At 33.9% G+C, this 144,179-nt stretch overlaps 11 protein-coding genes and 2 long non-coding RNA genes across 49 annotated transcripts in view; 9 read left to right on the top strand and 4 right to left on the bottom strand.

Annotated features, from left to right (window-relative positions):
* The first annotated feature begins 2,273 nt into the window (after positions 1 to 2,273).
* LOC105433985 (uncharacterized) lies at positions 2,274 to 79,717 on the top strand. Of its 16 annotated transcripts, XM_089075256.1 has the most exons (14): positions 2,318 to 2,703; positions 4,017 to 4,387; positions 18,142 to 18,236; positions 39,080 to 39,261; positions 39,539 to 39,706; positions 40,148 to 40,289; positions 42,257 to 42,271; positions 48,270 to 48,472; positions 49,340 to 49,437; positions 51,392 to 51,601; positions 65,479 to 65,598; positions 67,850 to 68,124; positions 75,689 to 75,805; positions 76,760 to 79,717. In XM_089075256.1, exons 5-14 carry the CDS (start codon positions 39,658 to 39,660, stop codon positions 77,007 to 77,009), a joined length of 1,479 nt encoding a protein of 492 aa, XP_088931382.1. In that variant the 5' UTR covers positions 2,318 to 2,703; positions 4,017 to 4,387; positions 18,142 to 18,236; positions 39,080 to 39,261; positions 39,539 to 39,657; the 3' UTR covers positions 77,010 to 79,717. The 16 variants fall into 16 exon arrangements, with proteins under 16 accessions (XP_088931379.1, XP_088931381.1, XP_088931390.1 ...); XM_089075253.1 differs by lacking the exon at positions 18,142 to 18,236 and having other exon boundaries at positions 2,274 to 2,405; XM_089075255.1 differs by lacking the exon at positions 18,142 to 18,236 and having other exon boundaries at positions 2,279 to 2,390.
* A 6,767-nt stretch (positions 79,718 to 86,484) lies between these two features.
* Positions 86,485 to 90,957, top strand: LOC105433989 (gephyrin-like). Its single transcript, XM_089075243.1, has 11 exons — positions 86,485 to 86,790; positions 87,029 to 87,150; positions 87,291 to 87,478; positions 87,543 to 87,954; positions 88,044 to 88,331; positions 88,681 to 88,747; positions 88,826 to 88,973; positions 89,138 to 89,416; positions 89,523 to 89,656; positions 89,737 to 89,927; positions 90,012 to 90,957. The coding sequence occupies exons 1-11, from the start codon at positions 86,733 to 86,735 to the stop codon at positions 90,237 to 90,239; spliced, it is 2,115 nt and encodes a 704-aa protein (XP_088931369.1). The 5' UTR covers positions 86,485 to 86,732; the 3' UTR covers positions 90,240 to 90,957.
* A 358-nt stretch (positions 90,958 to 91,315) lies between these two features.
* Positions 91,316 to 98,680, top strand: LOC105434008 (gephyrin-like). Of its 5 annotated transcripts, XM_089075240.1 has the most exons (12): positions 91,316 to 91,449; positions 94,431 to 94,558; positions 94,843 to 94,964; positions 95,099 to 95,286; positions 95,352 to 95,766; positions 95,848 to 96,138; positions 96,474 to 96,540; positions 96,619 to 96,766; positions 96,928 to 97,206; positions 97,325 to 97,461; positions 97,542 to 97,732; positions 97,817 to 98,680. In XM_089075240.1, the coding sequence occupies exons 2-12, from the start codon at positions 94,504 to 94,506 to the stop codon at positions 98,042 to 98,044; spliced, it is 2,121 nt and encodes a 706-aa protein (XP_088931366.1). In that variant the 5' UTR covers positions 91,316 to 91,449; positions 94,431 to 94,503; the 3' UTR covers positions 98,045 to 98,680. The 5 variants fall into 5 exon arrangements, 4 of the variants coding, with proteins under 4 accessions (XP_088931366.1, XP_088931367.1, XP_088931368.1 ...); XM_089075241.1 differs by lacking the exon at positions 91,316 to 91,449 and having other exon boundaries at positions 93,049 to 94,558; positions 97,542 to 97,586; XM_089075239.1 differs by lacking the exon at positions 91,316 to 91,449 and having other exon boundaries at positions 93,243 to 94,558.
* Positions 93,053 to 94,723, top strand: LOC148936985 (uncharacterized). Its single transcript, XR_016138854.1, has 2 exons — positions 93,053 to 93,248; positions 93,893 to 94,723. It is a non-coding gene; the product is annotated as an uncharacterized LOC148936985 (long non-coding RNA).
* A 197-nt stretch (positions 98,681 to 98,877) lies between the features above and the next one.
* Positions 98,878 to 100,808, bottom strand: LOC105433990 (uncharacterized). Its single transcript, XM_011649538.2, has 2 exons — positions 99,987 to 100,808; positions 98,878 to 99,896 (listed from the first exon to the last, which is right to left on the bottom strand). Exons 1-2 carry the CDS (start codon positions 100,386 to 100,388, stop codon positions 99,420 to 99,422), a joined length of 879 nt encoding a protein of 292 aa, XP_011647840.2. The 5' UTR covers positions 100,389 to 100,808; the 3' UTR covers positions 98,878 to 99,419.
* Positions 100,809 to 101,158: 350 nt separating this feature from the next.
* Tert (telomerase reverse transcriptase) lies at positions 101,159 to 104,755 on the top strand. Of its 4 annotated transcripts, XM_089075248.1 has the most exons (8): positions 101,162 to 102,029; positions 102,150 to 102,373; positions 102,686 to 102,789; positions 102,876 to 103,183; positions 103,368 to 103,576; positions 103,679 to 103,917; positions 103,975 to 104,168; positions 104,591 to 104,755. In XM_089075248.1, the coding sequence occupies exons 1-8, from the start codon at positions 102,010 to 102,012 to the stop codon at positions 104,721 to 104,723; spliced, it is 1,431 nt and encodes a 476-aa protein (XP_088931374.1). In that variant the 5' UTR covers positions 101,162 to 102,009; the 3' UTR covers positions 104,724 to 104,755. The 4 variants fall into 4 exon arrangements, with proteins under 4 accessions (XP_088931371.1, XP_088931372.1, XP_088931373.1 ...); XM_089075245.1 differs by having other exon boundaries at positions 101,159 to 102,029; positions 102,150 to 102,789; XM_089075246.1 differs by having other exon boundaries at positions 101,159 to 102,029; positions 102,150 to 102,789; positions 103,410 to 103,576.
* A 1,919-nt stretch (positions 104,756 to 106,674) lies between these two features.
* On the top strand, positions 106,675 to 117,959 carry LOC105433993 (uncharacterized). Of its 6 annotated transcripts, none has more exons than XM_011649544.3 (8): positions 106,675 to 106,947; positions 108,509 to 108,532; positions 108,892 to 109,231; positions 109,651 to 109,923; positions 110,470 to 110,686; positions 112,109 to 112,243; positions 112,406 to 112,462; positions 114,478 to 117,424. In XM_011649544.3, exons 1-8 carry the CDS (start codon positions 106,894 to 106,896, stop codon positions 114,515 to 114,517), a joined length of 1,140 nt encoding a protein of 379 aa, XP_011647846.1. In that variant the 5' UTR covers positions 106,675 to 106,893; the 3' UTR covers positions 114,518 to 117,424. The 6 variants fall into 6 exon arrangements, with proteins under 6 accessions (XP_011647846.1, XP_011647847.1, XP_011647845.1 ...); XM_011649545.3 differs by having other exon boundaries at positions 108,892 to 109,168; XM_011649543.3 differs by lacking the exon at positions 114,478 to 117,424 and adding an exon at positions 117,640 to 117,959 and having other exon boundaries at positions 106,677 to 106,947; positions 109,609 to 109,923.
* Positions 117,838 to 121,026, bottom strand: nst (phosphoglucomutase 3-like protein nst). Its single transcript, XM_011649540.3, has 4 exons — positions 120,398 to 121,026; positions 120,134 to 120,204; positions 118,740 to 120,069; positions 117,838 to 118,577 (listed from the first exon to the last, which is right to left on the bottom strand). Exons 1-4 carry the CDS (start codon positions 120,496 to 120,498, stop codon positions 118,442 to 118,444), a joined length of 1,638 nt encoding a protein of 545 aa, XP_011647842.2. The 5' UTR covers positions 120,499 to 121,026; the 3' UTR covers positions 117,838 to 118,441.
* A 1,361-nt stretch (positions 121,027 to 122,387) lies between these two features.
* On the top strand, positions 122,388 to 126,435 carry LOC105433998 (TWiK family of potassium channels protein 7). 3 transcript variants are annotated; one of them, XM_089074858.1, is made up of 8 exons: positions 122,572 to 122,709; positions 123,197 to 123,342; positions 124,467 to 124,598; positions 124,670 to 124,859; positions 125,074 to 125,289; positions 125,345 to 125,494; positions 125,920 to 126,121; positions 126,249 to 126,435. In XM_089074858.1, the coding sequence occupies exons 2-8, from the start codon at positions 123,253 to 123,255 to the stop codon at positions 126,433 to 126,435; spliced, it is 1,167 nt and encodes a 388-aa protein (XP_088930984.1). In that variant the 5' UTR covers positions 122,572 to 122,709; positions 123,197 to 123,252. The 3 variants fall into 3 exon arrangements, with proteins under 3 accessions (XP_011647851.3, XP_088930984.1, XP_088930983.1); XM_011649549.3 differs by lacking the exon at positions 123,197 to 123,342 and having other exon boundaries at positions 122,388 to 122,709; XM_089074857.1 differs by lacking the exon at positions 122,572 to 122,709 and having other exon boundaries at positions 123,121 to 123,342.
* LOC105433996 (uncharacterized) lies at positions 123,803 to 130,918 on the bottom strand. 4 transcript variants are annotated; one of them, XR_968568.3, is made up of 6 exons: positions 130,795 to 130,918; positions 128,712 to 128,832; positions 126,261 to 128,617; positions 125,948 to 126,116; positions 125,092 to 125,506; positions 123,803 to 124,865 (listed from the first exon to the last, which is right to left on the bottom strand). It is a non-coding gene; the product is annotated as an uncharacterized LOC105433996 (long non-coding RNA). The 4 variants fall into 4 exon arrangements; XR_016138788.1 differs by lacking the exon at positions 130,795 to 130,918 and adding an exon at positions 129,982 to 130,112; XR_016138786.1 differs by lacking the exon at positions 130,795 to 130,918 and having other exon boundaries at positions 126,261 to 126,388; positions 126,635 to 128,617.
* Positions 126,993 to 129,583, top strand: LOC105433997 (perilipin-1-like). The gene is made up of 3 exons (XM_011649548.3): positions 126,993 to 127,129; positions 128,247 to 128,644; positions 128,744 to 129,583. Exons 1-3 carry the CDS (start codon positions 127,061 to 127,063, stop codon positions 128,865 to 128,867), a joined length of 591 nt encoding a protein of 196 aa, XP_011647850.2. The 5' UTR covers positions 126,993 to 127,060; the 3' UTR covers positions 128,868 to 129,583.
* On the top strand, positions 130,130 to 137,664 carry LOC105433995 (uncharacterized). Of its 5 annotated transcripts, XR_968565.3 has the most exons (5): positions 130,130 to 130,263; positions 131,839 to 132,087; positions 132,174 to 132,326; positions 132,438 to 135,388; positions 137,236 to 137,664. XR_968565.3 is itself a non-coding variant. In XM_011649546.3 (4 exons), exons 1-4 carry the CDS (start codon positions 130,150 to 130,152, stop codon positions 135,192 to 135,194), a joined length of 3,273 nt encoding a protein of 1,090 aa, XP_011647848.2. In that variant the 5' UTR covers positions 130,130 to 130,149; the 3' UTR covers positions 135,195 to 137,172. The 5 variants fall into 5 exon arrangements, 4 of the variants coding, with proteins under 4 accessions (XP_011647848.2, XP_088930980.1, XP_088930981.1 ...); XM_011649546.3 differs by lacking the exon at positions 137,236 to 137,664 and having other exon boundaries at positions 132,438 to 137,172; XM_089074854.1 differs by lacking the exons at positions 130,130 to 130,263; positions 137,236 to 137,664 and adding an exon at positions 131,037 to 131,175 and having other exon boundaries at positions 132,438 to 137,172.
* Positions 137,665 to 138,647: 983 nt separating this feature from the next.
* The window catches only part of Cyp4g15 (Cytochrome P450 4g15), a 9,134-nt gene continuing 3,602 nt past the window's right edge, over positions 138,648 to 144,179 (bottom strand). The window contains exons 4-8 of the mRNA XM_011649550.3: positions 140,611 to 140,863; positions 140,063 to 140,282; positions 139,802 to 139,990; positions 139,491 to 139,728; positions 138,648 to 139,194 (exon numbers count right to left, since the gene is read on the bottom strand). Coding sequence (XP_011647852.2) covers positions 138,830 to 139,194; positions 139,491 to 139,728; positions 139,802 to 139,990; positions 140,063 to 140,282; positions 140,611 to 140,863 — 1,265 coding nt within the window. The 3' untranslated portion in view covers positions 138,648 to 138,829. The remainder of the gene's footprint in view (positions 139,195 to 139,490; positions 139,729 to 139,801; positions 139,991 to 140,062; positions 140,283 to 140,610; positions 140,864 to 144,179) is intronic.

The raw sequence follows: 144,179 nt of genomic DNA on the forward strand, positions 1-144,179 counted from the left end.
TGTTAAAAGTTATATAAAAAAAGTCATTAATTTAAATTGATACATGTTATTAATAATTTTTTTCTAATTTTGTATGTGCATTAGAAATATATCATTCTCGAAATAACTAGTGTGTTTACGATATATATTTATGTGTACATTGGAAGCATTTAACAAATTTTATTAAATATAATGTCAAAGGTAATTGAGAATTAGTATCTATATTATAATAGAGTTTATTTTTAAAAATAACCTTCACATATATTAAAACCGTAATATTAAAGCTTGAATATTTAAAAAAATTAAATTATATCTTCTTTCACATTTAAATCTTAATTATTACAAGTCGTTATTCTTTAAATAATAACTTGTAATTTAGTTATTTGTTACTTGTTATTTATTTTAATGATTTAATATACAATTTATTTATTTACCGTTACCGTTACCTTATTAAGTCGTAAAGTGTGCTTTTATTTATTTATTAAGAGAGAGAGAGAAATAGAGATAAAGTCACCTATAAATGATAATATTGGATGAAGTTTCATCTCTCGCAACGAAGTGCAAAATTTATACCAACGCTTTTTCATTGCGAACTGATATAGGAACTGATATAGGAAATTGATATAGGAACGAGTTTTAATTTCGAACCGAGGAATCCTTGCAGTGATGATGCATTCGTTGTTTCATACCGAACAGATTTTTGGTTTGATTTGGTAGAAAAGCGCATTGACGTCAGCATTCGGAATGAAACTAATTCGGCTTTTGCTATATATACGTCCAATATCTATTATCTTGTTTCATTTAGTTATACATTTTTTTCTTAGCAATTGTAGATAGCTCACTGAAGCTCTAGATTGTACTTTTAGTTTTAATTTGTCCTCGGGATTTTTCAAAATCCAAAAATACGTCGAGTATGAGATAGGACATGTTATTGTATAATCATTTAAACATTTTGTAGTTGTTAGCAGTAAATAAAAATTATAAAATAATTTAGAAAACCTCTTTCTCTTTTTCTTCTCTCACTTACTTTTTTATTTAAAGAAAATAATAATATTAATTATTTTTTTTAACAAAACTAAGAGATTACTATATGTTGAAACTAAAAACTGTTAAAACGAAAAAAAAAAATGTAATGAAACTAAATACAACTTTAACATTAAAAAAAAGTAACTAAAATTCAGTCTCCCGTTAAAGTTTCGCGACCTTGTATTTCGTGCAACGCGTTTGCTGCACATATAGGTACATTTTCCGCACACACATTTGTGAACGAGTTCGCAAATGCAAAAAAACGCGAAACTTTCCCGATGGCTTTGTCGGATCCTGACAAACGTGTTTGGATAAAGTTACGAAAAGTTCGCGATGTGAAAGACGATGGTTGGACAGGTGGCTCCGTACAGTGAGATCTCCTTATACTTGGCGCGCAAGCGTCAAATCAGTAGGGACGAGTGTTTTATGGGCGCATATGTTTGATATGTGTATATAAGACATACTCAATCTCTTTACTTTGAGATGATTTCAAGTATTGGAATCATGAAAGCGACATAATCTTTGAGATTTCAGTTCTTATTCCTGTACCTTCATGTATTATGGTTGTTAAGCTATTTTATGCGAATCTAATCTAGTGAAGGCGTTCAGCTTAAATTAAATGTATATATTAATGCAATTATAGGAAAATCAATGCCGAATTGTATCCGAATATTTAAAGATTCTTTAAAGATATTTTAAATAATGTGAGTCAGACATATAAAAATATAATAAATTAGCGGAAGAAGAGGATAAACAAATATGTTACATTATTATATATATATATATATATATTTTGTGTGAAACTTTATGTTTAAAATATAAAAAAATATTATTTAATAATTGTTTAAAATATAATAAAATATGCTTTATTTATTAAATATACTTGCTCGCAAGCATCAAACTAGATGTGAATATTTGAGCTATTTAAATATAATAGTTTGTCAAATACAGAGTTAAATGAAGTTTCATTCTTTTTATTATTCACACGTTTTTAATTTGCATTTTGCATGAATTATTAGTCGTGGAAGCGCCTGTTTCAATTTTAAATAAACGTTCTAATATTTTGTTGATATGAACAAATACAATTTTTATTCGTATCTTTTACAGTCCATTTTTTTTTTTTATCAAAGCTCCAGTAAATAGGAGCAAGGGATTCGCTTTTCATTCCCGTGTAACTCAAACTACAGCTCGATACAGTGAACGCATGCAGGGCTCGTGCGAGTTACGAATCAGCCCTGATCAACCCCACCATCGCCACCATCTTCATCAGTGGAGCAGGCCGTTTCGAGGGCGCCTACCGCGCGGCAACCCCCTGGCGTTCAGTGGCTGCGCTTCCTCCGCATTAGGCGTTACGCATGTGTATCGCATCCGGGGATCCGTGTGTGGTGTGCATCTTCTCGGTAGAGGCGGATATCCCGCGAGTTCTCTCGCGCTGTAAAAGAAAAATCCCCGAAAAATCCTCGAGTGCGCACCGCGATCTATCGCGAGCGTTTCCCGCGCGCGCGCGCGCGCGCGATCTTCCGCGATTTACCGATTTTATTTTCTTAATGTCGTCATCGTTTTATCATCGCAATTAGTTTATCGCGTTTCACTCCGCTATCGGTGCGTCTGGAGGCACTTAACGATAAGCCAGAAATAAAATTTCAGCTTTGCGTGTCCGTCGTTGAACCCAAAGCAAGATAGATCGCGCTCTTCACGGTGATTTATATAAATTATATCGTGAACAAATGCGTTAAATTTGGCTAATAATTTTCTTTGAAATCAAGTCAAACTAAATTTCTATGAAGAATGATACATCTGTGATTAGGATATATTTATCAACCGTTTGTGGGATAATTCTAAGATTAGCTTAGTCAACAAAATGTGCTTTTTCATGCAAATATTTTTCTTTAAATGAGTTCAGATCTTTCTAAGAATTTCCCTAAAATATTGTTTTTATTATTATTTTATATTGTTTTCTGAGTCTTGATTATTAATGTCGAATGTGGAAAATATAAACAATTTCACACTAGATTGGCTGATACATGTAACGAGCTGCACGATCGAAATGTTTTTTATCTTTCATCGAACAACTGGTTCTTTTTACAAAAACTTTCTTCTTCAAATATTTATTTTCCATAAATAAATTGCGCATGTGACACAATTACAGATTATGTATTATAAAACCTCTAATTAGATTATAAAATTTATAAGATTTCGTTCATCAATGGTTCTTAACCATGAACATTTTTTATAAATATTCGTTGTAGATCAATTTGTTGCTAACCATTCCACTTTTGAAATTTAAAAAAACAACGATCCACTCGGTTCTAAAGAGATATAATGTCCATTATTTCATTAAGTGGCACTCAAGGATTCCGCGACCTGCTAAGTTATAAAAATTGAACCTAGTGAAAAAACTGAATGTAAATGAATTAAATAAAACGTAGGGCCTCTTAGCTTAGAGCACCTTCTCATCTACATTATCCCGTACGTCAGAATGGACCGAGGTCATATTTACTGACCCACCTTTTTTTGACCTCATTTAATTCGTTGTAGATATATAACGTTGTAGTCGCATCCATGTATAATTCAAGATTTTTTTATTTTATCCTCGTAAATTAACAGGATTATATGTGCTTTGTTAATTAATGTAATGGCGTGTTTAGGAAAAAGACTTACGTTATGCTAATTTTTTAATTATCCTCCTAATTATTTCTGTCATTACTCTCTGGATGTATAATTTGTAAATAACATGATTTCCAGGAGATTAATATTATGAAATTATTCTATGTATATAATACGCATTTGAAATGCACATCTAATTGTTTTTTAAATAAATAAAATCCATTTTCAAATAATCTTCTTATAATCGCAGTCATAATTTGCTTCTAGAAAATTTAATATTCAGACTACTAAAGTTCATTGAAAATTATCGTCTAAATTTTTTCAGAAAAATATATTTCTGTTTAAAATCACTGTGACGAGCGCTTAACTGTTTCCACAATCTATCTTTCATAATTTCTATACAGATCTTGTATTAGTGTCACTCGCGAATATAATTATTTGACGAACGGGCGGAGTGCGATTTTCGGTTGTCGCTTGGGACATTTTCATTATCGGCGGAAATGGCTGGAAAAAATCTGCAAGAGAACACGGTGGAATAACCGTAGTGCGAAAAACCTACGATAACTGGACGAATCGCTAACCTCTATTCGCAGGTGGAAGGATATCTAGTGATTGAGTGCGCGATCGAGAAGAACTACGTTCGTCGTCGGGCCATCGCGTCAATCTCGGAACGCTTTTCATTTTCCTTCGCTCACATTTTTCCCTCGCATCTCGCGGGATTTTCATCGGTGGCATCAAAAAGATCGTTTCCCATCGGGATTTCATTACATCGAAGGTGAGTAACTTTCCTAGAATATCCGCCACCATACCGCGCCTTGATTTTAAATCAAATTTTACAGAAACAGCCAATCCAGCTTCAGAAAATGATAACTCAATAACTTCAATTTTTCTTTTGATATCTCTCTGTATCCATAATTACATCATCTTGCATCATTTTTCTGATTTTATAAAATAAAAATCTACAGTATTTTTGTCTGATTGAAATTTTTTATTACTGATTATACGTATATTTGAAAATTGATTGTTAATTAAAAACTTGATATTATTAACAAAATTTATAAATAAAATGAAGACAAGAGAAATTATTTTCTGTAGAATAACATCGAGCGACATTCCAAATTTATATAATTCAGTCCACTTTCGTGATTACAAACGCATTTTAAATTCAAATAACTTTGCAACGTTGTTGCTTTATAAATAGAATAAATTTCTGCATCGCTAATATAAATTATTTTGGAAATATTCTTGGATACGGCTGTATAGGCTCCGCAATATTATTTTGCAGCTGGAAGAATATGAAGCTATGTAAAAATGACGTTGGCTACGATAAAATTGCCGTCTCGGCTTGTTTTTTTAATTTCTCGTGAAACAACTGTGCTGTATATTTATGATCGCGATGACTATAATGAGCACAATGAAAATTTAAGTATTGTCGAAGGCGTCGGTAGATTCAGAAAAGTCAAGTCATAAGCCGTCCGTGTGCGATAAGGTCTTGCAAATACGTACATTGTGACGCTCGTAGGTGGTATACATTTTCCATAATACGTTACCATTTGTCAGAGCGCGCACTTAGCACGTGCCTCGAAAATAGCTATCGATTGTCATTTACCTAAATTACGAGTTTTTTATGTAGGCCGATAAGGTCAGACGTGGCTTTTCAGTCATAGCCGGGTGCCATATCGCCGCTAAGATGTACCGTTCGCTTTTCTGTTTTTATCCATCAGTTCCAAATTTTTATCCGTCACGAAAACGTCACGATTTAATACGCATTTGTGCATATTTTTACGTACACATTTTTTTCTTCTTCTTTTTTGTATGTCGATAACTTACTTCTGTCATATTCACGGGAGCCGTAAATAAAATGTAATTCGAGTACAGCAAAATCGAAGGCTCGCAAGACAGTCTCATAACAGAGTAATTTAGGATGATAAACAATCTCGACGAAACTGTTGTTATTTATTGCGAAATTGTCTTGATATTTTTATATTTTCCAGTGAAAAATTATCATTCGCGTTATGACGATGCAAACAATAAATAATGAATCAATGTAATTCTTCTCTTTATACATGTATAACAAACAGGGAGCATTATTTATTACGATTTGCTTTAATTATTTCTTGTTGTAATTGAAACTCGATACAAACTTCACGTTCTCTCTTACCATCATTCGTTAAGTACTTTATAATATTTCTATTCATATTCTATTCATATTTCATCATCAGACACGTAACATAACTCTTTTACTACAATAACAATAATGTTAAATTAAATAGAAAGAATTATGTTTAAAACAACATGCTTTAGACTTGATTTCAACATTAATATATCGATTCAATGGAAAGTAATTAATATGTATCTTAACAGGTAATCGTCATGTTATATCAGCGGTCAAGTCACTTCAATATCTTCTCCTTCTCGGAGATTATTAAGTTCATCGTACGTGTTCGAAGATTAGCGAGACGAGCGCGAGAGTTCTCTTTGATTACGTAGCGTGTTTGTCGTTGCGTCGAAAAGAATACGCCGGCCGGGGGCGTTGCTTAAGAATTCAATTAGACCACCACCGGCGCACGAATTTTACGCACGCGAGATGCAAATTGCATTGCCACATTTAATAAATACACGCGCTAATGCAACTTCGCAAGTCCTCGCCAGGCCGAGGGCCGCGTCTGCACGGACCGCGCGATCGATGCCTTCCCCGCAAATATTAATTTATTACGCGCGCGTCTCGCGGCTAAGTGTTTTTCTCTGTCTCGCGTTCGACGCTCGGCTCGGGATAACAGGTTGCGCGATTTTATCGATGGCCTAATTGAAAGCGCACCTCGGACGTGAATGCGCGCCTCGGCGCGAGTCGGCATTAACGATTTATCACGTGTCAATATGTATCCGTATATACCGCCTATCCACCGACGGGGGGAGGGGAGAGAAGAGGGATGATGCTACCAACGGGCCCCCCGAACTATTTGCAAGGCCAACGTCTGACAGACGAAACCGCCGTTTATTAAGCACGTCCGTGGAAATCGCCGCGGGATGATGCGAATCGCATTTGCACGCTGAATATCTTACGGATCGCCTCGCTGCGAGCGTTTAACGAACTCAATTAACTTCGCGCGGGATTGACTCTGGTGCATGATAAAAATTTCAGCGGGGCAAATTGCGCAATCGATCGAGGGTGATTGCCTACGATCTCTGGGACGCGCTGGCAAAAATTTATAGTTTCTTGAAAAATCACGAGGCATTTATTACGCAATTAGCACGATTTAAAGGAAACTCTAAGAATAGCACTTGATGTGTATAATGAAATTTGAATTATTGACACAAAGATAATAAAATCGCGAATCTAATAAATTTCCTAAAATGTGTTACCCAACTTTTAATAAATTGACTGAAGATGCGATCGGCACTGATAATTGCGAATTTAATATACAATATTAAAATATGTACTTAATTTATTTTTTTAATAGATCGGTAATATACGTTATTAAAGCTAACTTGCACATTATTAATCTTATGCGCGATACAATCGCACGGTTCGAACCCATTGACTCCATTTATGATTAGCTTAACGATATTCCAATCTTTGCATGCAAAAAGGAGTTATATAAATTGCCATTTTATGCATATGAGGCAAGTAGATATGCGGCTTAACTTTAGCAAGTAATTTAGATTAAGTGTTCCACAGCGATTTTTTTTTTTTTACTGTTTTATGCAGTTTATTGTGCTTTTTAATGCCGAGAACTAAAATCAAGGAGATTGTATCGATCGATTGCATTAAAAAGAAAAGAGATCAACGTCTTAGTCTTCAAAATATCCTGTTTTCGTAAACGGATCGATAGCGAAATACTACGCCGCGGTCAAATGGTTAAACAGCATTGATAAGCTGAACATACTAATTTATAGTTTCAATTTCTTTCACTTTTGATTACATTCTATCACTTGAGACTTTATTTTTTATGTAAATTCCTTTTTCTATTTTAAAGCGGTTTTAAGTTAAATTGAAACGATTTTTCATATTAAATAGGTCTATAAGAATAATTCTAGATAAATAAAAATCGTGAATTATTGTAAATAAAAGAATTTATTTTCAATAACTATAAAATACAGGAATAACAAGAGAAAGTTTAATGTTAATTTATATATAATATATATAAAACATAATTAATTTAATATAGTCAATTTTTAAGAATATCTTATATTTTTCTAAATTTATTTATACAACAATGGTTTAAAAAGTTAATAAGATGATTTAATAGTGATTGCGAGGTCTTCTAGCAATTTTGAGCAAGTATCTAAATGGAATCTCTCACAAGATTAAAAACATTTAATCAACTTCGCGGATTCACTCACGCCTTGCGGTTTGATCGTCTTTAAGGGACGATGTCTAAATCTGACCAACATGTGCGCTATTGTTTGCACATTTACGATAAGCTCCCTTTCTAACACTATTATCGTTTCGATACAATTCATTACATCAAAATTGTTTGAGTAAAACGAACGAAGATTTTTTTATCCACCAAACAGATAAATTGATTAAACTGGAAGAAATATTTTTTTTATTTAATATATTATAACAAAATTGAAGATTAATTTGCATATATTATAAAAGTAATACATGTAAATAATACATGTAATCGCAATATGTAAAATGTAAAAGAAGTAAAAACATACAAGAAACTAATAAACTAATAAAAATCATAAAAGTGACAAATTATTATGCTCTACAAAACTTTTTAGAATGATACAGTACATTTATAAATGTTTTACATATAAGTATATATTTTGCGGCATATATATGTTTAAAAATTTAAAATCTCGAAATTGAAAATGGACAAATATTGTAGAATAATATTCTGTAACAAATCTGTGAGCAAATATCGAGGAGAGCGCATATCCGCGATTTAAAAATAAAGTATTTTCGAGATTCGGAGCGTTTTCGCATCGACGATTTCGAAATTGTAATTTTTCAAATATCACGTTACGTTTTTCGGGAAGATAATATTTCCGGAAAACGATAACGATATATCGACACTCCCGATGCGCATCTCCGATTTCTTCCACGGACGCAACAATATAATATATGCATAAAATCGCATCGCATCGAAGCCGTATAAAAACTTTAACCTGTGATAATGAAGTTATCTCGGGACTACGCACGTTGCTCCACTTTTGGCTTCGCGCCGAACGTAAAACGAGCTAAGTTCTCGCTAAAAGAATCGTCTCCTCTAATTTCATCATCGTGGTCTGATATCGCTTTCTAATTTGTAAAGAAAATGCACGGTGTGCATCGGCGCGATGATCTCGTTAGAGCTGCTGATGTGTGTGTGTATGTGTGTGTGTGTGTGTGTGTGTGTGTGTGTGTGTGTGTGTGTGTGTGTGTGTGTGTGTGTGTGTGTGTGTGTGTGTGTGTGTGTGTGTGTGTGTGTGTGTGTGTGTGTGTGTGGTGTGTGTGTGTGTGTGTGCTCATGCCGTTCTAGTAATCAGGGCAACAGCACAGCTGGCGTTCCATTTGCGCTCGCGTGATAAAAGGCGAGCGTTGCGTGGCGGATAAAACGCAACGGATTTCCTTGTCGGCGTACAAATACAGCCTGGATAGGATTAAAGGGCGCGTTCCCTTCCCCCAAACCCTGTCCAATCCCAACGGAAAACATTCGAATATAAAAACTTGGAACTTGAACTTAAAAAATAGAAGAAAAAGAAAAGGGAGATCTCTCTCGGAGATGGCAGTTCCACATACGTCTTTACTTTGGCAGCGAACCATGAAAGCTTCGAGGCTTACCGGCACTTTAACTCGAAATCTTAAAGTGTCTCACCAATTGAACTTTCCGATTCCTTATGCTCGGACTGCTTCATCTCACGTCTCTCGTTTTATCGGCTTTGAAGTGTACCACATCGGGAGGAAAGTCGACTTATGAGAACTCTTGGCTGGCGATTTTAGAAAATGATTATATATAGATGAAAAGTTCGCATTACATGTGCTTTTACTACGATAAGATTGTATCGCTATAAAATTGGTAAAATGAAAGAGAAAGGATATTATATAACTTTGTTTTTTTTGTATAAAATGCGTTATCGAGAAATATCATATGTATCTTTGATCATATATCTTTTACATTAGCTGTAGTTGAAACGTTTCTAAAGATAGACTGGTGCAAAATGTTTTTGAGTGATTGTAAATCGATAACAGTCGTACAGACGATACGTATATTTATCACAAGAGGATATTGTAACAAACAATAATACGATATTATTTGTTTCTAAATAGAAAGTTTCCTTTTTGGATCTCTTTTTATAAATAAATTTGTTATATTCGATACATGAAATACAACAAGTTGCAAAGTGAAAACTTTATTTGATTAAATTCGACCAATTATACACTTGAATGTATCTTCGACATGTAACTTTATGGAAAGAAAACGGTTTTATTGAAATATCTAAAATAAGTAAGACGTTTGAATTGATTATCAAATATTTCAATATCAATATTTTTGTAATATTATTATCATTCTTAAGCATTTTATATGTTAATATTTTGATGAAGATTATTTTTAGATCTGCATCAATGTAATTTTAGATATGTAATTCAAATTTTTCGATATTTCAACAAAACCATTCTTCCGTATACGACTCGAAAAACAACATATTTTGGGAATTACGCACACAATAAATCATGAAAGAAACAGTGATGATTTGTCTCCAAAAAGAACGAAACGAGCGCGTAGAAAGATTTATCGCGGTTAATTTTCTGCTCACTCTTCGATGAATGATTTAGCCAAGAATAGGATACAAGAAACTATTACTCACTGTCTTTTTGATGTGTTATTAGCAATTGGATCTTTCGTTTTGATTTACGGTTCTAAATCTGTGCCACAATATATATCGTCCGACCAATCGTTCCGCTTTAAGACTTTAAATCGTTATATATACCATATGCCGAACGAGATGGTAGCTCAAATAATAAAGCATAAAGGTTGGATAATGGATGAAAAGATGGAAACTGTACGTAAATAACAGAGCCCATATTCCTAGAGTTCTTAAATCTTATATGTTGCATGATATACTCGAGATTAAAATATTTGAGATTTTTTAGATTTTTTTATGTTAATGACGGTTCTAAGTTAAGAAACTTGATATAACTACGATATTACTTAAAAAAAACAGACAAACGCGACAGATCACATCGACATATTTTTTTTTTAATGTATTAAAAAAGATCAATCTATCATTTCTTTATTTATCATGTCTTTGTCAATGTGGCATTTTGGCATCTAGATCAAGCGAATGCAAAAGCGAGATTCTGCAGTCACGATATCTTAAGTTTGTCCATTTCATGTTGCCTCCATGCATTTTTAAAGACACCGCTACACAATCGACGTCACAAAAGCATTATGTGTTTTATTTGCTTGTGCGCATCAGAAGCTCATTTCATGAATCAATAATCCTTTTTTATATTCCATCAACGTGCATCACTTGGCTTTGGCACACTCGTATCTCGCGGGAATAATTGACTGGGGGGGGGGGGGTTTGACTGGGGAGTGGAGGGAAAAAGGAAGTTTATTAACCGTAAATAATTTAATTTACATTGAAAAGCCGCATGATAAAAGAATCATCTGCATTAGACAGCATGCAACGTTACCGTGAAATTTTTCATGCGCCGCACAGATGTATGGGTGCCTTATTACTATATATCTTTTATTTCTTTATTTCCATTTTTGATGTAACGAATAACGTTGTTCCAGTCTGATAAAATGGCAAAGGGAAATATAAATTGTATATAACTGTACAAAAGAGCAACTGTCCCAATTCTTTTAATAAGAGTTCCCCGGAATAGCATTTCATGCATCACATGCAAAGAGCTGCGTAATGACATTTCAGCAATGTGTGCAGCACATGTCATGGCAAAATGTCACGTGTGTACATGTTTGCCTACTCGCTGGAATATTTGCATAATTAGTCAATGTTCATTTACCGATCACATTCAATTAAATTAGCATTCTAAGGTTCATTAAAGCCATTCGATCCAACAAATATACGTACCGTGTGTAAGTAAACAATAATATTAGCATAATTGATCGCGCGGCGTGTACTTTAAACTTACCTGAAGTTTGCGTCATCGAGTTAAGTTATAAATTATGCCCAAGGTAAAAGTATATGCATGCGTGCGCACTTTATGCATTTTGTAAAAGGTGATTTCTGGCGTTTTGGGAATTTTTCAAAAGTTTTATTTAAATAATAGATGTATTATGATTTATTCGTTTTTATGCATGGAAAGTTCGATATCTTTAGAAAGAAATTTATCTTCTTGCTAAAAAACATATTGTCATACTTTTCATGGACAATTTCTGCGCGAAACTTTGTAACATCTCAAATATTTGTCTTCGTTCTTTTTCAGACATCAGACTGCCTGCTATAAAGTCATCTCTTTTGCCATTCCCCGCGAACGTAACATCCGCGCTACATCATATCCGTAATGTAAATTTACGCGATGACGATCTTTTTCTCACCGGGGGTAAGTCGGCAGATAAACCATGATACAACAATTTTGCCGTCCACCTCTTAATGAGAAAACGCGAAAAAGTGCGATACGAAAGTTTGTTTATATGCTCTTAAGTCTGATTGCATTCCATCATATGAGCCTTTCATATCCAGATTAGAGAGATAACGGAACAACAGAAAATTAAGTTATCGCAATTTAAAAAAAAAATACGAACGATTTTACATTTTGCATTTTACTTGTTTAATTATACATTAATTCTCTCCAGTACATTCAGGTCGACATAGATAAACAACTGTGATGTATTAGGCATTAGGATTAAATAAATCGGTCACGAAAACACGGTTTTTTAATTTTTTTACTGAGCATACGTTGCTTTATCTTCAGAAATTATGTATGAAGCAATTTGAAATAATACAACCGTATATTTTTCTAACAAGACGGAAGTTGAAACGCGCACATGGCAAATAAAACGATGTAAAAATTTCGCGTAAATTTATTATTATAGTTTCAGTGTTGCGCGAATAGGAGAACAACAATTCCCGACAATTCGAGATTCAATTCCGATCGATTTTGGAAATGTCAAAAGCGCGCGTGAACAATTCCATTGTGGGAGAAAAAAAATAGAACGTTTCGCGGAAGATAGAAATGTTTCGGCGCTGCTGGGGGGGGGGATGGATCCGACGTCGAGCGGCGATGTCAACTCCGAAATAATTCGCTCGCGCGGGTCGTCGTCGCACGCACCCTCCTCACCATCGGCTCATCCAGGGTTAATCTCTGCGACGCATTTCCACGACATTTCGGGCGATCGATAGTATCGATTCGCTTACGGGAAAAGGGTCGCCGCGCATTACACGTACGTGCACCGTTGTGCGCGTCGTCGTACTTATGTACCCGGGTGGATGTACCGTCGCCTCGTGGTGTGCGCGACGTGTGTGATATCCGGGACGTCCACATATGCACACCCTCTTCCCCCCGTGCGACAACTAGGGCGACGCTACGTCAGATCGGCACTAAAATGTCTCCCCGGCAGTCTGGCGGCGGGAACGCCGCCGATTCGAGCTGTGTGTCGTTCCGCCATCGGACTGTAATTATTTCGCGAGGAACTTAAATTCCCGTCCGTCGTCGACCCCAGTTTTGACGTCAACGGCAAAGCCGATAATTCGTCCCGGCGTGTGCATGCTGCCTGTTATTATCGTGCCGTTCTTGATTCTGCTGTCGCGAATTAAGTGCCTCGCTGTCTTGACGCGAAACCCAATACAGAGGAGAAGTAAAGTAAAAGCGAGCGACAGGATTGTATTTAGCTTTGTATTTAGATAACGAAATGCGGTACTTTTTCCTCGTAACGCCGACGTAAAGGAGTTACGTATTGATTTTTCAATTATGATCGATGCGATGTTAATGGTTGAATAGAATATGGAAGATAAATAAAGTTTTTTGTCAAGACTAGTTTTATTCTCTGGTCTTTTTTGTATTTTTTTTTTTTTATACTGTAACATGGCCGTCGTTTGCCAAGAAGTAATTAGTTTTTTGTATCTCTTAACTCTCACATTTCTGAATTTCTAATTTATCTTGTTTTATCTTCTAATTACATTTTGAGCAATTTATTACTATAATATAGTTAACTTATTGCCATAATTAATATAGGAAAAATTGTCTTAATTATAATAATTTATCTCATTGTCAGAGCTAGTATTTTGATCTATATTTACGATGTTTGTTAGAAAATGTAAAACTTCTCTCTTACAATTAAAGAAATTAGAGCAGTCTTCTTTGTTTGTTGCCAAATTTCATCAAAGATTTACAGCAGGAATGATAATTATAACTTATATTTATTTCTCACAGAGATCTAATTTATTTTACCAAGGAACTCTAATAGACTCTTGTTAAATCTTTTGTTTTCAACAAAAGGTCGTTGTATTCGCTCCTAATCTCAAGGAAAGCTTTCTCACTGTCTTAAACGCTTTCCGCTAAAATATTTTCTCCTTTTCGTGATGGTCGTGAGTAGAGCTATATAATTAAAACTGAACTTAAATTGAATTGTACAGAATTTATTATTAATTAAATAAAGAATTCTTTTTGAAATGAAAATTATTTTATTAAATTTAAAATTTAAATTTCGCTTTGAAAAGTTCATTAAGTTTCATTAAGTGATTTTTCCGTCAAATTATCGACATGCATTTAATACATGATTATACGCTATCATAAAATATATTAAAATTATTAATGGATGCATTTATTATTATAATATAATAGGTCAATTTTTTATTCTAATTTTTATCAGAGAACAGCGTAAGTTATATACACAGAACAAAATTATCGTTAAATATACCGATAGCGTGTTACAAAAGCATGCTGATTGTTACGTTCTACATGGATAAATGTATTCTTGCTGCGCCGTTATATTAACATTGTTCTACTTTGCGAAAAATAATTTTGCAGTGAAATTTAATGCGCATAAGCAATTTTGTTATATCTAGCAGAACTTTAAAACAGATTTGCAAGTTTTTCTTTTAGAAATTGCAGCCTTGCTGAAGCTTTGTTTCATCTTGAACGAAGTTTAATCGTCTTAATTTTTATTCGTGATCGTGAACAACATTATGAGTTTGAAGACTTTATATATTGTTCTTTTGCGATAATGAAGCGAAACATAAGAGAAAAAGCAATATTAAGAAGATGAAGTATAATAGTTTTACATGTTTTATATTGAGTATATTATACGAATATTATGTTAGATTAAAGTTATAAAAATTGTTTGTTTCACACTTGTTTTACTGACAATTTATTTATACACAAATATAACGTAATAATTAAATTTATCATAATGTAGTATACTTTGTTTAAAAGTCACTATATTTTATAATTATAATTTTTTGAGAATTTTATTATAACGAAAAATAAGAAGTTACAACGACTTAAATTGTTACATTTTACTAAATGAACAGAGGAAACTTTAAGGAGAGCTTTATCTTTCAAACTTTTATATGTGCCTTAGCTCGAACGAAGCAAATGAAGCGTAAAAACGAATGCAATGTTAAAGCTGCATCGAAAAAAAGCTGCATTGAAACAAAGAGCCGCGCAAGATGGATAATACGAATAGATGGAATGGTTAGCCACAGCCTTGACATTAAATCGGTTTGCATATTGGCGGTGACGTAATGATTCACGTATATCCGCTATCTAAGATAGACTGTAGTATCAGTTGTGCATTATTAGCGAGGAGGGGATCGATCCTCGATTGATGTTTCGTGAAGTTCGCGAAACAACAATTTATCCACTTCCTCCTTCCTTTCTCTACGAGCACTCAATAAAATCAGGTTTCTGCTCGTGTATTGCTCTTACAGTTTAGTATAATTAATACGTTCCGTAATAACTTTGAACCAGAATTCGATAACCAGAACTTTGTAAGTAACAGCGACCCTGCCGCGTTCGATTTAGGTCCAACGCGGTTGGTAGAGAGTTTACTTAACGGCAGTCATTATTTAGCAGTAATCTAGTTTAGTTATTTGCTTATCAGGACAAATAAGGTCCGTTACTATCAGTTTCCGTGTTTGTATAAACGTCACACTATACATTTTTCCTTTCACCTAATATATATCTTAATGTTCTCATTAAGCGTTTTTTAGTTGATAAAATTTTTCTTTAACTTTTCAGATATTTATTTCTTTATTCTTTGAAATTCATTACTTCATTCAGAAGTAGACTTGAGTGCTCTTTTGATCTAAGTGAGAATTTCTTTTAGAGAAATATTATATATGAATATATCTATTATGTATAAGAACGAGATTTGATTTTGCAAACTGATTTAATTTACGTATGTTCTTTTCAATAATATTTCATGTTCCTCTTTAATCATAACCAATTACTGAAGAAATGCAATTATTTTTTCATATTTAATTTATTAAATAATAAAATCTATATAAAGTATAATTAGAAACGCTTATTCGCGTTTGGATGTAGCAACGTTTTTAATTCATTTGGAACATATTATTATTAAAGCATTCACAAAATAATTAATGTCTTTAATAATAATTGCTAAATTTTAATTATTTTTCATAGATATAAAATATTTCAATTTTTTAAATGTCATGTTCAATTTATATTCTTTTTTGTTAATATCATTCTTAAATTTAATTTTTGTTATCATACAAATATTTAAACATAATTAAAATTTTAATTAAAATTTTTAAAAAATTCATGTGAAATTTATCGTCGTTATTAACAATGTTAGATAATGCTTTTTACAAGGAAGGAGATTTTAAAATCTCATTGCGAAGTTTATAAAAGAGATTTTAATATAGAAATAAATATTCATTATTAAATTTAATATTTACCTCTTTATTGACAATATGTTTATCCAATTTAATGATATTTCCATAAATTTAATTATTTAAATAATTTAAAATTTATTTCAATTTTAAATTGTTTATTATTAATTGTTTGCATGAACATTTTAAATATAAATTTTTGAAATAAATAATATAATAACTACTTTAAAGAGAGAAAAGCGCTGTTTTAATATATTGGACGACCTTATCTTGTATTATTTGATTTCAATCATTCTGACATATTGATAGTCCCATTCGGGGAATAAATTGTCTTTGCGATTGATATCTACTAAAATCGGACAAAAACATTTTTCACAGATTGTTGCGATGTTAAATGGATATTCAATCAAGGCCGAGATCATTTTAAGATATACTAATATTGAATTTCTTAAAATATTTAAATATTCGAGTAGTAAATTATATCAACATTAATATGTATATTGATTTTTAATATGATACACGGTTTAAATTTTATTTTATATTTATTTCAATTATTTATCAATATGTTTCCAATATGTAATAATTTTTATTTTATTTATGTGTTTTATACGATACATTACAATGAATTGCACTTTTAATTGGATAAGTTAATTAGATAATTTAATTATTAAAAGTTTGTTTAAAATTGATTTTTTTATATCTATCTCTTAAGTTATAACAATAAACTATATGGAAAAGAAAAAATATATCTCTTATGAATCTTTTTGCATTAAAATTGCTTTCGTACCTGTGGCATTTACAAATGCCATATAACATTTGTCAATAATAATAATTATACTTGTATGAATGTTTTTACAAAAACATTTCGTCTTTATATACCTAAAAGATATTTTATGATATTATATTTATTATTCGCGTATTATATTGTATGTAATATAATTTATCGAAATGTATTTCGTGTATCAAATGACGAGGAAATTAGTCTCGCGTTAACACATAATTTATAAGCCGTATCATGGCATATAGCTACCAGCCATATGAGATGCTTTATTAGTTGCATCTAATTGCGTTTTACGAGAGTTTGGCGTCGCCTGTCCAACGTTGCGTTTCGTTTTATTAAAGCCTTTCACGTCACGGGTCACGCCAATGAGCGTGTGTAAGAGAAGAGGTGTGTAAAAGAAAGAAAAAAAAAGAATGCCGTATAATTGCGACTATTTTTGTGAGACATGAAAAACGGGGTGAAAAAAGTTTTCACATCGATTTATTCCGCAAAATTTTATTCATCACGCAAAAAAGCATTACATCTTATCACACTTCATACGATAATGCTCATGTTGTTGCATATGATAAATATAAAATAATTTTTCAGAATATCACTGTTTTGAAAATGTTTTGTTTTAAGAAATGCAGTATTGTGCTTATAAAAATATCACAATATTAATCATATCACAGTATTAATAATCACAATATTAATGTTCGAAAATTTTTATTATAAATTCTACTATAATATTTTCTTCATATATTTATGTTGAATATTTAGCATTAACTACGATTGAGAATGTGTAGAATTTACGATATTATTGAATACAATGTTAATTTTATTATAATAAAAAGAAAAGGAGTACAAAGATTTGTTACGAATAAGGTCAATGTCAATTAAAACTTTAAGTGCAGAAGATTATTTAAGGAGTGAGTGGCTCCGCGCGTTTCTTGTAATTTAATTTCTCGCCTATCACGAACACTACGCAGAATTTTACGCCCGGGGGATTTCAGAGGGAAGATTTAAGAAGAGTCCAGCTTTTCATTCACGTAGCGCACCAACCCACTTTCTTCGAATTTACTGTCGATTGCCGTCAGCCGAGAGAAAGGTAAGCACTGTTCTATTATGGCTGTGTTTGTAGAGGAAAGGCGTTTACGTAGTATAGATTAAGACAAACCTCATTCGGAAGAATTTCTTCTATTCCACTATCCTCGAAGAAAAGATGTCTTTATCATGCTCATGGTTTCGGGTTTTATTTTCATTCCAAAAGAATTTCGTTATTCTTTTATAAAAGCAGTCGAAACTTTCGGTCTGAATAATTCTCCGACGCTATGATACATAATTTAATATATGATTTCAAGTTGCTGCTTAAAGTTGATAATCGACCATTTTTTATTTGCGGAAATTATGCAATAACTAGAGCTGTTGAATCACCTATCGAAAAAAAATTTACAAATATAGTAGTCGGATATATACAATAATATGCTAAATCATGCAAAGTAAATTTTTTTATTTACAAGAGAGTTTTATAATTTACTGTTTTTTATTAATTAATTCTAATTAATTAATTCTAATAAATTATTTGACTTATTATTTATATTATTATTTATTTATTGTATTTTGTATCTGTAATGATGCTTCGACCTTTTCAAAAGGTTTTTTACACGTATTTCGTATAATCTCCTTTTCAGAATGCGAAAACTTGTGGTGCCTATTATGCGATACAGATTATATTTATCTGGATAATAGAAGCGGAATATTCGATTTCATTCCCACGTGTATATTTCCATGTATACGTGATACGCATGGCATAGCGAAAAATACATCTCTGTGGATTTCTATGCATACTTTATTTATATAAAAACGTAACAACGTAACAACTAACGATGCAGTTTATATAATTTCTTTTTGAAAATATTTTTCATAAAATATAAAATTCAATTTTAAGTAATCCGAAAATATGTAATAATTATTTTGTTTATTTATCGATACGTTTAATTGCGAAAAGATAATACGATCGATTGCGTCACATTAATTATGTTATCTTTCTGCAGCAGTTATAATCCAACATTGTACTAAATATTTTTAATTAAAAAGAATCCCGTTCTTATTTAATAGATGATAAAAGAAATGTTTAATATAAAAATGCTATATAAAAAATATGACACTAGGTAAAAGTTATTACTTATATATATATATATATATATATATATATATATATATATATATATATATATATATATGAGACAGTTATCAAGATGATTTCAAAATTAAATTAAAAGACTTTAAATAAGACATTGTATAATCAAGATAGATATCTATTATCAGAATATCAATGTTATTCCCACAAAATTATCTTAATTAAAATTAAAAAAAAATCTAATTTAAATTACATAAATAGTGATCGATGTATCGATTTATTATATAATTTTATTATTTTATATTTATATAATTTTTATATAATTTATATTTTATTATTTTAATGTTTTATATAATTTTTATATAAAACCTTAAAATATTGAGATGAAAAATTATTATAATAGAAGCTAATGGAACAGATTGATTAAATTAATGATAGCAGCCCTATATGTTATTTTTTTTATTTATTTGTCTCTTCTATTTGTTTTCATCATAACGTCTCGCAACTGCAGATGCAATTAATGGCGTCTCGCATTCATATTTCCTTGTTTAGAAAGCTAAAGCTGTGTCATTCCATGGTTTCCTTTAACTTATTATGCATTAATGCAGCGTAAGCATATTGCTTAATCAGGCGTGGCTCGCGCAACGCGTGCCACTCATTCTCCAGAGAATCTCGCGATTATAATCGCTCACGTATCCTTCTGCCCTTGTGACGTCATATTCACGTCTAAAAAAACCAACGGCAGGTCTGTGTTTTGTCGCAAACGCGGTTGCTAGCCAACACACTAATCATCGCGTGGGATCGATAAACCGTAGCGGTTGCACAGTTTTTGGTGACATTGCACAAACTGCAGCTTTTCCGAGCACCAGCGGGAAAATAAAGTTTAAAATTGTAAAATTCACGGATATAGCGTACTTTATTCCCTTTATGCTTTCACCTCGACAAAGAATCCGTCAATGTCACCAAGACAGACAGAAATTTATTTTGATATTAAAGACCCGTCTCCTCTTATGACTGACAGAGTTAGGTGCTTAGATTAACAGTAAAGACGAGACAACTTCGATTCTCAAGGATTCTTCGGGGAATATTGTTGCAAGAGCACACTTTCTTCACTTTGACCCGCTAATAAAGTTGCCCCGCTTTGCTGCTTTCTCCGCCTCTCTTCCCGCGCGCCTTCCATCGCCGCCCTGCTTTCCCCGTCGGCGAGGGTGCTTCGAAAATGCGGTAGTAGGATTTATAAAGTTTATACCACGTGTGTTCACAAAGGGTAGAGGGTGCGATTCTCCTCCCGAGGCAAAAGATGAGAAACGATATATCTTCGCCACTCCGTTTAATTAAGCGCCGACCTCTTCCGCGTCTCTCTCGCTCCGGAAATATCGTCTCGCCCGCGTCTACGTTTAACGGACGATTTCTCCCCGACCATTACGAAATGGCATAAATGTGATTATCCCACACCCGCCACACGGGCCGCTTTTAATAATACGCGAGTTCTGGGTGGCCGAAAGGATGTAAATTACATTCAGGTCGGGAAGTCGCCGCGTGAGGCGGCATTAACACACTTGGAAACTGACGTCTATTAAGCACGCGGGGGGGGGGGGGGGAGGAGAGAGAATACGTCCGGACTGTATCAATCGTTAATGACAGGTCTCTCGTCGAATAAGCGTAGGCAGATATTTTCTTAGCTCAAGTTTTGACAAGAGACTCAACGAGACGCAGTGTTTTCGAATAACAAAGAACTTCGCTACATTAGTTCATTCTTTAATTGGTTTAAACCTGACTTTAACCAAATTTAACCAAGGTTTCTTTCAGTCCGTATATCAGCAAAAAGTTTGAAATTGAAATCTTGCTCGAATTTGTTAAGATGAACTAAGAACAAATCTTTTCGAAGTTGCTTATAATCGCAAGACCTTAATTGAGGGAATTTTTCTTCTGGTATATCTTTCGCATTTATCTTTATTGGACGATTTCAACAAGGTCTTGCATTCATGTAGGTCTTGGTTTTTGTTTATTATCGCTGTAAAGCAGCCACAGGCAATTGCTTATTTTTATCGCGATCGATGATACAAGGTAAGAGAAAATAAAATGATCGAATAAATAGAATTTTGATTATATTTGATGAAGAGGCTTAAGTTTATTATTAATTATTAATTTTGAATTAAATGTAATTAAATGTTATTATAATTATGAATGTTATAATTACAATTATTATAATTACAATAGAGAGTCAGAAGAAGCTTTTCATACAAATTTTTGTTCAAATTTTGTTTAAATTTTAATATCAAAATGTAAATTTAACATCAAAGGTGTATCTTTTTTTTTTCTTTAATTCTCACTTCCAAGTTTTATGAAAAAATAGGTCACTGCTATCGTATGCTTTTGTGCAAAATTTTGAACAAGCGACACTTCCGCTACAATACGATGTTATCATACTTCTTTTCCGAGCTTCTCTCGAATCAATTCTCGATCAAGAATCTTCACAAAAGAATCTTATATGAATTCTTTTAGCTGTTACATATGTAGAATATTTTATAAATATAATAGATTGAATTTTTCTAGAAAGAAAAAAAGACAAAAATTTCTTTTTGAAAATAAGAACAAAATATTTCTTGTCATTATAATATGTCGATATTTCTTCTATATAAAGTGTATTTTTTCAATTTTTTGCGAGCAAAATAAGATTTGCCAAGAAGTCAATAATATGCAAAAGAATGCCCATACAATTTTTCTCTGAAGAGAAATCTACTAGAGCCATTTCACTAGATATCTTCTCATAGAGGCACTAAAGCACCTCGTTCCAGACATTATTTTCTTCACCTTATCTAAATATACATATCTCAAGTATTTCAATATTTTATCGATATTATTATGTCACGTAAAAAACTTTGCTGTATTTATGTTGTAATTATATGCTGATTAATAATAAAAATAATATCGCATTTAATATTTATTTAATATTTAAGATATCATTATCAATATTACATTTTATATGATATTTAGATTTTTTTCTTATACATGCAAGCTATAATAAAATTGATGTATTATTGCAAAGAATTTTTTAATAAAGTTAGCTTTATTTTTATAAAAAAATATTAAATAGGGTAAAGTTAAAATTAAAATTGCTAATTAGAAACAAAAAGGACAAAATGACATATGCGCATTTATGTCTTCAAAAATGTTACATTTTAATCAATATTAGAAGAGAGAAAAAGATGAAGCTAGAAATCAACAAAAGCAACAGTTGTAGGCATTGGTGCATATTACATGTAATATTCCGTGCAGCTCTGCAAACGAAGAATGAATCCTTTAAACGCGATTGCTTTTTCTATTGACTTCTTTCATTATTTATTGAGTATCTGAGAACATTTATATATTGCTACTTATATTTTATTAATACAGTAAAAATATCTTTCTAAATAATTTTAATTATATTTATAGTTTCTAGTAAAATGCTTTATAATGTTATCGTTACAATTAACATAATTAATGTGTAAATTAATTATGTATACATAACTATAAACTTAATAAAATTTTAATAAAATAAAATTTTAAAATATTTTGAAAAAAATGTTGTTATATCAACACTATTAATGAATAAGGATAAGCTTGCCTTGCATTGGATTTGATATCAGATATCAGAATATTAAATCTATTATTGAATATGTCATATACAAAATGCATTTTAATACGCATACTTTTTCAACTACAAAGTTGACAAGCGGTAATGTATGAGAAAACATATGTTATACTTTTATGCAAATTATTGACATGTGTTAATGCAAGTTATGCTTGGCGTCATCATCTGTTTGCTACAGATTTTCACAATAACATCGTGGTTTTATTACAAAAATATTTTTGACTTCATCTAATACTGAAATACTTTTTATTTGCATTAACAATTAATATTTATATGAATATTTTTATTTGTATTAATAATTAAATTCTTAAACGATTAAGATTTAGCAAAATAGTTTGAGATTTTATAATAAATCTCTCTCGACTTCATTATAAATTTAAAGTAGGAATTTTTTTAATTAGTAGATTCATATAATGCGCATTTAATGCCTGCTCGTGAATGTCCTTTCGTACAATTTTCAATCAATTTTTTATATAAACAATTAAGCTATCGATTGCACAACGAACATATCACTATCTACTTACAGCGGATTAATTCGATCACGGCAATGTCCTGACATAATACCGGGTGACATCTAATATCCTAGACGCCGAATCGTTGCCAATCGATCATTGGATACATGCAAATGTCAGTGACAAAAATAGATTCGACATCGACTTAGAAACATTACGTAGTGATAAGCTCCGTCTTCCCTGTCAAATCAACAATTAATAATCTCATTGTGAATAACGCACATATAACAGATAATAAATAATGTCGCAAACTTGTGATACATTGACATATGAAATAAATTTCCATGAACCGTTAATCTATTATTCTATATCAGACTATTCGACAAGAGAAATTTTCATCTTATTTCCAAAATTTTGATAAAATTAAATCTTGGTTTTTTTTTTAAATAGTTCCTGCTTTAAAAATGTTTAAATATTCTACAAAAAACTAAATATTCGAAAAACTAAAAATATTGAACTTTGCATTTTTCTCATTTTTTTAATCGTATGAAGAATTATTATAAATTTTTTATTTTAGAATTTATTTAATTTTTAATAGTTTATGATCTAGAATCGTAATGATCTAGAAATCTCGAAAAAAATGTTTTTATTTATTTAGTATATTAATAACTTTTTATCGATAAAAACTAAGATACAGAAAAATACCTCTTTTATTTTTGTTTCGTTAATTTATATGTTTTATTAATCCGAGAATAATCTCTCTTAGAATTTTTACGTGGTATTTAAAGTTCCTGAAAATCAAGTTTTTTTGAAAAAAAATTTTCCTCTGCGAAATTCGTATCGACATCCATATCCCTATAAATCAAGATATGCTTTAAAAATTCTCGGGAACACGCGCGAAAATAAAAAAAAATTCAATTTTTTTCCTCGAGCAAAAATTTGTCCAATTTTCGTGAAACTTCCGGAAAACTTTATTACGGAAACACGAAAATTTCTTTAAATTTCCAGGTGGCTTCTTCAAAATTCTAACGATTACTCTGAACGTTCGAGAAGTAAAACCAAGGGAGAGAAACCAAATCTTTTTTTATCAATTACGATATTTTAGAAACGAAATGTAATTTTCATTGGAAATTATCGCTGATAGCGTGTGCTCAAAATTAACAGAGAAAATTTTATACGCCAGAAGACCGTTGATTTACTTTCTCTATTTTAAATGACGTAGGAAAACAGAGGTTGCTTCTGACTTTTTGCGTTCAATTGCGCTTCAATTACTCACACTAGTTAGCTATTCTTGTTATATTTGCAGCTTTATTCGCACATGGTTATACATTTTTGTGGTGTCTGATTTGCTTCTCGAGCTTTCGTCGTTTTGCGAGAACACAGAGTGCCTTGTTACTGTTATAAGAGAAGGTGGTTTTCATGCTTGAAAGCACGAGCAACATATAAGCGACTTCGCTGAAAGAACTCTGAAAGCAATGAGAATTATCCCTTCGAGCTATCGGCTTTTTCGCTTATTAAAAATATTGCGACGAGATTATTTCTCGTATGTTTTTTCAACCGAAATGATAATTAGATTAATGAAACTAGCAAATCATATGATAACGTTTCATTTTTTTGTCGCAATGCAACGCTAAATCCATTATAAGTAACTGTTGTTCTGATACGTGAAAAGTGTAATCGCGATAATTGCGTAAAGAGTCCTTGACAACTTTATAAAATTATAAAAATTTTTCCCGAGAGATGAGAGATTAATTAACAAACTTCACGTGCGTATTAGTAAAATCGAGAAGGACTCCTATCTGAAAAATCCGATAAGCTTAGTAGCACTTTGCTTAGTAGCTAGGCTATTTATAACAAGGATTTGCTTCTTACATTTGGAATATATTTCAAAATGGCGTTTGCATTTAACACTCACGAAGAAACGATGTTTCTCTCCGGGTGTATGTGCTCAGGATATATTATAAAGTGGCGCAAAATCATAGATATATATCTTTTTGCGCTGCTTTCAAAATTATCACGGAAAATGCTTTGTACGCGCTCCCCTTTGTCTTCATATAGCATTATATAAAGAGGAGTCTGAAATAGTACCGCGAGACAAATATGACACGTTCGAATTTGACGTCATCATCGTGAGAAGGAAAATGTACGAAAATGCTTCGTGCATGTATTAATGTTGCCTTCAATAACGAATAAAGAGAATAAAATATTAAATCACTTGTTAACTCTTAAAAGATATGAATGGAAATTGTTATGATACAAAATTATATTAATTATAAGTAACTAATTATATTCATCGCACGTATAGGTATATCATTTATTTTAAGTCACGATTATCATAAAGCAATATTTTCATCGCGATATTATTTAAATGAAATTTTAATTAATGGAACAGTGATTTTTTTAAATGAATTTTTTTCCTTTCTCTCTCCCTCTCTTTCTCGTTCTTTCTCTTTCTCTTTTCTGAACCTGAAGAGAAGGCTAAGCAGTCTCGTATTCTACTTTCTGTTGGCCATGCACGTCCTTTGATAATTACATTCGGCAAAAATCGTTCTGGGCTTCCCTCGTGGAAAATCCAATAAATCTTCTCCATGACGTCCAATTTTACGAATCAATTCCATGCCAGTACATCTACACAGAGGAAAGCAAACTGAATCGACCAGTCAATCAATTTGTGCCGCATATAAAGACTCATCGACTCGTTCATTGTGTTTCACGCGCGTGCATATTGATTCTCCCATAATTACGATTGAAACTTGGAACAATATTAATTCTATTGCGCTGTGTACGTCATTCTCGGCACAAGCTTAATCTTATTTTCAGATCGTCTTAAGCAAAATCTGAGCCCTTAAGCATCTTGTAGCAACCACGAAGCAACTTGTAGAATTAGGTGGTAATAATGTAAGTAACGCAACATACACATGAGTACGTCCGTTGATGTATCGCGTGTACCAAGAATCAACCCCTTGCAAAATCGAATTTTACCATACTTGTGGGTATGCTCGGTCAAACGCAATTTTCGCGAAAATGCAAAAGTGGTCACGGCGAGACGGAAAGTGTCGTGATAATATAAAAATATAGTAACGATAAATTTCGTGCGTAAAAAGCTTTGCGTAAATTGCGAAATAAAATATAATTACGTGATTACACATTATCTCGTGATTACATGAGCTCTTTCAAATTCGGCTCTTTTTCGTTCTCTTTGAAAAAGATTCTGAAAAACGCGCAAATGCAGTCGGATATATATATATATATGGCATTTCCCTTTACGATACCCCGTGCACTTGGCACTAGGTCTCTTGACAGAAGATTCTCATAGTTGTTACAACAACGCAACTGCCGACACTCCTTGTAATTCAAGAGAGGAAAGCGCCTCTGGGCAGCCATGTGTTAACACGGCTGAAGGAAGCGGGTTGGAATTCGTTCACGTCCCGAGAGCCGGGACGTGTCATCGCCTAGGCGACGGAATAGCGAACTGTCGGTCTACTCGACATTTGCGTCCGGTCGCAGAAACACGTCGCCAGTGCCCCTGCGTAACAAGGACACGTTTAGGTGCTCCACGGAAAACGAAAGTCGGTCATCCAACAGCCGTCAGGACACACGTGAGAGCGTTGCAAAGCTTGTGAGAGCGTTAAAAAGTCGACTCTCTGTGCACTTATTTTTACATATACGTTTCAAAAGTCCGAGTTTATTGTAATGAGTTGTCGTTCTATTTCTGTTCTGTGTATAGAATATCTCTTTTTTGAAAGGGATCATTGTCTAAGGAAGGCCTTTTAAGAAATTATTGTTTATTATATGCGCAGAGTTATTTAATATATTAAGTCTACAATTTTAAAAGGAAGTGAAGCTTATTGAAGTCTTAAGTTAAGATTTTAAGCTTTTATTATTCAGAGACATTCAATTTATTAGTTATTTTAATTATTTATAATTACTTATTTAAAAGCTATTGTTTTAATTTAGACTGTAAATTCGACTGTAGGATATAAATATAAATTAGTGAAAAATATTTTATAAAATTTAAATTTCAAAATTGTAATTTTTAACAAGAATAAGTTTTTGTAACAACAACTTAATTGAAAGTCCTTGTAATCTTTTTTAAATTTTATTTTTATTATTTTTTTATTTTAGATTATTTAGTACTAAATATTACAGTTAAAAATTAAAATTTTATTCAAATTTTTTTATAAAGGTTCTGCATTTCTAAAATTTAATTTATCAAATTGTTTAACTTTTAATAATTTATTATTCAAAAAATATAGACACTAGGATATAAAAGTGATCCAATTATGCTCTTTATATTTGACTTTCTTCTCTTCTGCTAAAAGGAAAGGAAATTAAATGTCATAACGATGGCATTACTGTATGTATAAAACAAGTCATACAGCAAATTATAATGTGACTTAATGAATGTTAGTATCAATTAATCGATCGACTAAAATGATCATTTAAAGAAAAACGATGTTTTACAGTCATTTGAATTTAATAGATTCTAGAAAAACTCTAAATGATGAAATATGTCGAAATATGGATCGGAAGATATTTCGCAAAGACAACTTTTATTTTGTTATAAAAGGAATTGGAAGAGTCAAAAAGAACCAGATTGAAGGAAGATCATATAATTATATAACAGCAAGAACAATGCACAGAAAGAACGACCTTACTCTTCACTTCCAACAGAAACTCGAGAATTTCTAAATTATTTCTCGGAAGTTTTTACTAGAATTTTCCTTGGAACGTTGTTATCTGGTCGAGGAAAGCATCTCTTCGAGTAGTTTTCCCATTGAACTTTGAGATGTCTAAGATTTCCAGGAACTTTCTCTTTCGTAAACTATGAGGAACGGTTGATGTTTAATAACAAAGTAGGAAAATTTTTGTAAAATTTTTCGTCCGCCCCTTTTTATCACTGCAGATGATATAAATAATGTAGAGAAATCTTTTTCTTTCTCTTTCTCCCTTTCTCGATATGAAATAAATTATAAATATAGATGAGGTATTGTCGCGTAAACAAATTACGTTGCTTCGATTTCGAATGCAACGTGTTATGTATAAATGGAGAGTCAATGTCAACAGTGTCCTTATTTTTCATCACGAGATTACCAACGTGAACAACGACATTCAGTTTACGTCACCGCAAACCTTCGCGGCTGTAACTGTCGACGGCAGGAGTAAAATCGAGGAATAGCGCGACTGCGAATTTTCACAGATAAATTAACTGCATGTCAAACTATTTTCACATTTCATATTAATTTACTTATTTTTTTTCAAGTTCAAGACTATAGACTTATTTGGTTCAGTTCTCCATCGACTTAAATTAATTATACAAAGAAAAAAAATGACATTTCCAATAAAATGACATATGACGGAATTCCCGGTATTTTCACTCGCGGATTTCAAAACTTCTTGTAATTTCACAGCGAGTTAAATCGAGCATTTCTGCGAGAATCCTTATTTTTTGTCTATCTGTAATTTAAACATTTATCATCACTGTGATATTTTTATTGAAAAATTAGTCCAAAGTATATGCAAATCAAAATATCCAAAAATTAGTAATGATGAATTTTTTGCCCTATTTTTTCTCAACAAACGGAAAAATTTTATCTTTTTTATTTTACAACGGAAAAGTTTTTTATTGCCTTTGTGTTAGAAAAGGCAATAAAGTTAATATTACTAATTTTCACTCAGTACTGTCTTATCGTAACGTTTATATCACATTGACCAAAAGCTCTATCGATTAATCCACCAACAGAAATCGGCTCCCATTGTCGGTCGTAAAACTTGCCCTTCCTGGACCAACTCTCGTTTGCTCTCATCACCAGTCGTCCCTTTTTTTTTCCTCCATGAACGAGCGCTCGTAAAAAGTAACAACCCGTATAGAATACATAGCGAAGTTTGACATAAGCAATTACGACGCGTCACGCATATAAGAGCGATCGATCAATCCTTGGGAATGCGAGTATTGGGCGGATAGACGAGTGTACAATTGGCAATCACGTCACACTGATATCCTCATAATTCGGCATCGGATATTACAAGGGATGACACACAGCGGGAATCGGCTTGATACTACATTAAATCGCATGGATCATTGAGAATTGGAAATGGACTTGAAAAAGAACGTTCGACTTTAAATCGCAAACTTATTTCTGCATTGAGATAATCTTCTACGACTTTTATATATACATCTTATTATAGATTTTTATATTTAATATTTTATTTGCCTATTTTAATATTATATAACAAGATCTCAATGCTTAATAAGATTGGACTATGAATTGTACATCTTTTTTACTTTTAAATTTTGTTTGTTAAATGATGTCGAGTATTATTTTTTTTTTTTGCAATCAATTTTGCAATTTATGACAAAGTATTCTTAACGCGGCTAATATGAACATTTAAATAAAATATTTATAAGAATTTCTTTTAGTTATTAAAATTTAGAAATTAGAGAATTAAATATTTATAGAAATATCTTTAAGTAGATATTTATTCTGATGCTATCTGAATATCTGAACAGTGTGATTATTTTCTTTAAATAATTTTGAATTAAATTAAGTAAATAAAATAAAGGTTAAAAACATTAGATATTTTTATACAAATTTTTGTGCAAATGTCTTCGTTATAAATACTATGTGAATATTTTCACAATTATTTAAATATTTTCTAACATTCAACAATGCTCAGGAAATAACTATTTGTTTATTATGATTGATGGAATCAATCCCGTGGCGTAATTCAGAAAAATCGAACGTCAAACGAAAATATCGAAGAAGGAATGGTTGGCGAGATTTCTGTCATTGATAAATTAAACCGAGTCACAAGGTACGCTCTTTTTCTCTTTTTTCACGAGTTATGAGATATTTGCATTCGTCTTGACGAGGTAACCATTTTAAAGCTACCCTTTCTCTGACAGCGACGGCGCAAGTCTCAATCAAGATTTGTAGAATTTGTTAAAATGCACGGCGCCTATTAGATATCTCAAGAAGAATTTATCCTCTAGCCATTCGATTGAACGTCGTACCGTATTGAGAAAGCGAATTGCCGATGGCGAGCACGTAGGACAGGATCATTTGAAAAACAAGGGCGCGTGTTAAAAGCCGCGCGAATGAATATTAATCGCATCCCCGGCGTCCATTTAATCGCCATCCTTCTTCGCGTGCATCATTTTCCAACTTAATGCGTCTCATTTTAATGCGGCTCGTTTACTTCCACGGAGGAAGAAAATTAACATCTCAAAAAAATTTACAATTTTTACAGGCGGCAAGGCTCCGCGTGTACAAGTTTGATACAAGTTTGTTTCTTCAAAGATTATGCGTATTTTTTTCTTTCTTTTTTTTTTTTCATTCTTTATTGACGAAATGAAGCTAAATTAATACCATATCGATATCACTTGGAATTTTTAATAAATTAATACGTATTAATTCTCCTTTGTATTTTTAATGAGATAGACAGAATTAGATCTTGTTGCCGACTCCATGTCCAATCAAGTCCGTGTTGGATTTCGTTGCGACGTCAAAAATACTTGTCCTAAAATACTTTCCCCGCTATCGTGCGAGCGTGCGTTCGGAATGAGTAATCACTGTCGATCGTAACTGTCACTCGGCAACAAAACGACAGAGCGGGACATCGTATATATACATATATTTATAAATCGCGTATACGCGATCGACTTTACGAGGAGCTGCTTCGAGGTGGATGTAAGCCATAGAATCCGAAGGGGCTGCATACGTATAACATGTCCATATCGAGAATGGGGTGTCGTAAAAGTGAATCGTAGGCTGACATTTCATTTCACGATTCCTAAGATTCTCGAGTCCGATATCACGGTTTACACGGGAATTTCTTCTATTTTTAAACTCAAATGAGAAAAAGGCACGACGGGAGAAATTCCAAGAAACGTGCGGGGCGTATTCGATGGGATCGAATTTGTAGCTATCAATGACCCGGACCTATTTGAACAATGTTTCACACACTTGAGGGAAGATATCTCTCCGTTTTTGGATAAATCGACCATTTTGTTATCCAGGATCTCTCCGAGGGGGCTGTTACATTTATGATATATTTTCCTAGAAAATGTAAGATATTTATTTTGAAAATGCAACCGTGGATATCTGTTGTTTCATGTCGCGTGGACGAGATACGAGGGACTTCCGTATTTCTCTCGAAGGAGAAATACGTGTCGAAATGCGCCTCTTTCTGAAGATTGTGGAACGAGAATGAAGCTATGAATGTCGCCCTAATTGCTACATAATCCGCGCGATCGTCCGCGGTAATATCGCGACCGAGATTCCGGCTGTAAGGGAAATTGCGAGGGGGTGGGATTAACGGCCTTTGTACACAAAGTAGGAAGTCGGGAGCGAATATTCAATTCGACATCGCGTTTTCACGCGGACATTGAATATGTTATGAAACCTCCCGCGACGCGTCGTTTAATAGAGATATGTTGCAAATCTTCGCAATAATGAAGGCCGGGACGCACTGTGGCATTGAGAGAGTTTAGAATACCGAGGCACACGACGTGTAAGTTGGGAAAAACGAATTCTACGAAGTAGCGCAGTGCCTTTTGAAATATTCAGCGAGCATTCAATCTTGCAACGTTTGGATAAGCTTGGTTTTATCAAACTTTGAATCGCCGAGAGGCGCCGTTAAGGCAGTCCGTCGGATCTATGAAAAGCAGAGAGGAAAGTTTCCATTAATTATCTTCCATTGTAATCCTTATTGCCGATAATGAAGCGCTACATTGTTTTTCGATGGGATATGAAAGTAGCTTTTCATTTCTTTCTCCTTCGCAATGGAGATAAATTGAACTAGTGTTCAAATTAAATGAGTGTTCAACTTTTCAACTTTCTGATTCGTCAGTGTCGAAAGCTTAATCGATCGACGAGCTTACATGTGACAAGCTAATTTTTATCTACTTATATTATGAACCAAATAAGAAAAAATAATTGTAATAAAAAAGAACGTTTAATTTAAAATAATATATTTTTAAAAAAAATCTTGCATATCTAATAAACCTGCATATAACGTAATATAAAATATATCTAAACAATTTATTGAAAAGTGTTCTCAAGTGTTCTCAAATTGTAATTTTTACAATATGACATTTATGTATGTATGCAAGTCTTGTAAGTTTTGTGTTTCGCTATTAATACAAAAATGAAAAGGAATGAATTTTGTCTCGCTATACGAGTTGTGTGTCGCATCCAATTTCAACCATCTTCACATGGCACATACATCGCGAAAAATATATGAACATTATGAAAACTTGTGAAACAATCTACTAACGACTTTGCATGCAGAAACATCATTAGCAGTTGCCTGAAGTTTCTGAAAATTACGCTTTACTCTGTCGCGGTTAACACAGACGGTCGCCAGGTTCCGGGAAGTTTTGTCATTACTAGGATTAATCATAAAATACACGTTGAACCATTACATTCTTCATTCGACGGCATTGCTGCAAAATTACTGCGCGGATATTACGTCACGATATTTCGCGATCGATGCAGACATTATGCTTGCTATTCTCGGCATAACAACACTTCTACCGTAAGTTTGTTTGGCGGCTGATCTATAAATACGTTCTGTAAAATGATAATTTCCGACAGTTAATGAATTCCATTTTCTTGATGAAAGATTGGAAAAATTAATTAGAGAAGATAAATCAAGAAGCAATTTTGAAATATGAATCAACAAATTTAATGCTATATCTAATTTTGAAATTTCCTTTTTCGTAATATTCTATGTAAACGTAGTAAGAATTTAAAATATTAAATAACAATTTTACATTATTATCAAAAAAATTACATATTACAACGTGGCAGAATTTTGATTAAATTCGGCGAATTACGATTGTAATATGGATTGTAATACGGTGTTTATCACAACCGCTACATCATTGCAATTTACTACACGATAGACTATATAATTTGACTAAACCGCATAGGATTATTAATAAAATAATTGCATTAATAAAATAATTGCTATTCCAATAATTGGAAGCTCAATTTGTGTTGAACTTCTGACAAATAAATGAAAACACATATCTTTAATCATTTATTGATGATAATTAACATTACTATAAATAGTTGTCATATATACTGGAAATTATTATTATTAACTACTTATTAACATTATTATAAATAGTTTTCATATATACTAGAAATACAAATTCTGATAGAAAATACTATTTTACTAAACTAAAATAACAATATATCGCTAAAGTCAAGTAAAAAAAATGTCGACAACTGCAGCTGTGTGGAACATGCTAACTATAATTGGAAAGCCATGGAGTTTTGAAGAGGAAGCATACAGCATATTTTCGTTGATGTAAACCGGCAGAATTTAATTTAAATAATACAACGCCATTCGTACAACGACTCGAAACGGTAACAATTTTTTTTACGTATACATCTTAATAAATTTTTGATAACTTGGTACAACGATTTTGGTAATTGAAAATTTTAATGATAAATTGTTCGAGCAATTTTGATAACGCGTATTACAATTTATTGTTAACATACAATTCCGAAACTGTTTACTTAGCATGCGAGAAATTGATAATGGAAATAATATAATAAAAAGCCCGTCACGATAAGGTCAAGAAATTTCACGCAATATATATATATATATATATATATTATCTCTCCCTTCTGCGAGATTAAGAAAATTATTTGGAATATTGTCACGCACATTTTATATTACATCGTTTACAACGAAGGTATGAAATTCGCGCGGGCGTTTATTTTTCTCTCGCCACGCTGAGCAAGCAACAGTCACTCATCTATTTATAACGACATCGCGCTAACCAGCATCCGTCGAATCTATTATGGCGTATAAATATAGAGCACATAAAGAATGCCGATACACAAGAGAGACGTTTGAAAAGACTGCAAGAGAAAAAATGGACGAGGCTGACAATTATCGATCCGTCTCTTTCGCGTAAATGCAACAAATACAAACGAGAATTATGTAATCTTTTACGACGATGAAATTTTCTTGGTTAACATAGCTTTGTATTACGTTTCTCTCTTTTCTTTTCTCTTTTTCTCTCCATCTATAATTCCATTTCTATCATGAAATCTACATATGTATTATTTTCTGTTCCTTTGAACCTTTACTATCGCTCGAGTTTAACGCGACAGAGGACGTAAACAGTCGTTTTCCTGCTCTGTATTATTCACAATTTTAATACCTTTAATCTTTGAAAAACAATTTGTTTAATAGCCTCAGAGAGGAGTTTCCAATTAAATCTATAATAGAATTTCTTTTTGAAAATAAACCTTTTTTATTAAATTTTAAACGATTTGTCACATTTAATAAACAAAGAAATATCTATTTTATTTCTTCGCAATTTATATAAACTATTATTTTATATAAATTCAGTACAAAAGGTATTGTTACGAACATGTATGTAGGCGTGCTGATAATAAAAAATAAAATGTTAAAAAAATAAAATGTTATCGGGTTAAATATGAATGGATTATACGAACCTCGACTATCAAAAGAATATTTTATCTACTGTTTTTACAATATTTATGGTTTACTTCGTATTTATGATTTATTTGAAGCACAATTTATTATAAGTCTATGTCATAACAATTAAAATATAAACTGTACTATTTTATACAAATTCAATTTTATACAAAAAGGATTATCATGAATATGTATATAGGCGTGCTAATAGTAAAAAAATAATATGTTAAAAAATACCGAGTTAAATAGGAATGAATTATGAATATGAATCTTGACTATGCCACAAGAATATTTTATTCATTATTGTTTTTACAACATTTGTGGTTTTTATGGTTTACTTCGTATTTATGATTTATTTGGAGCATAATTTGTTATAAGCCTGCGTCATAACAATTAAAACAATGTTTGTATGTTTCTTTAATAATCCAGATACTGAAAAATTTCACTTTTAACGCTTTAATTCTACGTTTTATTGAATACACTGTAAACGTACGTTCGGGATATTTGAACTCCCATGGCACACATTTAAACATCCGCCGTAGAATCGCGCGATTACGCGCAGTGAGCTTCAAGGGTGTGTCTGTTCCGTGGTATTTCAGAACTGGCATAAATCCGCGCGTTTCGCACGGAGGGGGGAGAGAGAGAGAGAGAGAGAGAGAGAGAGAGAGAGAGAGATTTAAAACGGGGGTTTTTTCTCCACCATTATGGGGTCAGCGTATAATCCAAGTAATTACGGATGCAGATTTATGCGATATGTTATGCAACGTGCAAAACGCTCGTCATCCGGCCAAGTCTGAAGGAGGACAAGGAGGGTGCAGGAGGGAAGAGAGAGAAAAGTCGTCGAACTTGTCGCGTGTGGTCGATGTCTCGCAAGCTCTCTCGAAATAGCAGCGGCAAGATGAATGGCGGCGAGGCGATCGCTTTTAAGAGATTACGGGAATCTGCAATTCGCATCGCCGACGAGATCGTATCACGTTCGAAAAATGTGTGCTCTCCGACCGACGATTAAATCAATCGGTTACACCGTATTAATGGAGCGATCGTTTATATCGACCACAATATTGCGTTCTTTAATCGATTTCCGAGAAAAGTTCACTTGAAAATAGAAACCACCCGATCGTTATTAATTATTAATAAGACTTATTAATAAGACTGCGAATGAAAATGACGTAATAATAATTGTTCGATACTCCGCGAAATTTCCAATATCGTATGAAGGAACGTACTTTTACGCATATCTATTTATTTTTCAATCAATGGAAACTCATATGCTTGATCACCCGAAACATTTGTCATGAATAATATTTGCATAAAGCAAAGCAAAAAAAAAAAAGAAAAAAGATGGTAGTATTTACAAAAATAGCCAATAAAGCGTTTAATATTTCTGTTTTTCGGGCGGATGGCAATGGGAGTTTTTTTTTATCTCGGTAAAACGCGAGAGATGCCGCGACGATATTCGAAAATGTATCGACATAGTTTTCTGCGATGCCACGGAGTTTCTTGCCTCCGTGTCAAGATCCCGAGGAATTTGTGCGGACTTTGATTAGACGCGCCGTGTCATCGCGATTCGATCGTAGACCGCAAGTGCCCTTACCGCAATGCAGAACGCACGTGTCGCAATTTCGTACGTGCACGTGCCCTAAGTGTGTGTGTGTGTGTGTGTGTGTGTGTGTGTGTGTGTGTACAACGTGTAAATATAACTTTAAGTGCCTTTTACCGCGCGCGCCCGCGCGCAAGATTTACGGTCGCGCGATGTTCACGCAATTTGTTTCACGTGCATTAGCATATGAAATATAATAAGAAAAATCAACTGTCACTTGGCGGGAGATTATTTCCCGCGAGACGCTGGTTTTCGATGCGATGTACAAAATGTGACGAGGGGTGCGACGTTGGGTTGACAGATGCTCTTTTCGGGAAACTCCTCTTCTCGATCTACGGAACGTCTGACTAGTTTCTTTAATTGGTTTTAACTTTAGAAACATTAATTAAAATTTTATATATATATATATATATATATATATATATATATATATATATAATTCTGCTTCGCTTTAAATACATTTCATTTAAATGCATTTAATTGCTTACTAAAATCATTAATTGCGTCAACGTTCATTCAATTCTGTCGAAGCATATAAATAAAATAAACAATATAATTAAAATAAATGTTATTAAAACGATAAAAGTATCGACTATTGTTAAAAATATTAAATATATTCCGCTTATGCCGCTATATTTTCTTGGTTCTTTTTTAAATGTTTATTTCGTTTCTTTATAATGACGTTTTGGTTATCTACATATGTGCATTTTCTTTTCTTCTCTTTATGATCATGAGACATGAAGATTTGCAGCTGACCTAGTTTTTCCCATTATTATTCTAGTGACATGTAAAAAGATATTATCGTCCAGTTCGACGTCACATTGTACGTAAATCATACACAGGGCGGCAATTACGCGCAGTATATTTCTGCCGGAAACGATTGAACTAATGGAGCTGACATTTTGACGGCGGTTTTTCAAGAATTTAACAATGCCGCTTAGTCGAATTTTTTAAAATTCTATTATTTTTTTTTAAATATTAATCACATTCGATTAAACGCGGGTTGCTTGGCTGGTAATAACGTTGCGGTCGTACAGAATAACGATTTTCTTTTCTATATCGCGAAGCTTTGCTCTATCAGGCAGAGCAAAATGCTCGAATGCTCGTAAAAGACTTGAAAGAGAAACACCGACCATTCTCCGTCCGATGAAAATATTTTTCACAACGTGTAAGTCGTTGCATTCAGTGGCGTGCGCGTAGGTGGGCCTGAATATCGGAAAAATTAAAAATCGCAGAGTGAATAATTGAGGTGTGAACGTGTATAAATAAAGACCACGTAATTATAAAACGTTGTAACGTAATGATTGAAATTACAAAACGGAAGGCTAGCTCTAATACTAGAATATATACGACGCGTATCAAGTAAGTCAAATTTTTATTATCAAAAAATTCTCTATTACATTATATTCTATTATATTCATACTTGATATAAATACACTAAGCCATGTTATCAGATCATGACAATATAAACTTTGCTAAATAGACTTTTATCACCAGAGACTCTTATCGATTCTCTTAATGTTTCGCCTTTACATAAATAACAGATTTTAACTGTTAAAACATCACGAATATAAAAAGTAGCTTATGTACGCATAAATACAGGATCATGAAAAATCATTACATACGTATCTCTAATTTTTAATCATCTCATAGTCTCTGCAGCTTTCAATTTTCAAAATCTGATTAACATCTTAATTAAACAACTAGCACTTTTGAAATTATTTATTAGTAATCTAACACCGCCACTGATCTCAGGAGAATTTCTGCACGTTCCGAAAAGATTCCGGGTCATGTTTATCGTGCAAAATCTTCTTATATCGCCGACACGTTTTGCTTTCTTTGAGAATTTCTCGTTGGGATAGGGAGGGGGGGGTGACGGAGACTCCCACGTCCAACTTAAACAAACTCCTCTCCCACGGCTATACGCCATTGCAAACGCGCGAGGCCGCTGCAGAACGCGCTCGTAGGAGGCCGCCGGCGTATAAAGACGGCCCAATGTAAACCGCAAGCTCCATTTGTTGCTCGCAAGCTCGCGGCTCGTCGAGCGGGCACTCGTCGGGGGAAGGGGGGGGGGTGCTTTGTCTGTTGTATTTTCGTTGGCACGGCACCCGGCACCGCAGCCGCGGTATACCGCGGCCACGCAATCAGGAAGGAAAGGTCAGCCGGCGCCTCCTCGCCTCCTCGTGCAAATTGCTAGGACATTTAATCATCCGGTCCCCTTATCGCGCGATTCTTATCGGACACGTGAAGCGAGATGTGCGTCCCTCCATCACGTCCCCGAGTGCGCGACCCTCGCGAGTGCGCGAAGCCGCGAGTAACATCTTAATCGCCGTGTTTTCAGAACGGGAAAACGATTAATTGTGATCGAGGAACAATTGTGCTATTTTTTTTTTACGGAGCCGCACGTCACCGTCTGAATTTTTGAAAAAACACACGCGATATGAATTTTAATGATCTCTTAAGAAACGAATGACGAAATTTATGATTATATTAATTTGATGTAGTTGAGATGTTTCATGGAATAGAATTTTTAAAATAATCCAAATTAAATTCTTTTGTTTTAAGCATACGATATTATCGCTGATTATTCTAGCGATTCTAAAAGTAATGATTTCATTGATTTGCAAATTAACGGTTTGTATTATTTGCATTATTGCAGCTGTAATATAGGATGAGTTCGCGAACGGATCATCGTCGGGAATATCGTCGACAAATGAAACGCACGGCTAAATAATGCACCGTGAAATGGTGATCTCCTATTATCATTGTTATGACGTAGCCCGAGATGGAGGATGCAGCACGGCAAAGGAGGATAAAAGACTAGAAACGCTGCATGTACAGGTAATAAACTTTACTCTGCGCTTTTGAAAAACTTTCCGGGACTTTGCGCTGACCTTTGCAATTTTACGTAGAAATATAAATCGAGTCGTAATCACGGAACATTGAATAATTGCAGTTATGCATCTTTGAATTTTCACTTAATTCCCAAGAGATTTTCATTTAATTTCGAACCAATGGTCGGATGACGCTTTTTCGCATGGCTAGAGATTCTTCGACGCAGATTTCCTCGTGAAGTAATTAAATCGTGAATTAAATTTGAAATTTATTGTATACGTAGACAACTGGTGTCTCGCTTTTGCACCGTAAAGACGCACGGCTACGATAAGAAGCAGAAGTGGAGACGGACACGTGTGCGGAAGGATACGCGGTCCATATCCGGCCCGCCATCCTGGCGGCATGGTCCTTTGGGCCACAATACTAATCCTTCAAGGAGCTGGATTTGTAGGTAAATGCAGAATTACGTGCATATAAATAACAGAAGGTATTTAAGAAAACCTTTTATAAGAGAAACAAGAACAGTGTCTCTCCCAGCATTAAGTTCTTAATAAATATTTTTATAGCTACCTACAACAACATTTTTAATCCAGAATAGAATTTGTATTATCTACTTTTGCAAACTTTATTAATATAAATTCCACAAAAAATTGAAAATTCTAATTCGGCCTTTAAAAAATTTTAACGTAGATAATTCTAAATACAAATATTTGCTATTAAGAACCTGATAAAAAGAAAATACGGTCGAACGGAATGTTTTCTAAGAAAGAATTTTAGAGCTCGTCTAATCGAAGAGGCGAAGAGAACGATGATATTTTTAATACAATTCGCATCTCGACAAGCGGATATTATCAATATAACGACAGGCACTCTCCATATTGATTGTTCGCAGGCTCGGTGACAGGCATTCCCGGCGTCCCGGAAAACATAACGGTGATGTTCCTGAACCCGACGTCTGTGCGCGTGTCTTGGAGCACCAGCCAGGTCGAGCAGGTCGAGAAATACGACGTTACGTACAAGCCAACCGACGCCAGGTGCGTTCCAATGATTCCGATATTACGAGTCGCGGACGAGAGGATTCAGATTTTCATCTCACGCTGCGCAAACAGCTTCCGAATAAAAACACCAGTTCTTGCGTTCTATCGGGTATCGGATTCTTTCCAAATGGAAATTCCTCTCAATAACAGATACACTCTATCTACCGATTATACGCTTCATAATGCTTCCAGTTATAATTCCTGTACAGACAAAAATATGAAAATTATGACGGACCAGAGATAATATCGACGCGTGAATCTCTCTTTCAACTTTGAACAAAGGCTTCTCCTGCTTTAAAGTTTATCACGTTCTCTCAGTGATGCGTAGAAGCATATCTCGACACAATTTCTTCCGCATTGCGTGCATTTTAATAGTGTGCGCGAGTTTTATCGTTTCACTCTTATTCAGCAGGAAAAATTGCTCATTCATAAAGAAAAGAGACATTTTCCGGGATTGAATTCTCATACATTTATTCTGTTCTGCAACCGGAAAATTAGAAAAATCATTTGCATTCACTCGAAAATTCATCCTTCTCTTTTTTAATCCCTCGCTCCTCTCGCACGTCGTACGACGGCGGTTGAAGCGCTGACACACTTACGTGTTTGCGGATCGCGACAAAATGCCGCATTGCAGACGTTTAGGCTTATCGAGTCTGGGATAAACGTATATGTATAAAAAAATTTAACAACGGTGATATATACGTAATATTGCAGTCTGTGCTAGATACACCGGCGCTCGCTGTTGGCAAAGGGTCGCAAAGGGATAGCAAGGTCGAGTTGTACACGCGTGACACGCGTGTGCCTGGTCTCACGCATGTTTAAAATGTGGAATTAGCACGCGTAATACACGTCATCGATAATTTCCCTTAATCGAGATCATTTAAATGTCGTCTAAGTACAATTGTGTGTTTTATTATTCAGAAGCGAAACCGTTGAACCGGCGCGTACTTATTAATCCACCAAGTTTAAGATACATGAGAAATATTGATGAAAGATTATATGTGTGTGTGTGTGTGTGTGTGTGTGTGTGTGTGTGTGTGTGTGTGTGTGTGTGTGTGTGTGTGTGTGTGTGTGTGTGTGTGTGTGTGTGTGTGTGTGTGTGTGTGTGTGTGTGTGTGTGTGTGTGTGTGTGTGTGTGTGTGTGTGTGTGTGTGTGTGTGTGTGTGTGTGTGTGTGTGTGTGTGTGTGTGTGTGTGTGTGTGTGTGTGTGTGTGTGTGTGTGTATCGTTCTGTAAATATCAGAGGACAATATCTTTTACTTCTATTTCATTCGTATTTGAATCTATCTTTATTGGTGCTTAAAATTTCCTCCTCTTTAATCTGAAGATTTAATCTGTAAGATTATTTATTGCTTCGCGATTTAAATTAAGTTGAATCAACTTGACTCGATAATTTATTCGATTTTAGATTGTTGCAAACAGATGTTCCAACCTTAAAATTTAATATTAAAAAATACGTTTTAAAAAGAGTAAATAAGAATAAATATTAGTTCTATAAACAAAATTCGTTATTTGTATGTTATTTGTTTAACGGTTAAAATTATATCTGATCATAACTGCATCAAATATAAATTAATTAATCACGATAAAATTCAACAAATAAATCGAAGCATATATTCAGCTGCGTGAACTTTCTTTTAACAACAAAATAATTTCTAGAGAGTGTGACTTAATATCCATAAATACATCATACGTAGTATGTTTGAGTGAAACGGGCTTAAGAAAACAATTAGAATCACATTCTAGGAACACATTTCCGCATGTGTTTGCTTTTATCGCGTCGATGCACCGCAACGTGCAGATGAATCACGTTGGAATAGAAGGTTTACAGACAGATTTATAGGAGCGGCAAACCGAAATAGTAGATAGTGAATTTATACCAACCGATGTCGATTCGATATTTACGTTCATTTAAAGAGAGCTCAATATTAATTGAGATTTTTACCTCCTCCTTTTGCGGCGCAGGAATTACGATGGCAGGTATATCCCGCTTTTCTTGAAATGATTTTCGTGTAACCCGTGAGTGTTCGCCAAGTATACTGCATTTTACATATATGATTCATCATCAACTTGTATCGACATCATCAACTTTGAAATATTTTATAATGGCATCTTAATTAGGTCAATAGAATTGATTGTATTTTGTTATTAACTTTTAATTTTTAAAATGGATCTCATACATTTTACGGTAATGACAATCTGTAAGACCTATATTTAATATTTTATATTTTAAAATTATACGATAGAAATTTTCTGCAATCCATAATTTAATTCATTAGTGATAAAATTTATTGTAGTAACAAATCAAATTTTGTGAATTTCACAAAATTATATATCATTTAAACTAGCTGAAAAATAATAAAATATTGCATATCGTGTAAAATTTTTATTATATTATATAAAATTTTAAAAGATGTATCCTGTTTATATAAAAATTAAAAATGCAATATATTTTATTTTGCGTTGTAATCTTTTGTTAATTAAAATTAAAATAATGAATAACAAAAGAAGACAAATAATATTTAAATGCGCGTTTAAAAATTTTGAGAAATTGAAAATATAAATCAATGATATTATTTATGACATGAATAATCTATATATCTATAAATGTTTTACTTAAAATTATTTTTGCACAACATATAGCGCGAATACTCACGAGTTAATAATTAAATATTAAATATGTTTTGTTACATGATAATCTCGTTCCATGTGCAAATGTATCATTTTTAATGGTATATATTGATGGTATATATTGATTTTACTCACGCATTCAATGTTTGAACCCTTGTGTATAGCTTTTCCCAGTTTATGTTTAACATCGTAGTGGCAAAGCTAAGTAATATATCAAAAAAATATGAAAAATATTCCAATATTTTATATAAAAAGTTTTTCTAGAACTTAAAGTGTAATGAAGCGTAATGAAGTATCAAATTAACGTAATAGCAAAGTAATTTGCATAATTTTAATTTATAAAAGTGTGCTAGCAGAAATGTAGTTTTTGTGTGAGTTTGATTTGAAATAAAAGAAAAGGATTAAAAATAACTAATAACTAATAAGAATATCATAAAAATACAAATGTCATTAATAAATAAATAAATTAAATAATGTGGAATTTTTTAAATTTAGCCTTAACATCTAGAATTCTTTTCTTCAGAGTGAGCCAAATAATTCATTACAATTATTATTATTTTATTTCGAATTATTAAAAAACTCTAAGCTTGTTCACAGATTATAAGATATTCTTATAAAAAACTATCTGATATTATAAAGATTTTTTAAGAATCTTAATTGATAAGTTTATTTACTTTATTAAGAAACAGAATTCTATTGGTAATCTGTAAGCAAATATTCGTAACATAATTTTACTAGAAGGAATTGTATACAGCAGAGAAATTGAGTTTACCGTGACGTGCATGCTGAAAGGGGTTAATTCCGCACCTGTCTAGCATAAATTTCTATACAACTGACAACAATGTTACATATACATATGTTACATATACAGGAAATGATTCCTAAAGGTACACCCCTTGTGTACAAGTAAAGTGGGTCAAACTGAGCAGAAAAGTCCTCTACTATTTTATGATTTTCGCAATTAATAATGAATTATTAATAATTGGATTAGATTAAACATCGTGGAATAAGCCCAGTTCATCGGTCAATGCAAGCGCCCGCACTGAGAAGAAACAAAATAGTTCTGGTAACTAAATTTATGACAATTATGAAATTTAATTACCTGCAATCCGTTTTTCAAAGTAATAAGTACGAAAGTAATATCGAATACAATGAAAATATAGTCACGGTAACACATATATATGAATATTTTTGATATAATTATTAATATATTTTTTATATAAATTATTAATTATATGTATGACAATACATATGAATTATTAATTGATAGTGAAATAGCAACTTTTTTTGCTCAGTTTGGCTCGCTCTTCTTACAAACGGTGTCCCATTAGGATTCAGACATTTTGCATATATTAACAAGTCTTTATCCCAAATTTTCTCTTAGCTACTTCACTACGTTAAGTTACTTTTACGCTTTTCATATTGTATCATTTATTAAAACAATATAAAACAACAAGTCCAAGTTAGAATATAAACGACTTTTAGAAAATAATAATAAACGTCAAGTTTAATTAGCGATAGATATTTATACCGTTTCTGTATTAAGTACTAATTTTTTTCTTTCACTCTATCTCAATATTATTCAAATTTATAAAGTCATTATTAATGATGAATTGTGTAGAGTGTACACTAACGAAATGGAAACAATATTATGGGGGCGATATTGGAATAAACATATTGCATTCAAGCATGAAAGTAACAGTAATCGGATTCGGCATTTATGAATGGCAATCCGTGTCATTAAAATAATGATATGAAATAGAAGACGAATTCAGTTCGTACGTATCGCAAATAAAAGAATATTAAATTAATAATGAGCCGTTATTATCTTCCATTATTGGAACGTGATTGTATTGATTTACACTTATTTTAGAACTAAAAGATTTTAGAGTTGTTTTATAACTAATTATATTTTTAGAATAACAACGACAATGAAATATGTTATTATTTATTTATTGAATTATTTGACTTAAATGTTCAATAAAAAGATGATATTTTAATTATTTAAACAAAACTTCTATTGAATTAAAATCTATCTAATTAATCAGAAATGAAGTTTTTTTATCACTTGCAATCTTGAAAACTGGTGGATTGTTGAGGTTGATTACAATATTACGTGTGTATGCATAAAAACATACATTTACGATTATGTATTTGCATTTTTAGAGTTTCTATGAATCAGAAAATGTAGAAAATATTTTCTAAATATTTTTATTGGTATAAAATCGATAGCGGAGCGAGCAGAGCTATATTTGATGACAAACGCTGCGCGTGCTGAACTATTGAAATGCGAACATGAGAAGGTCACAAACGGCCTGTTGCAGAGCGTTCGTTCATCTAAATGCACTTAAGCGGTAGGAGTGCTTTGCGCAAATGCATAGCATCGATCTTTGCCATGATAATGATGACGGTCCAGTACTAACGGGGTCTTGTTATGTAAAATCCAACATGCACTTACGTAGGTTAGATTATGGCTTTACGTAACGACGAAAATGCACGAGAGGGGGGTACATTAAATAGGTCAGTTGGAAAATTTTACTAGGAAACATGCGCTATAACTAATTTTCGATTTAATTCTGTTTCTGTTCAACCAAACTGTGTCTATTTTATTATCTGATTTTAGAAGTTTACATTAATTCTAATAATTTGCAGCAGCATTATATCTTACAACCATTTTGAGTGGACGGTGTACAAAATACTTATATGCATAGCATATTTTCATTTGGAAAATAATGTTTCATATAATATACATTCAAAACAAGAGATTATACTTAAAAAAGTGCAACATTATTTGGAATAGAATTTTGCATAATTCGATTTTAACGAATTTTTGAATTTTTTTATTAGAATATATGCAATATATGTATGTGAAATACTAACGTAATAATTATTTATAGTCATAAATATGATAAAATTATAATTTTAAAAATTAATAATGCATAATTAATATTTCGAAAATACTTTAATTTAATATTCCTCGGAAAATAAATATTTTCTTTATCATCATCTAAAATATAGTGCAGATATGCGCTACGAGAATTTAAGAGAAAGCGAGCAATCTTAAAATAAAAATAATAATAATAATAATTCCACTTAATAATAATTAAGCTATAAAGCGGAACTTTGATGTCGATATTCAAGAAATTAGTCTGATAATCTTGATCTTTAATGATTGTTAACGGTACATTTAATATCGTCGATTCAATTATCGTCGTGACTTGAAACGTGACACGAGTGTCCTGTGTATAGAATCTGTCGAACTACGGCGATGATAAATCGAAGTTGCACTTTGATAACCTTCGATACAATCTATGAGAAAATGATCTTGCTGAAGGAGGAGCGTTCCCATCTTCGTAAGGACATAGTTTGTATTCTCGGGTATCGAAGATTCAGAAAAGATAAGCCACAAAAGCAAAATACATGCTGTCAGGGTCGAGCTGCGAAAAATAACTAAAAAGTAACTAGCTTAATATTCCATCGGGAGTTATTATGTAAAAATTGCGAGCACGCAATTCTTACAAATCGAAATTTAATCCTTAAAAAATTAAGCAAAAGTCAATTAATCTTCATATTTTTTTATTCACAGTTTTTAAATATTACATTATTATTTTAATAAATAGACGATGTGTTAAAGTTTTAAAACATAATTGTTTTTTAAATAGATTAATAAACCATTATGTTATCTGTTTCGTGAAGTATGACTTATCAAAAGCGATAATTTCTAGTGGCTTATAGCTTGAAGAGGTTAATAACGGTGCACTAGAATAATTGCTATTTTGTATCTATCGTGGTGCAAAGCTATTGTATTACGATTCCATCATGCCTCGTTATTAAGGCTTCTCAAAATCGATCGATTTGTACGTTGCTGACAGCAACGTATCGAAATTCAATGCCCATTTTCTGCTCAAATTACAATAATCGCTTCAATGAATGTCGATGCGCACCAAATATATTCGATATTTCCATTTGTTTTGTTTTGATCATATTTCGACTAATGTGTCATTAATTAAAAGATATTGGATTTGTATAAACAATCATAATTAATAAGCGCTGAATGCTTCATTTTTCTCTCATTTAAGATAACTTGTTTACAAAAGTTTATGGATTCATTCAAGCTGAAAGAACATGTCGATGGGATAATTATAGAATAATTAATTCAAAATAAATAAAATAATTCAAAATAATTAATCTAAATGTATAATAAACTAAAGATAAAAAGTTATTTTTCTTATGCATTGTTTGAAACAAATCTTTTTAATGACATATTTTTTTGTCCAAGAATAGTCCAAAAAAAAATTTATTAAAAACGTAATGTACTTCCTTTGCCACTATAAATCATCCGTTAAAAATTAATTTACCCGAAAAATGCTTCTAGGTAAAAAAATATCTTTACGCTTCCTATTGATGTGGCTGTTATAAATGTAAAATGAATGGAGCAAATCCCTTCTATTGTCCGTTCTTTCTCTTTTCATTTTATGTAATTCATTTTATTAACATGAGTTCTTTTACTATCGCCATGGTCCCGCATTATACCGATTGTGATGGCTTACATTGAGGATCGTCAATTATCATGTTATTAAAGTTAATCAATTTTCGTACATCTAATTATTATATGACGAATCGATTAACTCGTTTATTGCAATTAATAAAAATATTAATTATTCTGTTTGAAAAATGCATATAATGCTTAAAAGCTCGCTTTTCTTAAATAATGAGGAAACGAAACGGACATTATTAATCATGTCTATATATGGTCATTAGTGATATGTTAGATAACGTGACAGGAGATTAATATTGCTGTTATCGATAATTATTGGATATATTCCTCGAGTTATAGAGACTGTTAACGTGTGGATTGGCAATTATTTATAACAGGTATGATTAATGAACATGTGCACTCATGTGTGTTTAATATCATGTATAATAGCATTAGCGGAAGAGTAAACCGCTTAGACATTCTGATATATAAGAAATACTATCAAGAAATAATTAGCTGAGGTGAAGCCTCTTCGTCATGTAATACGTAGTTATAAAAATAATATCTGTCAATTCTTGAATGAACGATTTACAATATTTTCTAAACGGAATTTTAAATTGATTTGATTTTAAGAATAAAAAATGTGCTTTGTAAAAAAAAAAAAACATAAAAAGTTATCACATCTATTTAAAAATTTAACTTATTAATTCAGTTATCAATAGCGTAAGAATCGTTAGAATAACAACGGAATTAGAGGATTCTGTCAGGGAACGAATCGTGCTTGGAATTCTTCTGCCGGAACTCGCAATCGGAAGGGGCGCATAACTGCTGTAAACGTAAAACACGGAATCATAACGGCAAGGTGGTTAGTTACAGGGTGGTGGCGGTGGTCGCAGGAAATAGCGAAGCGGTCACTTTGAGCGGCCTCCGGGCTGACACGCAATATCAGCTGGTCGTAACCGCCGTGAGGGCTGGAAAGAAGTTTCGAAGCCGACCGATCGTCTTCCGTACACTCGGTAAGCTTTGCCTTCCTAAGCTTTACCTGTCTCCGGCATCACGGTCACACGTGACAGGTGCGTTCTGATAAAGGGAAATAGTTTTCTAATAATCTATGTAGTTGTCCATTTAGCATCCACCAGTGTTGACGCTTCGTAGTTATCTTTCTTATTTATTTTATATTTATTTATATTGATTTATTGATTTATCCCCGCACAAAGTAGCAAAGTAGCAAGTACCGTGTTTTGTGATAGTTTTGTTTGCACACATTTTTGCAACATATTATCCCGGAAATATTTGCCTCCCACATATTTTTTACCTCCCTCATTAAATGAAAGATCTATTTTAAAATGTATCTTTAATTAGAGATATATTTTTGTGAGATAAATATTTAAATAGGTTTTTGAATATTTAAATTAAAAATATGAACGTAGATAAAATTATTTATTGCAAGTTTCTTCTAATTGTTTGATAATTCGATATGTCAAAAGTGCTCAATTTTAACTTTTAGCTTGGTACAGCTTGCAGATTTATGATTTATCATGTATAAAAAAACAGATATTTATCTTTTAACTATTTTTTTGTTACTACATTGTTACATATAAATATACATGTATCTGGCAATGGATGTCGGTTGATTCATTCGAGTTTTATTTTTTGGGGGAGGAAAAACACATTAGATAAAACCTGTACTGTAGAAAATGTAAATTTCAATGAATCGTAATGAATTAGCCTTTCAAAAAGTGTAAATTAATATCGTTTTCTGTTTGCTTAAGTTCTTTGAACGCTCACTTTTTCAATCATATGTAGCGCGCGGAAGTTAACTTGCGAAGAATTAAATTACCAATATTATTTTCCGCGCGCAGAGCACCGTATAAAATCTCACGGCCAGTGATTTATGCGATTTGGCGTATCATGGTAAACGAGATTCGTATCGTTTCCAGAGCCACCACGCACGTCCCCGCAGCAGGATGCAGCGGTAACCGGTGGTCCTCTTCCTCCACCTCCACCATCCTCGCAGCAGCCTCAACCGTATATACAAGTAAGCTACTTTTCTCCTAAACGATGCACAATTTCGCGTTCGCGGGATTTCGTTATCTGACGTATCGGAAATCGCTTCCGTTGTTTCAGCATTGAATAAACGTGCGCAGTCTGCAATCGTAATCGAACAGAAGAGAGAAATTAATCTGATCGTGAATTTGAACGTGTAGATGTGATTATAGCTCGTCGAGCAAGGAAATATTCTTAAATATCGTTCGAATAGCATAAAACGTTCGACGAAAGAAAAATCAATTTATCATGCCTTAGGATGCAATATCCGCGTTGCGCGGGGAAACATCAAAATGGATGAACGGAAGAAAAATGACTGAATAAAAGGCAATGCACAGCTGGCCTCTCTTTCGATATTTCGCCGTATTTCTCGAGTACACTCTCCAACATCGACTTTTCCGTGTCATTTTAAAGCAGCGCGAGGATTTGGACTCGGACGATTTTTCCATCGCGTATTTTTATTCACTGAATCAAAATTTATCTATTCCAATAGATAGTAAGAAGGCAAACAGAATCACTGGATAATAGATTTAACACATCGCTCTCCTGCCACGTTAAATTTTATTGAAAGATATATTTAGAATTTGAAATTTACAAAACCTTTCTTTTCCTACAATAAAAATACAAAGAGATAGTAACTGACTTTAATTTAAAGTACAGATAATATTATAAATTAAAATGTAACACATCTGGAGATATATGTATTTATTAATTTAAAATTTATTATGCTGAGACGATATATACGGAGTATTTTTCTTGCTTAATGTGAAATGTATTTTCGTATCGATATCTGATATATTCTGATAAATTCTTTTTTCAAAGTACATTGCAAAGACTGAATCTAAAAGTGCATTTTTACTAATGCTCGCTGTCTCTGAGCTTCTCTTTGTGATCTTCGCATGTTCGCTGTACACAACATCTATAATACAAAACTTGCATGGAAAGGTATATCTTCGCGAACAAAGCCATTGAAAAAAAGTCCGATATTCGCAACGCGGATGTTACTGTCCGCATCAGCGGAGGTATTGACTGGAAGGACATGTTATATACCTGCCATTTCTTGTGGAATAAATTTTACGTCATGGTCGACATGATTTAAAACTTTTTTGTATAAATTTTAAACGTAGAATATGAATTTCTACGTACATTTTATATTGCCTCTGACGTGCACGAATTGACATTTTACATCGACTATTCCAAACGTATTCTTTTGTAAAATCAGCGAGTGCCATTCGTAAATGAATGGAAGGCAGGAAATTTATCGTGCGAAGGAATATGAGATTATTCCACGGAGAGAATAAAAGCAGAGCAGGAAAAAGAAAGGCTGTATAATACGACCACGAAATTTTGTCGAAATTTAATCGAGACTAGAAAGGGTCCCGCGTCCCTCTTTATGCAAAAAAGATCTCTCTTAATATCCACTGATGGGGACTAAAAACGCTGATACTCTTGCCTGTAGGGATAAATCCAATCGTGCGCACAAATAAAAAAAACTTTTAAAAAGATTACATCGTAATTACCGTAACTTTTATATTTTAAAGTATGTATTCACTTGACTTCAAGTGAGAGAATCATCAGCGCGTTGTATAGGGAAAGGGAGAACAAAAGAACATGATGATGATCCTAAGGTTTCTTCTACGATTTCTTCTAATTTCCTTAATGGCGTAAAAATAACGATGTACCTTTTAAATTTATTAAAGCTTTACTTATAATCCGTAAAAATTAAAAAGCTTGACAAATGAATTAAAAATTTTCTAAAAATGTATATATTTTTTTAAGAAATTTTAAGAATCTCATTGCAATTGTTATCTTATCAGTTTCTCGTTCTGATTTTTATCGCCGTGATTAAGAGTCGTACTTAGGCCTCCTACGTCAATCACGATCGCTTTTACATCTCGATTCGCGAATCGAATACTCGAGAGGACGAAACTGTTTTTGTTCCACAGATCCGCGGCGTCGAGGTGGGCATAGTGATATTAGTGCTGATAGTCTGGGCGGGCGCGATAGCCCTGTTCTTCAATCGCTGGGGCAAGATACGCATGCTGCTGCCGTACCAGCCCGACTATAAGGAGCAGCTGAAGGTTCCCGGCACCGGCGTGTGCGCGGCCGCGAACGCCACGTACACGCAGCATCCGACGCAGCACGCGTGCTCTCAGGTAACGCATAGGTATACCGCGTTTCCGCGGGATCGGCGCGGCGGGCGACCCGCAGCGCGACTCAGACCGCAGAAGCCGGAGGAGAGGAGCCCCCCCCCCCTTACATAAACACGCTTGATGGAATTTAGAAATTTTCTCCCGCTGCTAAAAAGAAATGTCGTAAGATCCACCGAGGCGTGACGCTTGACAACCCGAAAAAGGAGAGAAAATTGCGCGCGGACTGTCGAAATATAAAATTGTCATCTCACGGTGGTTGAAAATTTCTAAATACTATATTGAATCCGTCTGGAAGTTAAGATTTATTAATTTTATTATAGAATTTACCGGCTTACCCCTGACGAACTCGCACTTGATCGTTAGATCAGATGACAATAATTAATTAATTTTCTTTTATATTAGTCTTATTTTTAGATTTTATATTATGGGTTATTCTAGAGAGATCAGTCATAATCACTCAGGATCGATTATATATTATGGGTTTTTCCAATACCTGCCTCAAGTAGTCAGCCGAGAAAGGGGTTGATATTAATATTCCTCCCTAATCCCCTTACAGATTTTCATATTCGCAATTCAATATTATGCAATAAATTTGCGATATAATAATTAAGAAAAATATATATCGAAAAAAATGCAGGTTGATCCTGCGATATAAATACAGAAAAGTAGCCGTCCAAGTTCTGAGAGAGATATTTCGTCAAAAATCTAATCTATTTTCGCGGGAAATGCGAACGTGGCGAAGACGCGACATAAGCTTCTTTACAACAACGGGATCGAATCATGCCGGCGTCAAATGCCTGACATTTTCGTTCTCGCGAAATTCCGTGTCTCGTACAATATTGACACTTCATTATACACATGGGACGGACGCGATGCAATCGCCATTATGCATAGTGTGACAAATCCTCGGGTATCATGCACGATCGCGCCTAGTCGTCGGCAAGGCAAAATTCGAATAATGCCGATATACGGCCGGGAACGTAAAGGCGCAAATATAATGGCGTTTCCGTTATCAGCATATCTTGAATTCTGGTTCACTCACGAGAGTATATTCGTGTAACGGTATTCAACCGTACGCATTGCGCCTCGATATGCGAATGACCGGGAAATGCGTCTTTTAAATTCCATTCCTCGCCCCGAATTTTAACGCGTAATTTTAGACGAAAGGCAACTGACTTAAAGTCCTATTAACGAGGAAAAACAATTCTAAAATGTTGAATTACACCATCGTGTTAAGACAGCAAAAATAACGAAGAAAACAAAGTTGTAGTGATAATTACGAGGATTATTGCAAGTCACACGTGAATATAGTCTAGTGTAGGAGAGATTAATTTGGTAACAGAATTTTTTTAATATTTTGCTTTGTAATTTTACATTATATTTATATTGTAAATATTAATAAGATAGAGATAAAGAAATAGGATTAAACGGATAAAATTGGAGAGTTTGCTCGCAAAATGAAAATTAATTTTATCAACTTTATTCAAATTAATTTTGAGACAAACATTGAATGCATAAAAGATGTATATAGCTGAAAAGCAAAAAAAAAATGTTATTAACAATATAATTTTAGTGTGTATATAGTTTAAAAATTTTGCAACATTCATAATATAAAATTGTTCAAATATATCATTTAGTATAAAATTTTATATGAAAGTGTAACTCTGCAATTTATTGAAGATCGTAATATTTATATTGATTATTGTCCAAAATTATTGTCCAATTGAATTTTGATTATTGTCCAAATAATGGAAATGGCAGTTGTTTCAATGTTTAGTCATTAATAATTATTTTCACAGGAACCGATTATAAATTAAAATGTTAGCGAATTAATCTTTTATAATATAGATAAATTACAAAACTCTACAAAAAAGTTTCTCACTTAGTGTTAAATGAACTTTCTTTAATTTTAATATGGAAAACAACCTTAATTTAAATTACGAATGTCGAAATTATGAAAATTAACTACGTACAATTAATTTATTAACTAATTGTGAAAAGACATTAACGATAATGTAATAGGTATCATTGAAACGAATTGATTGATGTCATTGATTGACTTCATATTTTTAATTTTAATTTGTTATTTTTTTTTATTGTTTTGATATATAAAATATTTAAAAAATTATAAAAGTTTATAAATGCTGAAAATTAATTTAATCACTTATATTGTGATACACATTTTTATACGTTATATAGTACAATAAAAAATCGAATTTTTTTTTGAAACGCTTCAATAGTTGACACGTTGATTAAATAAATTTAATTACGAGCTTTGTAAGGCAAAAATTGCCTTTATAAATTTTTTTCAGTACTTAGAACTCGATTACACACAATCATTTAATTTAAATGATCTCTTATGGCTTTTAGATAAATTAATTAATTAAAATTTGTTGAAGTTATGTTTTCCCATAGTTAATTATAAATAATTTAAAAAACGTATTTTCCGGAATGCGAAAATTCTGTTTATTAAATAACTGCGTTTACATTTGACCTAGGCTGCATTTCGTTATAGCGCGCATCATTGTATTCCAAATGAACAGCAAGTCACTAACGGGTAAACTTTATTGACTATTAAATTAACTTGATGCCCGCGAACTGGCTTGACGGGCTGTTTTGCTCGGTTTGTGCGATTACGCGATTCGTAGCGAACGGTTTGTTCCGCGCGAACAAAAGGGTTTGCCCGGGTCGGGTTTGACGTCACGCCGGATAGAATTACGAACGAGGGTCAAGACAGAGTAATTAGTCGAAACCACGCCAACGTCCGACATCGCCGGCCATTAATCCGCATAATCTTGCATAATCTGCGTGTCTTCGAGAGAGTGAAAAACGAGAATCTATAATAATTTCTATTCTGGCTGCGCGCGCGAAAAAGAGACGTCGGGGTAACTTTAGACGCATCGATCTGATCTCCCTTTGGAACAATGTGATCTAATTCGTGACGGTGAGTAATTGTCGTGAGGGAAAAACGAATCTGGAACTAAATTTCGTGGTCGGCGAACGTTCCGTCACTTTTATCGACGTCGAAAACTTTTTTTGCACATTGTTTTAAAGTCGAGTGCAATCATTTCGACATGTTTGACATACCGAACAGGTACTCGTACTTTTTTTTCTCTCTCCTTTTTTTCTAATGTTGCTTTTGTGCGAGAGCAGTTTCGGATAACGCGATTTTAATGCACCGAAGCGTTTTAGAGATCCAATTTTTTTTTGCACTTGTTATATATCAAAAACATGCGTATTGATAAATTCTGTTATTTCAAATTTCCGTGATTTCTAATAAAAGCGTTTTAAGGATTCCAAATTTATTATCGTTAACGTGTCTTCCGCAGTTCGGATTGTTAAAATCGTTCGATTTTCCTTCTCCAATAATCTTCCTGTTCACGACGATATTTCGAGGGTGCACGATTTAATTCGGTAACGTAATAAAAACGCGCGACTTTTTTTTTCCGGATACGCTAATGTATTTTGCTTTTGTAGAACGCGCATGTCCATATCGAAATTATATATACATTATTTTGGCAATGGGCTATTTTGATATCTGACTAATACGTACGTAGACAAATAAAATATATATATATAGCTTTCATTGACTTTGGCATAGATCAATTGTCGCTACCACGATGTAGTATAATCGAAAGTTTGGTAACATTGGCTTCTGCAGCATCTGTCAAGCTTCTATCAATCAGCAGATATTATCGATTCGAACACTGTTGCCATTCCGCGCCTAGATTTCATCTAGCAGCTGCAATATATCGCGGTTAATGCAGCAACACAATTATTCGTTAATAATCAAACAACATTGCTTGACGTGATGGATACTGTAGGTAATAACGCAACGTATCTCGCGTATTATGAAAATCAAAAATTAATTAGCCGTGATAATCGTAATTTAACTGCCGTGGATTAATTACAAAAATAAACCAACATCTTTAAATAGATAGATATAAATTATAGATATTTAATTTTCGGAGGATTCCAATTTAAAATATTAAGCAATGAGAAGAGACTAATGAATAGAGACTCGAGACTCGATGTTTACGAAATTCGTGTCTAATAATACTGATTATTTCGGTTTTCTGGCCGCGATGCCGATATTATAAAGGATATTTTGGTGATAAGTTTAACAACGTAACGATATAATCGCGGATCATTATCATTATAACAATTGGTTCTTTAATAAGATACTTTCCATGTAGAAACAAATTGATGGGTTTAATTATCTTTGATATTATATTTCGCTCTTTTCCATGTTACATTTTCGCGAAAATTTTCACTGAGTAGGCTTTAGTTCCCATCTTAAAATAAAGTAAAAATTTTATAAAATTGAATTCCACAAAAAATCTTTGCAAATCACTTATAAACTAATAACATTCATTATTTTACGCACATGTGCGCGGTAACATTGCAGGATATATTAGGCTGTATAAAAAAAGTATTTTATCTCGTCAAATATTATGAAAACGATGATAGGCATTTGTCTGTTTCGCATAAAAATATCATTGAAGATTTTCTGCGAGTTTCTAGAAATAATGATTAAATCGTTGCAATTAATGCAATTAAATTTATTATAGCAGCCGACTTAATGAATTTTTTTAAATGAGGAAGCTTTGGAAATGTTTCAAAAAAATAATTTAATTAGCCTGATATTAAAATTTGAATATGCTGCCGCGTATGTTAAGTATATAGAGAAAAATTTATATCGTCAATTTTGTGCTCTAGATTCTTGAACAATTCATGCATGGATTAATTTATTAAATACGTTGGTAATTACCTGTAATTATTTTTATAAAACGGAAGAATTATTAACAAAGTTGACACAGCATCTACGTTTGCATTTTTTATAATATGGAATTATTGAAGAAACGTGACTCTTTTTTACATATCGTATAATAACGAATTGAGATAGTGCGACAGAATTGACGGTCAATAAATTTCTCTTGTCGATACATTAAATGTTAAACTCTCTACGTAGTTGAAAAGCGTAGTGTAGTTAGAGAACCCAGTAGCGAGAAATCAAACGAAATAATGAAGCTTATTAGCATATCCCTTTAGCGTAGACATCCGCAATCCCTCAAACAGCCATGTTAGCATATATATATATATATATATATATATATATATATATATATATATATATATATATATTACGTAGCTGTAGCCAGTAAGATTAATAATCGATAATCTCAATTAACGCAATTTTTAATTCTGTTGATTTCTTCTGTTCCTTTCTTCTGTCTCCACGTCGTTTCTTCGGATTGACTGCACGAAAATTCGCGAATATCGGCTGACATCACGTGCGATTACCGGTACTACTCTCCCACACTGTTCTACGCTACGTGTGTGTGCGCCCTCCCCCCCGACCACCCCCTCACATTTGGCGGATCTTACATGGCCACCGTCACGAAAAAACAAAAAAAAAAAAACAAAAAACAAAAAACAAAAAAAAATCCGAAAAAACCGACAAACGACAAAATAATACAAAATGAATAATGCGATACGCACGAAACGAAACCGACGAACGATAACGACGGAAGGTAATGACCACATTGTCGGATATGGTGATGCAGTGCGGGGGCGGGGGCTGCTGCGTCCTGGAGCAGTGCTTTCAGTACCCCAGAAGAGCCCGAGAGCCCCGGGACTGCGGCTGCCAATTCGCTCTACTCCACAGGGCGGACATCGCGTGACCATCGGTACATGTCTTAAAAATCTCAATTTTATTCTTTTTGTGGTCCTACCTATACATGCTGGAGAAAAACCTCGGCTGTACCGAGGCTCTCATCCTCTCTTTTCTACTACTGTACTTCTTCTCTTTCACCCTCACACACGTCTATTCTTTTTGTGTCTGTGTGACCCTCGTATCCCCCCATCTCTTCTCTGTCTGTCTATATCTTCTTCGTTATCACTTTTGAACCTCCACTCGTACCTTATCATTTTCGATTCGGCATCGGACGGGAAATTGCAGGCCGATTCAGTCGCTGATAATCCTCCGTTTATTATTAAGTAGGAATTAACAAGACACTTATTTTTTTTTCCTTGGAATACACATAATTATAATTAATTAAAGCGGTAGAAGATTAGATTTTGTTTTGTTCTTGTTGAGGCTGGCGATCATTAATTTATAAACTGCAAAAAATCGAGAAAAAATTCAGTTTTTGAGAGAAGAGAGAAAGAGAGAGAGAAAATAGCGATATATAATCCACATAAGGGCGATCTATTTATAAGTTAATTATTTACATGTAAAATAATAATTTTCCTTTTTATCTACGGATTCAATATAAGGCTAATCATTTGAAGTAGGCTTTTTAATTGTAAATATATCGTTTTTTTGCAATATTATTTTACATCGTGTATATTTAGATTCTTCTAGTATATCTAATCTAGATATTTTTTATATATCTTTTAGGCTGCATGATCATTTTATTATAAGAATCTCTATTACATTGTAAAAATCATATTTTTATTAACTATTAGACCTTTTCATCCATTTTTAAAGAAAATAAATTTAGCGTAATGAGCGATTTGCGTGGTAGAAAATGGTGCATTCACGTAAAATTCATTTTTAATGTCAGTCATATAATCTTCATTGGATTATTTCAGTTTGTACTTTTTTCAATGTTTAAGAAGTCTAAAAAAAATTAAACGATATGTATAATTATATACTGATAAGTGAACGCTTCCCATTTTTTACTTTCTGTACAAAAAGTTACGTGATCGACCGAATGAAGAGTGCTAAACTTGAAATGGTATTTCTTGTATACATATGTATGTCTGTGTGTATTGCGTGATGAAAATTAGTTCACTAAGTAATCTCATTACTTCGTATATACGCCCCTTCCATTTCCGCTTTGCAATCTACGACCAAAGTAAAAACGAGCGCCGAGAAATTGTCTCATGAGACGAGGGCATCTTGCCGATGAGTCGAGGCTTGCCAACTTCTTTTCGCGTGGCCACCATTTTATCGATAATCGTTGATGAGATATAAAAACTTGGAACAAACTTCGCGAGAAAGAACCGTGTCCACATTGCACGATCAGTGTTGCGATAGTGCTGTGCAAGTTTTGAAAAAAAAAAAAAAGATTCTTAGAGAAAGTATCATAAAATTAATATCATCACTTTCAGTTAGGTCAATTTGCTAATTAGAAACTCGTTTTTTTAATTAAACTCTCCTTCTAAAAATCTGACTGAGAAATAAAACAACGCAAGCCTATATTTAAATATTAATATCATCTGAAAATGATAATTTCATTAAAGTTTTATTTATATCATTATTAAATTTGTTTCTGATTTTTCTGTGAATTGATGAGAAAAAAAAGAAAGATATTAAATTTAAAGCTAGAATAAGAAGCGAAGGAAGCATTACTAGGAACTATTTCGCAGTTCTGAGTTTTAATGAATCCCGGTTGAGTCAAGCCAATGTCCACTTTGATATATACTTTGTCAACTACAAATGAGCTCTATTTCTTGTGGGAGAGAACCTTGACTGATGTGAAGGATCGTGGTCTAGTCAACTTGTGTAACTCGGAAGGCTACTGTTGACTTTGAGCTGCTGTAACGAGAACGCGCTTTGTGTGATCGCTTTGGATCGCATGTACCTCTTATGAAAATGTATAAAGAGGAAAGGAGAGAGAAGGAGAGCATGCTTTAGAGTTGGCAAGTCTTGTCCCAGTTTTCTTTTTATGACGAAAAAAAAATTAATTTGAAAGAAAATCATCGATCGACTCAATCCATTGCATGTTTAACATTATTACATCTTTTTTTTGTTTTTATGCAGGATATCCTTTACATTTTTGAATACATACATTAATATTTTATTAATATAGATATAGTTTATTAATATAGATGGTCTGAAAAATTTCGAATGCTTATCACTCATGAAAAACAAGAAAAAAAAATACTTCAATTAATGCAGAAATATTATCTATATATTATAATTGTCTCGACGAGTATTTGTTCGATTCAATTAATTGTCTTATGAATTTGGAGTCATATGATTTGGAACTAAAAAATACGTAGACAATTGGAACTAAAAAAAAAATACATAGAAACGAACAAATCCTTTCAGCTTTATTTTCTGCAGCTAAGAGAAAATGGAGGATGTCCTGTGTATTCGCGTTCTGCAGTTCTGCAACTTATATACACGAAAAGTTTATACGTTTATAAGATAAACACTCGCGCACAACAATTCATCCGTAAGCCCATCGCGGATTTGCTCGTCGGAATTGCCGGTGTATCTTGCTGTCGCTAAATTTATCCCGTCTTGAAGCCAGTCAAGACCTCAGAGATAGACCTAATAGCACTCTGACCCGAATCTGAGCGGAATCTCGAGTCCTGTCGGGGACAAGAAACTCCGACGGGATATAGGGACGTAGTAAATTCGATTGAACCCCTCCACCCCTCGTCGGCGCGGACTAATTAAATTGCATAACGTAAACTCTGTCCGGCGGCTGATTGAATGAATGTTACAGGAAACTCTCACGATCGATTTTTAGCTTGACCCATTTCGCACCGAATCCGGTAACGGACAAGTGGAGCTTCCTGGCGTGGCGGTCCAATCCTCTCGTGCGTGGATCTCTTTTCGCGTCGAACGATTTATTATCCCGTGTGCCGATTTATTATCTCGCGATTGGCGTCCCGCAAAGTAGAGTTCGGTCACGAAAAGTGAACTGGCGAGTAAAGCCCGTAGAATTGCACGGAGAAGAAGCTCGTATTTTATTGGAAAGCACCAACAACCAATTCATTTTCCACCTAACTGCTGTAAAAGATTGAGCGCCGGTAGGCTATATAAACTCAGGCAGTGCTACATAAACTTGGTGAATAAATAAAAACGCGACGACGTATTGTATTCTGTCTGTTTAATAAATATATCAATATATCAAAATGTAAGTTTACTCTTACATGTAAACAAGCAAATGTGCTTTTTTTAACGCTCTCTTTTGGCGCTTCTAGCTTTTAATTTTATAAACAGTTCAATGTAATAGTTTTATAATCAAATTTTGTAAATTTTAATTTTATAACTAGGTACTAATCATAAACATCTCGATATTCGATAATAAATTTTTTTTTATATTCACACGTCAGACTTAGAGTTTAATATGGACTATCATTGATCATCGAAGAAAACGCCAGTTAGTATGAAATATCAGCGTGTGTTTAGATACACGAGAAGTACAGTTTTGTTTTCAAAATATTTTTGCAAGGTATTTCGATACCGTGGATGATAACACGAGCGGATGGCCCGGGTGCTTCCATTACCGAAATAATATTAAACGTTACATGAACAGATCGCGTATTTTCGGTCAGGATATCGCGGTTTGAAGCGAAACAGACCGACACCGATGCAAAACCGACTTATTATTAAAGGATCAAGCGCCGCAATTAGCGAGTTGGTTTACGTTGACCGCCTGTATATTTCAAACCGGCTCGCAGAAATACTTAAAGCTTCAAGATTAATCTTTAACGCGACGGCTGAATACCTTCGTTAACTTTAAACTCGATGTATGACGCGATATATCAAATGCTGGCTGTCAATCAACTCTCGGCGTTGTCTATTTCCTCGCTATGAATAATCATGATACGTCTATTATTCAGACATGGTGTATTTGTTGGAAGTGCCTCTATAGAATACATTTAATTAACGTTAAAACATATATGGCGCCTGGTATCGTACAGCAGCATGTCTATAACATCGTACTTCGGAATATGAAGAGATAAATGGAAGCTTTTAGGTCATATTTGCAATACGAGAGCATCACGTTGAAACGGAAACAATAAATATTATTAACAGAGAGAGAGAGAGATTTTAATATTGTTCTCTCAAACTCTTGAGGAATCAATGTAACCTCACACACCATACATGATTTTCTTATTGAACACGGTACTCAGAAATACCTATTAATTAAAACATTTGTTTTATTCTATAATTACATTTAATTATATATTTGTGTATAATTTTCAAAGTTAAATGATTGTTGATCAAAGAAGTTTGAGATGCGAGACAAAAGAAATAAATTATCTCGCTTTGCAATACGAAAATAGTGATGTAAATTTAGTTTACATCTTCATCGCGCAAATCGCGAAAATGTGTCTCTTTCTAATTTTAACGTATAAAATCATAATTGGCAGATCTTTTTTTTTTTTTTAAGTAAATTAATTTTAATTTTTAAGTTAATTGTCAATTAGAAAAATTTGTCTAGAATAAAAAACAAAATAACTCGTCAGACATATTGTGAGCGCATCGATAACGACTCATAAACGAGCGATAAAATATTCCGCAACTATTCGCGTCGTAAAAAGAGGAATGAACCACGTCTGTTTTCAGTATAATATAGGATGGCGACGCAAGAAATGGAAATTTTTTTACGATCGCATATATTCTGACTGTGAAAATGGAAACTCTTCTCCGCGCGGATGCGATCATGGATTTAGATTCGTGTTCTATTGATGCTTCCAACTTTTTTAATTCTTAACGCGTTCTATTTCACGCATCAATCTCCGTGCAATTTGCTTTTTTAAATTCGTCAGAACAGAGAGGAAATAAAAATAAGCGATAAGCTAAAACGGTCGATAAACGCGTTAACGGTGAATACTTCCTGGGGCGTATATTAAAAGCGGCTTTCACCCCGACGAGCTTAATTTTTAAAGCATAGATGATCGCCTCAACGTTTTTCGTGTTTATTGCGCAATAAAGATCAAAGAAAAGTTTAACTCTCAACTACTAAAGAAATATAGTATGGCTAAACGTAACTATAATCCATATCAATAAAGTAGAACGTTCACTTTTATTTTATTCGTGCATTTCGGCAATGACTTAATTTATAAATCACTTTACTCATATTTTTATAATAATAAATGGCAAAAAGTAATAAATTATAAATTGAAGAAGCTATCTAAGAGAAGAGAGTAAATATCCTTCCTGATACTTCATAAAATATATGTGCAACGGAGTTGATGTCGTTACAGTAGTTGCGAGTTAATACCGCATAGTTTACGGATTCTCCACTTAAACTAACACGCAAAAGCGCAGGAGTCTTTCGATTTTCCCAATGGACTGTAAATAATTTAGGAAGATGCAACTTTCAAGAATATAGTATACTTCGGATCGTACCTCTTTGAGGCGACAGGCGGTTCACCTTCTCCATATTATCACGACGTAGAGACCGAATGATAATGATGTACCGGCTTATCGCGTGCAAAACTAATGGATATCTAAGGCGTTAGAAATTAGAACCTTCCCCCCTTCCCCCGGAAAAGAGCGCGCAGATCTTGCTCATCGCACGAAGAGGACACCGTTTTGCTCTGGAACACCGTCCGATCGATTTATTTCAACAAATTCCCTTTTCGTTCAACGACACTTCCAGCAGCTTGGTTTGAAAGCAGATCACGCCGCCTCTCAATCGCTTCGAGTCGCTTTAAAATTCAGCCCCCCGCCTCTTTTAAACGTATATGGCACACACGCCCCCCCCCCCCTCCCCCTCAAAGCACAATACCGAAGGCTTTAATGCACAGGAGTTTATAATGCCAGCCGCTTGAGTCGTGTATTAGCGACATTGCGCGTGAAAAAGTCACGCTGTTGTTGGTGCAACGAGGTAGGGCACTGCTATATTCTATGTTGTTTTTTCCCGACGTCGTTTTTCGTCCAAAGCTTCACGATATTGTTTCCGTGCCGTTTTGTGTTATCGTTCTTCTATTACGTTTACTCGTTTCCTCGTTCTATCACAGAGAGCAAATGATTTTTTTCGTTTCATCACGTGTTGTTCCATCGTGTTTTCATCTATTACGCTTATTTTCGAGATTGGCATAAGTGTGGCATTCTTATTGAAACTGAACTATGAGTCAGTTTGCAGAGGACGAACTGGCCTCGTTAGATCAGCTTGAGCACTGCACCTCTTCGCACTAATGGCAGGCTAAAAGAAGAAATCACACCGAGCGTTAAGATAATGCCTCGCACAGTGCAATGATCAACGCTTTCTCATCACGATTAAAGTCACGAAAATGCTTTAGCCTACCCTTGAAATGCTTTTAAGTAGAGCCGGAACAGCGCGTCGTATCGCGCATGAAAAATTCGCGTCGAGTGAAAGAACGAATAATATACGTTGGAGATAAATACTAGCTGCCGTGTATATTTCTTTCGTATAAAAAATTTTTTGTTGCTTCCGCGATACGATTTACGCTGTCAAATAGGCGATGCGAGAATTCAGACGAAAGCGAGCTTCAAAGTATTCCCGATGGAGAACAAGAGATGTGAAAAATAGCCAGCATCACTAATGTAATTGGTTGCGAGAAAAGGACAGAGGTCACGAGGTATTTTATTAATTAGTAGTAAATTAAATTATAGTAATAAATTAAATTTCTAAAATTTCTAAAAATAATTTTTTAATTTCAACACATTTTTAATTAGAAAACATCTAACATAATATTTAACTTTTAATATGTCACTTGTTTTATTTAGAATTTTTTATAGATCGCTTCAATTGAGAAATATTTTAAAGAAAACAAATGAAACAAATTTGCCAATAAAAAATTTAATTTTTAATCATTTAATAAATAAATACTTTGATTTATTTTTATACACTTTTTAAGAATTTGACAACGATTATCAGTCAAAATATGTTGCTTAAATCTGTAATTATTCCGTTTGATATTACAGACATATGCAACGCAAGATTAACATCTTTCTTATCGATTTTATGAGAATAGCTGTTTCGTCTGAGCTCATTCCCGAATCGTCTGCAAATTTCATTAGCATTTACTATTAGCGTTTCCGAATATACGATAAACTTTGACGTGTAAGTATTTCCATCTTATCCCGAACAGAAACTGAGTCTTTGACACAAACGCGATATGAGATATGATGCAAATATTTATCAGTGAAAATTTGTGAGAAGCGCGTTTTTTACGCCGTTAGTGCCCGTCTTACAAAAATTACAAAAGCTAAATTCCTCCCCTAAGTTGATCGACATAGTGATGTTATGCATAACGTAGATTGCAAAACCTAGAGACGTGCTCTTGTCCCAGTTGTTCGAGAGAAATAGAATATAAATAAGAAAAAGGGGCAGTGAGATGAAGGTGCTACATCACGAGAAGATTTGTTCTGTCACTATGCCGCGGTAAATCGCGTTTTTTTTCCCCCTGGATAAAAAGCGCGACATTTTCATACATTTTCATGTAATCATCACGCCGTTGCGTTGGTTGTTCCAGAAATACCGCGCTTCTTTATATATAAAGATCTTGCTTCACAAAAGCATATTAACGTTGAATATAAAAGCACTTGATGTAGGTTTTAAATTAGAATTCTATTTTAATGAATTTGAAAACGAGCGATCATTTAGCTCAATAAAAATTTAACCCAGTGCTTCTTCTTTGATGTAGACATCTGTTCCTCGTTCTTGGAATATAACGATGAATATTTTAAAGCTTCAGACTATGAGCTTCTTCTATTTTATGGAATCAATTTTGCTTCCAAAGAGAAGTTTAATCCAGTATCTTCGCTTTGCGGATTGAAGAAATCAATATTTTATTTCAGAATATTTAATTAGCGTAAAGAAGTTGCAGCAAAGACTAAATATTCTTCTATTTGATTCGAGCTAAAATGGTAATTTTCAAAGAGATTTACGTGAGCAAGAGAAACGCGCGCGGGACTTCTGGCGCATCCTACAGTTCACTCTCGTCTCTGCAATTTTGTTCACGACACGGCACCCTCATTCGCTCGCCCCCGTCGGCCTCTCAACTTTTCTTATCACGTAGATCCCAGGTGCATTAAAACGTCACGCTTCTCGAGAGGCCGCGCTCGACCGCAATTATCACCGATCGCAATTATCGATCGCGCTTTTTGCCCACTTCCGTGCCGATAAACGTGATCAGAAAACGACTGAAATTTCCAGCATCTGCACTGGTCGAGCCATCACGTGGACTCCTTAGACAGCGGCGGAGCTTTAGGCTGGCCGAGAACCTCGAGGCCGCGCGTCAACAGTGCCATCGACGTGGCCGGCTTTCTATCGCAGGTAAGTAATCGTGCCGGGTAAAATCCACGCAGAGAGATCGATGGATTACGTGAGGTGGACAGCCGCGTCCTCGAACCCGCCGATCGATCTGCTGGCGCGATTTCGCCACGACCTTCCCCGGAGTTGGACGCGAAGCGGCGGCCGTCGCGGTAGCGGTCGCGTAGGCCCGCTCGCTTTCCGATCGAGAAGATTGAAATCGGAAATCAGCGGAATCGGCGGCCGAGTTCCAAGGATAGGCGTTCCGCCTTAATAATCATCACGATACGAGTCTTTACAACGACGCGCAACTTCCTCCGAGTCTACGCGACTCGCGCTACTCGCGGGGTTGAGAAGCAAAATGAAATTCTCGAATATCGCGCGTATCCCGGAACTCGAGCTGCTTCGTATACGGATGATCTCGTGACATTTTTTACATATTTATTTTTATATATGACAACTACGCTATATAATTTTTTTTCTAAAGTCCATTTTCCAGTTGAATATTTAATCTAAACGGTAAGAAAGACGTGTGAATTTCTAAGAGCAACGAGATGCAACGCGGGCTGATTAAGCTTTCATTGTGCGCTAATGTTACGTTAAATTTTAATAACATCGTTAGGTGTAGAATCGTCGAGCAACGCGTCGCGTCTCTTGTCCTTGTGGAAATTGGAGATTAAGTTGTACTAGTCTTCGCGGTAGATAAACGGCTGTGTTGCAAGGCTCTTTCATGCAAGAATCTACTCCAATTCTATAGAAAAGCGAGTGATAAAAATCCGACAAATCCGATAGAAAAACAGAAAAACGAAAATTCGTCGATTCCACTTTGCATTTTTTTTTTTGCAAGACACGTTGCGCGCGATTGTCCAATAACTTGATTATTTAACCACAACGACAGCTCGCAAGCCGTGAATCGTCCGAAATTGCAATTGTCTCCCTCGCGTGTCGTTGAACAGTCGCGCGTCGAACAATCTCCCCCTTTCCCCTTTGCATTGTTACACGATTGTTACACGATTGTTATAGTTTCAGATCGCGCGTTTCGGCATATATTGTTAACATAACGCAATCAAGTCGAAGGGAATAACCATATCCCTCAGTGCGACAGTTATTTCAATAAATAATGAACACGAAAGAGTTCGTGCGAAAGAGATACCTCAAACGTCAAAGTTCAAGGTAGTCGAAGTGTAGTGCACCAGATGATCGATATGTTCGTAGATTACTCGTAAGGAAATGGACAAATTCATTTTTGCTGCACGAACGATGTGTATGTGTTACATTTTCAAATCGGGCTCTCTTATTTTAAATCGGCATTAGATGTCTACTATTTGTCGTAAAAATTTTATACGTTATATAGATATATATAAATATAAATATATATATATTTTATATATATATATATTTATATTTATATTTATATATATTTATGTTCACATGATCTTGCGACACATTGTCCTTGCAATTGGCACAATCCTACCAACGACAATTGGCTCGCAATTGGCACAATACTGACACACAGTACATGTCGTTAATAATACAAGATTGTGCTTGGTGTTCTTCAAGGTCGGTATTGCACACGCGATTTGCTACATTCAGCATATTGCTCTTTGCAATGGCACGCGGAATTGACAGACTAAATTGTCCGGATAATCAATCGCTTCCAATTTCTGACAAATTACAAATTTACAAGTCGAATGTATAAATTAATACCCCGGTGCTCTTCCCCTCTCCTCCGTCCCTTCCCCCCCCGTCGTTTATATACCGTGCGCTACATTGTATATTATTCTCGCGATTCGAGACGTCCGCCGGAATTCACGATGATCAATCCGAATTCGTCTCGTTGCGTTCTTGACGTAAAATCAATCAATCTCGCAAAAAGTACACGCCGGAACGAATGCCGCGTCGCCATTCAAAGTTTTTAATCCGTAACTTCGAAGCTCCAAGTCGGTGTATTCCAAGCACAAAGGAGAGTGAGCACAGAGCACACGTTTTACGGTACCGAAATGTGTTTCGAAAAGAAAAAACTCAGAAAAAAATGTACACTCTTTCGTACTCCATCGTACTTACGCGTCACTGTTTTATATTGCCACACTTTATATCATATATATTTATCTATTTATCTATTATTACACCTATATTATTACACTAAATGGCGCACAACGTGAGAAAGTATTTAAGAAAAGTCTAATTTTGCTAAAGAAAAAAAAAAAAAAAGGAATCTTTAGAAGCATAGTCTTAATCTTGATTTTCTCTGACGTCCCACGCCTTGTGATTTCAGGAATTTCTCCGACGCCATGGGTCCACGTCCAAATTGTGCCGCAAGGTTCGCAGTGCAGATAACTTACCTCTCGCGTCAACGAATCGCCAACAGGACCCACGAAGGAATTCCAAGGACGAAAGCGCCGAGGGTGACCGAGAGTCCTTCCTGAAACCAAATCAGGACGACAAGTCCGAGGATCAGGACTCGAGGAGGCAGAGCAGTCTCGAGAGCACGACGAAGGACAATACGGAAACGTCACTGTTGGATCCCAGTTATCAGCAGCCCTCTTCAAGGTAAATTAAATTCAAGAAACACTGGCGATTTCTTTTTCGATTTCTTACGTCTCGCTAACGCTAAAAGAACGAAATATTCGTTATTCTGTCCTAGATATAGAGTTACAGAAAAAATCTAAAATAACTTTCCTATATTTTTTAAAAATATTATATTTATCAATTTTTTTTGTTTAACATCATTCCTTTCTATTATTTTTGGACACTCAAAATTACGACTATAAGAACATTCGACGTATTTAACGCTAATAATAAAAAATCTAACAAACACTGCACGTTTGAGACTGACTAAATTGCACAAGAGTAAAAATACCAAAACAACATTTCCACACGTTGTATACAGTTAAATGAAATTTAATATTATCTCGAAAACGTCAAGCGAGGTAAGAAATTCTCTAAGAAATTCGCATTTGCCATTTGCAGCGTGGAGACGATATCCTTATAATTCAACAACTTGGATGGACACGCTTTCTTCTCCTGTCTCGCCGATGATAATCTATCACGTGGTATCTCTCGAAAGATATTACGATTACACGTATGAAATATTAGGAGAATGATAGACATTTCCGTTTATCGAGAATTCGCGTCAGTTCGGGGGAATAAATTCGTATTGATCGTAGAACGCAAATTTGCTCTAGCTGCATCGTGATTTTAGATGAGCGGTGGTCTTGTCTCCCGATGCTCCCTCATCTCGTCCTTTTACAATTTGTTATCGCACTACAAGCGGTTTTTGCTCGCTAATCCCTAAAACGGTTTTACGAGCACTTGTATAATACAATAAGAATCACATCGAAACGATGCTCCCATCATGCGGTGCATGTGCAAGCAGTTTTCCTAGCTCCGCGTACGTGTAATGCATTTTAATGCCTGCACCAAGAGCACGTTTGTTCTACAATATTTTTCCAAGTATCAGTCGTAGTGTTCGGTTGTAAAACGAAAATATAATCGTAACATTGCGGCAATTTCACTGTCGTTATCGTTCAAAAATAAATGTTAAATAACAATGAGTTTTATCTGCGTTGTAAATTCGTGCGTTAAGCATTCTCTTGCTTTCGCAACTTTCCACGGTGTCTTCGACAAGTCCGGAATTGCGGAAATGGAAATTTTGTCATTTGCTGTGCAAATTGAACGAGCTTCAATTCTAGCGATAGAAAAATCGGCTGCGAAGTCGTCAAGGAATCTGTCATTAAAATTAAAATAGCAAGTTTTGCGAGAATTACGTCCCGTAGTTCTCTCTGGTAACCAATGGATGTATTCAATGCATATAAATTTGTCAATTTCATAAAATTTTGCATTTGGTGTAGTTGTAGATGAATTTTCTACGCCGATTTTATATTTTATATGTGCAACCATCACGATTTTAAATTACGCGTACACACCCTCTCAAAAAGGATTTCTAGTAATGAGACGAAAACTATTCTTGATGCATTTAATCTTATTGTTATCTCATGTAATATAAAACTAAAACCATTTTAAGATTAAATTAATAATTTCTATTCTTCTGCCTCGAATTAAAATATGATTGACATTTTGTCTTGAATTAAAAATAATACATGCAAATTTAAGCTTGTTTATTCTTGCGTAGAATAAAATATAATGCCCAATATAATGCCCAATATTAGCGCCAGTATTTGATGTAAGATTGTGCTACTATTTATTGTAGCACCAAGATCATTCTAGATTTAAGAATATTCCAATTAAGACTAAAATATTCTGTTTCTTATAATAAATATGATTGGCTCTATATCGATCCTATTTTATGCTGAATCTGAAGAGTAATAGCATTAGATCCAGAAATCTTTTCTGTGGGTGCAGATTTGCATATTTATATTTGTGCGATATTCGTAGATGGTACGGGCAATTTTATTAAATATCATCGTTCCTCCGCCAAGAACATAATGCGCGTTTATTCGACGTAAATATAATTTAACGCTTACGTTCATCGACCGTATGTCAATTAAATTAAATCTGTGTGTACACATAATCCCCGATCAAATACAAGAAATTTCCAGTTATTTGCGTTCGACAAGCATTTCCACGAAATTTTTGTAATTAGTTGGTTTAAACTTACAGACGTTAGTAAAATATTAATAAATGATAAATTTTAAAAGAAATATTGATCCTAAAAAAATATTGATATTAGATTAAAAACAAAAGTTTTAAAGCTTGAAATAAATTAATCGTATTAATTATAATTACAATATATGATAAAAATTATGAAAGAAATGGTATTATAGAATCTTATTCGGTAACATTGTGTAGGATATGTAAGAAAATTATATGGAGGTTTTTTATTACTAGAAAAATCATATAATGTAACTCTCCCTTTTTCTCAAGAGTATAAGATCTATTTAATTTTTGAATATTACAAATATTTAAACTTACTAAGTACCTCATAAATTAAAAGTTCTAAAAATATCTATTGAACTAGAACGAACATAATTGTGCGAGAATTTCCTTACATACTACTCTATTGCTCTAATTCTGCTTTTACTTCTAGCCATTTAACAAACAATTAATTCCGAAATTCAAGTTTATCTGTCGTTTATTGATATTAGCCTCGGTGGCGTTGGATATCGATAGCAGCATCTCCGCTTTAATTTGTCCTATGGCCGATTTCGCCGCCGATGCCACTCGGAGCGATCTATATAGTTGTTAGAAATGCGGATCGCCGATGGTGGTGGTGGTGGTGGTGGTGGTGGTGGTGGTGGTGGTGGTGGTGGCGGCGGCGGCAGTGGGGGTGGTGGTGCGACTTACACAGGGGTAAACGCATCGACCTGGCCGTAGCTCGTGCCAGGTGCGCTCTCGGGGCGAGCGATAATGACGGTCCGGGGAATTTAAACGCGGCGATACATTGTCGCGGAAACGCCGGCGGCCGTTCGATCCGCGATGCGGGCCGATGCAAGCGATGCACGACGGCCCCCGCGCGCGGCCGCTTGGCCGGTTATCGATCACAATTTCAGTAGGCGATGCCCACTTGACTCGCGCCTCGCATGTAAATGACTCCGCTACTTTGCGACCCTTCCTGTTTGCAGTCGCTCGACCTTCTCACTCTTTTCGCAACTCTCCGCCGCGCGTACTCTCGTGTCGCTATCATCAAGCGATTAGCATGATCGGCGTGGATATCGCCAGGGATCTCATCGCCGGTCTCGGAGGAGAATACACGGCATGTGCGTGGGGATGTTTAATCCTTTGACTACTAGGGGAGAGCAACAAAGTTATCTCGGAATAGAGCTGAATAATTGCATCAAAGAAGCTTCTCTTTCTCTCTCTTCTCTTTTAATTGGTGGATTATATTTGTTAACATGTTTGATCAAAATTTGTGTTTATCTAATTTTTAGATAGATTCCTTGTGGAAAAGATTAGAAATCTAAATATTATGAGTTGTACATACCCGCTTTTATCATATAAACTATTCCGAAAATGATGAAAGAGAAAAGGAAAGAAGATATATATGTATATCTAGCTTTAAAATATTCTTTATGAACCAATATGTCGATTTTAATTATATTATGTTAACAGAGGAGTAAAATTACTGAAAAGTCACAATTTTTCAGTATTTTAATCTAAATTTAATAATTTCATGTATTGGTAAAACTATCATACAAGTTCTTTTTTCTTCAAATTGAAGAAACTATTCCGTAAAAAAAAACTATTCCGACATAACTTTATTACATTCTTCTTTTAATAATAGAAAACTTGATGAGTTTTTGGAAACTATATTTACACCATTTCCAATTTAACGCCGGGATTCATTGACAGAGATTCCGAGATTGGATTGTACGTTCTTATTTCAATATTGATTGCAATAGACATATTAAATTGGTTTGTAAACAATTTAGTATATTTACGACTTATTGAAATACTATGAACTTATCATATAGGAAATAAGCATATCGGAAATTAAAACATGATTAACATGTAGTTTATAACATGTCATTTTTGGTACATTGAATTATTTATAAAAAAAATTCCCATATAAAGTATATACAAATACAAATTAAGCATATACATATACATATATAAAATAATTTTATTTTATAATCTACACATAATAATTTTATTTTATAATCTATCTATATAAATAAAAAATAAAAAATAATTTCTTAAACTGCGTTTCCTAATTAAATTTACATAAATTAAAATAACATTAATTTAAATAAATTAATTGAAAATTTACGTAAAAAAATATGATGTTTTCTTGTATTTTATATTCTACTATAATAATAACTTTTAAATAATACTATGATTAATATTATGATATTCATATTTTGGTAATTGTATTAAAAAATTGCAAAAAGTGTATTTTATACTCTGTGAATAAAATTTAACTACTTCATATACAGAGTTTATGACGGCATAAAAAGGAATTCTAATGAAAAGAAACAATAATTAAATCGATATGTGACCTGAAAGTTGCATTAGGCAATAGTTAATATAGTTAATATAGTTAATATAGTTAACACACAATGCTTGTTTTGTTATCACGACGTCTCATCTCATTCACTTCATCATAAATCGATCATAATTTCAGAATGCGATAATTTCAGAATGCGACGTCAACTGCCACATATTCTAGCTATAAGACCATTAACGAATTCCACCATTTAATAGCTATTCGCTTATATCTGCACATTTCATTTCCTGCATCATAATGGTTTGCTGATATGATCGTCTCGTTTCGACTAAGATGATAGAGAAAGATAATTAAATAGATCGTCATATGATATCCAATGATTTTTTTCAAAAATTCTTTTACATCCTTTTATTTCATATACTATTACAAACATTAATTCACATTATTAATTTCATAATCGATTTACATTTATTAATAAAATGTAAAGAAATTTTCTTTATTAAAACACAGATTTAATAATGTATATTTTAATTAAAAGTCATGATTAAAAATCATCTATATCTAGATTCTCAGCATTTTCATAAAATGATATATATATATTTTATTTTATATTGAAAAATATGTATTTTAAAACTTTAAAATTAATATAATTTAAAAAAAAATGATAATAAGGGATTAATTATGGGCAAAAGAAAAAATTAAGTATTCTCATAAGAAATAAAAAAAATACGTATCATGTGATTTATATATTTTTTTGTTTATTAATACATTTATTATTATTGCGAAAACATCCAATTTTTTGCCCATAATAAAATCCCCAATTAACATTTCGTCTTAATCTGTTCGGACTACATCGATATTTTCGTCGATACAATTTTATAAAAGTGTACTCCGGAGAGTACACTTCGATTTTTATCAAAGTATATTGGGGGATTGTGATTTCGTGTTCGTCGCAGCATGCGGTAAACACACCGCGGTATCACCGCCGTGATCGCTTTCGTGACAACTTTTCGTTTCCTTTCAGCAACGTGTTGCCGCCCGCCCAGGCTTTGGAATGTCTTTTCTCGGAAAATCGCGATTGTGCGATTTAGCAACAATCTCGCATGCGACGGGAGTATTTCCCCGGGTATATTTGGGTCGTTTAAATTCTGCAATCGGCGCTCAATTCACGCGCACGCCGTTTAGATACGCTCCGAGCGCGGGCAAACGGCCCCCTTTCCTTTCTTTCCGCATCGCATCGTTTCCATAATGCCAACGTTACATGCACACATTGTCATTGCTATAAGCAAGCCGCTATACGGATCTATGAATTATGAAAACGCGGCGCGTGTGCACATACGCAAACTTTCTTCCCTTTTTCCCTAGCTTGATTCGTCCGCGGTTACGCAAGTCGCGCGCGCGCGGCTTTTTCTTGCCGGCTTTTATCTCCCTTGACATTCAGAGCTCTATCTCGCGATTACTATCGTTCGCCGAGCGACCATTACGGCGAGCGATCATTACGGCGAGAATGTCGCTGGATAAACTCATACGGCGAAATCGACGCGCTTATCTCGATCGCGTCTCCGATTTCACCTACGACTTCGGATTTTTTTTATTCATTATGTGGCTCGTATTAAGCTGGATGCGCAATGAAAAATACAGACAATAGGAACAGGGAATAACACAGGCAACAAATTTCAACCTATGGGAAATCGTGTATCAATGCACAATGGAAAACATAGATACTAGGAACAGGGAATAGGAACAAAATTTTCGACGCGTTGGATTTCTGTTCCTTATTGCCTTGTACTTGACCAATCACAGTGATTTGCTTTGTTTAATGTTTACCTGTAATCTTTTATTACAAATATTATGTAGAGAATTTATATCGCTGGATTTTCTGATTGAACAGTTCTTGTCTTTGCTATCGCCGTCATTGTGAATTGTCGACAATAAATTTTTTATTCTCTGTTCCCTATTCCCTGATCCTGTTGTCTGTATTTTTCATTGTGCATTTAGCTTAAAGCTACCGTCAATTGGGACAAGAACGAATGTATGTACACGCAGTTCAAGATTAATAATTTATTTCAAATTCGAACGATAATGACCACAGTAGCAATGTTTAACATAGACATTTCACGTGTAGAACGAACTTGATAAAAATCACACAATTATCACACTGTCAGGTGGCATATAAATGTTGACTGACATTACAATAAATTAGGAATGTGCCGGATATCTTCAGATGAAAAGACTTTATTCAGTATCCGGTCAATCTGGTTACTATTTCACAATCTGGCCGGATAAACGGAGAGTAATTAACTATCCAGCTGATCCTATTTTCCATGTAATTATAATCCGAGTGAATAATTAAAGTTTAAATTTCAAGGGCAATAAGTAATGAATTAATAATTAATAACGCATAAGTAATGAATAATTAATAATGCATATCTTGTAAGATACAAGCTGACAAAAGTTGAATTAATAAGACAAAATTTGGTAAAATATGGATTATTAAGATATTTTATCAAATACCTGGCATCAAATCTAATTAAATATTATTATCAGTATTTAATTATCTATCTAATTAAATGAATTAAAATCATTTGTTACGCGTTTATTATGTATACGTGTTTATTATATATTTTTTGTTATATATATTGTTTAAATATTTTATACTTTTTAGAAGACATACAAACATTTTATCATTATTATCATCGTATTATTTATAAAACTTACTATTTTCATCTTTTGTAGCGTTAAAATAAACTGTATATATAACATTATATTATATTTATTCATTTTTTAATTTTTTTTTATGTAATTGTTAGATAAAAATTGTTGGTCATCCGGCTCAACAATTCAACAAATTCACTATTCGACACATTTCTAATATAAACATTAATAAGAGATTTTTATTTTTAACAACTAGCAAATATTATCCTCCAATTTCGTGTAGATCATCACATGAAGATAATTTTGACAATTAAAGATTTTTTTATAGATTTAATTTGATCGCAGAAAATGTCATGTATCGACCTCATTAGTCGATTAATCTCTACATCGATTTGATTTGGTAGTCTGTAACTTAATTACTTAATTACACTAAACCGCTCGATGAATTTCAATATGTCCAAGTGTAAATATCGCACACGGATATGTAAATATCATTTCGCACAGATGACGCAAATATCTTCGACGTCATGAAAAACGATGACGCTCGTGTTTCAGGGACTCCCCGGTGGCATCATCGTCGTTGGTCACCAGACGTTTCGGGGGATGGCGCACCGGCGGAAGCCACGAGTACGTCAGATGCCCTGTGCGACAGCCTGCTTCCATGGACGAGCGGTAAAAAGATCAATTTGATTCCGTTCACTTTTTCTCCGATTCGAAATACGATCCGTTGACCTTTTGGATAATTTTCTCCCGCTCTCGAATGCATTAACAGCGACGGCTAACATTTTTCACGTGACACCTGACAAATACCTGCGCGACGCCTCTGTAAAATGCATCGCCACGTGAATTTTTAACAAACGCTCGGTATTTATATCCCAGAGCGCTTCTCTGAAGCTATCGGTCATAAATACGTCATCTAGATGACGTCACCGTGTCCTCGCAAATATCTCCCCGTTGTTAAAGAATAACGGCTCTCTGTGTGTCGAACTCTGTGCAAGGCTGACAGTTCGATATACGCATGTACATACAGACAACGCGTGAATTGAAAATCTTTTTATAATTTTTTTGCAGAATGCATAGGACAGATGACAAATACACAGTGTAAATCGCGTAAGATAAGTGACAGATATAGATATAAAATTCCATTTATATTTCAACATTGTTTTCGATCTATTGTAGATATTTGTTTAATCATACAATTTTTTTTAATTTGTTTGATAATCGTTAAAAATTTAAAAATGTTGTTACGTATTGATAAAAAACAATAAATCTTAAATATTCATCATTTTGCTACAAACTAATATACATATTATATTGCACGAAAAATAAAAAAAAAAATAATATGAAAAAAAAACTTTTGTGAAAAATAATGCAATTGCTACAGAAATATATTTCCAATTATAAAAGTATAAATGTAAGAAGTAAGAAAAATTCTCATTTACTATTATAACATTGTTAATTTTATGTCGATTCTAGAGTTGTTTTGTATATTTTCAAACTAATGATTTTCGAGTTCACATATAAATTTTTAATCTTGAATGATGAAAAAAATGACCCCCCTCCCTCCTCCGGTATCCCTTCTATTATTCTATCTTGCTTCGTCTAATTGGACTACGTTCTGATTAGAGGAGGACCGAGAGGCGCCAAGAGAACTGACCCCAGATTAGATTTCCGGTTTCGCTTGCCGTCGACTGATTTCGGAAATCCCGCAGGTGTTATCGGCGATCGTACGAGTCCGAGGCCACTCGTCCGCCACGGTATCATCACCATCACCGACGCACGGACGCCGAGCGTCACTCGAAGAGCTGCGAGTACGCGAGACGGGCGGCCACGGAATCGAGCATCGAGGTCCAGCACTTCGGCCTGCCGATTCTGAGTGTGAGCGAGCCGAGTCCGCCGGACGAGAGCGAGCGGGTCGACGACTACTTGTAGGACTTGCTTGCCGAGGACTTCCTGAAGGAGCTCCTCGTGTGATCCGCCCGGCCGATCCTCCGACACCGCGCGGCGCGGTCTCGCTCTTGATCTTCGTCCCGCGGGATTCCGAGTCCCGAACACTCTTTTACCTCCCTCCCCCTCCCCCTCCGCCGTCGTCCCGGGACGACGAGGTCGTCCCGCCGCGCGTCGCGACTTCTCAGGAGGTCGCGATCGGTCCAAGTAAGTCTCCCGCGGGAGAGCACGGATTTCTCGATCGCGTGCGATCTCTATCCCTGTTCATTGTGAGCGACAACTCTGACGCGTATCTACTTTAGAAGAGTCATGAATATATTTGCTACTTGTACTATAGGAACCGCGCAGCTACCGAGGAGCTAACCGAACCAATGCGTTTGATCCGGACTTCGCCTTTTTTCTCCGCGCATTGGGAAGTCCTACGAGCGCTAAATACCGATTTACGACTTGCGACGTAATGCGACTTTGCTCGTCATATATATATATATATATATATATATATATTTTTCCAGTACCGTAGAGATCCTCTAAATCGATGCTACATGTATAAATTAGAAATATATTAAAAAATGATCAATGTGTGTATGTGCGTGTTTAAAATCCATATCTCTCGTGGCGTGCCGAGGAAGAAGAGGTCCGGATCAGATTTGCGATTATTCTTTGTATCGTATTATTTTTACTTAGGATTACCTGGTGGTCTGGTGGATAATTTCGTTACTTCGATATCGCAGATGTGGATTAATATTAACTCGCGGCGGGAATAATCTGGCTGAATCACTCACTTGAGATTCTCGAGAATTGCAATCAAATTCACTGCACGTCTTTACTTACAATGAGACATCTCGCGACTGCGATTTAAGAATGATAAAAGCGGCAACTCGCTTGCGTATAAATCCGATCATTTACATTCACAAAGATGAATGCGAATAATAACAAATATACGTTTCCTTCCTTTCGTATTTTCTTCCTCGATTTTTACGTCTTTCGTCTCTATCGCGTGATAATGAGATGGAGATGGAGATTAGAATCTTCTCCTTTATCGCTTAAATCAAAATATTAAAGTTGAAATTTTTTTCTAACTTGAAATAATTCAAAATACACATACAAAATACACATGCAAAAATTACTTTGATTTAACGTTGAAGCCATGTCCAGGTACGCGGATTAAAGACAGTTCGCTCTTAAGTATATGTCATTTTATCACATTTATTTTCAACGTCAGCGTATAAACTTCGACTAGATTTCTCTCGGGAATTCATGCAATCATAAAATATTTTACGTTTTGCAGTTACACAAAGTATCATATATCAATACTAATCGAAAGCGAATCATGGAACTGACTATGAACATCGCGATTTAGTTGGTGGAATGCAAAACAAATGTTTCATCGTAATACAGAAAGTCACATTCAGAATAGAATAAAATTCTTGATAGCTACTTTCGTATTATTTTATCGCTACTTTCATATTATTCAGATACTTGGTATTAAATCGTATAAAAGTTGTACCTTCGCGCAGAACATAAAGAGAATTCTATGGATAATAAAATCGCTACGCCAACATATTATTAAAAATATTAATATGACGTTTAAAAACTTTTATTATAATAAATTTCCATTAGACATATAAACTGTAAGTTTTAATTACAAAATTCTAATTTACACCATTGAATGCGTATCTCGTATTTTTAATTTCTCTTTTATCCTTTTACAAAGGGACCATAACATTTCTGGACGTAGTTTCTACTCGGCATAAACATATTCGAAACGCATTAACAAAGTGTACACGCGTCTACTAATTTCATGGAACATCACAATATTAATCACGCGCGTAGAACTTTGCTGGCGTATTTCGAATAATATTCGAAATCTGCGCTGAAAAGCAAGTACTTTTGTTTCCAGGTTTTAAGCATTTCCGCGTTATCAAAGCCAATCTGGGCCGAAACATCTGTGATACGTGTACATTTTTAATTCGTGAACGAGTTTGACGTCTCGGAAATGTTTATCCAAGTTAAGTCGTTAAACGTCGGGCAGTTCACGTTCCTCGTTTTTCCCGCGAAGTACTAAAACAGCGATAATCTTAGGATGTACCTAATGGAAACGTGTTTGCTTGTCCGCTTATCTCCTCAGTAGTAAAGATAAACGTGCAGTTCGCGAGGAAAGTATTCGAAATTATACGCCTCGACCACTTGCCACGTCATCGCACAGCGAACACTCGGAATGCCTCGGTGTCAACTGCAATTTTGCGAAGAGTTTCGCGGCTGATCCGAGGCATCCCCGGCTGGGTATTTCTGCTCTGTAGAAATCAATTTATTTCTCGCATTATGTGTCTCTTCCAAACGACGATTTAAGACTTGCGCGTGCGAAAGTTCTCGACGCACAGATGCCTGAAAGCTCGAATCGTATTCCGATCCTTCGCGAATCGAACGGAGCCGTTAGATTAATTTTGCATATGTATAAGTAGCTGTAATTTCATGTAACTATTTAACAGCACCTTCTTGATCATCGATTGAACTCCTTTATGCCAAGATCGTCGCATGTCGCATGAGGCTTGATACACGTGACATACCAACGCGCATCTGTGACGTGAGATGATGACGGAAGACGAAGGAAGAGTAAATAAAATAAGGGAAAAAATAGTTTAGCGATGTTAGTAGTAGTAGAGTTTAACAGTCTCACCACACCACTTTAACGATAAGAAGATATGTTAATCCATCTCCACGTGTAATTAAGTCGGCTATATACTGATTATATATACATACGTCTAAGCGAGGGTTTGGAAGAAATCGCTACTTCCAGGTATCTACGCGACTGTGAAATTCCTCACTTACGCGGAAAAGCGCGACGAAGTCCTTGATGAAGGAGCTTGATCGCGGGTGAGCCGCGAGGTTCCGTCTCCCCCCCCCCCTCCCCCGCCGCGAAGGGAGAGAGTAATCGAGGAGAGATGTTTTTCTCCGCCCGGCTTATCGCCTATCAGGGTTCATCGCAACGTGGGAACAATATAGAATGTAATGGTACGTGCGACAGATTCTCGCGCGAGAAGAATTCTACGTCGTCGGATTGGCCTCGGAGCAGAGTCCACAGGGCCTTATCGGGTCGATTTGGAGAGCAGAGTCGCGCGGCTTGCTTCCATTATCGCAATTCGCTGCTACGCGAAACACGTGCCTCGTCGCCATCGATTTTTCTCACCTTTTTTCTCACCTCTGGACCAATCGCCGTAGGTGGAAGGGGCCACAATAGGAAAATTCATGAGAATTGATTTCGTTGCTGCACAATGGAATTGTGAGCTGTCGACGAAAGAAAAAAGTATGCCGGCCAAATTTCGAAACGTCTGAACAAATAAACAAAAATATGTATTTTTAAATATGCTTTTTTTTGAAAGTATTCTAAACGTTTTTAAACGTTGTTACTTTTGAAAATATAATTAGAATTTTTTTGCATTATTTAAAATTACATTTTACGTTTGGTTATGATTTAAAAAAAATTTTTTTTACTAGATTTTTTCCATTTATTCGACTGTTTGTGGAAAATTGGCCGCATATTTCGGAATATTCTGTGAAGATTTTAATAATGATAATGATTAATAATCGGATAATGATTATAAAATCGTGATTATAAATCAAACACTTCATTTTGTCGAGATCATTGATCAGTTAATTTGAACACAGCTATAGATTTATTTTATTATTTGCGCACGAAATGCATTTTAAATCAAATGAAAATGCTAAAATTAGCATCGTAACAATTTCGACATAAATTGTGAAAATCGAATATTAGTTAAAATATCGCTTAATTAATACCATTTCATTTATTCGTTGATGAAACTTAAATATCATTTTAATGTGACGTCTTCTTTTGCAAAAATTAACATTTTTAGAGTATTTTGCGAGAAAGTTGCTTTTTAGACACGTATCATGACATTACTTGTAATTACAGGGTAAGTAAAAATTGCGAGCAAAGTTGTCAGACCTGTACATATCGTAATCCAAAATATGGGGTTTTTACCTTCTTAATGCTTTCAATTTTTTATATTAAGGGGTAATTTACGGGGTAATTTACAAACCGTAAAGTTCGGGGACCAATCGAATCAGATGACACGCTTTTACTTCTGCTCGCTAATATCAACGACTTTTATATAGAATACGATTACACTGCATTATAAATCGTGGAACATATTCGCCAGTCCCTCGTGAATGTAAGTTGATGATCGAGGACATATCAGTATCAAACAAACTTTATTTTTAGCTTTAAATGATAAAATCGAATGAATTTAATAAAAGTAGGATGTATGTCATGTTTATTCAGTTATAACTCTTCATATACATAGACATCTCACTTAATTATCTCATTCACTAATGCATTAAATCGATTCTTCAATAAAGTCCGAGTATAAAAATATAAAGGTTTCAAAAAATCAAGATCTTAATACGGCATATATAAAGTATAGAGATAATTTCAACAGAAGCTTTTCGATAAAATAATAATAATCTATTTCACTTTTGTTTGAAATGAATTTTTGATTTTAATCCTCTAATATAATTTTGAAACACACATTTCACATATTTCTATATTTTTAAATCTTCATTTTCATCATAATTTAGCATGTTACTGTTGCGTCATTCTTTAGTAATCAAAGTCTGATTTTATAATAAAGAGCAATTAGGAATTTTATATATTATCTAATTTTTATAATAAAATATTAAAAAATTGAAAAGTAATTGTCAGTTCATATTCTAAAATGTTTGCTATCAATGTTTGCTAATTACGTAAGTATTTTTCAAGCGTGAGAAAATATTTTGATTTTAGAGAGTGCTTTAAATGCTATAAATATTCATATATGGAATTTTATCAAAGATTAAAAAAAAAAAGTTTAGTTTTCTTTTTTTTTTAAACATTAAGAGAACACTTTTTCAGATTTGACGCCTAGCGTTAGCGTTTGCTTATCTATTGTCTATTTATTCGTTTTATAGCACAGGAGGGTTGTACAAAAGGAATACATCGAAATTCTGTTATAACGAATTATCCCGAATTATTCTTCTCTCAAGCATTTCACTCAAGTAGCTTTTATTACACTTGATATTAAATATTATACCTTAATATATTACTATAGATTTTCAATATAACTGCGGTATGCTCCGAATCGATAATTTCGAATTGTCCTTCCCAGGATCTTCATGCGAACACTGTCGCACGTATTAAGCAGGCCACAATGCCACGGAGGAGCAAACGATGAGCGCATTTATTATTACATTATAATAATCGCTTGAGAAAAAATCGATACTTTAACTTTCCCGTGATCATCTCGTCGTACATTCTCATTATCTCGCTTATTGATCCATCATGGATCTGCGCCCTTGTGATCGATTGGTCAATAGTGAAAATTAATAACTATAGAATAACACGTGATAATTAAACTGACTCACGGATGACGTTTTTTTTAGATCCTTGGGATGCATCTCAAAATTTAAAATTGTCTTTTATATACTTTGAGTTCATTTTGATTTCACTCGATGCTCGCCGGTGTAGCGCGAATAATATACGAATTTAGATGTCACTCCAAATTACGCTATACGATTTTCGAACAAAGTGAACATGAGATAGAGTGTATTGGAAGATTAATTACACACCTCGTGGCTTGGTGTGTATACAACGAGAACATTTGCATAACCCATTCCGCTCAAAAGATTGAATGAACGGATCTTGTTATCGAGAAAAAAAATCTCAAGTTTTAAAAATGTCATTCTTTTAAATGATGAAAAATAATAACTAGTAACTCTTGCGTTGACGAAAACGTGAATTAAAAATTGTTTATATTAACTACTGTTCGCGTCGTGTAAATTTTTGTATTGAGAAGGCAATGTACAGAATTGAGTAAGCATATGGAGACTTGGAACCAGCGGCTCTCTCTGTGTATGTAACGATCGCTTAAGACTTATATATTCAAATACATATATATTCAATATATATGTACATATACGCATACATAATTACGTGTATACCTACAAATACTTCGCGTACATACTACACGCTAATCGACGAAAGGACAACGCAGTGGTTTCAATCTCATCAGAGTATTACGTTTATATGAAAAAAATATCTAAACACAGAAGCTCATGTTGAGATCCATTTGTGTCTTGAATTATTTGATTTATTTTGTTTTCTCCTTTCTTAATTTAGAATAAATTTTTTTTAATTAAGATTTTTTTAAAATTAAGATAAGAAATATTAATTTTTATATTTATGTACCTTAAAAAAACAAATAAAAGATATATAAAATCCCAAATAAGATTAAACAAATTTTTTTTATAAGAACATTATAATTAAATCTACACTGACAAAACTAGTAAAGTTTTAATTAAATCTACAATTACGAAACTCGTAAAGTTTCGTGAGATTGTAAATTGTTTCTTTTGCTCTCAAGAAGAATTAACTTGTTACGGATTATCTGAAAACGAGTTGTTGGACTTTGAATATTCAATATATGCAATAAATGCAAAAACTTAGCAACACTTGATGAAGTCGAATTATGAAATATAACTCGAATAATAACTCGTAATTCTGAATATTTCAGATAACAGAAATATATATATATATATATATATATATATATATATATATAGTATTGCGTAATATTTCGAAAAATCTTATGAAAAGTTTAATATTAAATGTTTATTAGTAATATATAAAGCAAATAATATATAAAGCAAATAAAATAATTTGCAAAATTGGATCAAGTTGAGAGATATTAATCGCAGCTTTCTTCAAATATATAATTAAACTTTGTTTTTTTTTCTCATTTAAATACAAACGCAGTATATATTAAACGATAAAATGATGGAGAATCATTAAATACCTATTAATATTCAATAGATACAAAGTCTCTGAGAAATCTTTTAGACAACGAAACGCAAACTATTATTAAAAATATTTAATGGCATATAAGCGCTCTAATAATATGTTATTGATAATAAACAGCACAAATTGCAAAAAATGGATTAAAGCATGAGCTTTGCACATATATACACATACACGCTCATATACGCAGATACACATGCGAATGCGCATGCGAAGGAACCGAAAGATTTAATTACCTCCAAACATTGATAATTATAGCTTTAAACAAAGAGACCAAGTAATTAACGAAGAGTTCATATTCTCTTACGAAAAAGGCAGTCTTAGAGAAACCCGAATTACGCAATTTTGCAAAGGAAAGATATATCCATCTATTGTTATTGTATCCTCTGTATGTATATATATGTATATGTACATGTATGTATATATGCATTTAAAAAAAATATATATATACATACATATATTTGTATGTAGACTAGAATTCTGATCATATTGATCTAAATTCTAATCAATGGTGTATTGTGTGATCATGTGCTCGATCGATCGAGGATGCGGATGAGAGCTGTAAGCTCTACGTGTGTTTACTTGAATGTAAATCCCTGCTATGTAGTCCCTTAAATCAAAGGCCCCGCGAAGTGTGAATAATGATAGAGGATGCTCTGCCATCGTACCTAGCAGGCAATTTAGCCATTAAATGATAAATGTCACCGTTATCAGACAAGTGTTAGCGTATAAGTTATAGCAACGATCATCCCTCTAGCGACAACCTCAGATCAGAAATTATAAAGATGTTCGAAATACTAATATTCTAATAGGATAATAGAGAGGGAATAATGAGTCTCTCGCAACTGTGAGATCGAGATGTTCTGTGTTCCTCGCAGAAGATTATTTTTAACAGATTTACGAAGCTATTTTCCTAACAAAGTCACGCGTCAAATAATCATCCCCCTCGATCTTCGGATCCTCGTTACATGCGCACCCTCCGTCATCGACGCGCTTTAAATGCCTAAGGACCTTATCAAACTTAGCAATGCATGATCAACGACGATCACTATGATCATCCTCGTGACAACGATGCTCCCGGCTTTTTCTTTCCTCGACGTGCGAGACGACGACGCGGGCAGAAGGCGCACGTAATTACGTTTGCATTTATCCAATTCGATGTACATTTGCATGTAAATATCTCTCTATATATTCGTCAGGTCAGTTAAAAAAAAAAAAAAACGAAAATGACGGAGAAAAAGAGGGAAAAAGGGAAAATCCTCGCCGTCCGCAATCACGCTTACGACTGAGGGTCCAAAAAAGAAGGGCATCTCATTGTCAGTGTAATCACTCCGCGGACACACTGAAAATATAGAGTTAAAGTCTGTCAATTCGTGACACGTTATAAATTCTAAACCTGTGATTTTATCGAATCTAACTTTAGGAGTTTAGCTTTAAAGCTCTTGATAGAATGGCATATATATATATATATATATATATATATATATACACGCGATCTGTACTCTACATCTGATCCGTACACTCTCGGTTTACGAACATATCGTGTCGCACGTTCCGTTGTAATCAACAACAAGAGCAGAAACATCGTTAACCCGATCGTTAATCCTTAATCAGTATGGTGAAGTCATGCATCTGATATGACGAGGTCGGTACAGATAATTAACCCTTGATTCCCTAATATTGGGTTCCTAAATTGATTAAGTTCAGGTTTGCAAGCGTTAAAAGCGTGGCTGTTAGAGAATAAAATGTATTTACGTCCAAAATACATTATTTATTTTAATGTCGTAAATAAACAGGGAAAAAAACATAATATAATGAATATAATGAATATAATTATTTATCTTGTTAATATAACTTAATCGATTAGATTTTCTACAATCCGGATACGACGAATACGAGAATTTGAAAAATTTTGGAAAATACAACTATGTATTTTTAAACTATGTATTTTTAACTATATATTTTTAGGTAAAATAGAACGAATTGAATAAGTAACTTTGAAAAGAGATCGGCTAATAATAATAATCAGCTTAACTAAGCAACATTTTCAGTAATGGCAACATTTTCAGTAATATTATATACTGTAATTATATACTGTAATTTGTCGCTGCTGTTGTAATTAGTTGTAACTATAAAAGTCGCTTCTAGAATGTTCACTTAAGAACCCATTGTGCTGGTTAAGGATTAAAATATATTTTTTCAAGCGATTAACTGTTGTAATTAAAAGTGTGAGTGAGCATGTGCGATTTCAATGTCGAACGCATGAGAGGCTGAAGGGTACAATACGGTAACGAAAAGCGGGAACCTTTGATTTACATTAAAAAACTTTATAGCCGATTCCTCTTGTAGATAACCTAAAGTGAGACTAATGTTTTTATCGAATAAACTCTATCACACGTCCTGTACTAATTTGATTTATGATAATTAAAAGTAAAATTAAAAAAAACTTTGCAAATATAAAAGTTTCACTGCCAACGTGCTCCAATCCCTACGCAAGTTCATATTATGCGATAATATTGATAGCGTGAAATTATGATGTAAAAATGCTATCGATATAACGTAACAATAGTGTTTGGTAGCGCTACCAAAATTAGCTCTCCGAACAGTAGTACTGCTAAATAGCGCTAATAGTGAGCTTTCCGAACTCAAGATCTTACATTCAAAATATTTTGAAAAGAGAAAGAAATGTTAACAGTTTCTTAGTCACTTTTGTTGATTTGTTTTTGATAGATAGAAAGCAGAGTCAGTTAGCAAGCGAGGTGGTTGAGATTAAACATATACGATAAAAGTCCCGCAATCATGAGGCAAAGATCAAGAGAGACAGAAACAAAAATTGCAAAATGTATCATTGTAGCTGGTATGTACAATGCATTTGTTCCTCTAATATGGTATAAGTTTAAAAAGAAATATTAATAAAACCTAAAACAAAATGTTTTATGATCGTGTAAATTAAATGAACCGCACACATACATATATATATATATATATATATATGCGCGCACATACATAAGCAGATTTTTCATAACTTATATAACATTTATTCTATATAATTCTTCAAAATATTTTAATAATATTATTCTAATTATTTATTACAGTAGGTACTGCTGAAGAGGTAATGAAGCATAAAGTCTACAACATAAAATATAATTTAAACTTTCTCGAAATAGACATAATTTACGATGTACTTATACAAAATGCTTCTAAAAGAGCATTGAAGGTAACATTATAAATATTTCAAATATCTTTTTTACATACTTATGTGTGTGTGTGTGTGTGTGTGTGTGTGTGTGTGTGTGTGTGTGTGTGTGTGTGTGTGTGTGTGTGTGTGTAAATTTATATAATTTATATGATGTATAGGAAATATTAATTTCTTCGACCGATAAAAAAGAAGCTGATATTATTATCTTGATTGGTGAAAATTCTGCAAAAACACACCGTAAAATATATAAGGCGACTAACAAAGTCATCGATAAAATTATCTGGGACTTGAATTTGAAGCCATTCGTGTTAAAACTAAAAGAGAAATTAAAAAAAGAATTTGACAGGTAAAGCTTTGTTTTTGTTTATCCTGTAGACTACAATTTTAAAAATATTGATATATATTTTCAGATCCGCGTGCGGAATACGAAATGGAACGCTTATCATTAGTTTTTCCGGTTTCAATAAAAATATAAACTCATTTCTTACGAAAAATGTATATCTAATAAGGCAAATAATAACACCGTTCTTGGACACGAGTAATTATGAAACGTTTAGCGATGATGATAGTGATAATAATAATAAGAGGAAGAAACAGAAAAAGAATAATGATAATGATAATGATGATAATTGTAATGATGATAATAATAATGACGATGATAACGATAATAATAATGACAGTGATAACGATAATAATATTGATTATAATATTGCATCCGATATTGATAATAATAATGACAGTGATAACGATAATAATATTGAGTATAATATTGCATCCGATATTGATAATGCATCCTCTTCAACGCACGTATCCGAAGAGATGGTAAAATATCTTTCACGACCGGAATAACTATTCTGCAAAAGTCTGCAATACGAATTTATAATTAAAAATATTGTACTTTGTATTTACAGAAAAAAATCAAGGCTGCGGATTTTATAGAAAAAAATTCAGACTGTAACACTGACAAGGTAAATTCGCTAGCAGGTGTATTGAGAATAATAAAATCTGTAATACGTGAAAATCATAAGAAAACACTGATGGAAACCGTGAACATAAATGACGCCCACGGCAGAATATTGGCTGAAGATATATATTCCGAACACAATGTGCCAACATTCAGGACTGCCGCTAAACATGGATATGCGGTATTAGCCAGTGACGAGCGGGGTATAAGGAAAATACTGAGAAAAGATTCGAAGGTAGGAATAATGACCAAAATGCGATTAATTTAAATGATGATTGACTTGCAGCATCTACTTGAAGTTCCACTTGAAGATCCCCTCGCGTGGATCAATTTTTCTACATTGTCTGAAATGAAAGATAAGAAAGATAAGAAAATAGACAACGAATTATGCAATTAAAAATTTAACAGTATATTTCTATCGATTGAATTATATTTATTGCTGAAGAAGCTCAGTCTTGATTTAGTTTACTTTTTATTTTTTTCTAAGTTCTAAGAATTGAAAAAAATAAAAAGCGAATTAAGTAAATTGAGATTAAATTTTTAATGTAACGAGCTACAGTTCCATAACACATCGCTTTTTCTAGGAAAATCCGAATGTACTCCGATCTGGCACGTGTATGATGGTAAAAACTGGAGCACGTATTCCCGATGGTAAAGACAATTATAATTACAAATTATATCTTTAATTACAGCAAAGAATTAATTACTATTTTTATTTCACGATCGCAGGAGCAACAGCGGTCGTATCATTGAAGGATGTCAGAAAAGTAGACTGCAATGATAATAATAAAGAAAAAATTGGTAGAAATATTGATGACTGTGAAAAAAAATTTGACATCGAGATCTTAATCACTCCGCAAGAAAATGATAATATTAAGTATATAAAAACAGCCTGATATTTTTTAATGTTCCATACAACAAAATATTTTTGCAACATTGCAACAACATTATAATGCAATATTGTCGGAATATTCTGTAATGGAACACTTCCACCAAAGTAGGCTTTGTCACAAAATAATTTATTTATTCGTATTTTCAAAGACCTGTAGGCTATGACATAAAGGAAGGAATGCACGTTCTACAGAAATGCACTCGTATCGGACCAGCAGCAATGAGTATTTTGACATTATGTGGACGTGAAAAAGTTATAGTTTTTAAAGTTTTATCCGTAGGTATACTATCCGTCGGAGATGAATTGGAAGAACCTGATACCCGCCCTTTAAAATCAAAATGCGTCTACGATGGTAATAGGAGAATGTTAATGTCATTATTAAAGGAACACGATTTCAATCCTGTGGATTACGGAATTTCGCCTTATAAGTAAGTGCACCGAAATTGATTATAATACGTATATCTGGTTTAAATTAGAAATATTTAGTTATTATTATTCTCAATTAATTTAATAATCTGACGAATGTTCTCACAGTGCAAGTAGCTTAATATCAAACATTCAGAGAGCGATAAAAGAAGTGAAGATACTCGTAATATTAGGCGGTACGAACAACGAAGATATAGTGAAGCCTGTTTTAAAGGGACATTTTAAAGCTAATATGTATTTCGGTATTTCTTTTTACTTCAATTATCATAATCATATAATGTGCTGCAAGATGCATCTCTTGAAACATTGTTTCTTTTTTCAGATCGCGTGAATATAAAACCAGGAAAATCAACCGCATTAGCAAAAAGTACGTTCGAGAACGAAGATAAATATTTCTTCTGCATGTCGGCAAGTTTTTCAACCGTACCCATCATGGCGCATGTATTACTTCTACCATTTCTGATCGGATTACGCTGCGACTTTTCCCATCAATATCCCGTCATACTGTCTTGCGTAAGGCTTGTCTTTTTTATAGATGGAAACATTTTATAAATGGGAAGGGACATGGATCATTGATATCTTTTTTTAACATTGCAGTTAGACTCAGAGATCAAATTGCATCAGCGTCCGCAACTTTCATGGGCGAAATTAGAATGGAACGACGATAATACTTTTCCAAGGGCTTACACTCCCACAAACCATTTGGGACATTGTTATAACATACTCAAATATGAAAAATCTAATGCAATTCTAATATTGCCGTGTCGTTCACAGTACGCAATAAAATTATTCTCGGCATTCATAAAGGCACTATCATTGAAATAATTTCCACCATATTTTTGATCGGATTGCAACATAAGATTTATATATAATATATTCATTTGAATTCGTTGAATTTTATATAATAGATATTTTATAAAAATATAGACAGGAAAAATTGGAAGAATATAAAAAATAAAATAATTAAAATAAATATAAATAAAATAAATATAAAATGAATTATTCCGAAGCGAAGATATCAAGTGATTCGTCTCAATTTTTCAAACTTTACATTTTGCAACTGCCGAATATAATTTGAAATAAAATTCTTATTGGATTAATTCTACTCATCTGGAATTTAAAGTCGATTAAATTTTTTTTCAGAAAAACAAATGACATAATTTATACATATAAATCGTTAATCCTTAATCAATATGAAGTCATGCATCTGATATGGCGAGGTCATGGATAATTAATCCTTGATTCCCTAATATTGGACTCCTAAATTGATCAAGTTCAAGTTTTGCATAAAAGCGTGACTGTTAGAGAATAAATTGTATTTACGTAGTTCAAAATACGTTATTTATTTTAATGCCATAAATAAATAGGGAAAAGAAACAGAGAAAAGAAACAGGGAATATAATTATTTATCTTGTTAATATAATTTAATCGATTAGATTTTTTTACAATACCTGATATGACGAATACGAGAATTTGAAAAACGTCGAAAAATGTAACTATGTATTTTTAAATTAAATAAAATAGAACAAAGTTGAATAAGTAATTTGACGAGAGATTGTAATAATCCGCTAATAATAATTCGCTTAACTAAGCAACATTTTCAGTGATATTATATATCTGTAACTTGTTGCTGCTGTTGTAATTAATTGTAACTATAAAAGTTACTTCTAGAATGCTTATTTAAGAATTCATTGTGCTGGTTAAGGATTAAAATATATTTTTTCAAGCGATTAACTGTTGTAATTAAAAGTGTGAGTGTGCGATTTCAACGTTGATAGGATGAAAAGTGAGCGATGAAGGGTAGAATATATAACGAAAAGCGGGAATCTTTGATTTACATTTACGATGATTTACAAATTTACATTACAAAAAATTTTATAACCGATCCTTTTTGTAGATAACCTAAAATGAGATTAATCATTTTATCGAATAAACTCTATCTCACACATCCAATTTGATTTATGATAATTAAAATTAAAATTAAAAAAGCTTTGCAAATATGAAAGTTTCACTGTCAACGTACTCCAACCCTTACGTAAGTTCACGTTATGCTATACAATAAGCAAAAAATGCATGGCATTGTTATCATTATAAATCTAATTTATCGCTTCATTTCTTGAAAATAAAGATTCTTCTGCAAACTCTACTCACGACCGAATTAATTGTTAGTGAGTCGTGAGCGACGAGATTTACGTGTTTAAAATAGTATTGATACAAAAGGTGCGTTCGGGGAGCTTGCTACCGTGATATCGCTACGCTAACGCTACCAACTCTTCACGGAGCCAAATTAGCAGCAATAGTATTTACTAATAATTTTATTCTAATTATTTATATACTAGACGCTAATGAAGCGTTAAATCCACAGCATAAGACAAGCATAATACAATTTAAACTCTCTCGAAGTAGGCATAGTTTACTTATACAAATTACTTCTAAACATTGAAAGTAACACTATAGATATTTCAAATATCTTTTTTACATACTTGTGTGTGTGTGTGTGTGTGTGTGTGTGTGTGTGTGTGTGTGTAAATTTATATAATTTATATGATGTATAGAAAATATTAATTTTTTTGATCGATAAAAAAGAAGCTGATATTTTTATCTTAATTACTGAAAATTCTACAAAAACACTCCGTAAATATATAAGGATTAACAAAGTCATCGATAAAATTATCTGGGATTGAATTTGAAGACACTTGTGTTAAAACTAGAAGGGAAATTAAAAAAAGAATTTGACAGGAAAAGCATTATTTTTTTTATCCTGTAGACTACAATTTTAAAAATATCAATATATATTTTCAGATCCGCGTGCGGAATACGAAAAGGGATGCTTGTCATTAGTTCAGGAGAATGTTAATCTCATTATTGAAGGAACACGATTTCAATCTTGTGGACTACGGAATTTCACCTTATAAATAAGTGCACCGAAATTGATTATAACACGTATACCGCTGTAATACCTGATTTGAATTAGAAATATTTAGTTATTATTCTTAATTAATTTAATAATTTCTGACGAATGTTCTCGCAATGCAAACAGCTTAGTATCAAACATTCAGAGAGCAATAAAAGAAGTGAAGATACTTATAATATTAGGCGGTACGAATAACCAAGATATAGCGCAGCCTGTTTTAAAGGGACATTTTAAAGCTAATATGTATTTTGATATTTCTTTTTACTTCAATTATCATAATCATATAATGTGCTGCAAGTTGGTTCCATCTCTTGGAATATTGTTTCTTTTTTCAGATCACGTGAATATAAAACCAATAAAATCAACCGCATTAGCAAAAAGTACGTTCGAGAACGAAGATAAATATTTCTTCTGCATGTCGGCAAGTTTTTCAACCGTACCCATCATGGCGCATGTATTACTTCTGCCATTTCTGATCGGACTACGCTGCGACTTTTCCTATCAATATCTTGTTATAACATTGCAGTTAATGTCAGCGATCAAATTGCATCAGCATCCACAACTTTTATGGGCGAAATTAGAACGGGACAACAAAGACACTTTTCTAATAATAACTCTCACAAATAATGTGGGACATTGTTATGACACACTGAATATGAAAAATCTAATGCAATTCTGATATTACCCGTCCCGTTCAGGTAAAATCTCTCTCACTTACATATACATGTGGTGCGCATGCCGATTGTACACAGGCGAGATTCTACACAATTTTATGCCGAATCCGAACGGCTTAATTGATAGAGGTTTCCGTGGCAAAGATACTCTTAGCAGTTTGCTATATCGCCGAAGAGGAGACACGAACGTGAAAAAAAGCATTTCTTCATTCTCCGCCGGGAATCGAATCCGGGACCTCCAGCATAGTAGGTAGACCAGTGCGCTGTCTGCTATACCACGTTCGCTCTCGGAATATTGTCATAACATACTCAAATATGAAGAATCTAATGTAATTCTAATGTTGTCGCCCTGTTCACAGCACGCACTTGCTCTCGTATTATTTAATACCAACGAGAAATTGGCATTTCCTTAATGTGTTTATTTTTTTCCACGTTTTTACACACTTAAATTCAATGTACTACAAAATTACACATATACCTAAATCCTATACATTTTCCACAGCCAAACAATTGTGAAAATATATAAATCTGCAAATGATGTTAATATGTTATATCATATGTTGTACCATACCATAATATAATTGCATTATTAATATACTATATCATATGTTGTACCATACCATAATATAATTGCATTATTAATATACTCTCAAAAAAATAAGTAGTATCTGTAAAAAGTATCAGTACATTCAATTCTATAATACTATACTTATATATAACATTTCTATACAAGATTATAAGATTTTATATACAATAATCATGTACTCTTGCATACAATATATTTCATTTAACATAATTAATTTTCTTCATTATTGTTATATATTCTTTTGATCAATATCTTTTGAATGGTGTATTCAAATGAGTGTTATTCTTTCCTTGTATGATTTCAGAACTGTCATTAACGCTTTTATTCAACAAATCTTGGCTAGAACAGGCATCATCGGTAGCCTCTGACTTCATTGAACTACTGGCTACGATATCTGACTAAGATCAGTACTCTGAGTTGCAAAACTTAAATCTACAGAATATTCACTTTCATCCTTGATTACATTGCGAATCATTCAGGTTTGCATCCTTCAGAAGTGTCAGCCCAAGACATCCTGAAAATATTCAGGAATGTGTTTAGATTACCATAAATATGATTCTTTTTTCATCATTACTGATGCACCATCTCCCTATTGATGCACTCAAATGCTACTGATGCATCACTTCGGAAGAGAGCGCGAAGTTATGACGTCAAAACGCTATCAATATGACGTAACAATGGTGTTTGGTAGCGCTACCAATTAGCTCTCCGAACAATAGTAATGCTAAATAGCGCTAATAGTGAGCTTTCCGAACGCACCCAAGATCTTACATTCAAAATATTTTGAAAAGAGAAAGAAATGTTAACAGTTTCTTAGTCACTTTTGTTGATTATTTCATCAGATAAATAGAAAGCAGAGTCAGTTAGCAAGCGAGGTGATTGAGATTAAACATATACGATAAAAGTCCCGCAATCATGAGGCAAAGATCAAGAGAGATAGAAATGTTTGCAAAATGTATCATTGTAGCTGGTATGTACAATGCATTTGTTCCTCTAATATAAGGTATAAGTTTAAAAAGAAATATTAATAAAACCTAAAATGTTTTATGATCGTGTAAATTAAATGAACCGCACACACATACACACACACACACACACACACACACACACACACACACACACACACACACACACACACACACATATATATATATGCGCGCACATATTTGAGCAGATTTTTCATAACTTATATAACATTTATTCTATATAATTCTACAAAATATTTTAATAATTTTATTCTAATTATTTATATAGTAGGTACTGATGAAGAGCTAATGAAGCATAAAGTCCACAGCATAAAATGCATTTTAAACTCTCTCGAAATAGATGTAATTTACGATGTACTTATACAAAATGCTTCTAAAAGAGCATTGAAGGTAACACTATAAATATTTCAAATACCTCTTTTACATATGTATGTGTGTGTATGTGTGTGTGTGTGTGTGTGTGTGTGTGTGTGTGTGTGTGTGTGTGTGTGTGTGTAAATTTATATAATTTATATGATGTATAGGAAATATTAATTTCTTCGACCGATAAAAAAGAAGCTGATATTATTATCTTGATTGGTGAAAATTCTGCAAAAACACACCGTAAAATATATAAGGCGACTAATAAAGTCATCGATAAAATTATCTACGATTTGAATTTGAAGCCACTTGTGTCAAAACTAGAAGGGGAATTAAAAAAAAAATTTGATAGGTAAAGCTTTATTTTTTGTTTATCCTGTAGACTACAATTTTAAAAATATTAATATATATTTTCAGATCCGCGTGCGGAATACGAAAAAGGACGCTTATCATCAATTTTTCCGGTCTTGATGAAACTATAAACTTATTTCTTACGAAAAATATATATCTTATAAGGCAAATAATAATAATGTTCCTGGTCACGGATTATTATGAAATGAGCGATGATAATAGTGATAATAGTAATAAGAGGAAGAAAAAGGAACAGAATAGTGATGATAATGATGATAACTCTAATAATGATAGTAATAATGATGATAATGATGATAACTCTAATAATGATAATAATAATGATGATAATGATGATAATTCTAATAATGATAATGATGATAATGATGATAACTCTAATAATGATAATAATAATGGTGATAATAATGATAATAGGATTGATAATAATAATGCATCCTCTTCAATGCACGTATCCTACAAGATGGTAAAATATCTTTCACGCAATAACAATTCCGAAAAAGTCTGCAATGATATACGAATTTATAATTAAAAACATTGTTTACAGACAAAAATCAACAAGGCTGCGGATTTTACAGAAAAGAATTCAGACTGTAACACCGACGAGATAAATTCGCTAGCAGATGCATTGGACATAATAAAATCTGTAATACGCGAAAACTATAAGAAAACATTGACGGAAATCGTTAATGCAAGTGACGCCCATGGTAGAATATTGGCTGAAGATATATATTCTGAACACAATGTGCCGGCATTCACAACTGCCGCTAAACATGGATATGCGGTATTAGCCAGTGACGGGCGGGGTATAAGGAAAATACTGAGAAAAGATTCGGAGGTAGGAATAATGACCAAAATGCGATTAATTTAAATGACTTGACAGTATTTATCCAAAGATCTATACTCGCGTGGATCAATTTTTCTGCAATTTGTCTGAAGTATGATAAGAAAGATAAGAAAATAGGCAACGAATTATGCAATCAAAAATTTAAGAGTAGATATTTCTATCGATTGAATTATATTCATTTCTGAAGTAGTTCAGTCTTGATTTAGCTTACTTTTTATTTTTTTCTAAGTTCTAAGAATTGAAAAAAATAAAAAGCGAATTAAGTAAATTGAGATTAAATTTTTAATGTAACGAGCTACAGTTCCATAACACATCGCTTTTTCTAGGAAAATCCGAATGTAATCCAATCTGGCACATGTATGTGGATAAAAACTGGAGCACCTATTCCCGAAGGTAAAGACAATTGTAACTAGAAATTAAATCTTTATTTACAGCAAAGAATTAATTACTGCTTTTATTTCACGATCGCAGGAGCAACAGCGGTCGTACCATTGAATGATGTCAGAAAAGTAGACTATAATGATAGTGATAAAGAAAACAATGGTAGAAATATTGATGATTGTGAAAAAAAATTTGATATCGAAATCTTAATCACTCCGCAAGAAAATGATAATATTAAGTACATAAAAACAGCTTGATATCTTTTAATGTTCCATACAACAAAATATTTTTGCAACATTGCAACAACATTATAATGCAATATTGTCAGAATATTCTGTATGGGACACTTTCCAAAATAGGCTTTGTCACAAAATAATTTATTTATTCGTATTTTCAAAGACCTGTGGGCTATGACATAAAGGAAGGAATGCACGTTCTACAGGAATGCACTCGTATCGGACCAGCAGCGATGAGTATTTTGGCATTATGTGGACGTGAAAAAGTTATAGTTTTTAAAGTTCCATCCGTAGGTATATTATCCGTCGGAAATGAATTGGAAGAACCTGACACCTGCCCTTTAAAATCAAAATACGTCTATGATGGTAATAGGAGAATGTTAATGTCATTATTAAAGGAACATGATTTCAATCCTGTAGACTACGGAATTTCGCCTTATAAGTAAGTGCATCAAAATTTATTATAACACGTATACTGTAATACCTGGTTTAAATTAGAAATATTTAGTTGTTATTATTATTCTTAATTAATTTAATAAATCTGACGAATGTTCTCACAGTAATGCAAGTAGCTTAATATCAAACATTCAGAGAGCGATAAAAGAAGTGAAGGTACTTGTAATATTAGGCGGTACGAACAACAAAGATATAGTGAAACCTGTTTTAAAGGGACATTTTAAAGCTAATATGTATTTCGGTATTTCTTTTTACTTCAATTATCATAATCATATAATGTGCTGCAAGATGCATCTTTTGGAACATTGTTTCTTTTTTCAGATCGCGTGAATATAAAACCAGGAAAATCGACCGCATTAGCAAAAAGTACGTTCGAGAACGAAGATAAATATTTCTTTTGCATGTCGGCAAGTCCATCAGTCATAGCCATCATCGCGCATGTATTGCTTCTACCATTTTTGAACGAACTGCGCTGCAACTTTTCCTATCAATTCCCCATCATGCAGTCTTGCGTAAGGCTTGTCTTTTTTATAGATAGAAACATTTTATAAATGGGAAGGGACATGGATCATTGATATCTTTTTATAACATTGCAGTTAGAGTCAAAGACCAAATTGCATCAGCGTCCGCAACTTTCATGGGCGAAATTAGAATGGAACGATCTAGACACATTTCCAAGGGCTTACACTCCCACAAGCAATATAGGACATTGTTATAACATACTCAAATATGAAAAATCTAATGCAATTCTAATATTGCCGCCCCGTTCACAGCACACAACAGAATTATTCTCGGTATACGTAACGACACTTTTATTGAAATAACTTCCACCATATTTTTGATGGATTATTGCCAATCAACATTAGATTTATATATAATATTCATTTGAATTCGTTGAATTTTATGTAATAGATATTTCAGAAAAATATAGACAGGAAGAAATTGGAAGAATATAAAATAAATATAAAATGAATTATTCCGAAGATATCAAGTGATGTTCGTCTCAATTTTTCATTTTGCAATTTAATTGCCGAACATAATTTAAAGTAAAATTCTTATTAGATTTTATTAATTCTATTCATCTAGAATTTAAAGTCGGTTTTTTTTCAGAAAAATAAACATAATTTATATGTATATTACCAGTTTTATTTACCAGTTTTATTTATATTCATTTCACCTCTCCGAAAAGCCTCTCATGAAATCATCTGTATAAAGTTCTTTGAAAATCAGTACCATCTCTTGATATCGTTGCTAAGAAAAATAAGCTTTCGGAAAAGCTTATTTTTCTTAGCAACGAAAAGCTTCCATATTCTTCGCCGAACATAACTTTTTTATAACAGAACTTTATTTATATAATGCGATATCATAAAAAACCATATTTTGTTACATCACTGTTTTTATAATTTTGTAATGTAGATATATATAATTGCATCTCAATAAAAATGCTGATAATGCGTTAATTAGATTTTATCAAAAATAAACTACACAAAGCAAAATACATAAAGAAGAAGAGATTTCAGGATTTCTTTTCAATTGTATTTATCTATCTATTTATCTATCAATGATTTTGAGAAAACTTTATATTAGAGCTTCATATGTGTGATATTTTTAAAGACATTAAAATAACAGTAAGAAAATAGAACCAATGCGCACTTACACGTATTAAAAATGTATTGAATTGTTAATATTGTATTGCCTAATTATGCTTGAATGTCAAAATTGAAATTTTAAATACATTTAGAATATTTACAACTTAAAAAATAATTCCTTAAGTACATGGTCTAAAATGTGATTTTATATATACTCATAATTTCATTAAATCATGAATTATGTACTAACAAGAAATTGACATTTCCTTAATATGTTTACTTTTTTTTCATGTTTTATATACTTAAATTCAATATGTATTACAAAATTGCACATATAACTAAATTCTATACATTTTTCACAGCTAAACGATTGTGAAAATATATAAATCTGCAGATGTTAATATGTTATCATAAAACCTTGTATCATACAATACAATTGTTAATAGACTCTCAAAAAAAGAATCTGTATTAAGGTGTCTTTACATTCAATTCTATAATGCTATACAATATTTATATACAAAATTATAAGATTTTATATACAATGTACTCATGTGTACTCTTGCATACTGCAACGTATTTCATTTAACATGATTAATTTTCTTCATTATTGTTATACAGTCTCTTGCTCAGTATTTCTTAATGATATATTCAAATAAGTGTTACTCTTTTCTTGTAAGGCTTCACAAGTGTCATTGACACTGTACACGCTTTTATCCAACAAATCTTGGCTAGAACAGACATCATTGTCAGTCTCTGATTTCATTGAACTATTGGTTTCCGATATCTGACTAAGATTAATACTCTGAGTTGCAAAGCTTGAATCTACAGAATATTCATTTTCACATCCTTGATTACATTGCGAATCATTCAGGTTTGCATCCTTCAGAAGTATGCTTTCAGATTTTTCTATCAAATCGCCATCGGTCAGTTTCAAATTAGATAAAGAATCAGTCTCAGGCTTTTCACTTTTGCTTGAATCTCTTAAATCATCTAATTTTTTGACTAGATCTTTCCAAGGATCTTCCAAGAAAGAATTCATATCTACATATGCCAATACATTTATTTGCTGATGCATTCCTCTATAACCCTATAAAGAAGATATAAAGAAAGATCAAGTAATTTGTATTAATCATTAATACTAATTAAGTACAATCTCGCTGGTCCATCAAACACTTGCCTTTTTCCTCTGCCCATGAAATTGTTTGAGGGAATGTTTGTAGCCAGAGTACCGGTTATTGCAGTTCGATCTTTGCAAAGAGTGGTAGTTATTGCTGTAATTGTTATACCAGCCGGAGCTACCTGGACTGGCGTTACCGCGGACACCGGCAGGGCTGTACCGATTAACGATATTACATTTATCACGTCGCGTCATTGACGTGCTAACGTCGAGAGGGATGAAATCGTCACTACGGCAAGACTGCGGCCCGTTGCTCACGGAGAAACGCGAATAACCCGCGTTACCCTCTACGGATTGGTAACCTCTATTCGTGCTCTCGCGCGACTTCCAATTATACGGCGTGTTTCTCGCATTGTACGGCCGACCACCGGGTGCAGCATTATTCAATGGTGATCTCTTCATTTTTCGAAAAATCAAGCGTGTATCAATTCTACAACGCGTGACGCACCGCGATGCACCTACATTCCTGAGGAATACACGCACCACGCACGCGTGTATACATACATGCAATACGAATTAAGCATGCGCACACACTCTCTTCCTCGCGCATGCGCTTCGGATGTTAAGCCACACGGTGCTTTTTTTGGTTGCTGGATTATTTGCGTACTCCTGTGCTGGCTATTGTACTGGCTACTATGCTGGAAATTATATAGCCTGCTGGCTATGCTGATAGCTGGTCTGTTGGATTTTTGTGATAGATCCGGTGCTATTTTTCTTGCGTTTCTTGTGCTGGCTCATTTTGAAAACCAATCAAGATGCAGCTTTAGATTAAAATATTCTCTTCTCCAGGGTTTACAATAGGCAGTAGCAGTAGTGGATGAGTCGTAAGCCGTAACGCCTGTTTTACAATGCGTCGTGTGTCGCAAGCCGCAAGCCACAAGAATTGACCAATCACAGACGAATGTGGGAGAATACTTGATTGTGATTGGCCCATTCTTATGGTCCACGACGATGACACCGACACACGCGCATTGTAGAACAGCTTTAACCAATCTTAAGGTTCCCCGTACGGCGTAACTTGCGTAAGCGTAAATTGCCTCAACCAATCAAATTGTCTAATAGGAGTCTAAATGGAATTGTATAGAGTAGCTGAGACAATTTGATTGAATGCATTGATGATGCAGTTTACGCTTATGCAAGTTACGCTGCATGAAGAACCAGCCTGAAAGAAGGCTTTCAGAATGGCGTAACGTGTTTTAGTAAAATATTAGAATACGCAGATTACGTTACACAAGTTACGCTGTATGTGACGGCACCCTTAAGGAACGCACTCTAAAGACAAACTTGAATAGCAGCATAACTATATGCATAAGGAAAATTATCCAATCACATTTTACACGTGTCTTTACGATAGAAATGTCATGATTATGTGCCAACCATTATTTCAGTTGGAGCTTCAGAAAACATACTGCAATTGCGTTCCGCTTTATAATCTTGAAGCAGTTAGAAAGCGCACGAAACTAAATCGAAACGATAGCCGCAGTACACTTCCATTATGTCATAGCATGAGCACTCGAAGTGAATAAAGGAACGCACTCTAAATCTCGAAGTATCTCGATCCAATTGTTGGTGACAACAGACATATGCTTTTAATATGGAAAAAGTGGAGATTAACAGTTCATACTTATACTTATATAGTATAATCAAAGCTCTAATCTATCTCTGTAATCTTTTTTAATTCTCCCGAGAAAGAATCCCTCCCCCCCCTAAGCAGAGCCATCTTGCGGCTTAATCAATCAATAATTTTTTTCCCCATTCGCCATGATCGCTCGTGGAGACCTGTTTGGATATCAGCCTACCACATGGCCCGTGTTGGCGCCGTTTTGGAAGTCGTGGCCATTTTCGAGGAGTATCAAGTATCAAGTATCTTTTTTCCTGGCGGTTTAAAATTCAGTTCTGTCATCAACTGATATTTAATGCAAAAAGAAGAAGAAACATCTTAAGATTTATCTTTATAAGAATTTAGGGGAATACAGGGAGAAGAGACACAAGGCTAAAACGATTATTAAAGTTTCTAATAAAAATGAATTCTACAATTAACAGGTTTCTACTATTTTATAATATTTGTTTTCTTTTTGAATATATTATTTTCCTCTCTTTTTAAAAATAGCTTTATAGTACTAATTAAAATCTTTGAAATTTTTTCTTATATATTTTGTTTAGACAAACTTTGTGTACTACGAAAAAGCTATCATCTGAAAATGTGCAATGTTCAAAGACAGACGCAAAAGATCTTTATCCCATTCTATTTAAAACAAATACCATAATTAAATTATTTGCATCTAGATGTCGAATAAGAAAAACTACTCGTACTATGGCAAAAATTTCAAAATATCATATCTTGGAGAATAAAAATAAAGGACGAGATATATGTCACAAAATTCTAAGTACATATATTGGGAATAATTCTGAAAATGTATTTCTTAATTTAGATAAAGTTAGGCTTGAACTGTCACCAATATTGGAATTGTTCAAGAACAGACATAATAGATTTAACTATTTTGATAACTTAAAACACATAATAGCAGAAAGGAGCAAAAAATATGCAAGAAAAGGATTACAAAAAAATCAAATTCATCCCCGTTTGTTGCTATCCTTCTTTAGTTTGATATTGTATAAAAATGTTCCTTTACAATTGTTTGGCACCCTAAGAAATATAAAAGTTATAAAGAAGATGATATATAGTCTTTTAAAAACAGTTCCAGAAAAAGTATCAATATCAAATGCTTTCAAAAGAAAATTGAGACCAACAAAAGCCACTGCAGCATCATTAAACATACAAAAATTTGTAAAGCAATTGGATGTACGTTCTATTAACATTAGCAAACAGAGTTTCAATCTTGTTGACTATTAATGCAATATTTTTTATAATTTTTGTAATTTTTTTAGATTTTCAAAATTAAATGGTTGCATTCAATCGATAATAATGATGGAAAAGTGATAATTATATTGAAGCTATTACATTGGTTTCTTAAACAATATATTATTAAAATTTTACATAAATATGTGGTTTTGACAGCATGTAAAAAAAAGTGGATTTTTATTTCTAAAGATGAGTGGTGCAAAATTTTAATAAAATTTATAGAAGAAAAAGAAAAGAGTCATGTACCATGGATAAAATTAGATAAGAAACGTAATATTGGGACATATACATTAATTTCAAGTTCTTCTAATTTAAGAGCTTTATTTATAACAAGGTATATAAATGGATTTAATTTAAGAAATATTTTTGTTATTTATACTATAAAAAAATATAAATAATAAATAAGTAACATGTATGCGTGTGTATTGCATGCGCACACGCACATACACATATATATGTCACATATTCTATATATATATATATATATATATATATATATATATTATATGCAATTTTAGATATAATTCGAAAAAAGAATTTGAAACTGAGGTTATTTTAAGATTCCTGCAACAATTATACGTCACATATTTTAATAAAAATGGAATCCCAACTGTAAAAGGTTGCATAAATGATATTAATGCCTTTAAAAGTTCAATAAGTTCAACTAATAATCAGTTATATTTTATTTCTTGTGACATTCAAGATGCATTTGGTTCAATACTACAAGGTAGAATTATTTCTAATATTACTAATTTATTACTAATTTAATACACTTTTAACAAACATCGATAAACATATACATTATTTATTATATTTTATTTTATTTCAGAAAAGTTATATAATATTATTAATATGTGTTGCAAACAGTTAGAGGAGTATCTCCCAATACGAACTTTTATTTTAAAAACTAAAGGAAACAAAATAAATAAAAACACAGTGCGATTTGTATCTCTTCCATCTCTTAATTTTATGAAATCAGTTGTCATCCCAATGCAAATAAAAAAGCCCAAATTAGTTCGAACAAAAATTTTGATGAATAAACTATACAAATTAATATATCAGCAAAAGGTAAAACAAATATATACATGAAGTTAACATTTTAATTATTAAATATGTTTATTGTAGGTTAAGTTTAATAATCAAGTATATTCGATAAGGCGTGGTGTGCCACAAGGTATACGAATATCATCAATTTTATCTGATATATATTATCAACACATGATCAATGAAAAGTTTGCTGAATATGCCAACAATGGACTTTTGCGCATATATGTTGACGATATCATATATATTACTGAGAGTGATCATTATGCAAAAATGTAATATGATAATCTTATAATTGCTTATATATACATGCTTGCGCGCGCAAACACATTCACTGACATACGCACACATGTAGACGCGCGCGCGCGCGTGTGTGTGTGTGTGTGTGTGTGTGTGTGTGTGTGTGGTGAGTGAGTGAATGAGTGAGTGTGTGTGTGGTATGTATGCCCGCGCGCGCCATGTATGTGCATACACATATTAAATTGCATGTGAACATATGTGTAACATGACAGTGAGCACACACCGAATCGGTCACACGGTATCATGAACGCTGTCCGTATCACGCGTCGCTTTCTCCAGTCATCAGCAACCGCGCATTTCACCGAGTAAAGAGTTCGGTGTGTTGCTTATTGTACACATATAGATAAAATATAAAATATAAAATATAAAAATTTACATTGTAATTAAATTTTTATAGGTTTCTAGAAAAAATCAGAAACGGCATACCTGAATACAATGTGACGTTCAATCCTGATAAAATACAATCAAAAACAAATCCATCCAAAGGACCCATCAAAATAAAATTTTTAAAACAGATTATAACATTGTAAAATCGATCTAATAAAATATTCTTACTGTTTAAGTTTTTCTTTATATTTATTATTATAGAAAAAATATCTATTGATATTACATTTTTCCTGTTAATATACTATATCTATTCCCGTTAAAGTTCTCGCGTTTTCATTATCATAAAAACTAAGATTTTGTTCGAGATGAAGTTTGATACCAAGCTATATTCGTTCTGCAAATAAAATATGTTTCCTATTTCAGATTATATTTATATGATATTATATAGATATACAGATTATATTATATATAAAGTTCATTATCAGTTAAGTGGAATTCTTTTATTTAATTTTAAACTTATAAATTTAATCACTTTATTGAATACGATAAATCATCAATTTTACAAAATGCTTACTATGCGCGCGCGCGCGCGCACACACACACACACACACACACACACACACACACCATCACACAAGTATATTCTTACGATTGTAAATGCATTTGATGCTACAAACGCTTGGAAGCGTTTGATTAACCAATCAGAAAGAATTTTATGAATATTAATTAAAAAAATACTATATATATAATAAAGTTATATCAGAAAACAAGATAATGATTGACTACCGCGTTGCCGCGTTACCGTTTTGCCGTGTCCTGTGTGTAACCAGCCTAATTTAGCAAGAATCTAGCAGCCGGTGCAAAAAAGCACCGTGTGCTGCCGGCTTAAGTTCAGTTAAAAACAGATCTAATAAAGCCAGCGGTACACAATGATTTTTTCCTGCTGGTTTGCTAACTGCGTGCTTATTGAGCTCTTGTCTTCAATTGGTATATTTTTTTTATATCTTTACTCTAAAAAGAGTGCCGCTGGCTTAAGATATACTTCGCTAAGTATCGGTCCACAATAAGTGATTTAAGCTTTAAGAAGTAAGAAATTGATCAATCATAATCGAATGTGAAAAGAATAATCGACTATGATTGGTCAATTTCTTACGACTTAAAGATTAAATAACTAATAGGTCAATTTCTTACGGCTTAAAGATTAAATACGTACAATATCCTATTGTAGTGTCGGTCCACAATAAGTATTTAATCTTTAAGCCGTAAGAAATTGATCAATCATAATCGATTATTCTTTTCATATTTGATTATAATTGATCAATTTCTACAATGAGACTTTAAACATAAACTTAAAAAATTGGCCAATCATAATCGATTTATAGAAGAATAACTGATGATTGTGATTGGTCAACTTCTTAAGTCTTACGTCTTAAAGTCTCATTGTAGACATCGCTTTAAAACGCTACAGCGTTATAGACCAATCCGAGCACAGCCAGGGCCTAAAATGAATCTTAAGGCTACACATAGGACGCGGCAACATGGCAACATGATAGCCAATCACTGTCTTGTTTTTTGATATGTAATTTTGTATTCACGATGCTAGAAATCAGTCCGAGATTTCGGATGGAAAAAGAATTGACTAATTGCGTTTGAATAATTTGGCCAATTAACCAATGTGAATGGTCAATTCTCTTTTCATCCGAGATCTTGGCACCAATTTCTAGCATCGTGGACACAAAACTTAAGAACATTAAAGTTCCAATATAAGGTCGAGACTTACATATATTTGTCTTTATTTATTTAGAAAGAAAATTAAAGATAGATATCTGTTTGTCTCGCTTAAAGTTAAAATAACGTTGGTACAACCAGATCTTAAACACATATTTGTTTTTATCGTTTTTTCTAAATAAATAATTGCAGACATATATTTAAGTTTCGTTAAAGCAAAATGACGTCTAATTAGTGCCTTGAATTTCTAAGTTTATCAATTACATTAACAGATTACTAAATTATTGTGCAATTATTGAACTCGCTAAACGCAACCATTCCAAAAGACCAATCAGGAGCCACAAAATGGGACATGGGAACATTTTCTCCTAAGAGAACCTCACCGAAGCGGAAACGGGAGGAAAGGAACGCGTCGCACAGTTGGCAGCACTGTCCTCGCGCAACGAACGCGAGTCAGAGCATCGGCGTCGGTGATTCGTTGTGTGCGTACGTACGTGCCATTTTTTTTTTAACGTGACTCACTGAACTACTACGACTAATTCGGTGAGCGAGGCTCAGTGATAACGATCGCGTGTACGTCGGAACTGCTTGTACGTCGATTTCAGTTTCTTCGGTTCTGCTCGATTTTCCACCCCTGCATCATCGATGGATACGTCTGTCGGTTACCACGCTACCTCGGAGACATCGGCGGCTGGAACGGTAATATCATTCTGTAAACTCTCGCTCTCAATCACTCCTCCTCCCCCTCTCGTTCCCTCCGTGGGGCAAACCGACACAACCGCGTCGCCTGTTTACTCTTTGCCCGCCCGTGTAAAGCCTGTCAAATCAATCAATAAATTGAATGATCGGCGTCGTGGGCGACGCGAGCGATCGTGATCGCTGACTTCTCCCAATAGGCAATGGTTGGCAATACTTTCTTTTTTTCAGAGTAGACTCGTCTTGTCTTCGACCGCCATTTCGGCCATCTGCTCTTTCCTCTGTTCCCTCGTTTTCTCGCGTCACGCCGTGACGTTTTTTTTTTTTTCGATTTTTTTCTCTTATTTGCTTTCGATATCTCATTCGAAATATCGCGCAAGTTATTCGTATAGTACGAAAAAAAAGGAAAGAAAACCATTTGGATTTGGAATATCGTAATTCGAGAATCGAACCAACGATAAAATAAGATGATGGGTTGGGCGAGGAAAGGGGTGGCGAGGCCGCCTGCTTTTAGGCGGGATCCTTTATGTTATATGCGCGTCGCATCAGGTTCGCATAAGACTAATGTTCATTTTTTTCTAATCTTTTATTAATTTTATTCCCGGTTTAGTTTACCCTATATCTTTTTCTAATTTTTAGAACTAAAGAAATAAAAAATAAATTAAACTGAAATTAAAATTAAATTTCTACATTGGTAGAAATGGACCTATAATAAATTTAGGCGTTACATCGCCTTTGTATAAAGCATTACTTTTCCTCAAGGAATTGATAACGATGCTATACACATATGTATATATACTTTTTTTTTAATACTAATTACATACTAACATTGTATCAATTGATAATATGATATGTATTGATATTTTTATAATTTTATGATCAGTATTATTAACAATATTTCAGCTCAGTTTTATGTACATTATATAATCCAGGAAAATAATAAAAAATATTAAAGCTCTCAAAAAATAAACAATATATAAATATATATATATATATATTTAGTAATATTTATTATCACGAAACTACACTGATGAAAATGTTAACGCATCTTCAGCAATCAATATTTATTAATATTATCAATATTATCAGTATTATTAATTGTATAAGATTTGTATCACAAATGATTTTAAAAATAGATCTTAAAGATTTAGTGAAAAAATAATTGCAATGATTCACTACTTCTTGAATAACTAGTTACTTTTCAAAGATAATTTTTTCAACCTTGTGCTCAAATAAACATATTTTGAAAATACTTGTTTTTATAAAGTTATAATTATTATATTAATATCAAACGAGACAATTATGTAATGCGAAAAATAAAGAAACATTCTCGGTTTATAAATAATAAAATAATAATCAGAGATAATAAGATAAATTTGTATGCTAGATTTCTACACTTTTCTGCACGTATCAAATTACGCAAAACTTTTTTGCACGTATCAAATTACGCAAAAGAATTATTTGATCTAAAAGAAGGATATCTGTAGAAATTTAAATATGAAAATTAAATTATCTCATATAATATATCTTATTAAGTTATTAACCTAGTGGATGTTTGTTCCAGAAGATGGTGTCATCCAATCAACCGGTAAGATTATACGAATATGTATTCTTCTAATTAATTAGTCTGTATATTATAAAAAAATATTAAATGAATATCTTGTTGAGATATAAAAGATTAGAACTGAGATCTTAACTTATTACAACAATGCAATAAAATGCTCAGTGTATTTTACATTATTGTAATTTTATACATTTTGTAAAATTATATTTAAACACAACTGAGCAAGAGTAAGCAAGTCTCGAACAGACACCATACTTTTTTTAAAGGACGTATGGTCGACTTCTGAGATACAAATCTAGTATTTTTATTAGTTTTATTTTATCTATTATATATCGCAATCTGTACAATGTAATAATAACATATATGTGATTTATGTTTTGCAGAGAAAAACAAAAATATTTGTCGGCCGATTGCCAGAAAATTGTCGCAATGATGAATTACGGCAATTATTCTTGCGTTTCGGTGAGGTAACCGAATGCGACGTAATGAATCGATATGGCTTCGTTCACATGGCACGGGAGGAGGATGCAGCGGCGGCGATTAAGGCACTTCACAATTCCAACTTCAAGGGGGCGACGATCAACGTGGAACAGTCGACCGGCAAATCACGTGGGGGCGGAGGAGGACGCCGAGATGACAGAAGAGGTGGACCAATGAGAGGTGGTAGAGGGGGACGAGACGGTGGTAGAGACGCTCGTCCTGGACCATACAATGATAGAAGAGGTTGGTATTGTTTGCACCTCAATATTGTACATTCCGACAAGACTATTTTCTCATTTAATTTACCTCAAGCATATACTTTGCCCTGTACATATGTTTATGCCACACTTAATATGACTTTAATACTTAATATTTTTCTAATATTTTTCATTTATCTCTCGTTATTTTTTTTTCTTTTTTGCTTTCTCCTAATTCTCTGCACTAACAAGCATTAAAAGTAGGGGATTCGCCTCGCTTAAACAGCCTAGCGACTTCTACGCCACATTCTGTGCGACATTTCGTTGCGGTAGGCATTTGAGAAAATAGTATGTTGGAATAAAAATGACGTAACACATAATGTATACTTAAAAATCAATTCCATATCTCGGCGTGCTTTGCAGTTCTTCCGATCCAACTCGTTGGTTACGATGGATCTGCTGCAGGTGGCGTCGCGACTGGGTACACCGATTACAATCGCGGGGCTGGCGACTTTAGCGGCCGTGGAGCGGACTTCGGTGCCGGCTACGCCGACCGCGGGGCTTACGGTCAGAACGTGGGCGGCGCGGCGATGGGTTACACCTCAACGGCGCCAGGTATGGGTGGCGGATACGGACCGGCTGCCGGCACCGTGGGAGGATATGGGCCGACCGGTGCGGCGGACTACGGACGAACGGCTGACTACGGTCGCGCCGATTTCGGTGCTAGGACAGATTATGGTAATTGCGCGATGGTGAGTGGCGTTTGTGCAGCTTTGAAAGTATGTGATCCTGTACTATAACCATAATGTCCGCGTTCTATATCGCACAGATGTGCGATAGTCGCATAAATTAGAGGAAGAACGTTATTTCGTGGCTCTCAACTCGTTACACGGGACATTATAAATATAGACAAATACAATCTTGATTTGAATTGAACATTGGAAAGATGACATTCTTTCAGAATGTCTGAATCTGTCGCTTGTATTTTACATTGTATTGAAGAAGATAACTAGATAAGAAAAAGTAAATAGTAAACTAATTAAAAAGCACATTAAGTACATTAAGATGAGAACTAATGTTTAATTATTTATAATTCTCTAATCTCTGATGATTTTTTTCACCTATTATTTTTTTCAATATATTTAGCCATTTGTTGATTCTTTAATTCCTGTTACTGAGACTTCTGTGAGACGCATGAGACAGCAAGAGACGCACAAACTTTCCAAGTGAAACAAACGCTAGACGTTGATGTAATTCAGGATTTTAATATCATGTTGTTTGTAGTTGGTGGCGGCATGGCCGGAGATTTCAATCGTGGCGCACCTGGCCCAGTAGATTACGGGCGTACTGATAATTTTGGTGCCAGTCGCACGGTCGATTACACAGCTAGAAATGATTATGACCGAAGTGCGGCTGGACCGATGAGAAACGGTGGTGGCGCTGTTGCCACTACCGGGTATGGAACTGGGTACACTGATGTGGGATATGATGAAAGCCATTGGTAATGTAGCTGCTAATTATCTTTTCTTTTTTCCTAAAAAATTATATATAAAATTATATATAAATTATATATAATTATATATAATTATATATAATTTTTAAATCTGTTGCATTTTTAATCATCTCAAATCAAAATGGATGTGCAAATGCACTGTTGATGCACGCAGTTACATCAACAAATATAAAAAAGGCATTTTTTTTATTTATATTCGTAACATATATCGGAAAACGAGTTCACACAAGTTGCAAATGCTTACTTCACTTTGATTCGAGAGAATGCAATATTAGTCATTTTTAATTAAAAAGTTTAATTAAAAAATAATAAATGACATTTAATCAAATCTTTGATACATAATCTCATAAATCTACAGCAATATTATTTTTGACTGATGAGAAATTTATTACATACGATATCAATTTTATTAAATTTGTTATATTCAATTTTTTATAATATAACTTAGATTTAATTAAATTTAGAACTAATTCAAATGCAGTGAAATGTAGATTATTTCGATAATTTACGCATGCTGAGATCTCCATTAATAAATGCAGATTTCAGAAAATTATAGAATTTGTATTTGATTATTAAAAATAATTACATAAAAAAAATTATATTTAGCATTTATTATAGGAGACACAGTAAGTTTCATAATCATCTACATTACACTGTATAACTTTATTTTACTATTTTTTCCATTACAACAGCTCATTACACACATGTGAGAAAATCTTTTTTTTATTTAAATTGAAGATTATTTTTTAATATAATAAAGTTTGAATGTCAACACTGAGAAATGTTAACTTTTTTGTTATGCTATGTATAAATTTCATGCAATTTTCAGTGTAGACAATTAAACTTTTTCTATTTTTAAGAACTTAAGTTTAAGTTTTACTATTAAAAAACAATTGGCTTTTAAATCTCAGAATTTGATACAATTTAATTATTAAGTTTATTTTTAATATATTAAATTTGCTATAAAAATGTGGGTACAAATACGTTTATAATTGGTAAAACAGCAGTTTAACGAAATTCGCAGAGCTCACAAAGAGATTTTGCAAATTTGTTTTTTAAACTGTTATCGTTACACTTTATTTTTATTCTAACCTGAGAGGCTTTTTTAAATGTGTAAAGCGCAGAACAATCTGAAACAATTAAACAATATATTACAGGATTGCTCGCTTAGTAATGTAGCAATATAATTAATAATTGTATAATAAATATATGTAATATAATACAAAATCATTAAGTATTGTCGCCCAGGATAGAGTGAAAATCAGTTAACAATTAAATTATGTACAACAGGGGTTATCCGGGCGGGCCAGGGGATATGATGGGTGGGCCTGGGGGGGTAAATCAGGGACCTACGATGGCCTACGAAAGGAGAGATGGTCCTCCCGGTAATGATATGCCTCCATTTAACAGGCCAATGAGCACTGGACCTAACTACAGCACAGGGGCACCCAGTTATAGCACTGGTCCAGGACCACAAGCTGATATGTTTAGCAGAAGACCTGGCAGTGCCGTGCCCAGTGGTGGATATCCACCAGTAGCTGGCGGGTGAGTAGCAAAAGTTAATAATATTCTTTTAAAAGTAAAGTGTTCTTTTTTTTTTTCTTTTTTTTTTTCTTTTTTTTTTCTTTTTCTTTTTCTTTTTTTTTTTTTTCTTTTTTTTTTCTTCTCATGTGACTAACAATGTTCTTTTTTTCTGTCATGCTATAGTTATGCCGAGGGATATGACAGACCAGATGCATATGGTCCTCCCCGTGGCGGCGGACGGTAAGTTTCACTTTATTAATATATCCCGTACTTACTAATCTGTGTCATTGACAAAACTGCGGCTATGAAAAGTAATATACGTTGCTGACACGTTTAAAAAAGCGAAGGGAATCCCATATGCGTACGCTTGTCAATCTAGCGTCTCCACTCTTTTTTGCGCTACACACGCCTCCCTCGTTCTCTTGCCTCGATTATTGTGTAACACATGCAATTTCTACATGCGGATTCGATGCAGGTTGAATATTTCTGTAAAAGTATAAGGTGTGACACTTAGCGCGACACTCGACCAACATTACGGGAGCGTTCACCCTTCGTCGCGTACAGTGCCGTTTTGCGTATATGAATCGTCTCTTCCATCGATCGGTGTAAGGAGCCAACGTTTCTATTTTATGGGTGTAAAAGAGAACAGAGGCTGAAAATCACCATGGCGCAAAATCCTACTGATCTAATAACCGCTAATAACTGATGATACGCATTGTGTTTTACACACAATTATATAATTTATTTTATATATTACATAAAATTTTCCAAATATTCGGTACACGTTTTATAAGTTATTTGTTTTAACCAGTTACTATAACGCTTCAATATTAAAACATTTTAAGACGAACCGATAAAAATATGAGGAAAGAGAAAAATTATTTGAGAAATATTGACACTTTGAGATCTTCGAGTCTGAAATCTTTGAATCTGAAATTAAACATCTTTCTATTGTTACATGTAATTATGCGGTTCACATCGATTTGGGGAATTTGTCGCCATTATAACATTATTACACCGATGATAGATCGCCTCTCTTCTTTTACGTACTCCGCGATGAAGGTCCTCGAGCATGACCATGGTCCATCTAAGATGCGCTGTGCGATCAGCCTGCGGCAATTCCGTAGTGGCGAAATGCGCTCGAAAAAGCAGAAACATTTCTTTCGCAAAATACGGTAAAAGAGATATATCTTCGGGTACGCGGCCTAGCTTCTGCAAGTAATTTCGCAGCGCAGAGAATGTCCCGCGAAAGTTTCTGCGATTTACATCTCGGAGGAGATGGGGATCTTTGACCTTGCATCCGTCCCGCGCGTTCATCGCGAACACAAACTGACCGCCGCGACACACTGCGCCTCCGCGCATCGCAAACTTGCAATCTACGAAGCTATACAAATGCACGTCCTTCGCATTTGCTCTCCTCCACCCACTAAGAACCTTCTGAAACGCTTTTTCAATTCGGCCTTCGTTCCGAGAAACGAAAAAAAAAAAAAAGAATGCGTTGCGTTGTAGCCCACTGCGCCCACGTCCGACAAAGGTCTTCGACATCGTGAGACTTTTGAGACGCTTCCGTTTTCCACGAATCGATTTTCAAACGCACTTGCGACAAGATGCACGGAGAGACGATGCGGAGACGCGATTGCGACGTGTCGCTCAATTTCTTACATGTACGACAGTTAGCCAGAATTGGGTGTGATTCATCTCCTTTGTTCAACTCCTTTGTTTTTGTCAACTCCTTTGATTATTACTACATATTCAGTGTTCACATTAAATTAAATTACTCTTAAATTCTTTATAACATATAACACGCCGTCACAATGCACTCATTGATTTTGAAAAAGTAATAATATATATTTTATAAAAAATTCATTAGCCATCATTCGTGAGTGATGAAATTCCTTTTGTTAATTTTGGTTTTGCTCGAGAAAATAAATTTAACAATTGTATGAGTATATAGATTCACAGTCAACGACGAAAGAACGCCCAGATCTGGTAGCTGTTGCCTCTCGGCAAATCTGCGTTATATGCGCTGCGACGTGGAACAAAAACCAAAAAAAATAAAGAAAGAAAGAAATACATCCACAAGGCTTCCTTAACACCATACCGTTTGCCCGAGTCACGATTTCGATCCCGCGTCTGGACGCGCCCCGTGATGATCGCGCATGCCAGTGTTACATCTTATACTTTCCTCTTGCTCCTTGCATAGCAAGGCGATCACGTAATTAATTCTGCGATTTTTCATTTTTCTGACCTTTTAGCTTCCCAGGTCCGGCAGACGCGATGCCACCGAGGTACTAAAAGTGTAGTAAACGCACTAGCGCATGCGAAAGGCGACCGTAACGAAAAAAAAAAAACAAAAAAAAAAACAAAAACCGTAAAAAAAAAAGACCACCGCCTTTTAGCAGCGATCATTCGCTTGTCGGACTCGATTACCTAGGAACTGCCCTCTGCGTTCGTCATTGAGTCCACGATAATTATAATGAAACCTATATAAAACTTACAATAGAACTTAATAATGTTTACTTGTACCGTAAAATATGGTAAGGCTAAAAGAAGATTATCAATAGATGATATATAAAGAAAAATTAATTGAATTTAAGCTCAGTTTTTTTTTAATAATATCGTGAATAAGTTTATATATAAATTGATTTATTATTGATAAATTTGCTATGTTAGTAGCTTATTGTATGTTTGAAGAGAATTTTCGGTATTATATTATTCATGCAGTTTACGTTCATAATTTTTTTTTTTTCCTTATTCCCTTTTTTTTGTGAAGTAGAGAAAGCCCGGTGTTATCTAGTGTGAGTTTATATTGGTGTGGGTAATATATTTTTTTGACTTAATTCTCATAATCACTACCCACATTGTAGCGTATAGATAATTCTGTTGTACTCTATAGCATTAATTCTACAAAGGTGACTTATGACTACAATAATGATGCTGTATAATCTTTTTTTTTTATACATAAGAACTTGAATAATGTTTTCAAACATTTATTCATAAAGCAGAGAATAGATAGCAGTTATCACAATGTACCTTTATATAAAAACAAATAAAGTGCAAATGTGAATGCCCTGAAATAATTTTTATAAAAGAATCTCCAATAATGGAATATTTCTCACTTTTTCTTACAGTCTTTTTGTATGTAGTAAAATTATCATTAGATTTAATTATTTGTTAATTGCCAACATATGTTATTATAAAATAGAATACATCATCAAGTAATATTTATTTTTAGTGTAATTCACATAAGAAAAAGAATCATACTGCTCATAAGATATTTTTATTTTTCCTTGTCATATTAACATTTTTATTATGAGTGTTTAAGTATAATTTTTATTTTGACAGTATATGATATATTTAGCTGATTCAGTTATCTTCGTAGAAAAGATCATCAAATTATAGCAGCGACGTCGAATAGAATATTAATTATTCATCTAATACATGAACTTGTGCCATTCGTAGGAGCGAGCAGAGCAAGCAATTATTTAGCAATAATCAGCGTGCGTTCAACTATGTTATTTAATGTTAATTCTTAATTCGACGACGTTGTGCATTGCAACCTTGAATTACTTTCAGACTAGTTTAGTGACAGTATGCGAAAATTGTTAATTTTTTTCTTTATTTTTTTTTTTTTTTTTTTTTTTTACAAAAAAACGATATTCATCGCGGTGTAAAAATCCGTCTAAGTAATAAAGTATCTCGACAAAAATTTTAAAAGAAGATTGGGAGAAACGTAAAGAATTCGATGACAATGCAAAACGCCGCCAATCTCCAGCTGGTGCAGAGTTCACTTAGTTAGGCCTGTACTGTGAAAACGCCGATTTGTGAACGTGCGGTGAACGCGTTGCCGAAACACGTTAACCCTGGTGATGGCGGCGGCGACAGCGGCGGCGGCGGCGGCGGCGGCAGCGGCGGCAGCTTGTCGATCTGCGATTATTGAAGAAACCGATTACGACGATTTCTCGCTATGCGTGGCTACCTGTAGATGCGACGAGCGGCGAATAAAGCAACCTGCGATATGTGGATAATGCGCCACAAATTGCGTTTGCGCTCAAAGCTGGCGTGCTTTGAATTTAACCAGGAAAAGGTATGTTCAACGCGTGCGAACCTTTATACTTTATCTGTTGAGACAAAACCAAGAGCGCCTATCTCGGGGGAATAGGGAGAGAGTCTACCACCTATCATACCTATATATATTTATATATATATATATATATATATATATCAGTGTTCCATAAGTGCGAATGGAGAATGTCCGGTCGAACAAAACGTAAAACCGTTGATTATCGAAGCGCGTGCTAAAGAAAGCGGCCGCTATTTCTTTTTGCTAATCTCTCGAGCGTGTTGCACATTGCGACAGAAATGCATCGATTCTAATTCCATCTCTGCCACGTACACTCGCGAAACAATTCTCATTAAGATGCAACTAATATAATTATCTACACCTACACCTCTGTTAAAACGAATCTGCATTATTTGATGTTTCATTTTTTTTTTAATTTTTTTTTTTTTTTTTTTAATTTAATCGGGAAATTATTAAAAAACTCTTATTATATATATTCTTTTTTATTATATTTAATGACTTACACAATTTTTTCTATATAAGTTTTATAATTTAATAAATCGTAAAATTGTTTGTATTAATCTACAAATGTCAAATGTGTTCCAATCAACAATGATACAATGATACAATTCGAAAAATATAATTCTTCTAATAATTGATATATGTAAATTAGATTGATTAAAAATTGCATCTCGCGACATATCGAAACCTATCACAGTCTCCCTTAGATTAACACATTTATTGGTGTCTCATGAGATGGAATTAGAGCGCAAAGTGAAAACGAATGCGATGCGTAAATTGGAAAAAACGCATTCTGATTTCTCGCTAACTTTACCGCCCGTAGTTTGCGGATTCGTTCGATTTAACATCCTTACCGTCGTCGAATCAATTTTAAAATTCCACTCGTATCTCGCGATGAAACTAAGCGCCACGTTGTGACATGTTATGTCTTCGGAAAACAACTCATATCTTGATGGATCTTGATAGAATGTTTTCTCAATTGTCGACCTGTACAGCGCTCCTGTTAACTATTTCGAGATGCATTACATTTTTTGTTGTGTTTCCAAAAAAATGCACTTTTTCATTTTATGAAATATTTATCAAGCAAGATACATATGTACTCTTCATTTCAAACTCAATTTCACAAATTATAAAATCATGAAAAGTCAATTCGTAGAAAAAGTAAAGTAACATACAATGGCTTTACTAATTGTCAATAATCTCTCCGAGCATTGATTTTAACTGGCGTTCATATATACAAATATACGATAATACTATAAACTAGCTTATTAAGCCCACAATTTAGTGGGAGGTTTTATATACGTTCCATATAATAAATAAATTTTTTTAATAGATTACAAACGGGATGAGGACAGACTGATGGATATTGAGATGAACTCAATGGAAACTGCTAATAATCCCCAGAAGCATTCACTGTCAGTGAACTCATTTACTCGTCCGAAGGATGAGAATTAGATGTGAAGAAGATGGATAATAATGCCTGGTTGTTTGTAACAAGAAGTAAGAAAGCAGACTGAAGTGAAATACAGAATTTGCTATTCATTATATATATTCTTTTCACGTAATACATAAACATTGCTTAAACATTGTTAATACTATCTACAATAAAATAATTCACTTTTTTTTTAGAGATAATAAAACTTTCTGATGATATACATATTTTTCCTTTAATCCTCTCTCTAAACTTATTAAATTTAGGAATGCTTATTGAATATTCTCTTTCATTATCTAGTATTCTGACCATACCATCTTCATCTAATATTATATCTTGTTGATAAGAAAAATATATATATGATGAAGAAAGATAAGAAATTGAGTCTAAAGTTTTATACATAAATTTCATAGTTTAAAATATGAAAATACAAATTTGTAAATATATGTATTAGATAACTCGTTTAGGCCGTAAAGGTTAGCAAATATCAGTAAGCATATATAATATGCAATGCTTTACTTTGTTTTTATTCCATCACCTTCCGGTTAGTGATATCTTTATGAATCATTAACAGTTCTTACAGTACCGAAAGCAAACGAAGAGCATATTCAATTCTCAAGAAACGGAATTGTGGAGAAACGGAGAAAAGCACTCTGAGTGATTATCACTTTTTCATATATCTATGGGACTGATATTAATCTTATCATAAACTGGGTTCAGGTCCAACACCGCCCGCGAGTTTGTACACGGCTGAAGCTACCTCCATAGCGAGTTTATCAATATCCGATGAGTTCACACATTCTGCATAAACCCGCACGATATTTTCAGTTCCGGAAGGCCTAAAAAAAAATTCAAAAAAATTAAAAATGAGATTATTAGGCATTTAAGATCCTGCCTCACTCACATATTTACTAATAGAATTATTTATTGATATTCTTCGTTTATTACATTGCATTGTTTTTTCCAAGCAAAGCTTTGTGCATAAATAAAAAGATTTATACCTAACAAAAGCTCGACCTCCTAGATATTTTAAGACAATCTCGTCGATTTTTCTTTGCAAACCAATGGGAGTCAAGCAGCATCTTTCCGCATTCGTTGTTGTTATGACATTTTTATCTTTCACTCTGACTTTGAGTTGCTTATTCGGGAAATCTTCATACATTTTTTCCCACTTAATAAGATCGTAGTCTCGGTCATGTAATATAGTCTCGACTAGTAGCATATCGCTCAATGCATCGCCGACCGTTTCGTTGATTAAATCTATTATATCCCTCAGCTTTGTGGAGGCTATCTTTTGTGCCTCAGGAAGCGTTTCATCCTTGGCATGATTCCTAATGATCTCTTTGGCATCTTCCTTGAAGATGACGGTTCCATGTCCATTTGCTTCGAAGTAGACTCCAATGTCGAATTCTTGCGCTTTTTTATGTAAATGTTTTACTCCGGTTGGCACACATGCCACTTGGATTCTTAAATGACGCATAAGCATAGTCGAACAGCCGTTGGCATATGCGGTTTGCACTACACCCAATTGCAGAGATAAACCGCTTCTTATCAAAAGATTCTGGAAATAAACAATCACTAGCGTCGCTATTCGATCTCCGTCCAGAAGATGAAATTTGTTATCCTCATCTGTATAAAAATACACCACTCTATCGGCATCCCCATCTATGCTAACGCATTTGACATGTGACTCGGATGGCATGTTCACAGGCGACTTCTGTTGCACTTTGACATAATCTGCACCGCACATATGATTCAAGCCCTCGCTGCCATCATTAAAAAGCTTGATATCCAGTATACCCTCCAACTGTCTTTGAAATTCCCTTGCTGCAATAGCGCCGACGCCATTTGCAGCATCCAAATATAATATACTCTTATAATTTTTGCTAATTCTCTTGGTGTTATGCTTTCTTATGCTTTTGAATACTGTTACTAGCTTCGAATAATATCCTTCTAGCGTGGGCTTGCCATAGGCTCCTTTGGTGTTCGTGCACACCACAATATAATGTAGCTGTGGAGTTGTGACTATTTCTAAATTTATAAAATTGCCGTGCAAAGCTTCGACTCCTGCTATTGCAGCATATGAAAGAGTAAAACCACTTTTGCGAGTATCTCTTCCTATTATCACATTAGCTGGCACTGACATGTCAATATTTTCCTTTGTGCATATATCTGTAAGTATTGATATCAATTCACTATCCTCTGCATTAGCTAGTTCCGTCGCTATTATTTCCCAAGAAGCTTCGAGCATTTCACCGGATGGATCGACAAGTTTAACACCATTGTCAGGTTCCAAATTATGACTCGCGGTAATCATTAAACCTACGGTGGCTGTAAAAAATTTATTTATTATAAAAAATAGTTTGGTAACTTGAAACTTTGATGTCGCTCTTACCTCTTTTCGCTTTGGATCTTAATACAGCTAAAATACCCATTCTGTATAAAACGTGTTCCAGAACAAACGACCTGAAATTTGTATCATATGTATCATATGTATTTATCTTGCAGATAAAGAAAAATAAAATAAATCAACCTATATGCAAAATTGTTAGCTAAGAATTTTTATAAATTCAGTAATCAAAGTGCTCTAATAAGTGCTCTATTATTTTATACACCGGAATCAACAGATGTTAATAAATTTAGGGAAACTTGCACTTACTCTGTCCTAAAACCAGCGGTCCCATATTCAATACGTTCTGTGCATCTGCGACTTCGTTTGTACTCCACGTTGACAACATTTTTAAAATAATTTGATTCCATTGTATACTGATTTCAATACGCTTCAACAGGTGAATAAGATTGGCATTACACTGATAAATATGAGATTTGTACTGCCATATGGCGAGTACTTATATTTATTCGCCCACGTGTTTTCTTCCTTTTTCTTTATGATACCTTTAGGCCTGTCCGAATGGTGGGAGAATAGGCACCTTTAACTTAAATCGATAGGAATAGCGGACTGACACTGAATTGACTCTGAATTAGAAGCAATGGGCGTATTCAAGTCGACAAAACAGCTAGGTCTGCTCGCCGAGCGATTGAATGTAATCGGACACATTCAAGCCGGCAAAGCAGCTAAGCTTGTTCTCGAAGCGTGAATGTGATTGACCGTAACCTCTAGATCTAATAGGGTGGAATTTTCGGGTGAAGTGGATCCTAATCCGGATTGGGTGCACTATCTACACCTAAAATGAGATGGATATAGAATGGGAGCGTTGGAAAAAGAAAGAAGATCTCGTTTTAGGTGCAAGTAGTGCACCCAACCCAAGTTAGATTCCGCTTCATCCGAAAACACTATAAGCTAAATCCAGAACAATACTATCTGCACTTTTTATTAAATCTCTTTCATATACACTTTCTTTAATATTTCTACTGGAACAAAATACATATATACTTGAGCATTGAAGAAAAAAGGAATAAAAAAAGATCTTAAATTCATTATTTATAAAATCATTATAAATTTTGCATGCTAAATGTAAAAAAAATATTTGTAAAAATTTAGTCATTAAGCTGTAAATGTTGTGTAAAATAAATATGTGATAAATAAATGATTATCAGTATATTTGCTGAGCAAACACACTGATAATCCATAAAATGTCTGATGTTGATACTTAATTGATACTTTTTAATAAAAAAAGTATGTAATAACTGCAATATGTAATATTTGGCGTATCTTTAAAGTAGTTTGATAAAAACAATTTAAAAAATTATTAAAAATAATTTATTAATCAGTTATATTTAAAAAAGTGACTTTTACATCTCAATGTTTTGGAAAATGACAAAGAATTAAAGACATAATTAATTCAAGCTATCGATGGAAGATTTCTTTAATAGAGAGGTAACATTTCTTTATTACAAAAAAAGCTAATATCACATTAACACCACATTTATTCACAAAAATTTGTGAAAATAATGATGACTTAGTGAAAAAATATATATAGGCACATATATTTTTTTTACGATAAATTATTTGTTTTTTATATTGTTGAAACTTTAATAAACGATTATTATTAACGCAATTGTTTCGTGAATCTTATACTGTATTAAATTACTTGTCGCGCCGATGTGACGATGTGATAAACTGCAAAGTACAACACAATTTTTATCTTTAATAGATCTTTTTATTGATTGAATCTTATTTTAAAAACGCATCATGATAATCGAGTTACACAATCATTTACATCTATTGTAAATATCTCAAAAAAACGTTATATATATATGTCTTCCTGATAATTTCATAATTTTATTTGTAAAGATATAAATAAATAATATGAATAACATAGATATAATAAATAAATATAATGAAAAAGTTTAATTAATATACTAATCTTTGTAGCACATTTTATTAAGATAATGTAAGAAGATGTAATGTAAGAAGAGCCATCATTAAGAGTTACTAATAGCTATTAATTATTAATATGAAATATGAGAATAATCACAAGAAAAATTAAGAATAATATCAAACATACAATTTATATTAAGTAAAATACTTTTTAAATAAAGTTACAAAATTTATTGTATCATAACAAATTTTGAAGATTTGGAATTGCAAGAAATTCGTTATTGCAGTTTCTCTCCATTTCTCTTGCCTTTTATTCTTCTTTTCGGAACATCGTGTTCTTTGGCACCATTCGCGTATTATTATTACATCGACTTCCATTGCATTTCGATGTTGTATGCAGTTCGAGATGCAGAGTGATTCTCTGTTCGAGGAGAGATCGCGGATCAGGCATATGCCGATCAGTCCTCTTCGAGTGGTCGGCGCGCCTACGTCTCTCGTGAAAAAGTCAGGACACGTACGAAATGACGAAAGACAATAAGTATAATTCGCCCATCGAGTTCAGTACGACGACGAACGGTGAGGGCGAGAAACGATTCGTAAAAAAAGAAACGGTGCGGAAGGTCAAATCAATCGCTGGACACGTGGGCTTACTGATCACCCTGATGCTGTACACCGCGATCGGCGGATTGGTGAGTCTCAAGAATGAAAATCGCTTTATCTTCAAGACGATTGCAGTCTAGTCTCTTCTAACTGAATTTTATTTAGATGAGATTCAGAGGTAAACGACAGATTTTTTTTGTAAAAGTGACAGCCACGAAATTGTGGACTGGATTCTCTGATGTTCATTTCCACCAATGTCTATTAATTTTAATCTTAAGGATTTTATTTTCTTTTTATCTTTTCCTAATTCTCAGAAATAAAAAGAAGACAAAAGTAAGTTAAATTCATATTAAAGTTAATCTACATCAAGATACAATGCATAGAGATGCTACATAGAGATAAATTTTCTTTGAAATAAGTGGTGGAATCACAGTAATTATTGTGAATTATTGTGAATAATTCGTTTTTCTTCTGCTTTTTGCATTTCCAATTTTTTTCACATTTGATAGTTACAATCGCGAGCACGTAATGAATATTCGATTTTTGTTTAATTTCGATTTTTTTTTTTTTTTTAAGGAAAATCGACGAGTTATATAAGACGCGCGACGAAACGGTGAAGAAAGCGAAGGTGTATGCAGGACGCCGACGATATTTCGAATCCACGCCGTGCGCGCACAAATTCTCATTTGGGAAACATCGAGATTTCCAACGTAGAGTTAAATGTATTCGATGTTCCATAAATATTTACATTCTGTACAATAACGAACGGACTTGTAGCCCGTCGAATCGTACCTTTATTTTTAGCGGCGGACCAATCGTGCGGCTTTCGTAAGAAGTATATTACTACTGACGCTTTCAATGAAGTCTGGTAAAAATACCATGCGTTGAAATTCACGATGGTCATGATTTTTTAAGTGCACCATAAAACAGGTCGCGGAAATAGCTTATACGTTATTTTCAAACGGCGCTCCTCAATGAACTCGAAATCGTCAATTTTCTCACGGTGGGAAAATAGCTCGCAGGATGTTTATTGTAATGGAAATTTAATTCATGTAATGCAAAATTAATTTCAATAGTTAGACCATAAATAATAATCGCATTCATGAAGAAGCTAACGAAAAATGCGTTTCTGCATTCCTTGAACTTCTTTATAATAATAATAATAATAGACAATAGACAATATAATAAAAAATCATATTTTAATCTTACAAGACTATTTGAAAAAAAAAAGAATGTTTACAGAATTTTATGTGTAATCTGATAAATCAAATATCAATTTCCTGCATGAATTACGTGTTAATGACCTATTGTCAGCAAACAACGTCAACAAGTAAACAGTAGCAGATGGATATACATTTGCTCGATAAATATACATATATCGGCGGGTTATTCTCATTAGTCTGAAATAGCATTCGAGCAATATATCTGTACGAATAAAAGAATTCATCAATTCATTATTGACTTCGATCGTTAATGCGATATTGCTATAAAAGAGGGCGTCGATACTTTAATATATATTCATCTCCTTTAATATCTTCAATTTAACATATTAAATACCGTAGTGGTCATTCCTGACTTTTCGATAGACGCCTACTATAATAGGCATTTATCGAAATTTTTCTTAAAAATCTTGTAAAAAAATATCATTTAAAATAAATTCTCAATTAAATAAATAGATAACGGTATAATTTTAGAGCTGTTACAGAAATATTTCGCATTGTTTTTTAAGATATTTCAATTTCATCAGTAAAACACATTGTTGAGAAATTTTTAAAATGTTTCTGTACTATATAAGATTTATACAATAAAATTATTTTGTTTTATTAACGTCACTGTGCATCCACAGGTCTTTCGACAGATCGAACTTCCGGCGGAACTCGGACGGCTCGAGCGTTTACGCGCGAGATTACGCACGCAACGACATCACTTCGTGGAATCTATCTCCAACAACACGGACGTCTTCAATTTGCGTACCTTGGTGAGAAATCGGTAGCCAAAATTATATTTCCCATTCCATCATTCCGTTCATGGTACTTCGGCGTCTTCCAGGTGAGCGTAAAATTACGCACTTATGAAGAAGCGGTTCAGGAAGCAGCGGAAGCGGGCCTCTTGATCGGATTTGTTGCGGATACTATTAATCAGGATGATCGTCTCGAATCGGAATTGCCACCCATCGTGACGGAGAGATGGAGCGTTCTCCAAGCGGTTTTCTTCGCCAGCACCGTCCTCACAACGATTGGTATCCCTATTATTAATAAGAGAATTTTTTTTATATATAAGTAAAAAATTTTTATATATCAATAATATAATATAAAAAATTAGTTTATCTTTCTTAAAAGAGATTATCCTATACAATAAAATTGTTTGAAATTTTGCTATCCTCAAAATTAAATTTTGACTATTTTTTGTTATACAGTCTTTTAATTTACTCTATGATGATTTGTATTCATTAGGATATGGCAATGTTGTACCGTCAACAAATTGGGGAAGAATCTTCTGCATCTTCTTTGCCTTTATCGGCATACCTCTTACTCTGATAGTAATCGCTGATTGGGGAAAATTATTTGCAAGCGCGGTGGTGCACATCGGATTGATCTTGAAGTCGAAACTTCCATTTTGCGCAAAGCTCTCATGTATCCCGACGAATCCGACTGGTCGACGCTCGCTCGGTAAATTTAATTCGTAGATTTAGTTAAAATCTTCAATCTAATAATCCTCTTACAGGTGCTTGTGCGGCCATCGTGTTACTCTTTTTATATCTCGCCTGCGGTGCTGGTATGTTTATGCTGTGGGAGGATGATTGGGACTTTTTTGATGGATTTTATTTCTGCTTCGTGACTATGACTACCATAGGTTTCGGCGATCTCGTCCCGAGTAAGTAAAGACCTATAATCACAAAGGAGGATTACAAATTAATGAATAAAATTAAAAAGTTAATAATTTTTAATTTAATTAATTTCAAATGAATTAACTTCTAACTATTACATTTTATAACTAATTACAAAATGTAATAAACGATATTATTCGGCAAAATTTAGGTACCTAATACTTTTTTTTTTTAAATTCAAACATATAAATTCAAGATAATTGCTTGTATTGCCAACTATGTGCCGTTATTTTCAATTAATTATTTTTTAAAATGTATAATTTCAATATAATTTCAATTTTTTAATGTTTCTCCAAAATTTTGTGTTCTAATACTATATGTTGTAATACTATTAACAATGATAAACAATAATAAATGCAGATAACTGCGAATAAAAACGGAACTTGTTTATTAATGTCTTGATCTCATTCAGAGAAGCCCAAGTATACGTTACTGTGTACCTTGTACATCTTGGTCGGCTTGGCGCTAACTAGTACCATCATCGAACTCGTCAGACGGCAATACGCTCAGTCCTGGAGGAGGCTGCAAAGACTGAGTGGTCCGTTAGCTGAGACTCTGAGGAAACTTGGCGAACAAGCAGGCGGCGACATGTCTGCGCTACATTCTGATCTACGGTACATATGACTTCATCAATTTCTTTTTTTTTAATTAATTATAGAACGTTATTAAATTATATTTTTATAATTTTCGAGAAAATCTTTTTGACTCTTGAAAAAATTAACAGTAAAATGTTAATTTCAGGAAAGTACTGACGGTCATATCCATGCCACGTCTGAGGTGGTCCGTGTCCATCGACCGAGGTGTCACGAAGGACCAAGATTGGGAGGGAGCCGTAGAGGCTGTATTACGCGATATCGCTGCATCCGCGACGACGTCGCAGCCTAAGAAGCCAATCGTGCAAATTGTCGTTTATGAGTCCAGCGTTTAATATTATTTAATTCCAAATAACGAATTGGAGGAAGAATCACACTAATTTCGAGCGCTTCTTTCGCCGAATGCAAATTAGTATGTGCATTCAACGTTTGCTATATTGCAGACCTATCTTCTAAAACTTGTCAACACTATTTATAGCCTCTATCGCTCGCGCGACAACAATAATACAAGTATGCAAATACAAAATTATATACCAATTGATCGAAACAGTTCACTGGAGTAGGAAAATCAAATCATCCAAATCGCGATCGTCATTTTGTACTGATTTCGTCGTGTAACAGCGAAAGACGAATCCAGATTCAAGCACATTCGCCAAAGCTCGTTCGTTCACGTTCTTCGTTTGATTTTAGCCCTTACGCTTCGTATTTCGCGCGTGTATTTCCACCACGAACGTCGACGTGGTGCGGTCGATGAGAAGCATCGAGGGCGCATGAAGGATCGCAGCCCCGATCGACGCGACACACAGTATCCGAGAATGACGAGAGACTCTGTGTCGCCGGTACCAACGAGCTAAATATAGATATAGAAATCGCAGACAACGCGCAAATCTCGACCCCTGTCGGCCGTATCGTCCTTCGTCGTCGCGAGTCGCGTCGAGCTCGGGGTGTCCGGCCGGAACGATGGCGGATTCCGAAACATCGCGCGAGATCAGCGAGACACTCTCGGCTATTGTGCGCATCGCATATCGTGTGCGTATATAAATATATAATGATAACGATGTATAATAATGCTAACAACGCTATTGGATCGGTCGCAATCACCGTATGACAATAGTGTATTCGACAATTGCCACTCTCTGTTATTGACTCGTAGATTCGTAGCCGGATTTCATTCACTCGAAATTATTTCGACGCTTTATTCGAACTTAACGTTGCGAAAAATTTCCGCTAATAAAGAATTTTTCGCAGCGATTTACCACAACATCACGGACATCATGAATGTAACAGAGTCTGCGATCGTCAGATGAAAGTTGTGATCTCTGACCACGGTTGTTATGACAATTTCTGCATTGACGTCACGGAAATTATGCGCAGTGACATAACTTTAGCGTTTACAATATTCGAATACTATAATGTTATATAGTCTCGGATAATTTTATATGATACGTGATGTGTATTAAAGTCCGATGTTTAAACCGATTGCGAGAACCGCGAGATCGGTTGTCATGGCTATTTCCGTTCTGATTTGTGCGTAATATTTAAATCATTTAGTCAAATTTTTATTAATTTAATCAACACTTATTAAACAGTATTCGGATTATTTTGTTAACATGGATAGAATTTTTTGTTACTTTATAATAGAAAAATATTAAAGACAATAAATTATACAATTATTTATACATATACACATGCTTTATCGAGCACTTGTATGAGAAAGAAATTCTTATTTACATCGTAGAGTATATCATTCCGCATTCTTCCGTTTTAAATATTAAATAAAATGTTTAGACTTTTTTTAATTGTAATCCGTGTCGGAATTCAGGGTAGAGAAGTATGTTTGTAATTTCACAATCACATTCTTGTGTGTCTAAAAAATTCTATTTATTTTACACGTAATATGAAAAACATTTGAATTGGAATTGGTCAATTGGATTACATTAATTATTTCCATTCTTACTGGACCAATTCAAATTCAAATGTTTTTCAAATCTATATATATATATATATATGAGTAAAATTGTATATTAAATCTTTTGAAATTTGCTGCGAATCGTACATCGTCTAAGATTCAATTCTATTTATTTGCGGCGGGCGAGATTCGCATTGCATAACATGATATTATGCGAACGTCGTTTTGCCCCCATAGCAATCGAGCATCATGTGCGGCACGCACGACCCCATCGCGCCGGTAAATGACGCGGCCGCGAACGCCGGCGACGCGGACGCGCGCGGCATGGAGTGCACGCGTCGTCTGCTGGGTCTGCCGCTGTTCGCCACGGTGACATCGGCGTTCTGCGGTGCGTACACGGCCGTGCGGGGCTCCCACGAGTCGGTCGCGACGATATTAGGTTACGTGGAGAACGGGATGCATACGAGCTTAGACTTCGCAAGTCCCGTCACCGACAAAGTGGCCGGCATCCTGGAAACGCCGCTCAAGGCCGTCGACAGTGCGATGTGTGCTAGTCTGGACTTCGTCGAGGAGAAGATACCCTCCGTGAAGCTGCCGCCCGGTCAGATCTACGAGAACATGAAGGACAGCGTCAGGTGATGGCCCGGCTGTCGAGGCTCCAGCGAGACGGAGCCACTCTCGTATAACATAATAATTAATTACCTTTTCCGATGATTTTGTGTTTTACGTTGTAGGAATATATTCACCTCGGCGTTCGAAGTTCTTAGGCCTCTGTTTGGCGGGCCGAAGAATCGGATAGAGGACTTGTCGATTGCGAGTCAGACTGCACAAAAGGAAATCCGAAAAGTGTCTAGTTGAATGGCGAAAATGCCAAGGACGATTAGTACTCAGGCTTTCGTCGTGAGATGTGCACGGTGTTTTAAATGATTATCACCAGGATGAGATTCAAGTCCATTTCAAACGGTTTGTATAACTCGTATCGTAATTCAGGACGGAATTCTATTTCCAATTTTATTTGCCGTGTAATACATAAAAGACACCATAATATATTACATATATTTAATTAAAAAATATATATAAATAATATATATTACTAATTATATATAAATATAATTAAAAAAAAAATTATATATATATATATATATATATATATATACATATAAATTATATATATATATATATATATATATATATATATATAATTATTTATATATATTCTTTCTTATAAATATAATTTTATTTAAATACTATAAATATATTAACACACACACATACATATATATCAAAATATAAAAATATAAATAGAACTCTATTTTGAAATCTGATGCGAGTTACAGCTCGTCTAAAAGTGGACTTTAGCTACAAAACAATGTGAAAATTAATCAATTGAATAATGCATGATAATGCGATAGGCTCAATGACAAATGAAATCACCGATGTCATAAATTCCACGTCTATGCATAAACGCGATCGTAAAATCAATACAAAATCGTCTGTAATTAATGTCCGAGATATCTTTGTACGATCACTGTTTTACGTTATTAAAATAAAAAAAAAAAATATTCGTTCCCGTTTTTACATCGCTTCTATCGGATTTACGTTACAAAGCGCAGCATCACGTTTCGCTTAACGGCGATGTCATTCAAAACCCGAGAGTTCAAACTCTCAAAGATAATCGCGCCATCGCCACATATCGCGGAATGCAGCGTGCTGTAATCAGGATTCGATTCCCGGATTCCTCGAATCCCGCGGAATCGAATCGCTTCAGGACGACCGATTCCAGTAGGTGAATTCCGAGGGAGAGCGATGTCGTCGCGGGATTCGCGGGATTCGCGGGATTCGCGGGAGAAACGGAAATAGAAATGATGAGTGGAAACGAGCGAGCGAGTCTCGGAGTGCTGCACTCTCGATTCCGCGATTCGATGTCTCGCAGCGTCGATCCGCCATATTCCACGCGGATAGCTCGGATTACCGCCAATTCTCTGCGGGAGAGCGCCGTCCTGCCGTGCGAAGCAGAAACAATTGCTGTCGATCGGCGCGCGTGGAAATCCCTCGTGCGATCTCGCGTCACGCGTCTCGTCTCTCCTCGACCCGGCGACCCGTCTCCAGGAGGTAATGCTGCCTTGATTACGTCACCACTATGCCCGACCAATACTGTTTCGTGTGTGCGAGCAACGAGGGTGTTTTCCTCGACGTCACGCCGGATAACCGGGACACGTTCGGCGACCAGGTCAAGACGTGCTTTTCTCACAAGGTAAGCGTCTCACGTCATGTGGGTTCCCCGACGGGTATCACGCGGGAAAAACGCGCGTCCTCGCGGATCGTCGACGTGCATCGAATCCTCAACGGTCCTCATTCTGCATCATTAGCGATGCAAGTAAACGAACGAGAGAAAAAAGGAAAAATTCCATTAGAGATCGTAAAAAGAAAACAAGTAGAGGTAGAAAGAGAACGGTGCTATAGGGTGTTTCCACACTTTTCGCAGAGATGAGATTTCATGGCGTTTTCGACGGAAGAACGAAGGTCGCTCGCTCAAGCTACGTCACGAGGTGCGAGTCCACATAAATCCGCGTGACGTTTGCGATAATTCGAACCCGGAGATTCCCATCGGGTCATTTAATTGCCACTCAGGTTAAAGTCGCGCCTATAGCTTATAGGTTAGGGTCGTTCTGCTCCACTCGGATCGTCATCGACGACGGACGCGATCGCCGTGACTTGGAAACGTACGAAATCTCGGGGTAATTCGGGTGATCCGAATTGTGCCAATTTGTTTCGTCAAATTTACCTCGATTGCGGGACACCCCGCGCGACCACGCGTGGTACTCGCCGCGCCATCTGTGCCCGCGATTCGCAACATTCGTGCGCGATATGGAAAACCGGCGGAGGTGCAGGGGCAACGAGACAACGGGGTGATCGGGTACGACGTTATTACGCCGTGACAAATAGTTCCGAAATCCAGAATATCACGAGGAGTGATGCGAACTTGGTTGCGCGATAATAAGCCGTGCGACAGCGCGTTCGATTTTGATTCTCGTCCCGTTCGATCGAACGAATAAATACATTTTTTTCCTTTCCTTTTCGGAAAAAGATAAAAAGGAGGGAAACGACGTGTCCATCTCGGTAGTCGATGGCTATTCTCGTTTTACCGACATTTTGCCGTTCGTACGTATGTATACAATATGTTTATATATATTTTGTGTGTGTGTGTGTGTGTGTGTGTGGTGTATGTATGTGTGTATGTGTGTGTACATACACGATGAATGATGAAGTATACTTATACTTGGCCTGATCTCTCGTGGCGACTCGTAATTCCGCTTTCTGCATATTTATATCGCTTCAATTCGGAAAAGAGAAATCTGTCCGAACTCTGCCGAATGTCTACTACGACTGTATTGTTGCCTGTCGGTGTTCGCCCGATTTATATCGAGTGAATACATCACATTTTATTCACTTAATAACCAAAGTTGCGTATGCGCAATTGTGAACGTATTTAATGAAAAACCGCCTTTGAGCTTTTAAGTAGAAAGATGATCAGGTTAAGAATAAAGATCGGAAAGTTTCATAAATGATATCTTTCAAAAATTGTTTTATTTTTGGGTGAGAGCGTTTTCATTTCTAGAAAGTTATTGACACGTTTACTTGAAATTCTTTTCTTAATTTTGTTTGTCCTCGTTTTTATTATATAATTATATTTTGTTTTCTGTTTCTGCACTAGGCTGTACTAAAACTTTCTATCTCACTTTTAACTTCAACTATGAAAATAGATAAATTATTTTATTGTAATAAAGTTATTATAATTTTGACTCTATGTGGTTTTCTCTCATTTCAGGTTAATGAGAGCATCGAGCTATCAAACAAGATATGTTACAAGTGTGCATATGAATTGGATCAGTGCACTAAATTTGTAAAAAAGTATAGGAAGTCACACGAGACAACAGGATCGAAAGCCACAGCGTCAATGTCATGCTGCTTTCTGTGCTACGAATTAGTGGAAAGTGACCGTATCTTTGATATTACCAAGGACAATAACGTGATATTTAGTCCTTTACGGAAGATCCGCAGTATTTTCAATGATGATGTAAGTTTGAACCTGTCTAGCTTCTTTATTATAGGCAAATGTAACTGTGATTGCTTGTATTTGAGTTGTTCCATCTTTTTTTACAGATCAACAAGAATAACTGCAATTCGAAATTAATATGCTTGACGTGTCGATATAATTTGGATGTCTTGTATGATCTAAAAAGAGTGTTTCAAGAATCAATTTCCAATTTAAAAGCTTTAATTAATGGAGAAATAAATTATTTAAATTTTCCAAAGGTAATAGAAAATTATTGTAACAAAAAATATCAAGTTATACATATGGTTTCTTATGTTTTTATGCTGATTTTTTTTTATGTTTATGTTATAGTTACATTTTTTTTATTACAGATACACACAGATGTTGTAAATCGCAAAACGACCATTACCACATTTCCAGATATTACAGTTTATGGTTTAGTAAATTCCGATAGTGACAGTGACGAGAACATGGCGCATAGCAAACGACGTTTTCGTGGCAATCAACATACTCGTGGCAAACAACGGGGTAGACCAAGAAAATTGGGAGGCAATGCTAAGTCAAAAGTCAGGAGTTGTGACGAGTGTCATAATACGGTTGCAAACGATGTTGATATGTACAGATTTCATCACACGGGTTTAACAGTATGTAAGAATTGTTGGATAACGATGGATCCAGGTATCAAGACTCAGCGACGGTCTCGTCAGACGCAATTTGCAGGAATAAAATTGTGCACGGTCTTTTTGACGGATGTTCTGAATCAAGAATTATGTAAAAAGGAGAAGGAAACGGAGAAAGAGAAAGATGATGTATCTCATGTTACATCGAGCGACAATTCACAGGAGGAAATAAAATCTGAAAGCAGTCCTGCGAGTGTCTCGTCTAAAATGAGGAATCATGCTGTTAACGGTAAAGCGCGACGAGGAAGGAAACGGCGATTCAATGTAGGAAACCGCTCAAAGGATGACATTGAAAGCACACCGACGAAAACGACGAGGTTGAGTAAAACGCGCGTAAACGAAGAAAAAACGGCAAAAGCTTCATTCTCTGATGCAGAACAGCAATCTAGTATCCAATCAATGAAAAAGCAATCGCGTAAAAGAATACTCAATGATCCAAGCTCGGATTCCGATAATTTTCTAGAGCAAAAAGAGACACGTGAAAGTAAATCAAATGACGGTGTGGAAAAATCGAGTAGGAAAAAACAGAAAATCACTCTTGAAGGAGAGACCCCGGATGCAGACTCTAGTGAAGAGTCATTCTACGAAAATAATGTTAATTTAAAAAGTAAGATAAGAAGTACAACGAGTTCATCGACTGGGTCTACGCAAAAAGAAGGTGATAAAAGCACTCGCGGAAGAACGAGATCATCTTCTATATCCAGTACAGAGATGACAGTTTCGACGAAATTTAAAAGCCCGAAATCTGTATCGCAATCAGAAGGTACGACAAAATATAGTTGCAACAAGTGTAACAAAAAATTTGACAATAAATTGTCCAGTGCAAAACATAAACTGACACACTTCAAGCAAGCTGCGTTAAAGCTAGAAAAGTTAACTGTTCCAAGTGTTATGGAAAAGCGGGAAACGGAAAACGACTCGCAAGACGGCAAGATCTCGAAAAAGACGGTATCATTTTCTGATAGTATTGTATCCGCCGAAAAACAAACTGACGATCCGGAAGATGTTGCTATCAACATCGAGGATGATACCGATGATGAAGAATTATTGAGTTTATCCAATCAAGAAGACGCAAAAATAAAAGAGACAAGCAATGAAGAGGCTAGCATAGTTAACAAATCAGACGCATTAAAGGAAGAATGCGTAAAAGAATTTGTAAACGATGGCGATGCTAAAACAAAAGAATCTGAACAGTTTGAAGAATTTAATGTTTTGGACGAAACAGTAGAGATGGAGAGTGGAGATGGAGGTAAAAATACAGAGGATAATAATATAGAGAAAAAAGATGCGGTAAAAGATAAAGATGAAACATCGAGGAATAAAGACAGTAAATCCGAAAATAAAGATATGGATATCCAGGAAATTATTGATGATTCTGCAAAAGATATGAATATGGATGTAGAGAAAGAATCAAATGTAGAAATAGTGTGTTCTCCAGAAAAAGAAAAGTCTATTAGCGAATGTAATAATGAGGATAATAAGAAGGATCCTCACGAAGAGACAACGCAAGAGAGTGAAATGGTTAATTTATCAACTCAGGACACAACTAAGGTTGATAATAGATATAATGATGATGATAATAGATATAATGATAATAGACGTAACGAAAGTTACGAAAATAATTTAGAAAATAATTGTGAAGAAGATAAGGATGGAAGAGAGGAACTAATACAATGTGATTTAACGGATGAGTTTTTAGAAAAAGATGCAAAAGAGCCAGAGGAAAACACGCAAAATATTTTATCAGATATCGTTGACGAAACAATCGCTCATGAAAGTGATAAAACTTTAGATGACTTATTGATCCTGTCTGAAGACAAGATTGAAGTATCAGAGAAACAACAAAGTAGATCTGAAGAAGAAAGTATGGAAGTCGAATTGATGAAAGATATCGACGAACTTAATAGCACGAAAGATATTATTCAATCAGATCTTTCAAATGGTAACGACAAACATGAAGAAAAAGATGACGACATTGCAATAGTTCCAGTAAATAGTAACATCATTGATGTGAATGAAGATGATGACATTGTTCCAGTAAACGATAACAATGAGTATAGAGAAAAATCTGAAGAAATCACGGAAAAATTAATTACAACAGATGATATTAAGGAAAAAAAGAAATTTGAGGAAGAAATAAAGGAGCTCGAGAAATTAGTTGAGGATAATGCGATGAATAACAGACACGAATTACAGGAAAACTCAAATTATCTCTTGGACAATAATTCTGCGGATGCGGCAAACGAAATATTGAAAGAAGTATTTGAACTCGCTGCAGTCGAAGTTCAGCAACGGGAAGAAAGTCATAGCACGAAAAACTTGAGCGACGTCGAAATGGAAACACTGGAAAACATATCGCGTGAGATACGCAAGAGCGCTGATATGCCGTCTTTGGATCCGATTAGTGTTATGGAAATAGACGATGATAATGACATTGTGTTAAACTAATTGTGCCTGTGGCAATCACTTTGTACATTCTATTTTACTTTTACGTGAAAAAATTTACTTCGCCATACGTGCAATGCGTATCTATTTACAACCATGGAAGAATTAAAAAACCAATGTGAATTATTGGATATCCACGGATGTATATTTTATCGCAAACTTGTTCATCAACAATGCTATTCAATGAATATTTTAAGGTAAATTCGCGTTTATATTTTTCTCCTTTATACATTATAAATCAGAGAACTGCAATTTGATTGAACAGTTTGAAAGATTTTGGTTATATATTAATTTATATTGTTTAAGATTAGCGTTTATATTAAGAATTAAATATAGGTATCACGATAGCATTGACCCCACAGTTTTTTTGACGTAACAAAGCAAATAAGCTATGAAATATGTTGTAGAATTTTTGCATCACTGAAAAAATTACAACTAATTGTAAAATTCAAATATAAAATTAAATTTGTATTTGTAACATTATAGTGTGATAATATATATGTATATATAATGTAATTGTATATATATAATTACATTATGTATATTAAGATACAAGAGAAATATATACAATAATATGAAAGCATTTGCACAATGATTTGTCAGAGATCTATGTAATGTTTTGTTTATATGATACTTATATGATACAACAGCAACTTTCTATAAAAATTTACAGTACAAGAAGATAATTCATCATAAATAGTAATATAATAAATTAATTCCAAGACTTTTAGTATAAGATTGTAAAGTAAGGTTTTGAGGAGCAAATTTTACATTGATGATACGTCCTAAAAATTTTTAACGGCAAACTGTAAAAATAGCTAATGCGATGATTATCAGTATAATTGATTAAATAGATATTGCTGATATTAGGATTTTTTGCTGATATTAGGATGATCAACTAATACACATTTCAATAATAATTTTTTTTTAATTCTTATGATATGTTATTATTTGTACTGCAGTTTTACAATTAGAATTTTTAAATATAATCTTATAAAAAAATTATGTATGTATATATATATATATATATATATATGTAAAATTTTTATAAGAATGTATTTAAAAATTCTGACTGTAAAACAACAATACAAACGATAATATCATCATGAATATCGTAAAAAAAAATTTGTATATATATGTATATATATTATAAAATAGTCTTTCTAGGAATAATATTTTGTGCATAATGTAATAATAAGTTCAAGAAATTCCATGTGTGGAAAATATTACATATAATTATACATATTAATAATAATAATAATACAAAGATTTAAAATTATTAAATTTTCCTATATTTTAGCAATCTGTATTTCACATTACATAATATTTAATTATATGATGAACAATGATGCGTATCGATGATGTGTTACACATTGTTAATTAATATTATGCTGTCAAAAATTTATAACAAACACATAACAATTTTATTACATTCTTAGACAATTTCTATTAATTTAGTTACTAGAAATATTATTTGCTTTGTCAATTCCTTATGGAAATAAATTATCCTTTTCTGTCTCATTGTACGAAGTGTAAAAAAAAAGTATTTGATAATTATCAACATCATTATGTACATTGTTAAAACCAAAATTTGTAATTGAATTTTGATTTCAACTGTAATGGCAAATTACACTTAGTGTAATTAGCTTAATAATAAAGAATGATAAATCAGTACGATGTAATTATTGTACCATTTATTATAAAAAGGATGGTACATTTAGTGTAGATATCTTTATACAAAACATTGCATCAGCTATTGAGTCGGATCTCAATAATATTTTATAATGTTCGTATCGCTAAGAATAGACCGCAATATTATGTCTTCAAAATTTCGAATCTAAGCTCCTCCGAATCTTCTGAAGCAATAATCTTCTGAAGCACATTTGTCGTAGACATTTATGATGTAAATTTCTTAGATGTGAGAAATACATATACATAGTCAGAATATGTTTAAGAATTACAAGATGGAAAATTTTTTAAAGGTTTGATTTAATTTCTGGATGTTGCTCCCTACTGGCGTGTAGCTTTTTCTCTTTTTTTTCAGTTCAAAAAACACTTCTGCGATTTTTCCATTGGCAAAGCATGGTTATTGCCGTCAGATCGGCCGTCCCGCACTGGAGTACAAGATGGAACATATTCGTCGATGATTTCTCGACTTAGTAAAAAGACGAAGAAATGTTAAATGCGTTGCACTTTACAATTTTGCTTACCTTTCGAGACTCCGGCGATAGCTCATGCTTTATCAGCGTTATTACACAAACTAAGCTCGTCATATAGATAAAACGATTTTTCTAAATGAGAAGTCGCAATATCCGGCCTCTTCTAGAAAAAACAAGCACGCTTTTATATTGTTAACTAATTTAAAGAAATATCACGTAAATGAGATCGCTGATCATGTCTGTACATAAAATTAGATATATTTTGTACGATGTAAGAATTCAAGGAAATGTATAGAATAGAATTCAAGGAATAATTTTTATTTTCGTAAAGATTCCTCCCGATAATCTTATAATTTTTAATTCTCTTACAAGTTAATCAGAGCAAGTCTAATCGATCCGTATATAGCCACATCTTACTTAAAAAAAAATTATTCGCCAATACAGCAGTGTTCCTACGTGAGTTTCTTCGTGAATCCAAACTTCGTTGCGTCTGAATAGCATGAATAAGAAATGTTTCTCCGTTATTCATGTCGTAGTCGTGCCGATTCCTGCAAACAAGTTGCCCGCTTTGATATTTATCAAGAGAATCAATATCACAAGATGAAGAAGTATAGGTCAAAGGAAATTCGGAAATTATTTGTTTATTTATTTAAGCTATTTTTTTTTCCATGTGTCATTTACGGCTTTTTACCGTAATTTACTCAAGTTACACGTAATTCATACGAAAGTATCATCGCTACATTACAGACTTAAATCTGGGATCTTTTCGGCCAGTGACTTGGAGAAATTCTGAAAAGTTTATATCGTCTGATCGAGTTAGCTCCTGTCCAGTTGATATAGAACATTTATAACAAGTTATAATAAGTTTTATGCTTGCACATACTGTCTTCTTAACGATTTAGACTCCGTCCCTCTAAGTCTGTGAAACAAAATTAAAAAATGTAGTTTATTATGAGAGTATTTCAAGCATTTCTAGTGAAATGGTTTTCTCAAATTGAATCTCCGAAATGGACTACATCTAGCAAATGAAATCCTAAGTAGGAGACTCCAAGATGAAAGTCAATTAAATATTGCTTTGATAATACAATTGTTAATTGGGATGATGAAAACATTTTATATTTAAAAATTTTATTAGACATTTTTTTTAGTTTCACGTTTTAGACGATTTCGTATCAGATTTTTATTAGCGCACATATATTGGAATCATAACGCATCGTGCATATGTGTGTATGTTAAATTAAATGATGAAATTTTTTTATTTGAATTTAATAATGAAGTTATTTAAGTCAACAAGATGTTTTCTTTTATGTAAGAATATTTATTAAAAAGTCAAACAATTGTTAACTCATACGATGAATTAATTGGATCATTCCAAACAATAAATTTGTCTGGATTAAAGAAAATTTAGTAAATCTTAAGAAATATTTCTGTATGCCATCCAACTACTCGAAATGTGTCCGAAACCGGAGGGACGCTTTTCTAGGCCGTGGCGGTCGCTCGTTCTCTCGGTTCCAACCTGATCTTGAAGCCTTCCGCGCGCTTTAGGATAATATCAGCCTGTAGTCTGAAATCAGATTCCTTGATGTCCGACTTGATGCGAAAGTTCCTTAAAATTGTGGACAGAATGATCTTCAATTTGAGCATAGCGTATTTGCGGCCTACACACGAACGCGGTCCAGCAGAGAACGGCACGAAAGCGTAATAATGCCGGTTGGCAGTCTTTTCCGGCAGGAAATTATCGGGGTTGAAAACTTCCGGATTCGGATAGATGTGTGGCTGTCGATGCATCTTGAAGGTCGTCACTACCACCGTAGTCCCAGCTGGGATTGTGTAATCTCCCGATACTGAAACAATAATGGCTGCTTTTTTACGACTGTATTCATCACAATAAATGTAATATTTATAAATGGTAAATTAAAAAAAATATATAATACTTATAAATTTGTTTATATATTTATAAATATATTTGATGAAAGGAATAAATGCTTTGGGGAAGGAATAAATATCGCGAAATAATCTCCGACTCTCCGTATGATCTTTTGTGGCCAATTTCTCCAAGTTTATAAGAGAGAGGGAAGGGATTTCGAATTTGATTACATACAGATATTTAATTGTATTAGATAACTGCGAGAGAACAAACCGAGTTTCAAGTCGGTGTTGATTTTTCGCGCGATAATCGGCACGGGTGGGAACAAACGAAGAGTCTCCATGAGGCATCGCTCGAGATATTTCATCTCCAGCGTGTCTTGGAAATTCACTGGTCTATCACTGTCGCCAAAGATTTCGTCGAGTTCCTGGATAACTTTTTCCTGAATGTCCGGATGACAGCCCATTATCGACAGGAAGAAACTGGACGCAGCCGCGGTCGTGTCGTGTCCCTGCGAATAGCAGAACGAATGGTTCGTTAATCGATTCCCTTGAAGTTCATGATTGCATCCGCATGACACTCACCTCAAACATGATGGTGTCGACCTGTTCTTTGACTTCGTCATCTGTTAAAATAGAGCCGTTCTGACCGGCTTCCATCAAGAGATCGAGGAAAGCTTGTCTCTTCTTCTCGCCAACGTCATTGTCGTCCACATCGAGATCATCTTTCAGACCGGCCGCCTGTCCGAAGGAAAGTCCCTCCACAGAGGTGTTCTAAGAAGAATATCATGTTGTAATGCAATATTTAGCTCCTTGGCTCTTCGAAAATATTGTAATTATTGTTACTTTGCCGTTCGTTTTCGCGTTGCCATTTTGCGCGGAGGCATCGATGACATTGCGCTTGCCGCTCTTGTACTCTTGCTTCTTACGCGCTATGACTTTCTTTGTGAGCCCGTGGATGATTTCCAACAAGCGGATTTGATCCTTTCCATATTTCGTGAGATTGAACAGCCAGTCGGGTCTGAGCCAGACTTTCGTGTGACGCAGATGAAGGATGTCGCACATCCTAGAAGATAATTAGAAAACAATGATACATCATATTTGAGTATTTGCAAAAGATACACTGTATAAAAAAAATTACAACATGAAAGTTTATCGGTAATCTTAAGAAAAAAGGATTCAAAAATCAAAAAATATTTTGTTTAATTTAAAAAAAAATTAAACATATGATTCTGATGATAAAACAAAAGATTCCATGATTTTATAAAAAGACATGTTTGTTGAGAAAAAAATTAGATCTACATATCAGAAAATTTGCGATACATTGCGGGATGCATTGTTACAAAAGAATTCCTGATGTTTTTTTCTTTCCTTAATTTGATGTGGATACTTGCTTCATAACAGCCATGGCATATTCGAAGCCGCTTCGGTCTTGCGTGTTCTTGGAGACACCCATGGCGGTCTCGAGAAGGATCTCGACGGTGCATTCGGACATATAATCATGGCAATCGAACTCCTTATCGCCTTCTTTACGCATTCGCTCTACTACAGCGCGCGAATTGGCATTGAAGAGATCGATAAAGCTCTTTAATACATTCAAATGGAACGTCGGTGCGATCAATTTGCGATGGGCACGCCATTTCGGACCTACGAATGCAATGAGCTGTTCATCATCAATCTGTCTTTTGAAGAAACACGATTTTTAAGAAAGAACAATTTTGCTGAAGTATCTAAAGATTACAGATTCCAATAGCAAATTTAAAACATCCTATATAATTTTTACATAATTAAATATCTTACATAATTTAATGTTCGATAAAATTATTTTCAGATCTGATCAAATTTTTAAATACTTCAATAAAACTGTTTTTTCCGCACAAAAAAGATATTTCCGATTTCTCGCGATTAAATCTGAAGGAAATTGCCTGGAGCCTAATCGGCAAATTCATGATCGCGGAATTATGATTTAAGCAAGCGGAAGAAATAAAAGCGAGTCGAAGAAAATCCAATAATACGAAAGAAAAAAAATTAACGCCATAATTAATATTCAAATATCTATATTTGTTAGATCTAAATAATTTAATCGCAATTTCATTTAATTATATAATCTTGTTTTCTTAAATAACGAGAAGAACACGGGAACACTTTTACTACACTGAGAAAAAAATACTGTTGAATCAACAGCCTTAGTCTAATTGGAAATAATTTTGTTAATTCAATGACATTATTAATGAAACGAAAATCTTGATTATTAAAACAAGAGCATATAATATACTGTTTCATTAATAATGTCATTGAATTAACAAAATTATTTCCAATTAGATTATGCTATTGATTCAACAGCATTTTTTTCTTCAGTGTATCAAATCTAAAAATTTGCCAGATACAGATTTGAAAATAATTTTGTTAGATCATCAAAATTATTATATAACACGTTTAACAAAGTATACCTGATCTTACTAAAAAATAAAGTTTAAGAAAGTTTTTTTCATAAGTGAATAATAAGTGAAAAAATTAGATTTTTTTACAGGTTATTAATATAACTTTTAACTTCATATTTTTTATATAAAAACATTGATTTATTGAATTTATTAAATTTATTTAATTAAATAAATTCAATTAAATTAAAATAAGCGCTCAAGATCTTATTCTTTCGACTGTATGTGTCACAATTCTATGATATGACAATATTATGAGTATGGCACATCATTCTAATTTGTATATGTATTTACTTTTTTTTTTCATTTCTAAAATATATAATAGAGTAGATCTCTAAAACTATTTTTTTCGAATGAACAAGTAAAGAATTATCATGAAAGAATCTCTCCCGTTCCGATCGTTGAAATCCATCTACTTGATTGAACTCGATCTACTATCGATTGTTATAACTTTGTCAGGTATTTCAGGAATTTCGATATATCGTTTTAACACAATATTCTATTTGAAACTTTAAAGAAATGCAAAAAAAAAAGAATTCGATTTTTTGAAACCGTCAGGGTGGTGTAATTTTTTAAACGCGAAAATTTTTGATCTAGCAACCGATTTGAACATTGTACATAATAATGTAAGAAATTTATTCAAAAACAAGAGAAAAGATGAATTTTTTTTCTTTATATCAATTCAATTTAGGTATTAACCACAAAAATGTACAAGTAGTATCGTGAAAGCTAGCGCGATAAACCTTTCTCTTATATGTATCTTTTTGAATTTTTCTTCTGTTTATTGTCAAAACTGATCAGCCAGAAACCAATCTCGCCTACCCCAATTTGATATCTTAGCCGCTAATCACATCGCAACCCGTTCGACAAATAAGCAGGTTCAATGAGTTTCTCAATACAAATACAAATATAAACAGTCTACATAGAATCTAACAGGAAAGAAATAATAGTAGAATATAAATACCATGAGATACAGAATCAATCTCGCGTTAACGGCCGAGTTTTCTGTTAAACCAATCTTACGCAAAATTCTATTCCTACGATAATGGCCCATAATTTTGAAAATTATTTTCAGATGTGTATCAAATTTTTTCTATTGATTTGCCAGCAAAGGTGTGTTCTCTTCGTGAAAAAAAAAAAAAAAAATTCGACTGTAGACGATTAAATTCGACTTTAAGAGAGTTGAAAATCCCTCTTCGCGAATTCTAATCAGTCCACTTGTCCGCTCCACTCCCAATGCCTAATGCCTTCGTGGGGGAACACTTTCTAACACGCGGAAGTAGGAAGAAGAATGAGCGGAGAAAGAGCCGGGGAGCGAGAGAAAGAGCGGGATAACGCGCGTCGCGGTGCACGGGGAAAAGACGGGGAAAAGAGACGGAGATTGCCGCGATAATTGTGCAACAATCTATCTGGAAAAAGAGAGAGATGCGCACACGTGCGCGGGGCGCGGGGACAAGGGAAAACGCAGTCGGGAGAGAGAAAGCACCGCGCGTGCAAATTTCCTTCCTGTTCCAAGCCTCGCGCGTTACCCGTGGACCGATTGCATTTCACTCTCTCTTTCTCTCCCCTCTCGGCCACTCTTTTGTCCGCTCTCCCTAAATATACAACTACTATCATTCAAGACCGACATAGGCGTCGACGTTCCTCGACGCCTCTATTTTTCACGACATCCTCCAGTCGAGGGATATTTCCATCGGAATCTCTCCCGAATATCCTCGGGGTTTCGAAGAGAAAAAGGGAGAACAGTGGGGAAAAAACAGTCGGTGCCTGGCCACATTTGATTCTTTAATTTAAAGATCAAGAAAGACTGGAGCAAGAAAACCGGCAATCTAACCAGCAAGTCGTGTTTACTTGCCTTTTCACGTAATACATCGGAATTTCCGTGTTACCGTGTCACTATCGCGGTGATCGTTTTGCTGTTACGTAAAAGTTCGCAATGAAACGGATCTGTTGATCTTAAAGTCACGATTTACCTAAACTTATCATTCAAATGTTATCTGAAATTTCATGTATGCCGAAAACAATAATTCACTGATTCATCACCTTGTATTGAATGTATTGATTTATGACATAATTATCATTTTAACGTAGGATATGCCGCAGTTTTCAAAATTGTACATTAAATTCCATTTTTTTAAATATCAAATTTAGCAAAAATTTTATTAATCGCGTAATTTATTATCTCCTTTTTCTAAATTATTCACGCCACAGCAGATATCAGTTTGTAATTCGAATGAGATACTTTTTTGTTGATCGAACCAATCTTTCGCTGTTTCATTTCACCGAATCCAGAAAACTCGGCGGCAATTGCAATTAACCCATACGTTCGTAGTGGAATTATGTGATCGTTATACAAACCGTTATACAAGCGTTACCGTAAAGCAAACTTGCGCGAAGAGGGAAAAAAAGAAGAGAATAGGAAGGAGATAAGAAATCGCGCTGACGCCTTTGCCAATGGATGCCGCGACGCGGCGACGACGACGATGACGACGACGAGGCGCACGAATTAACCGAGGTGGTAACAC

Source organism: Pogonomyrmex barbatus, unplaced genomic scaffold (assembly GCF_055798465.1).
Source record: "Pogonomyrmex barbatus isolate J1 unplaced genomic scaffold, ASM5579846v1 scaffold18, whole genome shotgun sequence".
NCBI lineage: Eukaryota > Metazoa > Arthropoda > Insecta > Hymenoptera > Formicidae > Pogonomyrmex > Pogonomyrmex barbatus.

Bases quoted from the DNA above. Each gene is read 5' to 3' on its own strand.
- LOC105433989 (XM_089075243.1), top strand. From the start codon at position 86,733: ATGAGGCAAAGATCAAGAGAGACAGAAACAAAAATTGCAAAATGTATC. The intron at 87,151-87,290 runs GTAACATTATAA...TATGATGTATAG, and splicing joins CTTCTAAAAGAGCATTGAAG to GAAATATTAATTTCTTCGAC. The intron at 89,417-89,522 runs GTAAGTGCACCG...ATGTTCTCACAG, and splicing joins TACGGAATTTCGCCTTATAA to TGCAAGTAGCTTAATATCAA.
- LOC105433985 (XM_089075253.1), top strand. From the start codon at position 39,658: ATGGTCCTTTGGGCCACAATACTAATCCTTCAAGGAGCTGGATTTGTA. The intron at 51,602-65,478 runs GTAACGCATAGG...TGAAATTTCCAG, and splicing joins CGCAGCACGCGTGCTCTCAG to CATCTGCACTGGTCGAGCCA. The intron at 68,125-75,688 runs GTAAATTAAATT...CTCGTGTTTCAG, and splicing joins TATCAGCAGCCCTCTTCAAG to GGACTCCCCGGTGGCATCAT.
- LOC105433990 (XM_011649538.2), bottom strand. From the start codon at position 100,388: ATGAAGAGATCACCATTGAATAATGCTGCACCCGGTGGTCGGCCGTAC. The intron at 99,897-99,986 runs GCAAGTGTTTGA...TCTTCTTTATAG, and splicing joins TTCATGGGCAGAGGAAAAAG to GGTTATAGAGGAATGCATCA.
- LOC105433997 (XM_011649548.3), top strand. From the start codon at position 127,061: ATGGCGGATTCCGAAACATCGCGCGAGATCAGCGAGACACTCTCGGCT. The intron at 127,130-128,246 runs GTGCGTATATAA...TTGCCCCCATAG, and splicing joins TTGTGCGCATCGCATATCGT to CAATCGAGCATCATGTGCGG. The intron at 128,645-128,743 runs GTGATGGCCCGG...TTTACGTTGTAG, and splicing joins AACATGAAGGACAGCGTCAG to GAATATATTCACCTCGGCGT.
- LOC105433993 (XM_011649541.3), top strand. From the start codon at position 106,894: ATGGATACGTCTGTCGGTTACCACGCTACCTCGGAGACATCGGCGGCT. The intron at 110,687-112,108 runs GTAATGTAGCTG...TCCATTTAACAG, and splicing joins GGATATGATGAAAGCCATTG to GCCAATGAGCACTGGACCTA. The intron at 112,244-112,405 runs GTGAGTAGCAAA...GTCATGCTATAG, and splicing joins TATCCACCAGTAGCTGGCGG to TTATGCCGAGGGATATGACA.
- nst (XM_011649540.3), bottom strand. From the start codon at position 120,498: ATGGAATCAAATTATTTTAAAAATGTTGTCAACGTGGAGTACAAACGA. The intron at 120,205-120,397 runs GTAAGTGCAAGT...TACAAATTTCAG, and splicing joins ACCGCTGGTTTTAGGACAGA to GTCGTTTGTTCTGGAACACG. The intron at 118,578-118,739 runs GTATAAATCTTT...ATTTTTTTTTAG, and splicing joins GGAGGTCGAGCTTTTGTTAG to GCCTTCCGGAACTGAAAATA.
- LOC105434008 (XM_089075240.1), top strand. From the start codon at position 94,504: ATGAGGCAAAGATCAAGAGAGATAGAAATGTTTGCAAAATGTATCATT. The intron at 95,287-95,351 runs GTAAAGCTTTAT...ATATATTTTCAG, and splicing joins TTAAAAAAAAAATTTGATAG to ATCCGCGTGCGGAATACGAA. The intron at 96,767-96,927 runs GTACATAAAAAC...GTATTTTCAAAG, and splicing joins CAAGAAAATGATAATATTAA to ACCTGTGGGCTATGACATAA.
- LOC105433995 (XM_011649546.3), top strand. From the start codon at position 130,150: ATGCCCGACCAATACTGTTTCGTGTGTGCGAGCAACGAGGGTGTTTTC. The intron at 130,264-131,838 runs GTAAGCGTCTCA...CTCTCATTTCAG, and splicing joins AGACGTGCTTTTCTCACAAG to GTTAATGAGAGCATCGAGCT. The intron at 132,327-132,437 runs GTAATAGAAAAT...TTTTTATTACAG, and splicing joins ATTATTTAAATTTTCCAAAG to ATACACACAGATGTTGTAAA.
- Tert (XM_089075245.1), top strand. From the start codon at position 102,010: ATGAATTCTACAATTAACAG. The intron at 103,184-103,367 runs GTATATAAATGG...ATGCAATTTTAG, and splicing joins AGAGCTTTATTTATAACAAG to ATATAATTCGAAAAAAGAAT. The intron at 103,577-103,678 runs GTAGAATTATTT...ATTTTATTTCAG, and splicing joins ATTTGGTTCAATACTACAAG to AAAAGTTATATAATATTATT.
- LOC105433998 (XM_011649549.3), top strand. From the start codon at position 122,542: ATGACGAAAGACAATAAGTATAATTCGCCCATCGAGTTCAGTACGACG. The intron at 122,710-124,466 runs GTGAGTCTCAAG...GTGCATCCACAG, and splicing joins ACACCGCGATCGGCGGATTG to GTCTTTCGACAGATCGAACT. The intron at 124,599-124,669 runs GTGAGAAATCGG...GGCGTCTTCCAG, and splicing joins TCTTCAATTTGCGTACCTTG to GTGAGCGTAAAATTACGCAC.